Consider the following 124,975-nt stretch of genomic DNA (forward strand, 5'->3'; position numbering starts at 1 on the left):
TCATCGCACCATCATTCCTCCTTATGCCTGAACATTCATAGGTGTTGTATTGCTCACAGCGTGTGGAAACGTGTTTGTGTGTCTGTCTGTAACAGACACCAGGCGTGTGTTTGTGTGCATGAGTAGTAAGTGCAAAGCCGCAGTGGCACCCAGCCCCTTCTTCCTTCCTGAGATGCCTTGTAGTGAGGAAAGGAGCTGCAGCCACTGGCCACTCCTTCTCCTTCTCCCATTGGAAGAGGAAAAACCACCTCCCTCCCCTGTCTCATTGGCATGCAGGAAGTGCAGTGTGTGTATGAGGAGAGAGAGGGGTAGCAGCCAGTGCAGTGAGCAAGAGGAGAGCGAGGAGGAGCAGAGTGAATGAGAGCTGCCTGCACGCCTGTAGTCTGCTGAAGCTGGGTCGACCGCCTCGCCACGCTGCATTGGTACCGAGCGGAGTCGTGGCCTGGTTGCTCATCAGCACTGATGCAGAGTCCAGAGCACCAGTTCTGAAATCAGGGACCCCAGGATCCAGGTTCATCAGGTTCTCTCCATCATCAAGGCTACAGTGGGCGCGACGGCTACAAAAGGGGCTTGACGCGACAGTTTCGACACCAGCTGCTACCTCAACTGAATCCCCTTCCACCCGATCCCATCCTTAGCAGCACCGCCGCTCCTCTCCCACTCCTCCCTATGCCCTTGTCCTCAGCGGCTCCTCTCAACTCCCTGGCCAGTATATGGATAGAAGCTCCCTGTTTCAGCTCATACAAGAGCAGGTAAGCGAGCGGCCAGGCAGCGGCAGATGTTTCTATGGTTACTGGCTCATGGCCACAGCAGCATCTATCCAGGGATTGAGAGGCTCAGGGTTTGGGGGGGGGGGGGGGGGTGATGTTCAGATGGCTCATGGTTGGCTGTTTACAAGGGCAAAACAAGAGCGTGAGACAACAGAGCACCTGCAAGCAAGAACGTGAGGTCAGATCCTGAGCCATAGAAGCAGAGGATGGGGGGGTCAGGTTGGGGGGGGCGTCAGGTCACAGTCAGTGGATGGATGCGAGGAGGTGTGGGGATGGATTTGATATTTGCAGAGTAAAGTCAACATCATGGCGGGGCACTGTAGTGCAGTGGTTAGCGCTGCCTTCTCTTAATAAGACCATCACAGGTGGGGAACCCAACCTGGCCACATGGCATGGGGGGGGGGGGGGTGTTCTGTTTGTTTGTTTTGCAGGTCATGTGCATGTCTGCCAGATCCTTACCGGTGTATTTTAGCGGTGCGGCTCTCCCTGTGTAGGAGAGTAGGCGTTTGTTTTTCTTTTTGGGTTTGACCTGTTACTGACTGGGCAACCTGCCCGGGTTCTCCCGACGCTCTCGCCCAGTCAGTGCTGGGACAGGCTCTAGCCCTCTGCAACCCTGAACAGGAAAAGCACTTAGAGGATGGATGGACGTAAACACAACGAGACAATGGTTAGTTAAGAGTTGTACAGTAATAAAATACAGCAGATGCCATGTTTTCACATTTTAGAACAAATCGAAACGATGGTGAGATTATACCAATGTGGGTTTTTTTTCCCCGTTTGTGGGGATCAGTCAGTAAAATCCACATCACAGCTTTTCTCCACAATTAGTTGTTTTTGCATTTAAGCCTTTCCCCTCCTTTTGTTCCAGGCCTGCCGGCAGCCACGACTGCAAACACTGTTGTGGTGGTTTTTGGTTGCTGAGACCTCTTCAGACAAAACATGTTGGATCCATGTTTGTATTTCGCTTTGGTTTGTCATTAGGTTGAAATGATACACCAGCTCCACAACTCGATACATGTTCCAATACCTAATTAGATCACTACACAAATTATGTAGAAAGCACTACTTATAGGTCGAGTTGGGTCATGACCAAAAGAGCCAGATCGCGAGTACAAGTGGCCAAAATGGGTTTCTTCAGGAGGGTGGCTGGTGTCGCAGTCATCTGTGGGGAGCTCGGAGTAGAGCCACTGTTCCTTCACGTTGAAAGGAGTCAGCTGACACTTAACAAGTAACTGAAGAAGTAAATCCTATACATGCCCTGAGGTTTGTTGGTGCTGGTACTTATTCCAGGACTCTGTAGCGTGAACTTGATGAGAGTCTACAATTCCCCCAACCCCCTCGTCTCCGACACAGAGGGGACACCAATCCAATGCAGGATACTTCCCCAGCCAAGGCTTGGTATCCACTTACAACTGGGTGGACTGGGACAATGCAGATGAAAAGACAGGTAGATAGATTATATCAAGTCAGGGGATGGATACATGAACATTCTCAAGTCACTGAATACGTCTTGGATTTAATTTACATGAACCATTACTAAATACAAACAGTCAGGTACTGTGTAGTAAATCTGTGTGGAATAGGCAGTTCTCAAAACCAAAGTGACATTGCCAGGAGACCAGTGAGGGAAGCCACCAAAACACTTGTCTCAACCCTTAAGAACTGATAGCAGGGATGGGTGTAAAGGGCTAGGATGATGCAGGGTTTCCTGGCTACTGGTGACCTCAGCATGTGACTTCATAGACAGTTGGAAGTTAAATGGACTGCATTTATATAGCGCTTTTCCATCTGCATCAGATGCTCAAAGTGCTTTACGATTATGCCTCACATTCACCCCGATGTCAAGGTGCTGCCATACAAGGCGCTCACTGCACAATGGGAGCAATAGGGGATTAAAGACCTTGCCCAAGGGCCCTTAGTGATTTTCCAGTCAGGCTGGGATTTGAACCGAGGATCTTCTGGTCTCAAGCCCAACACCTTAACCACTAGACCATCTGATATTAAATTCCATCCCCAGTTTTTCTAGTCACAGTCACAGAGCTTATAACTCCTCCAGAGTTGTCACAGGTGTCTTGGTGGTTACCCTCACTCACCATATGTTTGCATTTCTTAATGATTGACATTTACCAAGTTTAAGACATATTCAGTGAGCTGACCTCAGGCTTTTCTAAAGAAAACTAGCTGTAAAAGTGAAGACTTGCATTAACAGAGACAAAAATCTCAAAAATTTTAACTTTTTAATGATAAAATCACCTTTGCAGAATGCGGCATGATTGGCCGATTGATCGGGCAGTCATTCTGTCCACGTGGAATGAATTGATTATATCTGTTGCTGCAGGATTCAGAGGTCACATGTTGCCAGTCAGCAAATTCACTGATCAGCAGGTTTCCAAGTCAAAAGGAAGACATGTGTCTGTTTGCACAGTTCCATTTTTGTGAATGTGTGTTTTTCTAACAAGTGGAGCCCTTGTGGGCTGAGTGAAATCCGCTGCGGTGAGAAGATGCACTGTGGTCACACTGCTGACTCACTTACTGTGGAAGCATTACAGTCATAACAACTACTTTGTGGCGTTGCAACAAAACATATTCTTTCAGTATGATTTAGAATGGGCTGACTCATCGGTGTCGATCTTCATTTTTGATGTCACAAATATTTGGGCTGGAGTGTTTCCACACTATGTATCCGGTTGTCTTACGGAAGTAACATTTTCAGTGCTTTTTGCCTGTTAGTGGGATTATTCAAATCTATTGAACTGATTTCTACCCGAGGCCATCAAATATGGTTATCGGGTATTGCGAAGGCTTTTCGTCCATCCGTCTCGTACTGTTACTGCCAGAGTGTTGAAATTCACAGGGAACATTCTTGGGACACAGATCTTGGACAGGTTCAAAGATGGCTAACCTTGATGTATTTTAAAAGGTTAAAAAGTCACATTCTGTTTTAATCTGATCTGTTTTGTTTTTGAGTGGCGGGCGTGACAGCCAATTCGTGACATCAGCCGTCTGTCTCTTAAAAACCGCTTTGTTTTGTGTGTTTATATACATGTTTCTCATTATGTAAAAGCTAGTGAGAAATAAACATTTCTAAAACTGACAACTCTCTGATAACACCTCTGAATTTATTTACAAGGCATTTCACCAAGGTTAGCATGGTGTCTTCACTTCCTGGTGTGGCTACTTGCTAACAGCTTCATTTCAATATTTTGTAAAAGCTAGCAAGAAATCAACACTTCTAAAACTGAAAACACTTTTTTTGTAACCTGGTAACACCTCTGGAGTCATATATAAGACATTTTGCGGACGTTAACTTGCACGCTAACCTTCGCTGACTCAAAGCTAGCTTCCTGTGGAGTTAAATTTGTCTCATTAATAATTGCAAATGCACAGAGGGTGATCTACAAATATTCCTTGATTTGCACAATATGAACAAATTATTTGATTTGAACATGTACAATTTGAAAGACAATAGGATCTTAATTAAGTAAAGAGCTGCAAATTAGAAAGAACACAATGCTTATACCCAAGGGTATTTTAGAATTGTTATATTTTAAATATATATATGTATATATTAGTGTGTGAGAGATATTAAAAGCCAAGTGGCCTCTGTGTATGTGTGCGTGTGTATGATTTCGATCACGGACAAACTAGGGAGAGCTGACATTTGCCATTTGGTATGCTTTTGTGTTTTGGGTCAAGGATGAACGCTGTGAAAATGGAATGTTGATAGACCAGTATTTTTGGAGAACTACAGATATTAGCCAACAACAGTGAACAATGGACATTGATAATTACATTCTGGACTCAACACCATTCCAAATCATGATAGAAACTTTGCATTGTTACCACCCTTGAAAAAATGTCAGCTGTCTATTTTACAAACACTACCCAATCTAGAGCCTGTGGATCTCCATGAGCAGTTTGTGTGTATATGTGTGTATATATATGTGGCCGGGACAGGGGTGGGATCGAACTCAGACAGCTCGCACTAAAGACCATTCCTCTATCAGGTCAGCCAAAGGGGAATTCCTCCATTAACCAAGCTAGTGGGAACGTCTTTTCAATCAGGACCCGGAACCTTCATCAGGGTATGAAACTAATACTCAAGAGTCAAAGATTCAAAGAACTTTATTGATCCCTAAAGGGCATTTCATATCACACCCAATTACCTCAGACATAAAATACAGCAATTAATCCACAATTATTACGAGTTAAATGTAATAATGGCACACATCAGAATTAAAACACCGCACATATATACATTTGACTTTTTATGTATGCCAAACTTTGAGACCATTATGGAGAAGAAAAAAATCAGGTATTCACATTATGAAACATTCCAATATAATATATTTAATTTGGTGTAGAGCTCTGTAAAGATCCAGATGTTATGGATCAAAACATGAATTGTAAGGGGGTGCATTTATATTGCATGAATGTAAGATAAAATGGGCTTGAAACCAGCAACTGTTTTTTTTTTTTTTCATATATTCTATTAGCTCACAAGCAAAACATTTATTAGCCTGCAAATTGTGGCAGATGCAGTGTAATCTTTTCACTGGTATGTGAATGTGTGTGTGTCTGGACAAGATCATTCAAAAACAGCTGGCTGGATTTCCTTCAAACTTTGTGGGAATATTACTTGGGTAGATATCTAGAGAAACTTTTATGGCATGAAATATGTTTTGTATACTCAAGGAATAGAGTTGCAGGTTTCCAGCCGCACTCACCCAATATGAGTGAGGAAGCCAGTTTTCGGATCAATATTATGCTCAAGCCAAGGGGACGTCCCCTTGGGTAGATTCCAGTATTTTTCTTCTCCCTCAGATTTGTCTTTACGGACCCTGTGGTTAAAATATGTACTTAAGTCTTGGTAGAGGTACTTCTGGTTAATTGTTGCGTTTACTACACGCTGCATGTGTTCAAATTGGCAGTTTGAAAATGCTGCAGATAAGCATCCTGCTGTCAAAGCATCCAGATCACGCACACTGACTGATGATTTTTCCACCTTTGGGACTCCGTGCGGTGGGCTTTAATTTGGGAACGGATTCTATAATTGAACCATGTGATGTTAAAGCTGCTGACAACTAGAGCCCGACCGATATGGATTTTTTGAGGCCGATGTCGATAATGATATTTGGATGAAAACAATGCTGATAATCGATAAATCGGCTGATTTGCCGATAGCCGATAAATCAGCCGATTTCTTTTTTTTATGAATTAAATTGGACCCTTAACAAAAAAAAGTATGAGCTAAAAGCTGAAGCTTTGTCCTCATGTTGATTAACTTTATAACAGAAGAATTTTCAAGTTCAAAAAATGCAATCAAGAATTAAAACTTTGTGAAATTAGCAAATACATATTCTTAAAAAGAGTTGTGAAATACATCTGATCTTGTACCTCTTGTTGCTGCAACTTAGATATAGATTATATTACAGGTAGAAAAACGTTTTCAGTTTCAGACAAGTAATTGTGAGAGGAAAGAAACACTAAGGAAACACTATTTTCACAACACTCCTTTATTTTTCTATTCAGCAACTTTCAAGAACAAAAAACTTTCAAACAACCTTAGTGCAAGCAGACAAAAACATTATTTCAGTAACTGTTGTGTTTATGAGAAATTATCGGCGTTCTATTGGCAAAATTTTGGCCGATAGTGAGTACTTAGTAAAGGGCTTATATCGGCCGATAATATCGGCCGGGCTCTACTGACAACTGTTGGATGGTGGTTTTAGTTGTTTTTTGTTCAGGCCCGCACTGTCATCTTTATCCAACAGTATCTTTTCTAGATCATTCATTTTTCTTCCGCATTGCCCTGCTTTGGATTTAGACCATCAGGTTTCCTACAACACCCGCAGCATCCTTTTGGCTGCTAAGCGAGTCTGCACTAAGGGCTCAGCTTCAAGTACTTTGCTTAAAGGTGTATTGTAGTAGTGTGTAAGATATGATTTGAGATCATCGATCATTCACCTTCACTGCTCATGTTTTCATAACAGACTCATGCTTTTGAACCGGGAACCTCACACCATTTTCATCCAACCATCTTGTGATTGCAAGTGCACAGTAAACATTTACTGGAATTTTCCAAAAAAAGTGTGGATGCTTCGCTTCAGGGAGCACTGCAGGTGGAACGGCAAGGGGATATTGCGGCCTCGCTACATTGCACAACATAAAAATGCTGCAGGGGATGTGTGAGAGTGAGAAAGACAAGACAACACGAATGAGTTTATTAGTCTTCGTCTGCAGGAGGTTGCAAAGCTGAGCTCAGGCTATTTCTGGACTGCATGTTCACGATCGGAAGCATGCATGCACACAGCACCAGCTGATTTAATAGTCACTTTGTTGTAGTACCACTGATAAGGCAACCTGATGGTCAGCAGCTCTCGGCCTGCTAAAGTGTGCTGGATATTTCCTTTGGTTTTTATTTATATCCCTCCCATCAGGACTTGGAGATATCTGCACATATTTATGTCAAGCGGGATTTTACAGTGTATATATGCTGTCGTGTTTTATTCTCCCTGAGAAGCATGCCTCTGGTTATTTGCACAGTTCCGACAGCAGAAAGTGCAGTTGGACAGTTGTTTGCATCAAGTCCTTTTGTGTCTTGCTTCAGTGGTTTCCACTTGGACTGAAGAGAGAGCGGTTTGGCTCTTAAGTTCATCACGCTGAAACACAGAACACGCGTTGCGGTAATTACAGAGTCAGCGGCTCAGTTGTTGGCGAGTCCTGAGGCCGGTGGAGATGATTCAATGTTTTTTTTTTTATCTGATGCCATGCAAATATGCCATGCCTTGTAAATGCCACTGCCCTCTGCAGCTACACAGCTCAGTTAAATCGCTACAGGCTTGCTCAAAATAGTCTGCATTATGCTACTTGCTACCGCACCCAAGGAGGTTATGTTTTCATTGCTGTTTTTTTGTCAGCAGGATTATGTAAAAATTATAATGTTGATAATAATGAAACCTGGTGGAGGGGTGGAGCATCAAGGTCAGATTCTAGAGTATTTTTTCTGTTTCTTTAGGATGGCAAAATACCCACCACTCCAGGATCCAGAAAAAAGTTAGTAAGCAATAGCCAGTGGCCCACAAATAGTGCAGCAGATAAGAGAATATTTAGAGCAGAATCCTGCAAATGGTGATAAAAGCATCAAATTTGGCAGAAATAGTCCTCAGACAATCCTCTTTTGAAAAAACCGATTGGCCACTTGACTTGTCAGTTGGCATTCAGGTGGAGGTCCATACATCCATTTTCTTCCGCTTTAAAATTAAAAGATGCTCCAATCATATTGAAACCTATGCCACATTATTTGCCTGATCATAAAGATTCCAAAAAGGTATAGTTTGGACGGTCTGTAACTGAATTCTATGGAGTTATGGGATTAAAAACAGCAAGAACGGTGACAAAGGTCAGCGTCGGTTTGTACAGGGGTCAAAGGTTAAAGTTGCTCCAATTTTGGTAAAACGTGATGCAAATTACTAGTTGAGTTAACGTGGTTTTAAAAAGGAATAGTTTGGACCATGTATCATCCTTACTTATCACGTTACGGGGTAACATATGTCACATGTCATAGAATCCAGACCTTGTTTGACCTTGACTTTGGAGACCAAGCATTCAGCACTGTCAAAACTATTCCATTTATTAATCCTATTAGCTCAACCAATAATTTGCATCACTTTTTACCAAAATTGGAACAATTTTATCTTTTGACCCCTGTACAAAATGAAACTGAGCTTTGTCACCATTCTTAAGGTTTTTACCCCATAACTCCAGAACATTCAGTCACAGATAGTTCAAACTATACCTTTTTGGAATCTTTATGATCAGGCAAATAATGTGGAATTTTTTTCAATATGATTGGAGCATCTTTTAATTTTGACCTCTGTGTAATTCTTCAACTGACCCCTACCTGACCACCGATTGAAAAGTCAAGTGGCCAATTGTTTTTTTCAAAGGAGTAATGTCTAAGGAGTATTTCTGCCAAATGTGATGCTTTATCACCATTTGCATGATTGTTTCAGTTATCTGCTGCACTAAAAGTGCTAGTCCCAACAAATTACATTGGCAACCAGTTGTTTATTTGTAAAAGCCATTATTTAAAAACAATTATTTATTTGTAAAAACCAACACACAAGTTATTGTAACTTGTGTGTTGGTTTTTACAAATAAACGTGTATTTGTAAATGACTTTTTTTTTTCATTTGTAAAAAAAAGGCATTTGCAAAACTGAAAATTCTGTTTGTGAAGTGTGATTCAGCATTTGTGGATCACCAATCACACGCATTCATCGCTTTGCTCATTTGCGCAGTATTGAGACAGTCTGAGAGTAAAACTGCATTTGAGATTCATAAATATGTTGGTCAGTATTCACATTCCCATCCAGTAGATGACAGTGTTCTATGCATTTTGACAGGGGTAGAAGTGATGAGAGGAGACTCATTTCCCATAATGCCTTTTGGCAAGTGTCTGCTAACGCTCAAACCTTCAGAATTAGTGAATTACTTTAAAAGATATGTGTGATATTTTCACTTTGTAAAAATGACACAGTAGCCATTAATGTTGATAAACTGTCTGGAATTAGTTTTGTTTATAAATGAAACCATGAGTGAAAAGTGCTTGCATTTGATCTCTTCCGCCACTGTCTGTTGTTGCATGTGGAAAGTAAATGACACTTTTTTGAAGCGGCAGCCGGCCCACCCCCTTCTGCTGGGGGAGGGCAGAGTGCCTCAAAGCACCCTGACTGTTGCAAAACACATAACAGACAGGAAGTAAGTATGATTTTAGGTTTTACAAATGTTTTTGATCATTAAGCTTTACTTACTATGCCAGCAAAAAAAATGTTATCGGACTGAAAGTTAGCGGGACTAAATTTAGTGGGAGATAGCTGATGGTTTAGCTGAAAAGTTAATCTACTAATGAAAAAATTAGCTTCGCTGATTAGCGGATTAGTGGAATTGTGCCCACCACTGTGAGTTGGATTGTATCAGGAAGGACTTTGAAAGTTGGCAGATATGATGGAGAGGAGAAAGGTAGATATACTGAGTACAGCCAAGAGCATCAGTGTTTGGTTCAAATTGTTGTATTATGGTGTGGATGAGAGGAAAAATGCTGTTGGTGTCATTTTAAAGGAAGAGTATATTAAGAGTGTGCTTGAGGTTAAGTGAGTGTCTCACAGGGTGATGATTGTAAACTTGGAAATTGAAGGGGTGATGAATGTCATCAGTGCATATGCCCCACAGGTCAGTTGTAAGATGGAGAAAGAAGAGTTCTGGGCTGCATTAGATGAGGTGGTAGAAAGTTTACCTAAGGATGAAAGAGTGGTGCTTGCACTCTTGCTGTATGTCTACATTATGTTGCTGAACTTTTACCACTAAGCTAAGATGATGACGTGATGGGTTCAGCAATGGATCAGACAATCCTTGTGTACTGTAGGAATCACTTTGTGTCTATTGAATTGTTATGTAGGGAGACACGGATGAGGCCAATTGCATGAGGTGACATGTATCATTTGATATACAACAGTGCATGATTCCTCATTGCTAAGGACATCATTGACTGGACCACACCAAGGGAACACCTGTCTGCAGGAGGTAGCTGGTATTTTATTGGAGATCATGTTGGCTCACAGACAGTCACTTGTCTGAATCCAAAACAGTTTCATCAGGTGGTTGATGTGGCAACACAAAGCACCACTTCATGCTCCCAACGCCCAAAGTTAAAATGACTTCAGGTCAAATATAACACCTCATTCAAATGAAGAACTAATATACACAGTGAATCAAACTGATATGCCTGCCTCTTTAAAGTGACAGTGTGTAGAATGTAGGGGTATTTGTGAGCAGACACGGAATGTAGAATCCATAACCTAATCTGCTCATTACCTCCGCCAAGGAGGTTATGTTTTCACCGGCGTTTGTCTGTTTGTCTGTTAACAGCATAACTCAAAAAGTTGTGAACGCATTTGAACCACATTTGGTGGAATGATGTGAAATATGTCCAGGATCAATCAGTTAAAATTTGGCAATGATGTGGATTAAACTCTGGAAAATATAGCATAATGTATTAGTTTGCCCTTTTGTGAATCCACATCCTTTGATATTGATATGTGGCGTGGGGGAGGTATGCGTTCTACCGAGTGCCCTTCTAGTTGGTGTATAATAATAATAATAACAATAACAGTGTGTTTTCTTAAGCTTAGCTGTTCATATCTACATGAGTGGGTGCCTTCATGGAGGCCGCCAAGTTGCACCGCTACTTTGACCTATCTACGGGTTGCTACTGCAGGCTAACAAGTTTGAGAACCATTATTTAGTTTTAAAATGGGGTTATGGCTATTGCTTATCACAACAGAAGACTTGGGAGCGTGAATCCCCGTCGCAAAAGAAGTTAAAAAAAAAACTTGAAAGGAAACAAAAATTGACAGCACAATGCAATCTGCAACCTCACCACTAGATGGCTCTAAATCTGACACATTGTAGTTTCAACTTCAAGACCATCGTACCACGTTTGCCAGGTGGACCACAAATACGACGGGTGATTTTCTACCATCTAAAGTTTTTTTTTTTTTTTTTTTTTTTTTTTTTTTTTTTTTTCGTAGCCACAGAGAGCTTTACCGCTGCCACTTTAGCCGCAGCTTGGTGCCGGTTGACAAAGGTCCCCCGCGCTGGTGGTACAGTCGAGGTTTGTACCCAAGGCTTTGCTCTTGACCCGCTGGGGAAGAGACATAATGAGTGATGTCTGCATCATTATGAGTCACAACGCTGGTAGGAAAGGTCCCGCGAAGATTGTTTCCCCTGCAGTCAGCATCGGTGTCACCGTTCTTATCCCCGTCTGCACATTTTTCCATGGGATTTCTTCTCCGTTTCCTCCCACTTGCTCCCAAGCCCGCCAAGACCGTTTGTTTCTTGCACCTTCACGCGTCCTCTTCCATCTATAATCGCCGACATCCCACCCCAGTCGTCTTCACGTCTAAACCCCGCTTTCATCTTCTTACCACCTCATTCTTACTGCTTCTGCCTCCTTACGCTCATATGTATCCTACTTTCTTTCTCTTCTCAGACATCTGCATCCTTTGCTCCTTTTTATCGCCTTGCTTGCTTTTCATCCCCTTTTGTGTTTTTTCCTTTGGCAACGGAGCACTAGTATATCAGAGGGGGACAGAAGTGGGGTGGGTGAGGGGGGGATGCAAGGAAAAGGATGACATGCAGGCGATTGGTAACCATAGCAACGTATGCAGCTTGTCAAAGTGTCGCCCTCTCCAGTGTTGGATCTCTTCAATAAACGCTTCCTTTTCTGTGTTTCCTTCCTTCCTTCAGCCTTTTCTTCTCTCTCTTTCTCTCTCTCTCTCTCTCTCTCTCCCTCTCCGTTTCTTGTCCCACTTTCTTAGTGCAGCAGATAACTGAAACAATCGTGCAAATGGTGATACAAACACCAAAGTTGGCACAAATACTCCTTCGACATTACTCTTTTGAAAAAAACCGACTGGCCACTTGAATTTTCAATAGGCGGCCAGGTAGGGGTCAATTGAAGAATTACACAGGGGTCAAAATTAAAAATGCTCAAATTGTTTTGAAAACTACACCACATTATTTGTCTGATCATAAAGATTCCAAAAAGGTATAGTTTGGACTATCTATGACTGAATGATCAGGAGTTATGGGGTAAAAACAGCAAAAATGGTGACAAAGGTCACTTTCAGTTTGTACAGGGGTCAAAAGTTAACGTTCCTTCAATTTTGGTAAAAAAGTGGTGCAGATTATTGGTTGAGCTAATAGGATTAATAAATGGAATAGTTTTGATTGTGTTGAATGTTTGGTCTCCAAAGTAAAGGTCAGACAAGGTCAGCCTCCATTGGATTCTATGACATGTGACATATGTTACCCTGTAACATAACTAAACATGATACATGGCTGCCAGTTGAAAATTCAAGTGCCCAGTCGTCTTTTTTTTAAAGAGTAATGTCTGAGTATTTCTGCCAACTTTGGTGCTTGTATCACCATTTGCATGATTTTGCTCTAAATATTCTCTTAGCTGATGCTTTCATGCACATTCCTGTCTTGTCCATGGGAAGAAAAAAGAAAGAAAGAAAGTAAAGCGACTCTTCTTGCCAACGCTTGCTCATCTCTGCACACCTCGTCTCGCTAATTGATACCTTAATTGGCTACAAGAACCAATCATTTGCTTCCTTGTGTTCTTGGCAGACACCCTCCCATACGCGAGGTTCTCCATGAATGAGGTCGGACTGCGAAGGAAATGTTTACTCCGCTGTACGACAGCTCGGTTATCGACACTTGCTTTGCGTAAATGCACGCGGCTTCCCGTGCACGCCGCTGTACGTGCAGGGATGTGCTGACATATGGGGGCTGACAGTAATCAGACGTCCCCAGCGCGGCTCTGTTCCCCCTGTCAGCCCAGGCAGAGCCAGGAGCACATTAGAATCTGATCTATCTCCCGTCTGTGGCAAGTAGATGCAGAGTAGTGGAGTGTGTCACAGCTCTCTACAGAACCGAGGAGACAACTCGCTGCCCGCCCACTGGGCCAGACACACAGCGGCGAGGTATTTTTGATTCTCCGCTCATCTTTGTTTCATATTTGCCTCTGCTCGGCTTTACGGGCTGTCGTCGTTCATCTCGCCTCTCCTCCCTAAGATTGTTCCGTGACTTGTTTCTTTCATTCCATCAAACCGACTTCCTGCCGGCGTCCCGCTCTGCTGTCTTTCCCCACACTGTAAAACTCAGTGAGTTAGTTGAACTCAAACCATTTGAGGAAACTGATTGCCTTAAACCATTTGAGTTTGCCAACTTAAATAAAATAATTTTCAAAAATGTAATTGTTAAAGTTTTAGTAACTTAACAATTTATAGTTAATTAAACTTATGTAAATCTAGTTTATGTTTTTCAATAAAAAAGTGACAAATACATTTCTGCCTAAAAAATTTGCATTACATTTTGGATTAGATTTTTTGATGCATTCTTTCGTTTACTTGTTGACTCTGCGTTGTGTTGTTATGACTCTGCCCATTCGCTTCCCTCGGGACGCAAACTCACGATCTCTGGCATGGAAGTCGGACTCTCTAACCAGAAGGCTAAAACCCGGAGCTCTGGCCTTTTGAGCTGTTGGGAGTGAGGTTTACTAACTACATCTGCACAGCGACACCTGCTGGCCTCCTTTACATAAACTCAATTAAAATGAGTGAATGGAATGCACTGGAAATACATCACCAACACTTAAATGCCCCAAAACCTTAAATGCACTTAAAGGAACTGAGTTGTTATGACAACAATTCATTTTTGAGTTAGTTTAATTAATGGAAATGAGTGAATGTAACTTTTTTCAAAGTTCGAGTTACATTAACTTAATTACTGTATTAAAATGGAGTGTTTGATTTAACAGTGCACCTCTTGCCTTCTTGCTGTCTGTTTTGAATCTTCTCTTCTGTCCTCGTCTTCACGTGCCAGATTCGCGCTCCACATGTCCTGAGCAAACGCAGCCGTACCGGCACTGTGTCGCTCAGCGGCCCTCGGGGGACAAACAAGGCAGTGTTTTAACAAAATTCCATGGGATAAACAATTAAAGAGATGATCTAAAAACAGACACGGGCGCGTTTCCATAGTGGATTGTGATTTTGTGTTTCAAGGGGAGTGCTGTGAGGTTGTTGGCTGCCAAGTTGAGCAGAGCTGACGGCGTTGTACATCATGCGCATTATAGGGGTGCAAGTATTGATGGTTTTCATAATGGATTAAATTTAAAAATGGGAAAAAAATAAAAAAAATTAAAATATCATTAATAAAATATAGAAGGTGATAAAAAAATGCCTGTCACAATTTCTCAGAACCAAAGGAATTAAATAAATGGGCTGAACTAAGCGTGTCTCAGACCCCCTCCATGGTTAAGGCTGGGTTTCAACTGTTTCACATAGAATGAAGAAATGGTTTGAGAGAGGGGTCAAGGAGGCATTCTATGTGAAACAGTTGAAACCCAGCCTTAACCGTGGAGGGGGTCTGAGACACGCTTTGTCCCCTGTTTACAATGGGGTACTCAGGTCAAAGCAGTTTCAGTCTTTTGTTCATGGTAATGAGTCATTCACGTCATCAGGAGAGTCGTCCGTCCCATCATTAGGAGGGACAGCTGCCCTGTCATTAGGAGGGTGCTAACTAGAGCATAATAGGTGCTAATTAGAGCTATTGTTTAGTCACTCGCCTATAGCAGTCTGCCTCTTGGTAGGAGGGGTCTGGTTAGGTTTAAAACTCCAGCTTTTGTGGCTTCTGTTTATTCTTCTCTACAAGAGTCAAGACAGAAGTCAGACTACCAGAGCAAGAATTTTAGCTGAGGAAGCTTCTGCGATTTGAAGCGAAACGTCATCGTGTCAAGCAACCCAGTCCAGTCGAAGATTCAAGCTTCTCTACTATACTACAATGTTAATTCACATAATAAATGTTTTTTTTAATTGTCACACATTTGTAACATTATTTAACCTACTTTAGTGCAACATATAGCCTACAATAAATGTAAAAAGAACTTTAACATGCTCTCCTTAACACTAGAACTAGGACTACTGGACCCTAGGACTAGTGGGCCCTATAGGACTAGCGGGAAGATCCCATCTCAGCTGACTTTGTTTTTAGGAGTGAATCTGGAGAGTGAGAGAAGTAGATTAAATGGAATTAAAGACAGCCTTGTTTTCAGTTAAGTAGCTGTAAAAACAAAGTGTGGCTCAGATGGACTCAGAGACACTGGTGGATTTCCTGATTGATCGTCGTTGCTCCTTGTTTAAGCTGATAGGGCTTTAAACACTGAGCCTCCTGCAGTGCAGAATGGACACACTGCTGCAGAGTTTAATGCCGCACTCCTCCTGCAGCCGAAGAAGACCAAATCAGATCAGTCTAAAGACACCTAAATGTGGGATTCCCCTTGTGGGCTCGTGACACTGACAGAGATGATCCAGGATGACTGACTTCACGCTGACGCAACCTCTGAAAGCTCGCTCCGCCCCCGGAGCAATGTGGGGTTGTTGGTTTACTATCCGAAACTTAATGAGACTGCGTTAGTATTCAGGAAATGATGGAATGAGAAGCTGCACGGATGCTTCCCATGTGGTCTTTTTTGCGTTGCTCGAGTTTGTCCTCCGGTGCTTTCCCTCCCCCAAAACAATCAGATGCGCTAAGGAGAGCTGGCATGAGAAACTAACGCTCCATTAGAGAGCAATCGAATTAGTTTTCAGGGAAAGAAGAAAATGAAAGAACTACACAAAGCTACCTCTCCCCCCCCCAAAAAAGCAAGAAAAAAAAATAGATACACACCCTATACTTTACAAGCCATATTTAACAGGGCCCCATTTTAGACAAGTGCACGCAGATGTTTTTTATGACACGCTCCCATGTAAATCAGTTACGAGGAGCGGCTTTGGCGTGCAGGCATCAACGGTAATCACCCGTGGGGCCGCGGGTCTCAGTGAGTGGTGATTATAAAAGCCACACAGACTGGGAGCTGTGAATTTAACCAAGGACGGACTCAGTCATATCAAACACGCACGCAGAAAACAAAGACTCGACAGTCAACCCGGTTTTGTCTCTGAAGGATTTTCCGCGCAGAAACTACAGGTCACAGCTTATTAGAATGACATCTTGTCTTCTCTCACGGCTTCCGACAATGATCCCGCTGTTTTCTTTCCTGTATTTGCTTCTTTAATGAGGTTGGATGGGCCTGCTTCTTACGGCACGTCATATTTTTTCTTCCCAAGGCGTCGTGATAAGTAATAAGTAATAAGTAATACTGCTTAATTAATACTTCAGTCTTTAGGGAAGCTCTGCCGGAGGGTTTAGTGCACAGTCTTCGAGACCTATCCACGAATTGCTGATGGTGGTGTTGGGCTGTTTACAGGGTCACACTGTGCAACATTGGTTTATTTTTTTTTAACCTTTTCCAGTTCAGTGTAGTTGCTGTTTCTCTTTAAACAGCCTCAAAGTCCCACAGTCCTGACGCTGCAAGCAGAATTTAGGCCTGAAACTGCTTGTTTGGGATTTTTGTGACATAAATAGCCCGAACCCTCTGAGAGACGTGACCGCACACTGTGTGGGACTCGGGCTGGTCCACCATAGGCTTCACTCCAGCTCCCGCTTGCTAAATGGAGGCAAGCAACAGATCCTTTCCTTTTGTTTTTTTGTTTTGTTTTTGCAAATTTTTGGACTTTAATTGATGGGACAGTAACCAGTGGCAGCTGTAGATGTTCTTTTGTTGGTAGATGCATGACAGGCAACAGATGCTGCTCCAGTGGACCTGGTATGGATCTGCATGGTGATTTGCCACACTTTTTTTTTTCGGTTGCTCTTCCTGATCCCACTCCAGGTCTACCAGGTGATTGATCCACAAGTGGGTTTTTACCTTAAGACCTTATTGTTAACCAAGCACATTATCACTGCCAGGTCAGCTCAGGTCTTATGCACCAATTCTATGTGTCACTGCATTTGCTACACCACTGAACTGTCCCAGATCCTGGGTAGCAACCACTTAGATAAACAGTACACCACACCAAGTAAAACATCCATACCCTCTTGGATTTTTACCCGAGGTCATCAATATGGCCATCGGGTATTGCGAAGGCTTTACATCTACAGTAGTGTTCAGAATAATAGTAGTGCTATGTGACTAAAAAGATTAATCCAGGGTATATTGAGTATATTTCTTATGTTACATGGGAAACAAGGTACCAGTAGATTCAGTAGATTCTCACAAGACCAAGCATTCATGATATGCACACTCTTAAGGCTATGAAATTGGGCTATTAGAAAAAAAAAAGTAGAAAAGGGGGTATTCACAATAATACAACCCCTGGCAAAAATTATGGAATCACCGGCCTCGGAGGATGTTCATTCTGTTGTTTAATTTTGTAGAAAAAAAGCAGATCACAGACATGACACAAAACTAAAGTCATTTCAAATGGCAACTTTCTGGCTTTAAGAAACACTATAAGAAATCAAGAAAAAAAGATTGTGGCAGTCAGTAACGGTTACTTTTTTAGACCAAGCAGAGGAAAAAAATATGGACTCACTCAATTCTGAGGAATAAATTATGGAATCACCCTGTAAATTTCCATCCCCAAAACTAACACCTGCATCAAATCACATCTGCTCGTTGACATTAACCCTGTGTCATGAAATTGACCCTATGTGTCTTTTTGCAAGGAATGTTTTCACAGTTTTTGCTCTATGGCAAGATGCATTATCTTCTTGAAAAATGATTTCATCATCCTTAAACATGAGAAAAGTGTCCAAAATATCAACGTAAACTTGTGCATTTATTGATGATGTAATGACAGCCATCTCCCCAGTGCCTTTACATGACATGCAGCCCCATATCATCAATGACTGTGGAAATTTACATGTTGTCTTCAGGCAGTCATCTTTATAAATCTCATTGGAACGGCACCAAACAAAAGTTCCAGCATCATCACCTTGCCCAATGCAGATTCGAGATTCATCACTGAATATGACTTTCATCCAGTCATCCACAGTCCACGATTGCTTTTCTTTAGCCCATTGTAACCTTGTTTTTTTCTGTTTAGGTGTTAATGATGGCTTTCGTTTAGCTTTTCTGTATGTAAATCCCATTTTCTTTAGGCGGTTTCTTACAGTTCGGTCACAGACGTTGACTCCAGTTTCCTCCCATTCGTTCCTCATTTGTTTTGTTGTGCATTTTCGATTTTTGAGACATATTGCTTTAAGTTTTCTGTCTTGACGCTTTGATGTCTTCCTTGGTCTACCAGTATGTTTGCCTTTAACAACCTTCCCATGTTGTTTGTATTTGGTCCAGAGTTTAGACACAGCTGACTGTGAACAACCAACATCTTTTGCAACATTGCGTGATTTACCCTCTTTTAAGAGTTTGATAATCCTCTCCTTTGTTTCAACTGACATCTCTCGTGTTGGAGCCATGATTCATGTCAGTCCACTTGGTGCAACAGCTCTCCAAGGTGTGATCACTCCTTTTTAGATGCAGACTAACAAGCAGATGTGATTTGATGCAGGTGTTAGTTTTGGGGATGAAAATTTACAGGGTGATTCCATAATTTATTCCTCAGAATTGAGTGAGTCCATATTTTTTCCTCTGCTTGGTCTAAAAAACTAACTGTTACTGACTGCCACAATCTTTTTTTCTTGATTTCTTATAGTGTTTCTTAAAGCCAGAAAGGTGCCATTTGAAATGACTTTAGTTTTGTGTCATGTCTGTGATTTGCTTTTTTTCTACAAAATTAAACAACTGAATGAACATCCTCCGAGGCCGGTGATTCCATAATTTTTTCCAAGGGTTGTAGTAGTGTGGCATTCAGTCAGTGAGTTCGTCAGTTTTGTGGAACAAACAGGTGTGAATCAGGTGTCCCCTATTTAAGGATGACGCCAGCACCTGTTGAACATGCTTTTCTCTTCGAAAGCCTGAGGAAAATGGGACGTTCAAGATATTGTTCAGAAGAACAATTTAGTTTGATTAAAAAGTTGATTGGAGAGGGGAAAACTTATACGCAGGTGCAAAAAATTATAGGCTGTTCATCTACAATGATCTCCAATGCTTTAAGATGGACAAAAAAACCATAGACGTGTGGAAGAAAACGGAAAACAACCATCAAAATGGATAGAAGAATAACCAGAAGGCTCACCCATTGATCAGCTCCAGGATGATCAAAGACAGTCTGGAGTTACCTGTAAGTGCTGTGACAGTTAGAAGACGCCTGTGTGAAGCTAATTTATTTGCAAGAATCCCCCGCAAAGTCCCTCTGTTAAATAAAAGACGTGCAGAAGAGGTTACAGTTTGCCAAAGATCACATCAACTGGCCTAAAGAGAAATGGAAGAATATTTTGTGGACTGATGAGAGTAAAACTGTTCTTTTTGGGTCCAAGGGCTACAGACAGTTTGTGAGACGACCCCCAAACTCTGAATTCAAGCCACAGTTCACAGTGAAGACAGTGAAGCATGGTGGTGCAAGCATCATGATATGGGCATGTTTCTCCTACTATGGTGTTGGGCCTATATATCGCATACCAGGTACCATGGATCAGTTTGGATATGTCAAAATACTTGAAGAGGTCATGTTGCCTTATGCTGAAGAGGACATGCCCTTGGAATGGGTGTTGCAACAAGACAACGACCCCAAGCACACTAGTAAACGAGCAAAATCTTGGTTCCAAACCAACAAAATGAATGCCGTGCAGATGTGAAGAAATCATGGAAAACTGTGGTTATACAACTAAATACTAAATTAGTGATTCACAGGATTGCTAAAAAAGCAGTTTGAACATAATAGTTTTGAGTTTGTAGCGTCAACAGCAGATGCTACTATTATCGTGAACACCCCCTTTTCTACTTTTTTTACTAATAGCCCAATTTCATAGCCTTAAGAGTGTGCATATCATGAATGCTTGGCCTTGTTGAATTTGTGAGAATCTACTGGTACCTTGTTTCCCATGTAACAATAAGAAATATACTCAAAACTTGGATTAATCTTTTTAGTCACATAGCACTACTATTATTATGAACACTGCTGTATCTGTCTGTCTGCATTCAGCATAAGTCCAGTCCTATTCACAGTTTTAGAGTATCCCAGAATCCTTTGCACGGTGGGGAGCGAGGCTTGATAATGGCTCAGCTTAATGCTAAATTTAACATTGAAAATGCCATAGACATGCTAACACGTTAGCATCAGTCCCGTTTTTAAGTTATAAGAAACGTCTATCAACTGTTTCCAAAGACCATAACAGGTCGGTTTAACATATAAAAAAGGTAATATTACTCACAGACATATGCTCTTTGGGGTTTTAGTGGGGAAAAATTAAGATAAAGAGAAGTTAAAGAACCAACGAAGCAGCGGATCAAAGATTGAAACACAATAATAAAAATTGGTTCAAGGTTCAAAGCAAAGCCGCGCTACAGAAATGGTTGATTATACAGATCCACTGTAGAGAAGCTTGAATCTTCGACTGGACTGGTTTGCTTGACGCGAGGATATTGAAAACTTGTAATCGCAGAAGCTTCCTCAGCTAAAATTCTTGCTCTGGTAGTCTGGTCTGGTCTAGTCTGGTAGACTCTTGTAGACTTGACTCTACAAGAGTCAAGATAGATGTCAGACTACCAGAGCAAGAATTTTAGCTGAGGAAGCTCCTGCGATTTGAAGCGAAACGTCCTTGCGTCAAGCAACCCAGTCCATTCGAACATTCAAGCTTCTCTACAATGGAAACCACCTGGACAACTGAGAGCCTTCACAGAAACATATACCGATCCACTGCAGGGTCTGTAATCAATGTAGAGAAAAGATCATTTTCCTGACAAACACTCCAAAAACAACAGCCACTCTTAACATTTTAAAACATTATAAAAAACATTAAACATTATAGTTAACCTTACCTTAGCCTAGCCCTCCTCCTTGCAGTTCCAGCTGTCTCACAAAGCACAAACAAGTTGAGTGCAGAGTAGTATAAAGGTTTTCCCCATCTTTATTCAAAAGCAGATGAAGGTTATTCCCTGTCTCTATTTCAAAGCATTCACGGTCTTTCAGTTTGAGAGCATGATTTATTTTGGTCCTTCTCTAAGACCCAGCGTGTCCTCCCCTTTCAGATCTTCTTGTTTTTGTTTTACAGCAGATGGCACCAGCTTAATGGTGCATTACTGCCACCCTCTGCTCCAGAATGTGGATAAAAAATGACCCCCTTTTAATGTGTATTGTTCCACAACAGACTTTACAACATTTTTTCCATTAGTGATTTATATTGTTTGTGTTTCTCCAGCTGGACCCAGAGAACACCGGTTTTATCCCAGTGGAGAACTTCACCAGCTTGGTGGAGCACCATGAGCTCCAGCTGGACCCGTCTAAATTGGACATGCTGTTAGCCCTGGTCCAGAGCAATGAAGAGGGTCAGGTGTGCTACCAGGAGCTCATCGAGCTGGTGAGTGGAAACTAAGATGTGTTCCCACAAAAGCACGTTCTTAGGATGCAGGGAGTCGCTCGTGGCATTTATTGTCCTAATGCACAAGCACAAACACAAAGGTTACGTGTGGCTTTCCGAAAAGGTTAAAGAATCGCCTCAAAGCTGACAAGTGTCTCTGTGGCAAAAAATTGACTTGAGCATTCAGCTCATTGTCCTGCAGAATGAAGATCAATTTTTATAGTGAATATAAATCCACACACATTTAACAAAGGAGACACAAAATGTACATGAAAATGAGTCACAGCAACAGGATACACTGTGGATTAAAGTGTATGAAGCCACATATTATACACAAACCAACATCATAACTACTTTGAATATATTTGCTTAATGACAGATTTGGGAATTTTCTGTAGTTTTTGTACTTTTCTTAAATTTGCTTATCAAGTGAATCTGATGCTTTGTCTTCCATTTCTGTCTACGTTTGTATTCTCATAAGAAATGTTTGCATGCACTCGTGTGTGAACAGAACGTTTGAGTTTTATTAATTCTCCTGCAGTGTAATTTCTGGCACATTCTCTCTCTCCTAAGCTCATTTATCCGCTTTCGTTTGCTTGTCTCGTGTTCTTTCTCCATCACTCTGCCTCTCCTCGTGCCGTGTGACCCGCAGGTTTTAATCAAGCCAACAAGAGGCCACTCGTCTCGCAGCAGTTCTCATTCTTTTTTAGTGAAACACTACAGAGGATGCGTTGTTGGCGTCCTGACAGCGCAGCCGCGGCTTTACGTTGGAGGTTTTTGTTTTCTCCACGTTGTTTTTTTTTTAAATGCATCACAGTCCTGTAATATCACACAACTTATTGCAAACCTTGCTTCTGGAACCCTCAGATCTAATTTTCTTCTTTTTCCAATTTACACTTCTTCACTGTGTATGTCGGGCAAAAAAAACAAAAAAAAAACAAAAGCACCATCTCAGCTTCGATGACATCATGGAGACACTTTTAAAATTGCCTATCAACCAAATGCAAATTGTGTTCGATTAGCTGAGCCACTAATAGAAGCAGGCAGTAATCTGAAGCAATTTGAAAATGCACCCCCCACCACCCCCTGCCCCCCCGAGCCATCCCCAGGTCTTTGTCTGAAGTGCATGTATGATGCACACTCACGTGCATGTGAATCACACTTCTGCATTTTTTTACATACACTAAAAAATGACTCGTTGGATGAACTCAATTCATTTATGAGTAGGATTTCCATCTAATAAATATATGTAGCCTCAACTCAAATAAAGCACATCCATGCAAGATAACTTAATTTAATATAGTTGGGGCTACATATATTTATTAGATGGTAATCCTGCACATAATTGAATTGAGTTCATCCACTGAGTCATTTGTTTGAGCGATACACTCAAAAAGTGACTCACTGGATTGGATTCCACCTAATAAATATATGTAGTCCCAACTAAATTATAATTAAATTATCTTGCATGGATGTGTTTTATTTAAGTTGGGGCTACATATATTTATTAGATGGAAATCCTGCTTATATTTGAATTGAGTTTATTCAAAGAGCCATTTTTTGAGTGATACACTCACAAAACTAACTCATTTGGATTGGATTCCACCTAATAAATATATGTAGTCTGAACTAAATTAAATTATCTTGCATGGATATGTTTTATTTGAGTTGGGGCTACATATACGAGGGCTATCCATAAAGTATAGGTCCTTTTTATTTTTTTTCAAAAACTATATGGATTTCATTCATATGTTTTTACGTCAGACATGCTTGAACCCTCGTGCGCATGCGTGAGTTTTTCCACGCCTGTCGGTGACGTCATTCGCCTGTGAGCACTCCTTGTGGGAGGAGTCGTCCAGCCCCTCGCCGGAATTCCTTTGTCTGAGAAGTTGCTGAGAGACTGGCGCTTTGTTTGATCAAAATCAATCAATCAATCAACTTTTTTCTTGTATAGCGCCAAATCACAACAAACCTGTGAGACACATCGAAGTGGACACAGTTCGAAAAATTAAGCTGGTTTTCGGTGAAAATTTTAACGGCTGATGAGAGATTTTGAGGTGATACTGTCACTTTAAGGACTTCCCACGGAGCGAGACATCGCGCAGCGCTCCCAGGCGCCGTCGTCAGCCTGTTTCAAGCTGAAAACCTCCACATTTCAGGCTCTATTGATCCAGGACGTTGTGAGAGAACAGAGAAGTTTCGGAAGAAGTCGGTTTCAGCATTTTATCCGGATATTCCACTGTTAAAGGAGATCTTTTTAGGGACGCAGAAAAACACCTCCGTGTTGATAACATTTGTAAAATCCAGGCGGCTTTTGATGGCTTTCAGTGGAGTGAGTATATGAGAAATTGTTTAACAGCTGGACATATTCCAACTTGTCCTTAAGGCTTCCAACGGAGGTGTTTTTCCTGTGGCGGAGCGTCGCGGCGGCTGCGAGCCAACGCTGCAATCCGCCCGCACGTCTTTCATTAAAAAAATCTTTAACAGTGGAATATCCGGATAAAATGCTGAAACCGACTTCTTCTGAAACTTCTCTGTTCTCTCACGACATCCTGGATCAATAGAGCCTGAAATGTGGAGGTTTTCAGCTTGAAACAGGCTGACGACGGCGCCTGAGAGCGCTGTGCGACGTCTCGCTCCGTGGGAAGTCCTTAAAGCGACAGTATCACCTCAAAATCTCTCATCAGCCGTTAAAATTTTCACCGAAAACCAGCTTAATTTTTCGAACTGTGTCCACTTCGATGTGTCTCACAGGTTTAGAAAAAATTTTGATCAAACAAAGCGCCAGTCTCTCAGCAACTTCTCAGACAAAGGAATTCCGACGAGGGGCTGGACGACTCCTCCCACAAGGAGTGCTAACCGGCGAATGACGTCACCGACAGGCGTGGAAAAACTCACGCATGCGCACGAGGGTTCAAGCATGTCTGACGTAAAAACATATGAATGAAATCCATAGAGTTTTTGAAAAAAATAAAAAGGACCTATACTTTATGGACAGCCCTCGTATTTATTAGATGGAAATCCTGCTCATATTTGAATTGAGTTTATTCAAAGAGCCATTTTTTGAGTGATACACTCACAAAACTAACTCATTTGGATTGGATTCCACCTAATAAATATATGTAGTCCAAACTAAATTAAATGATCTTGCATGGATGTGTTTTATTTGAGTTGGGGCTACATATATTTATTAGATGGAAATCCTGCTCATATTTGAATTGAGTTCATTCAAAGAGCCATTTTATGAGTGATACACTCACAAAACTAACTCATTTGGATTGGATTCCACCTAATAAATATACGTAGTCCCAACTAAATTAAATTATCTTGCATGGATGTGTTTTGTTTGAGTTGGGGGTACATATAATTATTAAATGGAAATCCTGCTCATATTTGAATTGAGTTCATTCAAAGAGCCATTTTTGAGTGAACATAGCAGCATCTCAGTGAGTTTGTTGTCTTATTTGGAATCGAACTGTCAACCCTCTGGTTACAAGCTCACCTTTCCTCCAGTGGTGCACTGCAAAGCCAGAACTCACTGAAAAGATAAACACGTCAGTACACGGGGATGGCTAAAAACCACGGTTTTAAGTGACACTTCCTTCCTCCGTCTCTCAGACTCTGATTGATACAAATGAACACTGCTGGCGCGAATTCGCTGACTAATTTAGCTTGTGCGTGGATGCTGATGTGAATCCAGCCTCCCGTCGTGCAGGATGTAGTGCGTGATCTCTGCAGGTCCCCGTTATGAGCTCTAGGCTGCGGCAGGGAGAGTACCACGTGCACCATGATATTTTCTAGCAGGTCATCAGCAGCCCCACCGGTAGATCCGGATTTGCTCTCATTTCTTTCCCTTTGTCTCGTCCCTCTCTCAGCCGTCTGTGTAGTGCCTGTACCACAATTTTGCTCTAACACTTTCCTCTCTCTCTTTCCTTCACCGCACCGTCATTAACCTCCATCACTTCTTTTTGCATTCACGTCTGCGTCGCGGATAGATTTATAAGTGGCGCGCCACCGTCAGTGTGCGATGAATGACAGACCTGCTTTGATTTGAAAAGATCGTCTCTGCCAGTGTTGTATGAAGAGTACCCAAAGTCTGGCATCTGTATTGATTTGTGGTCTAGCGCTGCAAGAAGATTGAACGCCCGCGCACATGTAGGTGCAGGAGGTGTACGCGCTTACTGCTTGCCCACTGCTATGCTTCCAGTCCGCAGGCCGGTGCGGTATCAGCTTCATCATATCAGTGCTCAACGTCTTTCTGATTTGGCGTTCTCCATCCTCACTGCAGTGCTTCTCCTGACCTCAGTGCGCATAATTTTGCCTTTGAAGCACACCACCAGGCGCCACAGCCACAACGTTGGTCTGTGTGCTTGTGCGCAAGACTGTCCAACATTGTTTACGTTCAATCCATCTTGCACGCAGGGCAATTTTAGCCAGAGAACCCCATCCGTTCAAGCGGAGGGGTGAATAAGTAAGGCGCCGCTAAAGCCTCTCTTGAGGAATCGTGCACTTGCGCTGCTTTGCACACTCGCACACATTCTCAAAGATGTTGGGATCTGTGTCACGACGCATTCGTGTGTGCACCAGAATCTCACACAGGAGGAACGCCGGCTCATGGTTTGACACGTTTATGCACAATTAAACTTTTGCCAGCGCAGGAAGCTGATGAACACCTGAGGTGTCAGCGTTCAAGAGTGGTGTGTTTGGCGGTAAACTGGAAAGGTGCGCGGGTGAAAGCGGGCCATCCTGAATTCAGATGTGTGACTATAGATTTCTTTATAAAAAGTGCCATGATGCTATCACGTACCAGCTGTGTAATCGAAGAAGTGTGTTTCCCTCCGGGTGGTAATTTGCACAATGTTCGTCTCAGATCCAAAATTGCTGTCGTGATTAATTAGAGAGGAAGCAGATACATTTTTATCCTCTGCCAACGTGAATGTCGTGGTGGCATCATAGTTACATCTGTGTGCACGTGTGGACACGTTCTGAACACACTATCTCAAAAACAACACATGGCAGGGACTTCTTATTTACAATATAGATGCCTCCTGGGGAGCAGAGGAGCTGATTAGATTTTCGGAGCATAATTTTACATATGAATGAAGTTATTTGTCTTGTGAACATGATGGCTTATTAACTCTCTGAACTCCTAGCAGTTCCTGGGTGTGTCACATTTTAAATCACTGTCGGCTCATTGCGTCCACCAAGGACGTAATAAAATCATGTGCATTTGTTTATTTATTTATTTGTCTGTCTATTAGCAGGATTACGTCAAAAGCACTGCACCAATTTTGACGAAATATTCACCACAGATAGATTTTAGGACATGGAAGACTCCACTAAATTAAGGAGGTGATCTGGATTCTGGATCAAGACATCACTTTATATAGGCTGTATGTCCACTATGATATATTTACTTGTCAGTGAACATAGATTTGCCCATTTATCTATTTGACTCCTTTACTTCTTACAGAAGTATTTTTTCCTTTTCTTTTTATTGTTGTTTATGCACCGATGTCACCACATCAAATTCCTTGTATGTGAGAACTTATTTGGCAATAAATTCTATTTTGATTCTGATTCTTTGAAGTATTACATCAAAACTGCTTCATGGATGTTCACCACGTTTGCATCACAGATGGATATTGGGGCATAGAAGACTCCACTTAATTTTGGAGGTGATCCAGATCCGGATTGGCGAACGTCAGAAATCTTTGATCACTCTTGGTTTTCACTGCACCTGCAAGTCTTGCACTTTTATGAAAGCAGCACAGTTATAGTTACAAGTGGAGAGAACTTAAAAATGTATTTTGTGTATTATAAAAAGCTATGATACAAGCAGCAACTTCCGGTGCTGAAAAATTAAGCCACCGTAGAAGTGGCAAATCTTGCAGTTCCTTGAATGACCATTTGAGGCAGGCTTCAAAAGTGAGTTGGTCTCAAAAATGGTAAAATGATGTCCTTCCAGCAGCTGAAAGAGAAATATGGCCTAGAAAACAAGGATTTGTTTAGGTACTTCCAAGTAAGGGAGTACTGTAAAAAACAATGTAAATTTGACTTGATGATGAGTCACTAGGTATTATTGGGGTGGTGAAAGGCGCATACGAACAGAATCCAGCTAAAGTAATTTCAGCTTTTTACAATTCACAGGGAGAAGGTAGAGAAGAAAGCACTCTTTACATAAAAAGGAAATGGGAAACTGAATTGGCAATAGACATTACAGATAACGACTGGTTTAAGATGTGTGAAACACAACACAGTACAACAAACTCATTGCTGTGGAGAGAATACTGTTGGAAGAATTTGACCCATTTTTTTATTACACCTAAAATCAAGAGTGGACAAACCTCAAGCTTGCAAACATGCTGGAGGTTATGTGGGGAAACGGAGGCTAATCATACTCATATATTCTGGACATGCTTAAAAATAAGGGCTTATTGGGAACAATTCAAAACAGCTTTGACCAAAATCTTAGGATATGAAATTCCAGATACATGTCTGGTGTTGTATCTGGGAAACATAACCGAAGTGGTGAGGAATGAAGACATGTATCTCACAAAAATCATCTTAGCTGCTTCTAAAAAAGCAATCACAAAGAAATGGTTACAAACAGACCCACCCACACAACAGGACTGGATCAATATTGTGGAAAATATTTCAGGGATGGAGAAAATTACTTATAATCTTAAGCTGAAAGGGGACAAATATGACAAGCAATGGAAAAAGTGGAAAATCTTCTTAAATGGCACCAATGTAATGACATAAATGTTTTGATTTGATATTGTAATATTGTACTAAAATATCTGTCAATCTGTTATAGAAATCTGTAACTTCAGACTGTTATGTTACTGTGACTGATGTTATTGTTGATTTAATGTTGGTATGAATCTTTAAAAACAATAAAATAAAGTTAAAAAAAAAAGTGAGTTGGTCTCTATAAACAGCCATGTTAAAATCCACAGCTTTACAGCAAAAAGAAACATGGTTACAATCTGGTACAAAAATGGGACTATACTTATAGAGTACTGAACTGCACACCGGGAGCAACTTGGAGATTACGGGTCATGCACAAGGGCCCTTAATGATTTTCCTTGTCTGACAGAGATTTGAACTGAGAGGTTTCAGGCCCACCACTTACCACTAGATCGACGTGAGAATCGATAAGGAATTAGACCAGTAAGTTCTGTAGAATCGATATTAGCATCAGAACAGATAAACTCTTACACTGTAAAACTCAGTGAGTTAGTTGAATTCAAACCATTTGAGGAAACTGATTGCCTTAAACCATTTGAGTTTGCCAATTTAACTAAAATAATTTTCAAAAATTGTTAAAGTTTTAGTAACTTCATCCATCCATCCATCCATACATTTTCTTCCGCTTTATCTGGAGTCGGGTCGTGGGGGCAGCAGCTCAAGCAAAGCCGCCCAGACCTCCCGATCCACACACACCTCCTCCAGCTCCTCCGGGGGAACCCCAAGGCGTTCCCAAGCCAGCCGAGAGATGTAGTCCCTCCAGCGTGTCCTGGGTCTTCCCCGGGGCCTCCTCCCAGTGGGACGTGCCCGGAACACCTCTCCAGCGAGGCGTCCAGGGGGCATCCGGAAAAGATGCCCGAGCCACCTCAACTGACTCCTTTCGACGTGGAGGAGCAGCGGCTGGACTCCGAGCTCCTCCCGAGTGACCGAGCTCCTCACCCTATCTCTAAGGGATCGCCCAGCCACCCCTAGAGGAGGAAACTCATCTCGGCCACTTGTACTCGCGATCTCGTTCTTTCGGTCATGAGCCAAATCTCATGACCATAGGTGAGGATATAATAATGGATGCTTGCTCTATAAAAAAGCCCTCCGTAAAGCTAGGACATCTTACTACTCATCACTAATTGAAGAAAATAAGAACAACCCCAGGTTTCTTTTCAGCACTGTAGCCAGGCTGACAAAGAGTCAGAGCTCTATTGAGCCAAGTATTCCTTTAACTTTAACTAGTAATGACTTCATGACTTTCTTTGCTAATAAAATTTTAACTATTAGAGAAAAAATTACTCATAACCATCCCAAAGACATATCGTTCTCTTTGGCTGCTTTCAGTGATGCCGGTATTTGGTTAGACTCTTTCTCTCCGTTTGTTCTGTCTGAGTTATTTTCATTAGTTACTTCCTCCAAACCATCAACATGTCTATTAGACCCCATTCCTACCAGTCTGCTCAAGGAAGCCCTACCATTAATTAATGCTTCGATCTTAAATATGATCAATCTGTCTTTATTAGTTGGCTATGTACCACAGGCTTTTAAGGTGGCAGTAATTAAACCATTACTTAAAAAGCCATCAGTTGACCCAGCTATCTTAGCTAATTATAGGCCAATCTCCAACCTTCCTTTTCTCTCAAAAATTCTTTAAAGGGTAGTTGTAAAACAGCTAACTGATCATCTGCAGAGGAATGGTCTACTTGAAGAGTTTCACTCAGGGTTTAGAATTCATCATAGTACAGAAACAGCATTAGTGAAGGTTACAAATGATCTTCTTATGGCCTCAGACAGTGGACTCATCTCTGTGCTTGTTCTGTTAGACCTCAGTGCTGCTTTTGATACTGTTGACCATAAAATTTTATTACAGAGATTAGAGCATGCCATAGGTATTAAAGGCACTGCGTTGCGGTGGTTTGAATCATATTTATCTAATAGATTACAATTTGTTCATGTAAATGGGGAATCGTCTTCACAGACTAAGGTTAATTATGGAATTCCACAAGGTTCTGTGCTAGGACCAATTTTATTCACTTTATACATGCTTCCCTTAGGCAGTATTATTAGACAGCATTGCTTAAATTTTCATTGTTACGCAGATGATACTCAGCTTTATCTATCCATGAAGCCAGAGGACACACACCAATTAGCTAAAGTGCAGGATTGTCTTACAGACATAAAGACATGGATGACCTGTAATTTCCTGCTTTTAAACTCAGATAAAACTGAAGTTATTGTACTTGGCCCCACAAATCTTAGAAACATGGTGTCTAACCAGATCTTTACTCTGGATGGCATTACCCTGACCTCTAGTAATACTGTGAGAAATCTTGGAGTCATTTTTGCTCAGGATATGTCATTCAATGCGCATATTAAACAAATATGTAGGACTGCTTTTTTGCATTTGCGCAATATCTCTAAAATTAGAAAGGTCTTGTCTCAGAGTGATGCTGAAAAACTAATTCATGCATTTATTTCCTCTAGGCTGGACTATTGTAATTCATTATTATCACGTTGTCCTAAAAGTTCCCTGAAAAGCCTTCAGTTAATTCAAAATGCTGCAGCTAGAGTACTGACAGGGACTAGAAGGAGAGAGCATATCTCACCCATATTGGCCTCTCTTCATTGGCTTCCTGTTAATTCTAGAATAGAATTTAAAATTCTTCTTCTTACTTATAAGGTTTTGAATAATCAGGTCCCATCTTATCTTAGGGACCTCATCGTACCATATCACCCCAATAGAGCGCTTCGCTCTCAGACTGCAGGCTTACTTGTAGTTCCTAGGGTTTGTAAGAGTAGAATGGGAGGCAGAGCCTTCAGCTTTCAGGCTCCTCTCCTGTGGAACCAGCTCCCAATTCGGATCAGGGAGACAGACACCCTCTCTACTTTTAAGATTAGGCTTAAAACTTTCCTTTTTGTTAAAGCTTATAGTTAGGGCTTGATCAGGTGACCCTTAACCATCCCTTAGTTATGCTGCTATAGACTTAGACTGCTGGGGGTTTCCCATGATGCACTGTGTTTCTTTCTCTTTTTGCTCTGTATGCACCACTCTGCATTTAATCATTAGTGATTGATCTCTGCTCCCCTCCACAGCATGTCTTTTTCCTGGTTCTCTCCCTCAGCCCCAACCAGTCCCAGCAGAAGACTGCCCCTCCCTGAGCCTGGTTCTGCTGGAGGTTTCTTCCTGTTAAAAGGGAGTTTTTCCTTCCCACTGTCGCCAAGTGCTTGCTCACAGGGGGTCGTTTTGACAGTTGGGGTTTTTCTGTAATTATTGTATGGCTTTGCCTTGCAATATGAAGCGCCTTGGGGCAACTGTTTGTTGTGATTTGGCGCTATATAAATGAAATTGATTTGATTTGATTTACTCAGCTCTCTCTTCACCACGACAGTCCGATACAGTGACCGCATCACTGCAGATGCTGCACCGATCCGTCTATCGATCTCGCGCTCCATCCGTCCCTCACTCGTGAACAAGACCCCGAGTTACTTAAACTCTTCCACTTGAGGCAAGGACACTCCACCGTAACTTCTTAGTAACTTCATTTATAGTTAAGGTTTTTCAATAAAAAAGTGACGAATAAATTTCTGCCTAGAAAATTTGCATTATATTTTGGATTAAATTTTTTGATGCACTGTTTGGTTTACTTGTTGACAATAATATGCTTTCTAAAAAAAAAAAAATCTAAAAGGACTACAACAGAATGAAAAATGCTAAATGGTAGCCCATGAACAGAACTTGTAGTTTTTCACAATGGTATAAATGTAGCGGCTGCACTCTGCGTTGTGTTGTTACGACTCCGCCCATTCGCTCCCCTCAGAACTGCGAACTCACGATCTCCGGCATGGAAGTCGGACTCTCTAACCAGAAGGCTAAAACCCGGGGCTCTGGCCTTGTGACCAGAGAATTCTTTTGAGCTGTTGGGAGTGAGGTTTACTAACTACATCTGCACAGCGACACCTGCTGGTCTCCGTTACATAAACTGAATTAAAATGAGTGAATGGAATGCACTGGAAATAAATCACCAACACTTAAATTCCACAAACCTTTAAATGCATTTAAAGGAACTGAGTTGTTATGACAACAATTCATTTTTGAGTTAGTTTAATTTAATGGAAATGAATGACTACAAATTTTTTTCAAAGTTTGAGTTACATTAATTTAATTATTGTATTAAAATGGAGTGTTTGGTTTAACGGTGTATGAACTCCCATCCTGTTTTTTTTTTTCCTTTTTTTTTTTTTTACCTTTTTGCCCACATATTGGATCTATCCAGGCAAAAATGGGTCTTCATTAATTTGAAATTTAAGTGTTCATCTGTGTGAACATTCAGCTATATTAAATCTCTCCCATGGAACAAATTTGCTCCCTCATTAGAGGAATATAGTCACACATAGTTTCAGTGAGGGTCAGCGGTCAGAATGGAAGTTTCTTGTTATTTTCAGGATAAATGTTCAATTGAATGAAATAGAACTTGGGATCGTTGAGCAGCGGAAGGTCAAAGTATGCTCTGTTGCCACAGTAGTGCAGCAAATGGCAATTTCATTGGGGTAAAAGGTCAAACCAGGCATTTCTTAACATTTTCAGGTAAAAATGTCCAATTGTAGAAAATACAAAGTTGGAATTTCTGCGTCACCAAACCTGGCATTTGTCTCAGAGTTACTTGAGTCATACGTAAATGATGTTGCTTTTAGTCATTACCATGGCAACATTTCTGTCCTAAAAGATCCTATAGAAACTCATAAATAACACCCAGTCAGTGATTCCCAACATATTGTGTAACATCCACAGAAGCGTGGACAGATGGAGTATCGTGCACTACACTTGATTTGTGAGTCACTTTATTTATTTTGTTTGGTTTAGTCCTCAGAGACAGCTGGAAGAAAGAGACGGCTGAGTCCTCATGTGACTGTGAGCCATCAAGGCGCCAGCACCCCCTATCACTGAATGAGCGAACTACAGTAACTCACAATGAGCCAACATAACATTCTGCAAAGTAGAAACCAACTCGGCCGGTTTGTTTACCTGTTTACCGTAGTACTATTTTATTTATCTGGTTCTCGGGTGTGTGTGCGTGAGCATCTGCGGGGGACATGCCTTATATCTGTGTGTTACAGATGTTTTATCCTTAGATAAATTGGTGAAAAAAAATATCTTTACACAAGTGAGTGAACTTTTTTTTTTTCAAAAATTAGCAACAGCGTGATGAGAAGAACGGGCAATGGCGATGATAGACTACGGCTTGTAATGCTTGAATTTAGACACAGCAGCTCGCTGCAGAAATACTGAGGTTGTACTATTTTGAATCTTCATTTTTAAGATGACATATGCAAGATTTGAGGCATGGATTTACAAAGTTTTGCATGCATGTATGGACATCTAAGTGTTACATTGTTGATAACTCAGTGAATGCTGTTAAACTCATACTGCACATAGCTCCAGTTCAATTAGTGACTCTAGATTAGATTAGCTAGAACTTTATTGGTCCCTTGGGAAGACTCCCTCAGGGAAACTGAGGTTCCAGCAGTATTGTATAGCAGCACACAGGGTAAGAAGCACACAGAGTATCAAAAGTGAAAGTTAAAAAAAAAGTTTGCAAATATAAATACATAAATATAAATGCCAGACATACTGATCAATACTGGTTTATGGGCTACTGCTGTTCAGGGAAATTGAGGTTCCAGCAGCATTGTATAGCAGCACACAGAGTATCAAAAGTGAAAGTAAAAAAAAAAAACATTTGCAAATATAAATACATAAATATAAACACCAGACATACTGATCAATACTGGTTTACTGGCTCCTGCTGTTCAGGGAAATTGAGGTTTCAGCAGCATTGTATAGCAGCACACAGGGTAAGAAGCACACAGAGTATCAAAAGTTGTTTTCCATTCGGCTGCTCCTGGTTCTGTTCGGGGTCGCCACAGCGGATACAACCAGATCCGCATTGGTAACTGGCACAAGTTTTACACCGGATGCCCTTCCTGACGCAACTCCAGTTTTACCTGGAGAAACACACACAGCCGCTGGTGGTCCAAACAGGTCCCCCATCCAAGTACTAACCAGATCCTGCTCTGCTTAGCTTCTGAGATCTGACGGGATCAGGCTCACACAGAGCAGACAAGCTGTGGCACAGAGTATCAAAAGTGAAAGTTAAAAAAAAAAAAAAACAGTTTGCAAATATAAATATAAATACATAAACACCAGACATGGGTGATTCTTTAACTACGGGCACTATTGGCCTTGTAAATGTAATTTCCACCACACCATTGCCTTACAATATAAAGCGCCTTGGGGCAACTGTTTGTTGTGATTTGGCGCTATATACACTCAACAAAAATATAAACGCAACACTTTTGGTTTTGCTCCCATTTTGTATGAGATGAACTCAAAGATCTAAAACTTTTTGCACATACACAATATCACCATTTCCCTCAAATATTGTTCACAAACCAGTCTAAATCTGTGATAGTGAGCACTTCTCCTTTGCTGAGATAATCCATCCCACCTCACAGGTGTGCCATATCAAGATGCTGATTAGACACCATGATTAGTGCACAGGTGTGCCTTAGACTGCCCACAATAAAAGGCCACTCTGAAAGGTGCAGTTTTGTTTTATTGGGGGGGGGGATACCAGTCAGTATCTGGTGTGGCCACCATTTGCCTCATGCAGTGCAACACATCTCCTTCGCATAGAGTTGATCAGGTTGTCAATTGTGGCCTGTGGAATGTTGGTCCACTCCTCTTCAGTGGCTGTGCGAAGTTGCTGGATATTGGCAGGAACTGGTACACGCTGTCGTATACGCCGGTCCAGAGCATCCCAAACATGCTCAATGGGTGACATGTCCGGTGAGTATGCCGGCCATGCAAGAACTGGGACATTTTCAGCTTCCAAGAATTGTGTACAGATCCTTGCAACATGGGGCCGTGCATTATCCTGCTGCAACATGAGGTGATGTTCTTGGATGTATGGCACAACAATGGGCCTCAGGATCTCGTCACGGTATCTCTGTGCATTCAAAATGCCATTAATAAAATGCACCTGTGTTCTTCGTCCATAACAGACGCCTGCCCATACCATAACCCCACCGCCACCATTGGCCATTCGATCCACAAAATTGACATCAGAAAACCGCTCACCCACACGACACACACACGCTGTCTGCCATCTGCCCTGGACAGTGTGAACCGGGATTCATCCGTGAAGAGAACACCTCTCCAACGTGCCAAACGCCAGCGAATGTGAGCATTTGCCCACTCAAGTCGGTTACAACGACGAACTGGAGTCAGGTCGAGACCCCGATGAGGACGACGAGCATGCAGATGAGCTTCCCTGAGACGGTTTCTGACAGTTTGTGCAGAAATTCTTTGGTTATGCAAACCGATTGTTCCAGCAGCTGTCCGAGTGGCTGGTCTCAGACGATCTTGGAGGTGAACATGCTGGATGTGGAGGTCCTGGGCTGGTGTGGTTACACGTGGTCTGCGGTTGTGAGGCTGGTTGGATGTACTGCCAAATTCTCTGAAACGCCTTTGGAGACGGCTTATGGTAGAGAAATGAACATTCAATACACGAGCAACAGCTCTGGTTGACATTCCTGCTGTCAGCATGCCAATTGCATGCTCCCTCAAATCTTGCGACATCTGTGGCATTGTGCTGTGTGATAAAACTGCACCTTTCAGAGTGGCCTTTTATTGTGGGCAGTCTAAGGCACACCTGTGCACTAATCATGGTGTCTAATCAGCATCTTGATATGGCACACCTGTGAGGTGGGATGGATTATCTCAGCAAAGGAGAAGTGCTCACTATCACAGATTTAGACTGGTTTGTGAACAATATTTGAAGGAAATGGTGATATTGTGTATGTGGAAAAAGTTTTAGATCTTTGAGTTCATCTCATACAAAATGGGAGCAAAACCAAAAGTGTTGCGTTTATATTTTTGTTGAGTGTACATGTGCTCTGATGTCACTGTTTATCTCCATAGGAACTACCCAAACAATCTTTCATACAAACTGTTTAAAGGGACATTACAGTGTTGTGGTGGAAATTACGGCAATAGTGTGGGACAACTACATTTTGTTTAAAAAATCACAACAGTTGTATGACATTGAATACCCCAATTATGTTTTGATTATTTTACTGATATTTTATTCAGAGATATTTTAAAACATTAGAAAAAACTTTTTTTTACCATTCATTTTTATCATTGAAGATCAAAAGTCTGGGTGTGGGACAAGCACAAAATGGCAATATTTGCATATAATGATGCTGAAAAAAGGTGGAAAAAGTCATCATACACTACTAGAACAAATTTCTTAAAACACTTTCATTGTAAAGATAACTATAAAAGTGTGAAATTTCCCCTTTTTTCTGTTTTTCGTACAATATGATCAAAGGACATAATAAGTGCCTGTAGTCTAAGAATCACCTACATACTGATCAATACTGGTTTACTGGCTAATACTGTTCCTCTCATTCCTGTCCTCTGTCTTCCTGTTACTCCTCCCCCTGAGTGAGGAGTTGTACAGTCTGATGGCCTGAGGGACAAATTTTTAGCTCTAGCTCAAAGCTGTTCAAGTATATTTTGTCCTGAAATTGCAGGGACTGATCGAGCTTCAGTTGAGGCCAGTGAATTATCAATTCAAAATAAGACTGTATACTTTTTTATCAAATGCATTTGTAGTAAGCACTATTAATTCATTTATTTTTCACAATTTTACCAAGATAAATTCATGCACTTCTTTGTGACCACTTCTTGTCCCATTTACTGATGGCAAACTGCTCTTGATGGGGGCACATGTGAAATACATACACGGTATAGAGATTCCGCCATCCATGTATGTATTAAAATGTGTATTAATGAATGGTTTCATCAGTTTATAATTGGGTTTGTCTGTTCCTTTAGGTACGAGGGTGTATACGTCTGTATAATAAGAGACAGATTGAATCCATATTCAAGAAAGAGATCAGAAATGGTTTCAGCTCTTCAGTACAGCCCAACCTTTGACCATTTCTGCACCAAATGCAGCATGTGTGTGTGTGTGTGTGTGTGTGTGTGTGTGTGTGTGTGTGTGTGTGTGTGTGTGTGTGTGTGTGTGTGTGTGTGTGTGTGTGGCGCAGTGTTTACTTGTGTTTACTGGTATCGTCATCTTAAGTGCACGCAGTACTTTCGTCTCCAAGGAAACAGACACTTCTATCAACATCTCACCGTACCACAATGTCCAGTCAGGGTTTTCCGTTAGAGACGTGCCGCCTGCTAAAAGTGGTGCACTTTGCTTAAGTGTCCGACAGCAAAGGTTTATTTCTGGCCAAGTTTTAGGCCTGCACTTTTAAAACCGTGGCTCTGGCCACAAACTGCTGAGGGTAAAAAGGTGGAGTCTCATTTTAAAAGGATTTGCGTAGAAGAGAACCCGAGTATTTGGGTCAGGGCAGAATCAGCAAACACAAGGCTAAGATCCGCAGTGATTTGGATTCTGCTGTGAGCGTGCACGAGAAAGAGAGAAAGTGCAAGACAGCGGGCTTGTGTTGGTCTGTATGACTCACAAATGAAATGGCAAATGGGTGTCAAGACGCTGTGGAACACGTTGTTTAAATCACTCTCCATACATGCGTCGTTGACGGGTGCAGTCTACGCCACAAAGTTTTTACTGGGTTATTTTGGAGAGGAGTTGCTCTGGAATTTTTACTAGGTAGTTAGCAGTTCTATAAAACGGCCTTGCTGAAGTGTTCATAAACAGTTGTAATGTCAGTAAAATCACAAAAAAAGCATTAGGTTTTTCAGTCTGCACCTTAATCACAGAGATCCATTTTGAAGTCGCACAGAAGAGTTCAGATTCTTTCTGCTGGATTCCACCTGCATAAGATACATAAAGTGGGTAAAAATGGGTTTGACACCAAAACTGTTTGAGAATGTTTCTCAACAGGATGATGGAGCAATTGAATGGAACCAATGGGGGGGGGGGGGGTGTCAGGTTCCTGCATCCACAAGAACAATTTAAAATTGATAAACGTAGTTAAAATTAGAGAAAATCATAAACTAACTGCAGACAACAGAAAATAAATGTGTTTTAAAATGAGATTAGCTGTAAAAGATTCAGTGGAAGTGGACTTTCTGTGATTGACAGATAAACATCCAGAACCGCTGACATCTTCTTAATCCTAAAGACACACAGTAAACCGGCATCGTGAGACCACATGGCCTGAGAAAGCACATGAGGCTCAGCGATTTCTGTAAGATTCTGGAGTTGCAACTAAGTATAGGTCGCACCAGAATATAAGTTGCACAGGCGTATAAGTCGCGCTGCTGTGTAAGTCACACTGGAGTATAAATCGCACAGGAATGTAAGTTGTACTTTTTTCTGTATTTTCAGCTCTTTAATTTGGGATTTTTGTGCATTGTTGTGGTGTACTTTATATTATTGCCATTTATTTATTTATTATAGGTCTTTTTTTATTCCTGGGAAAGCCCTGTATAAATAGCTGTTGGTATTATTATTATTATTATTATTATTATTATTATGGCCCTGTGACAGATTAACATCCTGTCCAGGGTGTACCCTGCCTCATGCCCTGTGACTGCTGGGTAGGCTTCAGCCCCCGTGACCCTTAACTGGAGTAATTGGGTATAGAAGATGGATGATGATGATGATTATTATTGATAATAATGAAGTTATGATTTTTCAGTATAGACTTCAGACAGAATTCAGACCACTTTATTGATCCCAAAAAGGGCAGTTATGTTTACACTCCAATTACCTCAGAATACAGCAATTAGTCCCCAATTATTACTTGTTTACCGTAATAATGGCACACATGAAAATTAAAGACAGCACATATACATTACATAAACGTGAGGCAGTCTGTCATCTGAATTGAGGCAAAGTGGGTGAAGGCCGCTGCAACCTGGAGTCGCGCCGCCGCTAGCTTGGGGGAACGGGATCCTGCCGCAGCTAAAAACCACGCAGCCCCCAGAGGGGAAAGGGGTGGCGTGAGCGGTGGCCGGGATGGGGTGAGTGGTGGGGGGCAGGAAGGGCAGTGTAGGGAAAAAAAAATGGAGCATGCTTCATCTCTGTCCATGTGTAAGTCTGTCAGTTTATTGTCTTTGTGGGTTGAGATAAGAAAGGAGCCAAATAATCTCACCAAGGCCAAGGACATTCTTCTGGAGGAGAAAACAGTCTGGCAATTTGTCCTTCGGCTTGATAAGCCTGGAGTGTTGTGGTTCAGCAGTGAAAAACACTTTTAACAGTTCCACTTGCACAACCAAATCCCAATTATGAATTAAGAATATTCCCAATTATGAATTAAGAATATTCACCAGCCTCTGAAATCTTCAACTTCAACTGCAAGGCACGCATCTGCTCCAACATGTCATCCAATTTGCGTCTGAGTTCAAGAGTCATCACAGTCTGAGAATGCACTGCCTTGCCAACCTTGTTAATCATGACGGACAAGCAAGGGGCCGGGGTTCTTGATGCCGCTGTCTTGCCAATTTTCCGGTAGATCAGGGCAGCATATTAGCCAGAAAGTACCAGCCCTGCTGCCATGAGACCAAAAATGAATAAATGCTCGAGGTCCTCAATGGAGAAAGGCACCAAGCATACAACACTCCAGGAACTCCAGGAGTCGAGAACATAGCCCGCAGGATACGTTCCATCTGGGCAGGTAGGATCCCCCGCTCCTGACCTTCTTGTAGAAAAAATAGTCTCAATAGCATTCAGAGACCAGCTGATCAATTCCATGGTTAATCCAGTAGTAGTCCAATAGATCCAGAATCCAATATAATTTGAGGAATACACAGTCTGGTGACTTGAAGGTTAAAGCAGTCAGTAGGGACTTGAAGGTTAAAGCAGAGAGCAGAGATAAGGGAGTGGAGGAGATGCGACCGCCCTCGTCGGTGTCCCAAGCAGGTTTGGAGGACAGTATATAAGGTGCACCTGAGTAAAAGTCGAAGTCCAATTGGTTCAAAATGCTGCAGCCAGACTTTTGACACAAAACAGAAAGTTCAACCACATTACACCCATTTTGGCATCCCTTCACTGGCTTCCTGTCCCAGTGAGATCAGATTTTAAGGTTCTGCTACTAACCTATAAAATTATTCATGGACTGGCACCTCCCTACCTAGCCGACCTAATTAAACCTTACGTACCAGCCCGGGCTTTGCGTTCTCAGGGTGCAGGACTACTTTGTGTCCCTAGGGTGAATATAAACTCTGCAGGTCATAGAGCTTTCTCTTATCGTGCCCCTGTTCTGTGGAATGATCTCTCTGCATCAATAAAACAGTCAGATTCTGTGGAGGCTTTCAAGTCCAGACTTAAGACACACTTATTTTCCCTTTCATATGGCTAGCATACTGGCATAGTATAGTTCTACGCTTTATACTCTTTTAATTAATTTTATTAGTAAACGGAGCGTGCTGCGGCCTCAACTTTATCTAAATTCTGGATCTTTTAGTGAAGCTTAGGGCTAGTGGCCGGCGATCACCTTAGAATTTCCTGTTTTTCTTGTTGTTTAATTCTGGCAAATTATGCTGTATTTCTTGTCTTTCTGATGCCTGATTCTGTTTGTTCTCTCTGTTTAAGGTGCAGCTCCATCCAGAGATGGGTGTGGTATTTGTGCTGGAGACCCTCCTGTGCACCAACAGTATTTCCTTTGTATTCGTTTTGTAAATTGTTTTGTAATTTATGTCTGTATCATGGCCCAAGCAGAGCATCACCCCTTTGAGTCTGGTCTGCTTGAGGTTTCTTCCTCAGAGGGAGTTTTTCCTTACCACTGTTGCTCTGGGGGTTACTAAGGTTAGACATTACTTGTGTGAAGTGCCTTGAGGCAACTCTGTTGTGATTTGGCGCTATATAAATGAAAATAAATTGAAACTGAATTGAAAGGACTAGTTAAATAAATAAAAATGCAACTTATACTTTGGAAAATTATGGACAGCCAAGAACAAAACCTTACAATCTGATTTTACTTTTGCAATATGCCAGTGAAGAGAAACTAAAACAGGTTTGAAGTCCTTTCTACAGTACGCTCTGAGGCCAATCGGTGCTGATGATTATCCCTGCATACCGTAGTATCATACAACCCCTGGCAAAAATTATGGAATCCCCGGCATCGGAGGATGTTCATTCAGTTGTTTAATTTTGTAGAAAAAAAGCAGATCACAGACATGACACAAAACTAAAGTCATTTCAAATGGCAACTTTCTGGCTTTAAGAAACACTATAAGAAATCAGGAAAAATAATTGTGGCAGTCAGTTACGGTTACTTTTTAGACCAAGCAGAGGAAAAAAATATGGAATCATTCAATTCTGAGGAAAAAATTATGGAATCATGAAAAACAAAAGAACGCTCCAACACATCACTAGTATTTTGTTGCACCACCTCTGGCTTTTATAACAGCTTGCAGTCTCTGAGGCATGGACTTAATGAGTGACAAACAGTACTCTTCATCAATCTGGCTCCAACTTTCTCTGATTGCTGTTGCCAGATCAGCTTTGCAGGTTGGAGCCTTGTCATGGACCATTTTCTTCAATTTCTACCAAAGATTTTCAATTGGATTAAGATCCGGATTATTTGCAGGCCATGACATTGACCTTATGTGTCTTTTTGCAAGGAATGTTTTCACAGTTTTTGCTCTATGGCAAGATGCATTATCATCTTGAAAAATGATTTCATCATCCCCAAACATCCTTTCAATTGATGGGATAAGAAAAGTGTCCAAAATATCAACGTAAACTTGAGCATTTATTGATGATGTAATGACAGCCATCTCCCCAGTGCCTTTACCTGACATGCAGCCCCATATCATCAATGACTGTGGAAATTTACATGTTCTCTTCAGGCAGTCATCTTTATAAATCTCATTGGAACGGCACCAAACAAAAGTTCCAGCATCATCACCTTGCACAATGCAGATTCGAGATTCATCACTGAATATGACTTTCATCCAGTCATCCACAGTCCACAATTGCTTTCCTTAGCCCATTGTAACCTTGTTTTTTTCTGTTTAGGTGTTAATGATGGCTTTCGTTTAGCTTTTTTGTATGTAAATCTCATTTCCTTTAGGCAGTTTCTTACAGTTCGGTCACAGACGTTGACTCCAGTTTCCTCCCATTCGTTCCTCATTTGTTGTGCATTTGCGATTTTTGAGACATATTGCTTTAAGTTTTCTGTCTTGATGCTTTGATGTCTTCCTTGGTCTACCAGTATGTTTGCTTTTAACAACCTTCCCATGTTGTTTGTATTTGGTCCAGAGTTTAGACACAGCTGACTGTGAACAAACAACATCTTTTGCAACATTGCGTGATGATTTACCGTCTTCCAAGAGTTTGATAATCCTCTCCTTTGTTTCAATTGACATCTCTCGTGTTGGAGCCATGATTCATGTCAGTCCACTTGGTGCAACAGCTCTCCAAGCTGTGATCACTCCTTTTTAGATGCAGACTAACGAGCAGATCTGATTTGATGCAGGTGTTAGTTCTGGGGATGAAAATTTACAGGGTGATTCCATAATTTATTCCTCAGAATTGAGTGAGTCCATATTTTTTTCCCTCTGCTTGGTCTAAAAAAAGTAACCGTTACTGACTGCCACAGTTATTTTTCCTGATTTCTTATAGTGTTTCTTAAAGCCAGAAAGTTGCCATTTGAAATGACTTTAGTTTTGTGTCATGTCTGGGATCTGCTTTTTTTTTCCTACAAAATTAAACAACTGAATGAACATCCTCCAAGGCCGGTGATTCCATAATTATTGCCAGGGGTTGTAGTATGAATCAGACTACAGTGAGACTCCCCCTCGATGGGTTACATCCCCAGTCAAAGCTGGTACCCATGTACAGCTGGGTGTACTGAGACAATACCGATGAAGCACCTTGTCCAAAAACAGACAGGTAGCCAGAGACTGGGAATCAAACTAAATATCTAAATACTGGCAGTCCAGCTTCTGTCCCACTGAGTTACCTGCTCCGAGCAGGTGTGATGTGATGAAATCTCCTGGTTTTAGTCAAAAGTCAAGTGGCTGCATTGTGAATCATCTCAAGATATCTCACACTGTTGTGAGGTAAATTAGTAAACAGAGTCTTACAGTGGTCATCTTAGGAGAACAGAAAAGCATGAATCAGTGTTTTGGCACATGACATAATTCAGGTTTAAACGTTGCAGTATTACACAAATGAAAATGGGCCGTCTGAACCACTTCTGTAATGTAGATGTTCAAAGACAATGTTGAATCAAATCGCGCCAACATATTAAACTTTTTCACTGTGATGAACCACTCAGTGACCATATGACTTAAAGTTTTAAACGTCTGTCTAGTAGAGCCAACAACAATCATCCTGGTCTTCTCTGAGTTCAAGAGTCAAAAAAATTAAGAGGATCCAGTTTTTCCATTGCAACCAGACACACCTCAAGCTTTGCTATATGGGAGATATTACCTAAAAACACACATGTACAACTGCAGATCGTCAGCATAACAGCATAAGTCAGTCGCATAACTATATAATCTGACCAAATGTTGCTGTATAAGGAGAGAATAACAGTGGACATTGAGGTATCTGATACTTCATAGTTAATCTTTCCAGTGCACTATTTTAATTGATGGGAAATCATGAATTCAGCCAACATGTATGATGGTGGTCAATCTGTATGTGGACGTCTGTGTGTGTGAACAGAGCAGTGAAAGCCTCAGTGTCATCACTGTAATAAGATGATGTTTGAAAACAGTGGAAGTGAAAGATAGTGAACCCATGAAATGATTAAATAGTGACACCAGATCATAAGCGTTTATATTTACCGAATGGCCTTTCAAACGTGTTTTAATGGTTATTGGTAATTAACATTGAGCCATGCGGTATTGACCATGTGGTGTGGCTAATTAATCCATCAAGGACGACTGAGTAGAGCTGAGCGCAGCGTGTGCAGCGAGCTACTAACGCTGCTTCCAAGAGGCAGAGGACGATGTGCCTGTGCCTTTTGGCTCATTCTGCTGACCCCTAAAAAGGGAAATACGTTCTCTTTCTGCTCTTCGTCTCAGCATCAGTTACTCCCAGGCAGTTGTTGCCACTTTGGAAAGCTTCCGCGGTTACACAAGACAAACTCTGAGGTTCTCCTCGCTGATGCGTTTTGTGATTGATTTATTTATTTTTGGTGCTTCTTTATTGTTTGCCCTCGGGTCATTCGCCTGTCGTTGCATCCAAAGGCTGCTAACGCTCCCTTTGGAGGTGGCGGTTATGCCTGTCACTAGCTGCATGCCCGGGGTTTGGGGGGGGTAACGTTCACAAGCTTTCAACAAGACCATTGAGATGTACAAAGTGCAAGCGTGCAAAGGTGTTGTCAATGAGCGAAATGCAGATAAACCACGCCTGCCACACCTCTTTTCCTGTATTGTGCATTTAGCACCGTAGTGGTGACAATATCGAAAGCCTTCTTTGTCCATTTGCAGCTTTCCGATTCTTTAATTTTGCATTCTTAATTTCTTCTCTCTCTCTCTCTGCGTGCTGATGTCCCTCTCCTCCTGCGCCCCCTCCGCGCCTCAAGTGCAGTATAATTACATTCTCCAGGCCTGATTTTCATACTAAATATGCTTCCCTGCATCTGCAGACGAGTCAGCAGCCCAGCTCCACGTCCTTCTGGTTATCACGTGTGCAACAGGCCCGCGCACCCTTGCTGTACACCCAGCAGCGGCAAAAATTACCCACAGTTCTGGCAGTTAACTGCATCCCGCTGCGCTAACGCTGGCTGCACCAAAACAGATTAGCTGTTTCTTTTGTTGCTTTTCCTTAACGATTTCTCTAAATGTAAAAGGCCGCCCGACTATGTTCATTACTTCTTCATTAATGGCTCATTTGAGACCCCCCCCCCCCCCCCCCCCGTGGCATTTAAAGTTGGCTTTTTATTTATTTATTTCCGAAATCCTAGTTATTTTAAAACCTTGTTCGCAATCATGCCTCTGAGTGCAATACTTTACTTACAATACTTTTTTGATAGAAAACAAAAAAGTTGAAGTTATCACTGATGGTTAACGACATACTCGTCATACAAAACCCCTAAAGAAATATGGCCAGTTAGTCTCTGTGTCCTCAGTAGCAGTGCGCCAATTCAATATTTCAGATCGGTAACACTCCAGTAGTTCGATAACAAACCAAAATGACTGGATCTTCTATTCCACATTCAAGTTATGTTGTCAGTTGTATGTTTTCCTTTGTGTGAGCTCCCAGACCTGACCTCAATTTCAATTTATTTTCATTTATATAGCACTAAATCACAACAAGGTTGACTCAAGGCGCTTCACACAAGTAAGGGTTAACCTTACCAACCCTCAGAGCAACAGTGGTAAGGAAAAACTCCCTCTGAGGAAGAAAACCTCAAGCAGACCAGACTCAAAGGGGTGACCCTCTGATTGGGCCATGCTACAGACACAAATTACAAAACAACTCACAAAACGAACATAAAGGAAATGTTGCCGGTGCACAGGACAGTTTCCAGAACAGATACTACACCCATCTCTGGATGGAGCCGCACCTCATACAGAAAGAAAAGGAAAAAAAAAAGCAGAATCAAGCATCAGAAAGACAACAAATACAGTGTAATTTGTCAGCATTAAGCAACAAGAAAAACAGAAGAAATACTAAAGTGATCGCCGGCCACTAGCCCTGAGCTTCACTAAAAGACCCAGAATTTAGATAAAGTTGAGGCTGCGGCACGCTCCGTTTCCTGATAAAATGAATGAAAAGAGTAAAAAGCATAGTAACATACTATGCCAGTATGCTAGCCATACGAAAGGGAAAATAAGTTCTTCTTACATCTGGACTTGAAAGTCTCTACAGAATCTGACTGTTTTATTGATGCAGGGAGATCATTCCACAGAACAGAGGCATGATAAGAGAAAGCTCTGTGACCCACAGACTTTTTATTCACCCTAGGGGCACTAAGTAGTCCTGCACCCTGAGAACGCAAAGCCCAGGCCGGTACGTAGGGTTTAATTAGGTCAGCTAGGTAGGAAGGTGCCAGTCTGTTTATATTAAGCCTCTGCCAATCATATATTAGTTTTATTTGTTTAGCGTGGAGTTCCCACACAATAAGTAGTCTTTATATTAGTTTAATAATATTACCAAAAATATATGTTGTAAGTAATCGTAAAACACAAGACTGCTTTAATGACTACACAATTTTAATGTTTGGAAAAATTGGATTTTCATTTTATTTAGAGATGATCCACTGTCGTTATCCCCCTGTGGAGCAGGTACTTGAGTGGATAAGAAGCTGGCCAGCCAATATCTAGATGTGGGTTTGAATCCTGCTCATGCTACCTGTCTGTGTCCTGGACACGACAGTTAGTCTGCATAGTCTCAGTCCACTCAGCTGTAACTGGGTATATTGGCCACAGCTGGGGAAGTAACCTGAATCAGACTAGCGACCCGTCCAGGAGGAGTTGTCGACTCTCATCTGCTTGATACCCCAGAATCCGAAGATAAGCACCGGCACCAACAGGTCTCACGCCCTGTATTGGACTTTCTTGTTCTTGTAGTTACCCTATTGAAACCAATGTATTTTTATCTCCTGCTATTTGGCAAAAAAAAGGCAATGCACAGTTGATGAAGATGAGTGGAGCTTGATCACCAACAATGATGAAATATGACAAAGATTACAAAAGGAGAATTTATCCCTTGAAGCTGTGTTTTGTCTTTGAATATTCCATCCTGGTATAATGTGTGAACAGAAGACAGGATCTCTGATACAGAACAAGCCCCTGTGTTTCTTCTTGTACCAGTGGCGGCTGGTGAAAAACAGTCTTGGTGGGGCTGCTATGCCAATAGATTCCCTTGCCTTGTCCAGTACAGGCATTCAAGAGAACAGTCGGAAAATTACTACAATTCCACAATAGTCATTACATGTCCTTCTCAAAATCAGCAGTTTTACAGATAAAGTTAACCATTTACAGCTATATCAGGCCCCATTTCTACTTTGGAAAGGAACAGTATCAAATGCAATACAACACTCAAGTTCTTGAGCAAAGAACATTTCACTATTTGACAGCAATTACACACATAGTACACCAAACTGTACTGCACTGCCATTATCTTCAGACAAACAGATCCTGGGGTCCACAATGACACCCCCTTAACAAAATAGAAAACATCACAATGTTCACACGACCTTCCAAGAGAGAGAGAGACAGAAAATGTTTGTGTGTGTGTGTGTGTGTGTGTGTGTGTGTGTGTGTGTGTGTGTGTGTGTGTGTGTGTGTGTGTGTGTGTGTGTGTGTGTGTGTGTGTGTGTGTGTGTGTGTGTGTGTGAGAGAGAGCGAGAGAAAATTAAGGTAATATTTTGCATGAACATTACTGAGTGGAATGGAGGCAAACTAAAGAAGCTTGAAAAACTTAAATAACTTGACTAACTAATAACACCAAATCCTTTAAATCAAATTGGTTAAAATTAATTAAGAGTGTAGAGGACAAAGCAAATTAAGTATACAAAACCACTTAATTAAATACTTTGCTAAACTTGGGTTTGTCTGACTATAAATGCCTTGTGTGTACTCAGTGGCTGAGTTAGAATTTCTTTAAAAAACATGCAAATTGCTATTTTAGGGTTTTGTTTTGTTTTTAAACTGAGCAAATAATTTGTTTTAGACTGTGGAATACTCCAAAGAATATTTCACTTCTTTGAACTGATCCTCATAACGTGTAAAGTGAAATCAAAATACCAGCATGGCTGCAGCTTTGAACACTGTTACAAACAGCCCCGGCATCCCCTATTACCATTATAACTGGTCTGCTGTCCCAAAAAGGTTAACAGCTTTGACCCCCTAAAACAAACAAACACAAAAAAAACATCACTCATTCGTTTTATCTTAAGTTTTCATCCTCGTTTCCACACCAGGAGCAACATTCGGGAATAAATCCGAGCAGCTCGTCAGCTCACCTGAGCTGGAGGTGGATGCGCTCCTTTCTATCCGCGCAGATCGTTAGCCTCCGTGACGTGTGCGCGCTGACAGTGTGACTGAAGCCTGACACGGTTTATAACGAGTCAGACAAACGTCTCTCCTCCAACCGGGATGTGCAATTGTCATTAAACCACGAGAAAGATCTGATGTGCGCACCTCCATGCGCCTCCAAAAGGATCCCCGCCAAACTTTGGTGTCATTGATTTAATTCGTTTTTGTCCCGTTTTAAACCTCGGAAGACATAACGAGCAGGAGTCCCAGAGTTCTTCAACTTACTCCAGCAAAACACACGGAGACAAAATAAAAATAAATAAATATAACCCAAACGTCGTCGTCACCATCATCTCTTCCTGACTGACTGACTGACAGCAGCAGCTGCAGCGTCACGTGTATCACTGACTGTAATCTAATGTTCCCGCATTTTTGTAGCAGGGGCTAAAATTACGGCGCCCCAAAGCCATTAATTTTGGCAATGTTGATTTGCCAAATATTTATTAATTTTCCCTAGCAACTACATACAATTGGTTATTTCGCTGCACTTCAAGGGCGCTTTGAATGATCGCCCAAGACGAGGAATGATACGTTCTCTGCTTCTGTCGGTGGAAATGCACTGTTGAATGAGTCAGTTGGAGGAAGTGTTGTTTTAATCGTTCATATTACATGTAGGCACATACTATTAAGTAAAACTGACACTGATAATACTTTATAAATATATATATATTATGACTTTCCCCCTCCACATCTAGGAGGGCAGCGCCCGAGCGCCCTCTATGGCCCAGCCGCCACTGTCTTGTACTCTGACTGTCACATATTGTTGTCATCTTCCGCATATTATGTCGGGATGAAAAAAATGGCCCATTTCCATTGTGTTCCAATTTTGAAGGGGATGGTAAACAATGAGTAGCTTTCACACTGGTGTTGTCCTATTTACTGACCAAAACACATCTTTCTGTCCCTCTGGTTTCTTAATTACTCTGTGGACTTCTCTATGAGTCAGCTTTGTTTTTTGGAACAGAAATACATGGTGTAGAAGAGAGCCGAGTGTCCAACGTGACATCCAACTCAAATTCCTTTGAGCCAGATTTGACTGGCTTGGTGACAGGCCATCTGCATGTTTGGGACTCCAGCGTTCATATGTTGTCCCGTGACAAGCACGCACGTCAACATCAGAACTGTCGGTGGAATTGGAGTTCAAAGCCATTTAAAAACAATCCAGAAACAGAAGAAGAAACTCACATATTTAATCAACTCCTTTGCCGGTCACTCAAAAACACTTTATGTCCTTATGTATCTAACTCGAATCAAACCCTCACAAGCAAATATTTTTGACTGAAGGCTTACTGAAGGTTCTCCGTGCTTCCTTCATCTAAATTCCAAAATTTCCAGGTATATGCCAAGTGACTGTCTACAAATCTTGCAGTGTTGCCTGTTTCCATTGGGTGTGATTGTCCCCACATTCACATGTTGTTATCAGTGAGAAATAAAAACCAGCCTTAAGGTGCATTTACACATAACCAAGACGCGTTACGAATGTTTCTGTCATTCGTGACACATTCCTGACATTGTTAATGTGACTTAACGCATCTGAATAGGTTTCTTAATAGTGCGTGTTGGTGCGTGATATTCTTGATATTTGTGGAGCATGTTTTTGCCTGTCAAAAAATCTTCCACGAATGTCACACACCACCCTCATTTCGTCTCACTTCGTGGAGGTCACAACTGAGCGTATTGATCCGTCTTGATGAATAGTGATCTTTAATAGAACGTGACAACGTTCGTAGTGGTTCCTGTGATGGTTCTTGGAGCCCAAACTGTCACGCGTTATTACAAAGTGACATGGAACCTGTCAAGTTTTGACACGACGTGTAACGCGGCGTCACATTTCACTGCGCGCCACGACGAATCAGTTTTCTGTCACGTGCGCACAATTAAACTCGGCTCCAAATGTTGTTCCACAGTTCCTGCTGAAGCTCCTCAGGACGCTCCTGCAGGTGTTCCACCTGCTGTTGTAACCGATGAGCGGGAGAACGAGTCTGAGCAACCAGAGGAGCGAGAGGAGACTCACGTGCAGCCAGACATCTCTGCACCTCCTCCAGTCCGGCGGAGGAAGAAGCGTGCGCACAATTAAACCCTGCTGCACAATATTCAGTTTGATTGCTGACACCAAGTCGGCTAAAAGTCGAATTTCAGTGCTCTTCAGCGCGCTCCTACAGGTGTTCCACCTGCTGCATGTGCCTGATGTTTGGGAAAATGCGCCAGACGAGAGCCGCATGAAGCCACATATCTGGCTCTGTCCTCCTCCTCCTCTCTGCGCCACTCCATGGCACAGAGCCCAACTACGCATGTAGTCACCAAGTTCTTCTGAAAAACTGGAGCGATCTGAATTCGGTTGGATGAATATGGGTGTGTGTGTGTGAAGACAGTTCACTTCTTTCACAACGTGACAGAACTTAACGATGCGCTGTTACTCGCAATAGCGCGCAACAACGCGGAACACTATTCTTCACCGTGCGTAATGGTTCCTGATTATTCTCCAGCAACACGTGCCATTAATCGTAACGTGTGGTAACATGTTGCAGCAGTTCCTGAGGACACCTGACGCCTCTGCCCCGAATAATCACATTCGTGATCAGCGGCCAAGAATGTGTACTTCGTGGCATTCGTGACTTGTCGTTATGTGTAAACGCAGCACTGGTCCCATTTGGCTCCATCCCATTCTGGATCAGATCTAATGACAAGCCAGTTCATAAAGTTATCATTCAGAAAAGATTTGTACTGGTTCTTTTAGATCTCTCTCATAACAAACCATATCCAATACAGAAATCTTGTGAGAAGAAAATGCACCTCAAATCTGTTCAATTGCCAGGTAGATTATTATAAATATAACCACTTCCATGGAGGAAAACAGCTTTATTTGTAGTCCGTCTTACTGTAGGTTACCCTCATTTATAGATATTGACCCACACTTTGTGTCCCGGTGCCCCTCGGTCTGTTCACATATAATGAGTGTATACCCAGCAGCACACTAACTGGTACTCATGGTGCTTGTACATGCTAAAAATAAAAGATGCGCAGCAGAAAACACAAGGGAAGCACGTCATAAGAGGAAAGCAATGACAGATTGTAGGAAAAGTGTTTCCCTCTGTGTGCTGTGCATCAATGATTTTTTTAGCACACATGATCATGATAAGTACCAGTTATGTGCACCCCTGTATATATATCACTGGACTAACTGCTGGCATGCTGTGCAGTGATATGATTAAGCAGGTGCACATCAGGTCCCGGGTCTGAGCACGGTTTGAAAAAAAAAAACAAAAACAAATGGCTGGGCTTTTAATCCTGGAACTACGGTACCCACTTCCCTCAAAACGGCGAGTATTAGTGCTGAACTTAATTTTGTACCTCTGTTACTGGGCATGTCAATCCAGAAGGCTCCATCGGGTACATGTGAGGGGTTTTTAAAGAAAATGCATTGCAGTCGGACAGGATGTTTTGTCCGATGTGAGTGAAACAAAATCCGCTATAAACAGTGCTTATTACATGGAAAACCAAACAAAAACATTGGGACTTTTGTTTTTGTCCGATGAAGGTTTAGGCAAGTTTTACTATATATATGTGTGTAAATGTGTAACGTGCACACAGCTGATGCACACCTGACCCCTTTCTCTTCTCTGCAAACTAACTCATTTCTGAAAGCATCATTCTCATCGTAACTCATAAGATGATTGACTATAATTACCGCCCAGTTGTTCTCTCAGGAGCTATACTGTTGTTTTTTTTTTTTGTTTTTTTTTTTGGTCTGCTGGTATCGCAGTCCTCTGAGTCATGCGTGCTTGTTATCTGTAAGGTTATACACATATTAACTTCGAAGGATTCCTGCTGCAGACAGCTGGCAAAACGGCAGAATTTGCAGCAGCAGCCCTGATACAAAATAAGTCTGTGCAGTGATCCTGTTGGTGCTGTGCCGCAGCTGTCAGAACGGTGGCATTAGGGTAGTTTTCATCCTAAGCCTCTATTAAAGGAACTTATTGAGAGTTGGTGCTGCGGGCTGCTGCAGAGCTCTGGCTCACTTGGCAAACGTGGTGTCTCTGATAACGTAAATGCACATCAGCTCGACTCGCACAGTTTCTCCATTTCCGCTCACCAATTGATTACTTTATAAGGGCAAAATCACTCCAACGGCCTATTTGTTACGGGGTCCAAGGTTCGGTTGACCCTGCGGGTGGATGTACAAAACATTTCTTTGCCTCGCTTAAACTGAGAGCAGCGTTTTCATTATATCAGTCATGAATATTCATCTGTAGTTCTCTCATCTCTTTCATTCTAAAAAGAATATGAGTGTACTATTTCTGCACCTGGCGTAGCTTTGTTTTGACTTGTATTTGCAGAGATATATGTAGAAAAGAGATTTCTTTACTTTAATAATAGTAGTTAAAGAAAAACAGCATTCGTACAAGCACAGTACTCTTTTTCTGCTCATTTAGGCACTAATCAGAACACAATCTTCAGCTGCCACTCATCTCAACAGAGTTTTACCAAACATCTTTATCTTTGTGTCAGACTGGCTGGTGGGACTGTTACAGCACACAGAGGAAATCTGAGCCGCTGTAAAATGCTTATTAATCATCCTATTCAAAAAACATTTGTTCAGTTACTTCATAGTCGATATGTATAAAAAAAAATCTAATTGTTCAAAAATGTAAAAGTTCAGAGATGGCTGAACTTGACCTATTTAAAGAGGTTAAAAAGTCACATTCTGTTTCATTCTGTTCTGTTTTTTGAGGAGCAAGGGTGACAGCCATAGTCAGTGGCTGGTCTAGCTAGCTGCAAACTCCATTTCGTTTGTGTGTAAATGTAACCTCTTTGTCATATATTATGTAAAAGCTAGCAAGAAACAAACACTTATAAGACTAAAAATGCTGTTTTTGTAACCTGATAACACCTCTGGAGTGATTTATAAGGCATTTTGCGGATGTTAGCGTGATCACATCACAGGCTGGTCTAGCTAGCTACAAACTCTGTTTGTGTGTAAATATAACCTCTTTGTCATTTATTATGTAAAAGCTAGAGAGAAATAAACACTTATAAAACTAAAAATGCTGCTTTTGTAACCTGATAACACCTCTGGAGTGATTTACAAGGCATTTTGTGGATGTTAGCATGATGAGATCACAGGCTGGTCAGGCTAGCTACAAACTACGTTTGTTTGTGTGTAAATATAACCTCTTTGTCATTTATTATGTAAAAACTAGTGAGACGTAAACACTTATAAAACTAAAAAACACTGCTTTTGTAACCTGATAACACCTCTGGAGTGATTTACAAGGCATTTTGCGGATGTTAGCGTGATCACATCACAGGCTGGTCTAGCTAGCTACAAACTCTGTTTGTGTGTAAATATAACCTCTTTGTCATTTATTATGTAAAAGCTAGAGAGACATAAACCCTTATAAAACTGAAAACGCTGTTTTTGTAACCTGATAACACCTCTGAAATGATTTACAAAGCATTTTGCAGATGTCAGCATGCATGCTAACTTCTGCTAACTCAAAGCTAACTTCCATTCTTGTCAAAAGCTTATGTATATGCACACGCACACCCTCCTGAAGACACCATTAAAATGTTACTATTGTTTATGATTGATAGATTGATTGATAGAGTGGCTTTATTGAACAAATTGTACGTAAGACAATAGGATTGTAATAATTTATATATTTGAATATATACTTTGCACTGGGATACTAATTAAGCAACTGCCAATCATAAAGAAGACAATGCTCATATGGCCGTGGGTATTTTAGCACTGCATTATTTTTTAATTAGTCTACATGTGGGTCATTCACTGAAAGATATCGTTTTTGGTGACCTCACACATCGTGCAACAACTTCTACAACTTAAAACAGGGTCTTTAAGCTCCACAATGGTCAGTTGCTTCAAAGAAAAATCATGCATTTCATTTGGGATTCTGCACAATTCATGTAGTATAGTTTGAAGATGCTGTTTAGGACTTCAAAAGAATATACCTGCCTTTTTTGTTTGTTTGTTTGTTTGCTTGTTTGTTTCCCACAGATGAACAGCAAGCGCTCCAGCAGTTTCCGGCGAGCCATCGCCAATGGCCGCCGCACTCTGCAGAGGGAGATCCTGCTGGACGAAACGGGACTGGGCTTGTACAAGCGTTTTGTGCGATATGTGGCCTATGAGATCCTGCCGTGCGAGACGGACCGACGGTGGTACTTCCACCAGAACCGCCTGTGTCCTCCACCCGTCTTCATCGCCGTTGTCACCATTGTCCAGGTGAGACAGGACGCAACGTCAGCCACTTGAACCAAGGTAGTTGTGCTACGACAGCCCCTCATACTCAGGTGTTCCTCAAACATTTATGGCCTGCAGTGTTCTGCTGCAGCTCACAATGCTGACTTCAGACTTGCTCGGATCAGATCCGATGAAAAGACTTTGGGCATTTTAATGCCCACCTGATATGAGCTGGTATCCCGTTTGGGGAGTTGGCTGTTTAGTGGGAACATTTAATACCATTCCTCCAAGCTGAAAGCCTCAGTCAGCCTGGATGCAGGTTTTAATTTAGTTATTTATTTTGCAGCTGCTGATTTGAAACAGGGAATGGGGTCATTAATCCCTCTGCCCACCACCGTGGCATTAATTGTCCTGTTATTGTTAGCAAGTGTTATGCATGATGAATGTAAAAAGAAAACCACTAATACAGAACGCTTTGAGCAGCAGAAGATAACCTGCAGCTGCTTCCCAGAACTTCATCAGTTACACTGAAACCAGCATAACCATGAGGGGGGGCAAGCAGTGTTCTTATAAAGGCAATGAATGTCTGTAATGACAATGAGGATATTATAATAATAATAATAATAACGGTTCACATTCATTTAATTCACAGAGACAACGAGTCATTAGTCTATGAAAGGAAATTAATGGAATGGAACCAGATTTGTGCTGCTTTTTTTTAATACTGTGTGCAGTAATTGTCTCCAAGCATCAGATTATTCCAGCTCAGACAGCCTCAGAAAACAAAATGTTCTGCAGGCCACGTCCATGTGCAAGAATTCACGTGGTGACAGTTTTGTGTCATTCCTCTGTCTGTGTGTTGCAGATTATTGTGTTCATGAGCTACGGCATCATGCTAAACAAGTGGGTTCTGCAGACCTACCAGCCAGACTTCATGAAGAGTCCCCTAGTCTATCATCCCGGCCACCGCGCCCAAGTGTGGCGCTTCTTCAGCTACATGTTCATGCACGTCGGGTGTGTTCACAAACCCCCGTGTTGATTCCTGCATGAAAACACCCAAAGGACCGTAAACTCCAACCCAAGGCAACTGCAGTCATCATGGCTCCTGTCTGCCCAACATCCAGCGTGCACGTTCTTTAAATACCAGATGTACCTGCGCGCATCTTGTCAGCATCTAGTGCATTGCTGCGGTGAAGCAGCAGAACGTGATTACACCATGGACCACCAAAACCCTGATCTAAAGTCAGCTATAGAGTTTGTATGCCGCCATATTCAGATATACCGTACACTAGTAGGTTCACGATGCGTAACGCTCTGCTTGCACACACTTAGGGATGCGCATATAGCGCATCAAAGTCCAACAACATTGGTTGGTGCACATTGTTTTCAAGTTAATGACAGATGACACTTTGATTGGTTTATTTCATGTTAAAACATGCCCGTGACTAATTAATTCATTATGTTGCATATACAGATCTATGAACCAACACAGAGGACGCGCTATTATTGTTGCTTGATTTTGCCGAGATTTGTAGTCAGCCGTTAAGACATATACACAGGCAGTGTTCATTCTTTTTTTACTTTTTTTAGTTGTGGCACTGTCATATTCCAGAAAGCATTCACTTTATGAAGACACACCCAAAATGCACTGGTGCTGTGCGCCATGGATCATCAAGATAATGGCCATCAGTGATTATAGTGTTTGAACCTCTTTCTCTTCTTTCTCCTCAGACTGGAGCAGCTGGGGTTCAACGCTTTACTCCAGCTGATGATTGGCGTTCCACTGGAGATGGTCCACGGCATCTTACGAATAAGTCTGCTGTACATGGCAGGAGTACTTGCCGGTGAGTGTCACTGAGATGGTGCTATAAAATATATCTCGGTATGTAAACATAAGCAGCAGACTTAAGAGAATGTTTGGATATATTTACCTCTGCCAACAGTTGGAGGTGGTTATGTTTTCACGCCCTGTCTGTTTGTCTTTCTGTTTGCTTGATTGTGAACAGCCTGGAGCCCACAATGTTCCATATATCATTATGAAATTTTTACTGAAGATTCATATCCTGATAGACAAGAACTGATTCAATTTTAAAGGCTATAGGTCAAAGGGAAAAGTCAGGAAAAACTTAGAAAATTGGAAAAATCCCAATCCTTTAACATTGAACAAATATTAAAAAAAAATCATAACTGTCAAAAAAGATCCAATTTCTTTCAGAGTTGACAGCATTATGTAGGATGGTATCCTTTATCGACAGACGAAGTTTGATCCGGATCTGATCCAGATTACAGATTTTGTGGCCATTTAAATTTAACATTGAAAACCCCATTTAATATATATTTTACATTATATCTTAACTAACATGCCCCAATCACTGTCATATTTGAAAGTGCGGTGCAGACTGGCACTCACTATCACCTGACAAAGTTTGATCCGGATTTGATCCAGATTACAGATTTTGTGGCCATTTAAATTTAACATTGAAAACCCCATTTAATGTATATTTTATTTACATTATATCTTAATCAAACATGCTCCAATCACTGTCATATTTGAAAGTGAGGTACAAACTGGCACTCACTATCACCTGACAAAGTTTGATCCGGATCTGATGTGGATTGTGGCTTTTTTGGACATTTGAATTTAATATAGAAAACCCCATTTAATATATATTTTACATTATATCTTATTCAAACATGCTCCAATCCCTATCATATTTGAAAGTGAGGTGCATACTGGCACTCACTATCACCTGACAAAGTTTGATCTGGATCTGATCTGGATTGTGGATTTTGTGGACATCTGAATTTAATATAGAAAACCCCATTTAATGTATATTTTACATTATATCTTATTCAAACGTGCTCCAATCCCTCTCATATTTGAAAGTGTGGCGCAGACTGGCACTCACTATCACCTGACAAAGTTTGATCCGGCTCTGATCTGGATTGTGGATTTTGTGGACATTTTGCATTATATCTCAATAAAAAGTGCCTCAATCACTCTCATTTGTGACAATGAGGTGCAAACTGGCACTCTCAATGAATAGACTAAGTTTGATCCACATCTGATCCGTGATGCAGATTTAGCGGATATTTGATTTTAAGTTAACGTTGAAAAGCCCTTTTGATCTATATTTTGTATTATATTTTAGTTTATGAAAAGCCACTTCTAACAGGACTTTGACCTTTAAAAAAGAAAGAATTTTTTCTTTTTCCAAAGAAAAAATTTGCGGAATTGGAAACTATTGTTGGCGGAGATTTGCGCTCTACTTCATTGACAGTATAATATGAGCTGTTCCTTTCCTATAAGAGTTATATCACCACACTGCTTCGTTGTCTATCAGTTGGCAGCACACATATGCTGACTTAGCGTGTTTTATTTTAATTACTGTTTGCATACTCTGCTACTCAGATTCTTTGTTTGATTTGCATTTTGTGAGGGCGTCATCATTTTTCAATGACATGCATTGTGTTTGTTTTGTTCTTACACTCAGCAGCAGTTTTATTTGCGCATCACAATGAAAAAAGTAACACTGAGAATGTGTACATCTGCCAGTCCTTCAGTTTTGTGTTGGGATTAACAGCATTATTGTGTGTTACAATACAGCAGCTTAATTAAGTCCATCTGCCTGAATGTGTATTTCATGAGCATATCTGGATCTGCAGACTCTGCAGACATGCATGACATCATCACTGTATCTGGTTTAATTAAATGAAATATGTACCAAACTATTTAAAAAATATCCAAATAAGTTATCATGATGTTGCCAATTTTTATATAAAATATAGAATAAATAACTTTCTCTTAAGGTGGCATGTATAACTCAAAAATTTTAAATACCAGTTGAGCCATAAGAAGGAATTATCAGAATTAATTCAAATACAAGATTAAAATATAATGAAGGTGTGTCAGCTCAGCTTTAAATGAGACATAATTATGTGGGCAAATATGTAAAGTTTGACAACTTTCTTTTCATTCTTTCAAATCAATAATTTGTTAAATTTAATTACATTAAATTCTACCTGGCTTCAGGTAGAATTTGTTGAAGAATTTTTCTCAAGTATTTTTAAAGAAGGGACATTGAAATTCATCACCGTATCATCTTTATCACAGCATGTACAATTTTTGTTTATATTATTAACATTAAAGTGACAGGTAAATTATGTTCACCACATCAGTATTACATACGTATATGATCTCAAAGGAAAGTCGAGCAAGATGAGATATAGTTCAGTTTTGAGTTTGGATTTGATTAAACTGTTATTATGAATTCCAGAAGCCTAAGTTTGCTGATTTATGACACCAAAATTACATAAGGACTGTTTCACTGCCGCACTGTTGGGGTTTGGGTCTGTCATAGCCTGCAATAATGGGGTGGACAATCAAGTGGAACCTCTACCTCGAACCTCCGATGTTCTGATCTACGACGGCGTTTTAGGGCCACATTGAACTTCTTTTTTTTAGACTTCAAGAATAAAGTCATAATCTTACGAGAATAAAGTCATAATTTTAAGACTTTGAGAATGAAGTCGTAATATTACAGGAATAAAGTCGTAATTTTACGAGAAAAAAAAGTCGTAATTTTACGAGAATAAAGTTGTAATATTATGAGAATAAATTTGTATTTTTACGAGATTAAAGTCATAATATTACGAGAATAAAGTCATAATATATTATTTAGACTTTTTTCTTGTAATATTATGACTTTTTTCTCGTAAAATTACGACTTTATTCTCGTAATATTATGACTTTTTTTCTAGTAATATTACGACTTTATTCTCGTAATATTACGACTTTATTCTTGAAGTCCCCCCCCCCAAAAAAAAAAAAAAATTCAATGTGGCCCTAAAACTCTGTCGTACTGATCAACATCCAAACTTAATAAATTCATAACTGGACTATTTCCCAGTGAGTACTACACAGACTGTCCACAGGATGTGTGCTCTCAAAAATCAGTATATAAACCCTTCTGAGCAAAAGCATCCTTGATTGGAAGGTTTATAATCGATAGTTTTTGTGCAGGGGTGGTGGCCAGGGGTGGTTAGTGCGCTTGGTTTCGGTGCAGAAGGTTCCTGGTTCAAATCCCACCCCTGCTACATTTTGCAAGAGTTGCGTCAGGAAGGGCATCCGGCGTAAAACTTGTGCGAATTAAACATGCAGATCCACATTTGGATTTGTATTTGCTGTGGCGACCCCGAGTGCAAAACAAGGGAGCAGCCGAAAGAACTTACTATAATTGATACATTTTGTCAGGTGTCAGGGGCGCTACCAGGAATTGTGGGCCCCATGTAAAGAAATCTTACTGGGCCACCCCATATTATTTTGTCAGTATTATAATTGTATTAGGGTTTCTCTCTGGCCCCCTGTCAATCATGGGCCCCAAGAATCCTTCTCCGTATTCTCCCCTTTTCGGCACCCCTAGTTTTCGTAACATATGGATATATGGAGGTCATATTTTTCCTCACTTGAGCAGAATCTGGAAATCAAGGTTGCTGACGTGATTTGGGCACTTCAGGTCAGTTTGCATGCTTTAAGGGTACACATGTTAAGAATTTGGGGAAATAAATCCAGTGTGGTTTTTTTGGCTTGTCATCCAACCTTTTGAAATCTGTACGATTCCATCTCTATTGACAAGGAACCTCTATTAACGTCTGTGTGCAGACTGCAGATGTGTAATCTACACTGATTGCGTAATCTCACAGCAGTTTTTCAGTTTGTGCACATTTGTCGAGGTCGTATCGTTGTCACTCGGGACTATCTGTTGTGTGGGCCGCTGAAGAGGAGGTACTGCTGGCCCACCACCACCAGAGGGCGCCCTGCCTGGAGTGCGGGCTCCAGGCACCAGAGGGCGCTGCCACCTTATGGGAGCAGCCTGGGTGACAGCTGTCACCCATCACTGGACACAGCTGTTCCACTCAGCACAGAGGTATATCAGTAGGACGGCGTCTCCACCTCAGTGCCCAGATATCGCCTTAAGATAAAGGTAACGTTCTCTGCTGTACTTCGTACATTATTATATTGTCTTTCTTGTTGAGCATTGCAGGACAGCTGTTTACAAGAAGCCATAGCTTCAGATAAGTACTCACCTTCCTGCAGCATTGTGACGTGAGGTGGAGGCGACTTCTCCCCTCCTCTGTGTTACTGGGTGCAGCCGCACCCACACCTGTGTGTCTACTGTTTTCTTGCCAGCAGTACCGGATCCGACGAGCGGAGGCAGTGGCCACCTGGGAATTCGGGACTTGGCGGTTCCAGTACTTCCAGGGTTCGGTGGCAGAGGAAACCCGGGTGGTTCCGGTTCGACTTGGACGGACGTCTCCTACCTTCGGGCCTGCCCACACGACACCAGTGGAATTCGGCTTACCTCCACATTGTCAATTGTTGTATTAGTTGTGCACGTTTCACAACAGTAAAACCTTGTTAGTCACCTTCTCCATTGTCCGTTCATTTGCGCCCCCTGTTGTGGGTCCGTGTTCCTACACTTTCACAACAGGATATCTCGGCCAGCGTCATGGATCCCGAAGGGCGTCAACCGGCTGTTGAACGGCCAATGGAAGAACAGGGCGCGTCGGCGTCTTCGGGAGGGGTAATCGGTGAGTTGCAGCGGATCCTCACCGCTTTCACCACTCGGATCGATTTAATGACCGAGCAGCACGTTCTCCTAAACCGCAGGGTGGAGGCTCTCGCCGCACAAGTGGAAGCGCGCCCTCCGGGCGCCGCTGCGGCTCTCCCTCCCGAGGACCCTGCGCGTGATAGTGACGTTCCATTGGTCGTTCAACGGTCCCTTCCTCCGTCCCCAGAAGCTTACATAAGCCCTCCAGAACCGTACGGAGGCTGTGTGGAGATGTGCGCGGATTTTCTGATGCAGTGTTCGCTCGTCTTCGCACAGCATCCCGTGATGTACGCGACTGACGCTAGCAAAGTAGCTTATGTAATAAACCTGCTTCGTGGGGAGGCACGCGCTTGGGCTACAGCGCTCTGGGAGCAGAACTCACGGCTCCTTCATACATACGATGGGTTTGTGCGGGAGCTCAGAACAGTGTTCGACCACCCCAATAGAGGAGAGACCGCTTCAACCGCGCTACTGTCAATGAGACAGGGGCGTCGGAGTGCAGCTGCCTATGCAGTCGCCTTCCGCATTGCGGCGGCGAGATCCGGCTGGAATAGCACTGCCCTCCGCGCCGCCTTTGTAAACGGACTGTCACTGGTCCTAAAAGAGCATCTGGTGGCGAAGGACGAACCGCGGGACTTAGATGGGCTCATCGATCTGGTCATACGACTCAACAACCGGTTAGAAGAACGGCGTCGGGAACGAGGCGAAGGGCGTGGCCAGGCACGCGTCGTCCCTCTCCCTTCCGGTTCCGACCGAGCTCCGCCCTCCCCACGCTCCTCTGTTCCTGCGCTCCGTGCGCCTACGGCTCCCCCTGCTGACGAAGCTATGGACACGAGCAGGGCAACATTTAGGGCACCTGGAGCACAAAGGAGGCGGGCCTATGGAGCTTGTTTTGTTTGTGGCTTGAGTGAGCATCTTGCAAACGACTGCCCCGAGCGGTTAAACGCCAACGCCCGCCCCTAGAGACTGGGCCAGGGGTGGGCCAAAACATTCACGTGGGACACACCCACATTGCCACACGACTCCCAGTCACAATCCTGTATGAGGATTCAACCCTGAAGGCCCCAGCACTGGTGGACACGGGCTCTGAAGGGAATCTGCTAGACAGCAGATGGGCCAGGGAGATAGGGCTCCCTCTGGTGGCTCTTACCTCGCCTGTACAGGTTCGGGCACTAGATGGCTCCCTACTCCCACCGATCACACATAAGACACCTCCAGTAACTCTGGTGGTGTCAGGTAACCACCGGGAGGTGATCGAGTTCTTTGTGACTCAGGCCACCTCCCGTGTGGTTCTGTGTTTTCCCTGGATGCTAAAGCACAATCCCCGGATCGATTGGCCGTCCGGGGTAGTGGTACAGTGGAGCGAGACCTGCCATCGGGAGTGTCTAGGTTCCTCGGTTCCTCCCGGCTCCCACGCTAAGGAGGAGGTCCGAGTCCCGCCCAATCTGAAGGCGGTGCCGGCGGAGTACCATGACCTCGCTGACGTGTTCAGCAAGGATCTGGCTCTCACGCTTCCTCCCCACCGCCCGTATGATTGTGCCATTGATTTGGTTCCAGGCAGTGAGTTCCCATCCAGTAGACTGTACAACCTCTCATGGCCGGAACGCGAATCAATGGAGACCTACATCCGGGACTCATTAGCTGCCGGGTTGATCCGGAATTCCACCTCCCCGATGGGTGCTGGTTTCTTTTTTGTGGGTAAAAAAGATGGCGGGCTTCGTCCATGCATTGATTACAGAGGGTTGAACGAAATCACGGTTCGCAACCGATACCCATTGCCCTTGTTGGATTCAGTGTTCACCCCCTTGCATGGAGCCAAAATCTTCACCAAGCTTGATCTTAGGAATGCGTATCATTTGGTTCGGATCCGGAAGGGAGACGAATGGAAGACGGCATTTAACACCCCGTTAGGTCATTTCGAGTACCTGGTCATGCCGTTCGGTCTCACTAATGCTCCCGCGACTTTCCAAGCATTGGTAAACGATGTCTTGCGGGACTTCCTGCACCGGTTCGTCTTCGTGTATCTAGACGATATACTCATCTTTTCCCCGGATCCTGAGACTCATGTCCGGCATGTCCGTCAGGTCCTACAGCGGTTGTTGGAGAACCGCCTGTTTGTGAAGGGCGAGAAGTGTGAGTTCCACCGCACTTCTTTGTCCTTCTTGGGGTTTATCATCTCCTCTAACTCCGTCGCCCCTGATCCGGCCAAGGTTGCGGCGGTGAGAGATTGGCCCCAACCCACAAGCCGTAGGAAGCTGCAACAGTTCCTCGGCTTTGCTAATTTCTACAGGAGGTTCATTAAGGGCTACAGTCAGGTAGTTAGCCCCCTGACAGCCCTGACCTCACCAAAAATCCCCTTCACCTGGTCGGATCGGTGCGAAGCCGCGTTCAAGGAGTTGAAACGGCGCTTTTCATCTGCACCAGTTCTGGTGCAGCCCGATCCTAGCCGCCAGTTAGTGGTTGAAGTGGATGCCTCGGACTCAGGGATAGGAGCGGTGCTCTCCCAGAGCGGGAAGACCGATAAGGTCCTTCACCCGTGTGCCTATTTTTCCCGCAGGTTGACCCCCGCTGAACGGAACTATGACGTCAGCAATCGGGAACTCCTTGCTGTGAAAGAGGCCCTCGAAGAGTGGAGACATCTGTTGGAGGGAACAGCCGTGCCATTCACGGTTTTCACTGACCATCAGAACCTGGAGTACATCAGGACCGCCAAGCGGCTGAACCCCAGGCAAGCCCGCTGGTCACTGTTCTTTGGCCGTTTTGACTTCCGGATTACCTACCGTCCCGGGACCAAGAATCAAAGATCGGATGCATTGTCCCGGGTACACGAAGACGAAGTCAAAACGGAACCGTCGGATCCCCCGGATCCCATCATCCCGGAGTCCGCTATCGTGGCCGCCCTCACCTGGGACGTGGAGAAGACCGTCCGGGAGGCCCTGACCCGTGACCCGGACCCCGGAACCGGACCAAAGAACAGACTCTACGTCCCACCGGAAGCCAGAGCTGCAGTACTGGACTTCTGTCACGGTTCTAAGCTCTCCTGTCACCCTGGGGTGCAAAGGACCGTGGCAGTCGTCCGGCAGCGCTTCTGGTGGGCGTCCTTGGAGGCCGACGTCCGGGACTACGTCCAGGCCTGTACCACCTGCGCCAGGGGCAAGGCCAACCACCAAAAGACCTCAGGGTTGCTACAGCCGCTGCCCGTCCCACATCGCCCCTGGTCCCACATCAGCCTGGACTTTGTCACGGGCCTCCCGCCGTCCCAGGGAAACACCGTCGTCTTCACGGTAGTGGACCGTTTCTCCAAGGCGGCCCACTTCGTGGCCCTCCCGAAGCTACCAACGGCCCAGGAGACCGCGGACCTCTTGGTCCACCACGTCGTCCGTCTGCATGGGATACCATCAGACATCGTCTCCGGTCGCGGTCCCCAGTTCACCTTGCACGTCTGGAGGAGCTTCTGCCGGGAACTGGGGGCCACGGTCAGCCTCTCGTCCGGGTACCACCCCCAGACCAACGGGCAGGCAGAGCGGGCAAATCAGGAACTGGAGCAGACACTACGCTGTGTGACAGCCGCGCACCCGACGGCCTGGAGTACCCACCTGGCCTGGATCGAGTACGCCCACAACAGTCAAGTGTCGTCAGCCACCGGCCTCTCCCCTTTTGAGGTGTGCTTGGGGTATCAGCCCCCCCTGTTTCCGGTGGTTGAGGGAGAGGTCAGTGTGCCCTCGGTCCAGGCCACCTACGGAAGTGCCGTCGGGTGTGGCGTGCCGCCCGCTCTGCTTTGTTGAAGGCCCGGACGAGGGCGAAGAAACATGCAGACCGGCGGCGGGCCCCGGCCCCCAAGTATCGTCCTGGCCAGGAGGTATGGTTGTCCACCAAGGACATTCCTCTGCAGGTGGACTCCCCAAAACTCCAGGAACGATACATCGGACCTTTCAAAATCCTCAAAGTCATCAACCCCGCCGCAGTGAGGCTCCAGCTTCCGGCCTCGCTGCGGATCCATCCAGTATTTCATGTTTCCCGGATAAAACCCCATCACACCTCACCCCTCTGCACCCCGGGTCCGGCACCACCTCCTGCCCGGATCATCGACGGGGAACCGGCTTGGACTGTGCGCCGACTCCTCGACGTCCGTCGGATGGGCCGGGGTTTTCAGTACCTGGTGGACTGGGAGGGGTACGGTCCCGAGGAGCGCTCCTGGGTGAAGAAGGGCTTCATCCTGGACCCGGCCCTCCTGGCCGACTTCTATCGTCGCCATCCGGACAAGCCCGGTCGTGCGCCAGGAGGCACCCGTTGAGGGGGGGGTCCTGTTGTGTGGGCCGCTGAAGAGGAGGTACTGCTGGCCCACCACCACCAGAGGGCGCCCTGCCTGGAGTGCGGGCTCCAGGCACCAGAGGGCGCTGCCACCTTATGGGAGCAGCCTGGGTGACAGCTGTCACCCATCACTGGACACAGCTGTTCCACTCAGCACGGAGGTATATCAGTAGGACGGCGTCTCCACCTCAGTGCCGAGATATCGCCTTAAGATAAAGGTAACGTTCTCTGCTGTACTTCGTACATTATTATATTGTCTTTCTTGTTGAGCATTGCAGGACAGCTGTTTACAAGAAGCCGTAGCTTCAGATAAGTACTCACCTTCCTGCAGCATTGTGACGTGAGGTGGAGGCGACTTCTCCCCTCCTCTGTGTTACTGGGTGCAGCCGCACCCACACCTGTGTGTCTACTGTTTTCTTGCCAGCAGTACCGGATCCGACGAGCGGAGGCAGTGGCCACCTGGGAATTCGGGACTTGGCGGTTCCAGTACTTCCAGGGTTCGGTGGCAGAGGAAACCCGGGTGGTTCCGGTTCGACTTGGACGGACGTCTCCTACCTTCGAGCCTGCCCACACGACACCAGTGGAATTCGGCTTACCTCCACATTGTCAATTGTTGTATTAGTTGTGCACGTTTCACAACAGTAAAACCTTGTTAGTCACCTTCTCCATTGTCCGTTCATTTGCGCCCCCTGTTGTGGGTCCGTGTTCCTACACTTTCACAACACTATCTCTGCGTGGGATCTCATAAATCTCTCGCTGAAGGTTATTTGATTACTGTCATGAATAAGAGCCTAATCCACAGTGAGGTACAGGCGTTTATTTTAGTCACTTGGTTGTGTGGTTTTCTTATAAACGTGATTCAAAATTCTAGATTTCTCATTTCCCTATCTTCTTTCTTTACATAGTAAAATGGAATTAATGCTCCTTCAAACTCTGCATGCTCAGACCTTTGCTCCCCAACATGCACACACACATACACACACACACTTTTAGCACTCATGAATCATTGGAGCTTTGATTTATTTTAGCAGCTATGAGAGAGCGAGAGAAACAGAGAAAGCAAGTGAAACAAAGCTGAGAGGAGGAAAAGTGGAAGAGTAATGCAGGAGGTTTTTTTTTCCTCTTGAGAATCAGCCGAAGTGCAGTTTGTGATTCTGGTTGGAGATTTAAGCTACAGACCGACTCAAACGGGAGGAAAAAGCAGGGAGCCGACCGTGTATTGGAGACACTGATACCTACACTCCCTGAAATTAATCTGCATTTCCTTAAAATGAATCATTGGAATGAAAAGTTGAAGTTGCACCACACAGATTGAATCTCAAATTGAGCATAACTGAGGAATTCAGATCTAAAATAATGACTCAATTACAGTATTTTGTGGAGCATAAATTTTGGGGTGGTGGTGGGGGCGTTAGGTAGTGTAGAAGGTCCTGTGACTTATACTCCAACCTGACTTATCCACCCATCTATTTTCTATACCTGCTTACTCCAGTTAAGGGTCACGGGGGGATCTGGAGCGTATCCCAGCAGTCATAGGGTGTAAGGTAGGGTACACCTTGGAGACGTCAGTCTGTCACAGGGCCACATATAGACAAACAAACACATTCACACCCGCACACACACCTACGGACAATTTAATGTTTCCAATCCACCTGGGAGGAAGCCGGTGCCGCAGACCAAACGGTCTGCCCCTAAAAATCGGTCTGCCCCTAAAAATCAGTCTGCCTTTTGCATCTATGCATGCGTCATTTTGGACAACAGCAGCGCGTCTGAGACAGAGTCTCTTCACCCAAAGCAATCAAATGGATCAATGAGATTATTAATCATCAGATGAACCTCTGAAATCATTCTAAAGTCAGTTTTAAACAGAAACAAGGCCGTTCTAAGCAGAAATTCATCAGCTATCAGCTCGTTTAGCCGTGGCGCTCTGATTGCTTCTGCTGCCTTTTATGAGGAAATAATGCTGAATTTATGTGGAAATGATTGTTGTACATAAGCTTCAGATGTTTGTCTCTGAGACAGATGATGACTGGAGTGCAGTTTGAAGCAGAAACAAGGTGATAATCCGTGAACTGCGTCATCGGGGGAACGATTTTTAGGGGGACCGTTCAGTCGGTGACACCAGAACACCCGGAGGGAACCCACGCAAACACGGGGAGAACATGCGAATCCACACAGAAAGGCTGCAGGTGGGAATCGATCCCATGACCTTCTTGCTGTGATGCAGCAGTGCTAACCACTAATCCACTGTGCTGCCCAGCCTGATTTACATACCAAAAAAATCATGCGTTCGTTATTATTGTTGATAACAACTATTTATATAGAACTTTCCCAGGAATCAAAGCACTAAGCAAAATAAACTCCAGTAATGAAAGTATGAATGCCAGAAATTAAAGTACACTACAACAGTACACAAAAAATCTCAAATTAAAGAGTTGGTTTAAGAAAACAAAACAAAACAAAAATCGAATAGACGTAAGTGTTCCCAGCACTGTGGGCCAGCAGTCTGATGATTTATTTTGTCTAAACTGCATCAAATAATATCCGATATGTTTTCCAACCCATGTTTATCTATCTATTTTGCTTATTTTTGCTCTTTAAAAGTCCTTATGTTAAGTAACACCACATGCTATGGTGTGCACATGTGCTACACAGATTCCTGTCTATTGTTGAACTCGCCCCCTGGAAAACACTGTGTTAAACAGTGAGTCCACATACTTACAAAAGTGTGACTTATACTCCAGTGAGACTTATATACGTTTTTGTCATCATCATAATCCGTTTTTTGACAGATGTGACATACTCAAGGAAAATACTGCACTTAAAATAATTGTCATCCATTATGGTTTCTCCTTCCTCTCCTTCTTCCTCCTCCTCTACACCAACCACCTGCATGTCCATCCTCAGCACGTCCATAAAACTCCTCTTTACCCTTAATTTTCACCTTTTGTCTGGTGGCTCCATCCTCAGCATCCTTCTCCCTGTATACCCCATATCCCACCTCTGCACATGCCCAAACCACCTCAAGCTCACCTCTGAGTTTGTCTCCAGCCGTCCTACCTGCACTGTCCCTCTGATATGTTCATTCCTGTCCATCCTCATTACTCCCAAGACTTTGTGTATCAAGGTGAAATCTGGTACACAAAGTCACATCACTAAAACCTCAGAAATGCTCAACACTGGGAGAATTTCAGTTCTAATGTTTGTGAGAACTGCACAAGGTCTTTATTGATTGTGATCAGGCTCAAAGTTTGACGCGGTGAGGCAGGTTAGGGTAAGTATGCAGGAAATCAATGCAAACAATGTAAATGTCCCATGTTCCACATGTTCTCTGCCTCGCTCATTTTTCCTCTCAGTAAACTTATGATTCCGTGCAGTTGTTAGAAAATTCTTGCACTTTAAATAACTCATTGAAATTCTTGATTTTTACTCTGTTCCTGTTTTCTTGCCCGTGGCTGTCTCATGTTTATATTCATGCCGTATTATTCCCGCTCATGTTGGCTGTTGCCATCAGCGCTTGCTTGCATGTTGCTTATTATTTTTTGTAGGGCAGCTTTCAGGTTGGAGGTGCCTACAGTGGGTGTTTTTAGAGCGGCACGCTGTAGGTGTCGTGCCTTCATGTGTGCACATTAACACTCTTGCAAGAGTTTTTGCACTGCAGGGCTTCCTACTAAATCTAAAGGACAGAATTTATTTTAAGACGTCTCAAATGCAGAGCTTGTATTTAACTGCTCTCACGCTTGTATAGTTCTCACATGACCAAGCTACTGAAGACTCCTAATTGTGGGTTCATTGTCCTGATCCAGTACGAATGTACACTGTTTGAAATGAAGTCCATTTTGTCCTTTAGTGTGTACAACCCCTGGCAAAAATTATGGAATCACCGCCTCGGAGGATGTTCATTCAGTTGTTTAATTTTGTAGCAAAAAAGCAGATCACAGACATGACACAAAACTAAAGTCATTTCAAATGGCAACTATCTGGCTTTAAGAAACAGTATAAGAAATCAGGGAAAAAAATTGTGGCAGTCAGTAACGGTTACTTTTTTAGACCAAGCAGAAGGAAAAAAATATGGACTCACTCAATTCTGAGGAATAAAATATGGAATCACCCTGTACATTTTCATCCCCAAAACTAACACCTGCATCAAATCAGATCTGCTCATTAGTCTGCATCTAAAAAGGAGTGAACACACCTTGGAGAGCTGTTGCACCAAGTGGACCGACATGAATCATGGCTCCAACACGAGAGATGTCAATTGAAACAAAAGAGAGGATTATCAAACTCTTAAAAGAGGGTAAATCATCACGCAATGTTGCAAAAGATGTTGGTTGTTCACAGTCAGTTGTGTCTAAACTCTGGACCAAATACAAACAACATGGGAAGGTTGTTAAAGGCAAACATACTGGTAGACCAAGGAAGACATCAATGTGTCAAGACAGAAAACTTAAAGCAATATGTCTCAAAAATCAAAAAATGCACAACAAAACAAATGAGGAACGAATGGGAGGAAACTGGAGTCAACGTCTGTGACCGAACTGTAAGAGACCGCCTAAAGGAAATGGGATTTACATACAGAAAAGCTAAACGAAAGCCATCATTAACACCTAAACAGAAAAAAACAAGGTTACAATGGGCTAAGGAAAAGCAATCGTGGACTGTGGATGACTGGATGAAAGTCATATTCAGTGATGAATCTCGAATCTGCACTGGGCAAGGTGATGATGCTGGAACTTTTGTTTGGTGCCGTTCCAATGAGATTTATAAAGATGACTGCCTGAAGAGAACATGTAAATTTCCACAGTCATTGATGATATGGGGCTGCATGTCAGGTAAAGGCACTGGGGAGATGGCTGTCATTACATCATCAATAAATGCACAAGTTTACGTTGATATTTTGGACACTTTTCTTATCCCATCAATTGAAAGGATGTTTGGGGATGATGAAATCATTTTTCAAGGTGAATGCATCTTGCCATAGAGCAAAAACTGTGAAAACATTCTTTGCAAAAAGCCACATTGGGTCAATGTCATGGCCTGCAAATAGTCCAGATCTTAATCCAATTGAAAATCTTTGGTGGAAGTTGAAGAAAATGGTCCATGACAAGGCTCCAACCTGCAGAGCTGATCTGGCAACAGCAAGCAGAGAAAGTTGGAGCCAGATTAATGAAGAGTACTGTTTGTCACTCATTAAGTCCATGCCTCAGAGACTGCAAGCTGTTATAAAAGCCAGAGGTGGTGCAACAAAATACTAGTGATGTGTTGGAGCGTTCTTTGTTTTTCATGATTCCATAATTTTTTCCTCAGAATTGAGTGATTCCATATTTTTTTCCCTCTGCTTGGTCTAAAAAGTAACCGTTACTGACTGCCACAATTTTTTTTTCCTGATTTCTTATAGTGTTTCTTAAAGCCAGAAAGTTGCCATTTGAAATGACTTTAGTTTTGTGTCATGTCTGTGATCTGCTTTTTTCTACAAAATTAAACAACTGAATGAACATCCTCCGAGGCCGGTGATTCCATAATTTTTGCCAGGGGTTGTACTCAGAACAGTCCTATAATAAATTTCCTGTCATTGCTTCTTTGTGCGTCCTTTCAGTGGTTTTGCTTCATCATCAATCAGCATCTCCATTTGACTTTCATATTTGCAGTCAGATTTTCCAGGCCAACCGATGAATCGGACTGTCTGGGTTTGCGTTTGTCCTGGATCAAGTCTGAGATACAGGCATTCAGTGACTTCCTGGACTCAACCATCAGACGTGTATCTGTGTGCAGTGAAAGATTTGAACTTGTAGAGACATTCACTTATCCCGGTAGTGATATTCATGCCTCTGGGTCCTCAGCCTTTGGGATTGGGAGACACCTGGGAAGAGCTTACAGAGTCTGGAGGTCTCTGGACAGTGGTGTTTGGCAATACAGAAATCTTTGCAGAAGACCATACGTCCACGTCTTCAGAGTCCTGGTGCTTCCCGTCTTACTGTATGGTTATGAAACGTGGACGCTAATCAGGGACATAAGGTGACTGTAGATGTCTTTGGTACTAGGTCTCTTCAGAGGATACTTGAGTACCACTGGAATTACTGTGTGTCAAACATCAGCTGACATTGTGTCACCTGCATAGTTACCTCCGCCAAGGAGGTTATGTTTTTGGTCGCGTTTGTTTGTTTGTCTGTCTGTTTGTCAGCAGTATAACTCAAAAAACTTTGAACGGATTTTGATGAAATTTTGTGGAGCTGTTGGAAATGACATGAGGAACAAGTGATTAAATTTTAGTGGTGATCCGGATCACGATCCGGATCCAGAAATTTTTTAAAAGATTCTTCACCATTGCGGGATAGGGGGAATTTTGACATTCTAGTTTCTAACTCCACAAAAACAAGGCAGAAAGGCTTGAAAAAAAATAGGGTGAAACATAGTCAAATGTTCTGTCCACCAACAAAGTTTGGTGATGATTGGATCCGGATTCCGGATCTGGTGATCCAGAATATGCAAAAATATAGGGAAAATAGAAAATGTGTCAGTGTGAGGTGACAAATGAAGCTAGAGATGCACAACTAACACCAAATTGTAGCTGAATCTGTACTGATTCAGTAAGGTGTCATCAGATTTGATGTAGCTTCAAATGTTATGGAGCTAGATCCAGAGGAAAACCGCCATTACCGAAAAATCGTTTTTATACAATAACGTTTGAACTAATAAAGACATAAAAGTGATTCCAAGTTCTAGTGGTATGTTTTCATTGTCAAGGATGTCAAATATACAGGAAAGAAAAGTGTATGTATCATAGTTTTGGTTGTAACACTGAATTGTTGAATAGATCACTCTGCCAAGGAGGGAATCTCTTTAGGGTCAGTGACCCTATGGCCTTGGCGGAGGTTTGCACTCTCTGAGTGCTTAAAGTCTTGGTCATGTGGCGCATTTCTCTGGGCATGATCTAGGTGTTTCTTTGTTGAGGACTCCAGCAGCTGGAGAAAGCTACGGGGACACCCACATGTCACCTGGGGCAGCAGATCATTTATTATTTTCAAGAGGTGTGAATGGACCAATGGTAGCTATCCAGGACACTGGGAGGTTCTGTGGTATGGTGGATGCGCGATACGTGGCGACTGCACCTGTTCCCAAAATTGATTCAATTTGACTTTGAAAAGATGTAAAACACTGAGTCATGTTCAATATTTCAGCAGCTGGAATTCCTTTTTCTACAAATATATATCTTCTGGTTCTTTTTGCTTCAGGCTCACAAATCATTCACCTTCCTCTTATGCTTCAAGACATCAACAGCTGCTCAAAAACATGTTTTTTTAAACTCTGGATGTGCCTGAGGGTGTCTACTGCCTTCTAACACTCGAGACAACCCAAAACCCCCAGCAGCCTCAGCAGAAGTGAGCTGAAGGCTGCTGTCTTACGATGTCCCACTCAGCGCTATTAATATGTGGAACTGGCTCCAGCGCCAGCTCCTTCAATCCCGCCAGACTCACGACAAAAACTGTCAAACTGACTCGAGACTTTTGGATGGAAGTTGCCCTTTGAAGCATTTGGATTTTTGATGCAATTTCAACAACTTCCAGTGAAAAACTAAGGTGCTTCCCAGTTTCTGTAGTGCGGCAGTGACTTTATTTGGACAGTAACACCCTTGTTTCAAGAGCTCAGCGCTGCTAGCACAGTTCACAGAATTCTTTCTTATTTTATTTTTAACTAAACTAGCAAACAAACCAACAAAAAGATGCAGAATGTCTTATAACAAGTTAAAGGAGCAGCATTCACGTTGTGTACTCGTGCTGTTTCTTGGCGCGTTTGCCGGAGAGAGGATGCTCGAGGCCAGGTGTCCTTTGGGACCGGTTGAGAAATTGCAGTGCAAATGACTACATGTCAGTTTAGAGCTAGTTAAATTTGTCACCACTTAACGACTGTCGTGCCACGTTACATGTAAAATTTAATCCTGCATCCTTTGATTAATGTTGCGCGGATACAAAGGGAGCGTAGCCGTGTCCGCCGCGAGAGCCGCCGCGTTGTCAGTCCTCATTTAGCTGGATGATTGTTCCTGCATTCTCTCACACTGAGTCTATTCAGTTTGTAAATGACTGGAGGTTTTCGGGCTTCCGCTTGCCTGGGACACACAAATATTTCCACATTCTTATTATGTAACAGATTGATGCTTTAAAATGTGCGACACGCATTTTGGCAGGCGGAATATGATTGTAGTTGAAGGCAGGGAATTTATTGGTGCACAGCAAAGAGTAACTTTGTCCATCACGCATTTTACTGATGCTTGGAGAGACACAAACTGCCAGTTGTGTTCTTCAAAAATATGCTTAAAAAAGCAGCAACAACAGAGCCTTAATTAAGACTGCAACTTTAAAATTAATGCATTCACTCGATTAATTCCAAAATATTGTTTTGCTATTTTCAACTAATTTAATTATAAATTATTTATTTAAGAAATACAATCAGTTAGCAGCACATCCTGTATATTTTGTGATTGTGTAGGTTGTATTTAGCCTGCCTGTCTATGGCACTGTTTAAATTATGCAACGTTTTGAATAATTGTATTTATTATTTGCCACATTTAGTTGATGTCATGTTTTACAACTGGCAAGGTTGAGATGTTTCCTTTGTTCAGAGCTGGTCTGGTTACCAGGGACTAATTAGTGGTGGTATCAACATCCATTGTTCACTGTTGTTACGTAAAATCCATAATTTCTCCAAAAAATATTAGTCCTATCAACTTTCTGTTTTTGCGGTGTTCATCCTTGACCCAAAATACATAAGCATACCAAACGTTAGCTCTCTCCAGTTTCTCCGGGATTGAAGTTACACACATGCATGCACACATTGGCCACTTCGCTATTATATAATAAGATAAAGCTACATGTAATGAGGTAACAAAAACACCATTGGTATAACTATAAACTTGTATATTTTGGATGATTAGGGAATAACCCTGTTGTGTCTTATGATTTGTGGACATTCATGCTAGATTTTACAGTCGCAAATTGAGTTTTAAAACGGATATTTGCGACCGTAATCCAGCATAAATGTCCAGAAAACATCAGACACAACAGGATTATTCCCATTCTAATCCAATTCCATCGTTTGCACAGTTTATTTTTCTGTAAGTAATTCGGTCGGGGAATCATTGTGAAAGGGTGTGGTCGGCTCGTCAAAGCTTACCGTCTTCTGTGAGCAGACCCACAGATTTCTCCATTTCGTCTGCTGCATTGGGTTAAATCCACAGTAAATCCATCCTTCGGGATCGTCGTTGCTGCACTAGTTTCTGTCGCTCTCAGGTGACAGCGTCATTGTTGACACCTGCGCAGCAACGTGGTCACGGGGTGGAGTAACACATCAAATGTGAAATGGTTTTAATATTTTGCCACCGTCCACGCGATATTTCATGGTCTGAAATCTGACACGATTACCAATCAGATTCATGGAAAAAATGTAATTGGATTAGAATACTGTTTATTCAGTATGGCCAGTAATCGCTAGATGCTAGACAAGCATTCGAATGGCCTTATCTGTTTAATTTGTTACCAAGATATGGATTTGGGGAAAAGTTTTTGAAATGAATAGAATTACTGTATACTAACCCTATAGCTTGAGTAATGACAAATAACTTATCAAGCCCGTTAATGTTGGAGAGGTCAACCCGTCAGGGTTGCCTTCTTTCTCCGTTATTATTCGTTTTGGCCATTGAGCCTTTAGCTATGACCATTTGAGCTGAGGCTAATTTGTCAGGTATAACTATCAGACTATGAACACAAGATATCATTGTACGCAGATGATGTCATCCTCTTTTTGTCAAACTTATCAAACAGTATCCATACAGTATTACATTTAATTAATAAATTTGGTCAGTTTTCTACATACTGGATTAATAATACAAAATCTTCTATACTTTTTTTGAACAAAGACGAAAGAATTAATCCAGTTATAAATATACTTGTCTTTAATGTGCGGGAGGGCCTTACCTATCTTGGAATTAAGATTACTCCCCAAATTAACACAATTGTTGAAGCAGTGTGACCTGTAATCAAACAACTTATCTAAACTACTAGGATGCACATTAGAGTGTAGACTTCTGCCAAAGTCCCCCTCAAAAAAACTACCTTATTCAATTGTGCTTGCTCGTGGGGCGGGAGTCATGCCGAGGCCGTACTCATGTGTGGCACCATGAGGTGACTTAACGTCTGATTTGATGCTGTATGAATGAGTTAAACTGCATTGAAGTATTGTTCGCATAGTGGTGGTGCTGATATAGCCTTAAAGCTAACCCTGTGGCCACATTAGCTACAAGCGACAGCAAGAGACCGTGGCAATCACTTTCAATCAGTTAGTGATCGATCTCTGCTCCCCTCCACAGCATGTCTTTTTCCTGGTTCTCTCCCTCAGCCCCAACCAGTCCCAGCAGAAGACTGCCCCTCCCTGAGCCTGGTTCTGCTGGAGGTTTCTTCCTGTTAAAAGGGAGTTTTTCCTTCCCACTGTAGCCAAGTGCTTGCTCACAGGGGGTCGTTTTGACCGTTGGGGTTTTACATAATTATTGTATGGCCTTGCCTTACAATATAAAGCGCCTTGGGGCAACTGTTTGTTGTGATTTGGCGCTATATAAAAAAATTGATTGATTGATTTAGTGTTTTACAGCGGCAAGAGACAATGGCTACTCTCCCGCCAGCTCGGCAGGGCCAAAATAGACCAAAAGCCTATGTTATGCAAATGCTAAGCAACACGACACGGCGAATGCCAATCAGAATAAAGAGTAAAACTGCATCATGACATCAGATAGCTGCTCGCTTGAACAAAATAAACCAGGATGGTGGAATACGCTTTGAAACAGCTTATTTCGGTATAAATCTGTTTCTCATATAGTTTGTAAAACTGTGAAATAAACACTTCTAAATAAAAAAAAAACCTATTTTTGTAACCAGATAACACCTCTGAAGTGATTTACAAGGCATCATATAGAAATGTTAGCGTGGATGCCCTGGGAATGCCCATCAGGCGACAAGACCAACCATTTGTGGCTGTCATTTGTTGACCGTACATTAAGGCGCATTCAACTTTCTCTAAGAAAAGCTTCTTGTGTCTTATTCTCTGCCAAATCACCTCAACATTGAGGCTACATCAGCATCAGCACCCAAACAAAGGCTATTTCACAAAAAATAAAATAATAATAATAATCCAACACAGTTTTCTGCCTTTAAACACCTTTACAATTATCCTTGTCACCAGAAGATCCTCAGTTTGATTCTCCGCTTGGGCACAGACCTTCAGACCAAAGTCGTGGTTGACCTCCTGTAACTGCATGCTGAACAGCGTGCATGAATGGGTGAATGTGGGGCATCGTTGTAAAGCACTCGGAGCACCTCAGTCAAATGGATGGAAAAGGATTGTGGAAATGCAGTTCATTTACCACTTTACAAACGGTGCTCATGGAAAAAGACATTTTTGGTCTTAACCTTCTCTCCTGTGGAACAGTTTGTGGAGCAATTGAGTTCTGGAACACCACCAAATAGTAATTATAGCAGACTTCAGTCAGGTGTTATGGGATCACTTAACAGTAAAACAGATCCCACTGGCATTTTTTTTTTGTCATATAGTTAATATTTAAGTGCGTTTAATGTTCGCCATGTGACTTTTACTCACGACCTCCCAGTGGGAAATGCCTCTTCAAATAAGGAAGGAAAAACAAAAATCAAGTTATCTGAAGGACAAGGATGTTTTGAGTCTGTGATAAGACCCGTGTGAGTTGAACCCGTTCAGGTGAAACTCGATATGGATCACACGGGTTGAGAGGAGGGTTGATTACCTGGTTAGGTGATCCTTTCCGATCAGCCACGACACAAGTTTGGCCTATTTCACCATGTTATGATGAACAGACTACGGTATGAACCGCCCTGAATCACTCTTATTTCAGATTTTTGTCTGTTTTTTTAAAGTCTGTATCCTGTCACATGTAAAAGCCCCACCCTGCACCCAAAGTTTGTTAATGAGGAAGAGATGAAAAGACAAGACTGGACAGAAGTGGGATGATCAGAGAATACAGCGCTGGATAAATCGCTCGCAGCGCCACAGGGGTGTGATTCGGTCTCTTTGACTCTTTGGCTTTGTTGCTGGTTCGCTTCATTTAGTGGTGTATTGATATTTAACAACACACTAATTTGACTGGTTCGAGGTTGGAAGTAGGACTCTGCAGGTTTGTTCTGCCACCTGAATACCAATTATTTGGTATTCAGGTGGCAGCCACCCTGGGTGGTGTGTGCAGTTGTCATTGTGCAGTCCTCTTCAAATCCAAGGGCCGATTTTTGTCTGTTTAGGCGGCCACAGCTGCAGAAAGCGGCGTGCGCACAGCGGGGAAGCGTCGCATTATGTTTCCGATGTATTCCTATTGTGTATGAGCTGGAGTGACTGAGTGCTGAGAAGGCGGGGGCGACCTTGGTGCAGCGCAGTGGCCACTGTGTGATTATGCTAAATCCCACCCCGTCACCTCCCACCGTCAACTCTTCCTGGGTGACATCAAGCTCACGTCCTCCACAGCCTGTCCTGCAGCCTCCCTGATAACGCTGATGATGATGATTTCTGATGTAATTGGAAGTATTCCGTTTGCGTAGCGCTGCTGTGTTTCTAGGCCTCCATTTGCACGTATTGTTTGAAGCCGATTAAGAACAGCAATATCTGTAAGGCAGTTGGAGAGGAGACGGTTTACAGGCTTGGTTTATGTTTCTCCTGTTGGGGAGTTAGCGTCGATGCTTTCCTCTGAAAAATCCTATCACGCTTCCTTTGGTCATCGCCAGTGCTGACTATGGCTGTATAACCTTGAGCACAGGACTTGATTTTGTGCACTTTTTACAGAGGATGCTGGAAGAATTTGAGTAATTGTCATCCAAGGTCACACATAGTGCTTGTTCGCTGAAAGGCGGACAGAAGTGATTACTAGTTTAGTCTTGATACTGGGGGAGCTACGACCACTATCTTTGTACCCCCCCCCCCCCCCCCCAAAGGAGTAAACCAAACCAACTTTTTAGGTTCCTTAGATGACCCCAAAACACAATCAGCATGTTCCCAAAAATAAAAACTGGCCTCAAGCCAGTTATCCAAGATGGCCACCAAAATAGTTTTTTCACTAAAACACCTTTAAACAACATATAAGCAACTTCCTACTATATATTTTAATTATAAGGGTCTATTGGTGGCCAATTTGGATGCCATTTTGAATCTTAAACCCATGAATGAGTTTAGTTTAGGCACAAATGAGTTTGCTCTGACCAGCAATGGTCTTCCCATTGAATCTCTGTGATATTTAAGTTGTTTTACAGGTGTTTTAGTGAAAAACCCCATTTTGGCGGCCATCTTGGATAACTGGCTTGAGTCCAGTTTTTATTTTTGGGAACATCCTGATGCTTTGGGGTCAACTAAGGAAACTAAAAAAGTTAGTTTGGTTTAGTCCTGGGGAGAGGGGGTGCAAAGGTAGTGGTTGTAGCTCCTCTAGTATGACAGGACTTTTTAAGAAAGACAGTAGAAGTACATTGTGATAGACTGGTGTCCTGTCCAGGGTGTACCCCGCCTCACACCCTGTGACTGCTGAGATAGGCTCCAGCCCCCGTGACCCTTGATTTGGAGTAAGTGCGTATAGAGAATGGATGGATGGATGGGTGTTTTCTCCCTATTTTTATTTTTAAAGCTGCAGTTTGTATGTAGAAATGGAATATAACATTCATAACCACCTGTTCAATGCATTTTCATATGCTTAGGGATGAGTCTTTCATATCTACATAGGAGCAGGCAACCTCCTGGAGGCTGCGATGTTGCACCGCCATGATACAGTAGCCCAAAAGGGACATACTTACTCCACCTTTCCCTGTTTTACAGTTTGGCCTGAAGACTGAAAAAAAAAAAGTGGTTGCTCCCCTGTGTACTGTGTCTGGGTTGTTAGTGCAGCCTAACACGTTTGAGAACCCTCATTTTTGTGAAATATAGGTTCATGCATATTCAGGTATGCACATAACTGGTGCTCACAGTGCTTCTGCATGCTAAAAATAAACAGAGGAAAGTGCTTTTATACTCAATCTTTTGTCATCATGTTCCTCCCGAGATGCGCCTCATTTATTCTAAGCACGTGAGCACCTTGAGCGCCAGTTATGTGCACGCCTGAGCATATAGCTTATTGCAAAAAAAGGCAAGGTAGCATGAATCCCCATCGCCAGATATGAACGGAAACAAAATCATGATTGGCGATGGCATAATGCAGTCTGCAGCCTTACCACTAGATGACACTAAATTCTCTACACTGTAGCTTTACCTCTTAGCTCTTCCATCACAGCCGTGTGACAGCCCACAGATCACACGATTATAGTTTTGCAATCACACTTGTTGTCGCTGTGCCGAGACGTTTTTCTCAGCAGCTGTCAGGATCTGGCTCAGGGAGATGATTGATTTTCTCAGGTGGTTTTCAGGTGGTATTAAACATTATCATATTTTTACCCCTCGTGGCAGTTTTTGGCCAGAAATCCGCCTTATAATAAACAAAATCAGTCTCAGGGCACAGTTTCTTTGGAGAGGCTGTGTTGGCACGCTGTGATGAATTGTAGCCATTCTTGCAGGCCTGAGCTTGGCATGAACAGTGCTGGCAACATGTTGTGTTTGTGTTTTTGTTCATTTGTGTTTGTAGAAAAGAACGTTCTTAATGTTGTGGTGTGTTGGCTTTAAGTCTGTGTCTCCTAGCTGTGTGTCTGGTATCTGGCTGATCTTGTACATTTAGTTTGCCCACCAAATACTGTATGTCTTCTTAAAAAAATTTCAAGGAGATTTTACTGAACAAAGACAAACATAAGAATTTGCTGTTTGAACTGGAATCAGTTCCCAGTCTCTTGGGTGAAATTGCTTCTTCTTCTTCTTCTTCACCACCACCACCGAGCTACCTGGTCTCCATTTGTTCAAGGGGAACTTCCCACTAGTTCTAGGGTCCACTAGTCCTTGTATTAAGGAGAGCATGATGAAGCTGTTTTTACATTTATGGTAGGCTATATCTTGCACTAAAGTAGGTTAAGTAAAGTTACAAAAGTGTGCCAGTTAAAAAAACAAAACAAAACAAAAATTGAATTATGGTGAATTAACATTATTTGTTAATTTTCAGTTCTACAGATTTATAGATAACAGTACAATTAAAGGTGATTAATGGTGTATGTCAACAGAATATTTAATTAAAATTTAATTAAACATGATCATAATTTACAGTTATGGTGAGCGGTTACGGAATCATGTGTTTTATTTTTGTAAATTTGAACAAAACTATATCTGGTTTGTTAGATATTTGAAAGTATTACATGTATTTGTATCTTGCACTAAACTAGGTTAAGTAAAGTTACAAAGTGTGCCAATTAAAAACAACAACAGCAACAAACTTAATTATGGTGAATTAACATTATTTGTTGATTTTAAATTCTGCAGATTAAAAGACAAGAGTACAATTAAAGGTGATTAATGGTGTATGTCAACAGAATATTTAATTAAAATTTAATTCAATATGATCATAATTTATAGTTATGGTGAACGGTTATGGAATCGTGTGTTTCATTATTGTAAATCTGAACAAAACTGGATCTGGTTTGTTAGATATTTGAAAGTATTACATGTATTTGTATTTTGCGCTAAAGTAGGTTAAGTAAAGTTACAAAAGTGTGCCAATTTTAAAAAAAAAACAACCCCAAAACAAAAATTGTATTATGGTGAATTAACATTATTTGTTGATTTTCAATTCTGCAGATTTATAGACAACAGTACAAGTAAAGGTGATTAATGGTGTATATCAACAGAATATTTAATTAAAATTTAATTAAACATTATTATAATTTACAGTTATGGTGAACGGTTACAGAATCGTGTGTTTTATTATTGTAAATTTAAACAAAACTGGATCTGTTTTGTTAGATATTTGAAAGTATTACATGTATTTGTATCTTGCACTAAAGTAGATTAAGTAAAGTTACAAAAGTGTGCCAATTAAAAAAAAAAACAAACAAAACAAAAATTTAATTATGGCGAATTAACATTATTTGTTGATTTTCAATTCTGCAGATTTATAGACAACAGTACAATTAAAGGTGATTAATGGTGTATGTCAACAGAATATTAATTAAAATTTAATTAAATATGATCATAATTTACAGCTATGGTGAGCGGTTACGGAATCGTGTGTTTTATTATTGTAAATTTGAACAAAACTGGATCTGGCTTGTTAGATATTTGAAAGTATTACATGTATTTGTATCTTGCACTAAAGTAGGTTAAGTAAAGTTACAAAAGTGTGCCAATTAAAAAACAAAAAAAAAAAATTAATTATGGGGAATTAACATTATTTGTTGATTTTAAATTCTGCAGATTTATAGACAACAGTACAATTAAAGGTGATTAATGGTGTATGTCAACAGAATATTTAATTAAAATTTAATTAAATATGATCATAATTTACAGCTATGGTGAGCGGTTACGGAATCGTGTGTTTTATTATTGTAAATTTGAACAAAACTGGATCTGGCTTGTTAGATATTTGAAAGTATTACATGTATTTGTATCTTGCACTAAAGTAGGTTAAGTAAAGTTACAAAAGTGTGCCAATTAAAAAACAAAAAAAAAAAATTAATTATGGGGAATTAACATTATTTGTTGATTTTAAATTCTGCAGATTTATAGACAACAGTACAATTAAAGGTGATTAATGGTGTATGTTAACAGAATATTTAATTAAAATGTAATTAAACATGATCATAATTTACAGTTATGGTGAGCGGTTACGGAATCATGTGTTTTATTTTTGTAAATATGAACAAAACTACATCTGGTTTGTTAGATATTTGAAAGTATTACATGTATTTGTGAACTTTAAAATCAATTTGAGGTTGGAATATACACAATAATACAATGAGGTTAGGACCAGTGGCCCCTCCCCTGTTCAAGGACTGTTGGAAATTGTAAAGTTCAGTAATTTCTATTTTTGTAATTTCTGAGTATGATAAATGATGTCATTTCAGTTTGTTTGTTTTTAAGAAAACACAACCTTCAAACTTTTGTTGTCCCCCTTTTTCATCTCTAATTCGATGGTGCTGATTGACTTCTTTTGTGTCGCTACACGCGCACAGAAGTTCGCATTTAGCGAGATATGTTTTATCTTGGGGGGGGGGGTGCGCTATGTGCTGCTGCCGGCGGCATTTTGTCAGGATTCATTTCTGCAACTTTTCCTTCACATCATCTTAAGGTTTTCCATCTTCTCTCACCCCCACTCCACCAGGGCTGCAGTAATGTGGATGAAGATCTTAAATTGGCCGATGATTGATTGCAAATCATACGGCTTCACTTGAAGAAAGGCTTTGGGGGGGAAGATTATATTTCCCTTATCTCTTTCAGTCTGAATGGCACAATGCTGTCGTTCTCTTTCCCAGGTGGAAAATATCTTTAATAGTGCTCCTTCAAACTGATAGCGCCATTATATTTGAAATGAGGCTGTGATGTGGACGCCACTTAAATGGCATTTGTTGCTATGAGTTTTTGGAAAAGTAGAGAAAAACTTGTGTGACAAATGGTCTGTTTCCAGCTGAGTCACACTGATGTTTAACATTTCAAAAATAAAGGAAATTCTGATTAAATGACGAGAGAAACATATAAAAATTCAGGTGCTTACATGCTCAAGTCAAGTCAAGTCTGGAACCATGCACATCATCACCACGGAACCCCTCCAGGACCTGGATGGCAAACACCCAGATGGAGAATCAGCCCATCCCCATCCTCTCAAAAGTAACCAGTTAGTTGCTGCAGCCAGAAGAAACCTGGGCGTCCGCTTGGACTTCTCCAGCCACAGGGGTCCTCACCACTCGGCCACTCAGTCATGCACACAGAACCTTTTTTTTTGGTGAGGGGGTTACTGTTTTGCACTATGTTTAGTGTGTGTGCATCCTGGGCATTGCGTTACCCTGCAGGTGGTCCTCCAGCCAACAGATAATCCTTCTTGGTGGCGGACTTAGCACTAGTGATGAGAACAATGTCACCTTAAAGAGTCAAAAACAAGTCAAGACGAAGAATTAGTGATTTGCAGTGATCGAAACCGAGTCAAGACTGAGTCTTTGGAGGAGACGAAGTCGAGTCAAGATCAAGATAAAAAAAAATGCAAGTCTGTTTTCAAGACCTTGGATTTAATCGGATTTAACATCAGCTTTGTTAATATTCAAAACTGAAATTTCTGTAGGAATGATGGGCTCAGCAGCTCAGCGCCCCCTCCCCCCCCTCCAAAAATACAATATATATGAAACTGAATAGACTGTAAAAGTCTCTGAGACTTATTTGATGGCTCACATTTGAATGCGCTAATATTTCTGAATATAATAGTTATTATAATTTTTAATTAATACGTACACATATTCTAGTCCAAGATTAAGTCAAGAAGGAGTACAATTGCTTTCAATTCAGAGACTAGACCGAATAAGTGAAAAGGGGGGGTCTCGAGTCCGGTCTCAAGACTCAGACCGGCACTTCAGCCAACGTAAAATTATCTCCCAAAGCTTGACACCAAAAAAGTTAAATTGCTGTTTCTGCACTCCATGAGAGTAATTGTGCAGCTGCCTTCCATCAGAGGGTTACACTCAATGAAGAGGATGGGGATGGGGGGGAAGCTAGTTCGACCCTTATCTCCCAAAAGGAAGAAATCAAAGGAGAGCACCAGGGTCTTGTCTTTGGAGGGTGGCAGCTTGTGTGGTGCTGAGGGATCTCCACTGTACTGCGACACCCAGGTCCAAAACCTGAGGCTGCTCATGCAGTTGGACATCTGGATCATCTTGTCCCTAAGTAAGGAAGACCAACTACCGCTGCTGACCAGAGAGCTTCCTTGCTGCTTGATTAAAAATAAAGCAAATGCTGCATTTTTGAATAGTGACCAGATCTCAACCAAACCCAACAAGTTATTGGAGATTTTCCACACGTCATCAAAACGTCAAGCAGCATCACAATCAGTGTCACTCTGTCAAGATGCTCAATATTAACGTTGCATATATAATTGTGTCCATCAGATATCTGAGGCAGCATGGACGAGCAAAACCACAAGTGCACATGTGCACACCTGCCCCCCCCACCCCCCCACCTTACATCCACGCTCACACTCACACGTGACTATTATTTAACGTTCTCCATTTATGTCTGTTTTACTATGTCTCCTAAACTAAATCTCATTCTGTTTCCATCACACGCCCTCCTGACATATTTGTGCTTACCGAATAAATTTGATCAGGCATTTCGCCCGTTTATTAGCCAACAGATGCAGCCCAGTGACTGCAGGATCGCTGACGACAGCACAAACCCCGTGCAGGGTCAGAAGATTTAATGCACACAGGACAAATCTGTCTGGGGAGAGACTGCACAGATATAGAAAGCTCGATCTTAAAGGCAACAATCCAACAGTGAAGGTTTCCTGCTTTTATTCGTAAAACCTTCCTGCTTTCAAAAGGGTCATTTTGTATGACTGAAGTGGACTGGACCACACCAAATGTGGTGCAGCGGATCGCTCGTCTCAATATGAAATGTGATAAAATACATTTGGTTTGTCCAAATATATTGGATCTGCTTGGGTTTGGTTATATTTGTATCCGATAATTAATAATAATCCTTCATAGAACCCATCGTCTTAGGTCATACTTAACCACCCTTACTGCTATATACAGTCTGGTACATAAGTATTTAGACAGAAATACTATTTTGGAGGGAACCTACACCAACATCTATAGAATATGCAAACTCCACACAGAAAAAGCCAGTTGGGAAGTGACCCCAGCACCATCTTGCTGTGAGGCGGCAGTGCTGACCTCTAAGCCACCGTGCTACCCTCATGTACATGAGTCATTAAGGAATACAAACAGTACTGTATGGTAACTCTGTCTGGAGTAGGTTGTCCTCAAAAAAATGACTAATTATGCAAGAAGAAAACTAGTGAGGGAAGCCACCAAGGCTCACGGACTCCTGTCACGCTCCACCACTAAGCTGTTTCACATTAGATTAGCGTAGATTAGATTAGATAGAACTTTATAAGTCCCTTAGGTAGACTCCCTCAGGGAAGTTGAGGTTTCAGCAGCATTGTAGAGCAGTACACAGGGTAAGAAGCACACAGAGTATCAAAAGTAGAAGTAAAAAACAATTTGCAAAATGTAAATACAAATATAAAAATACCAGAAATACTGTCTTACTGGCTACAAATGCTACTCTCCTTCCCGTCCCCTGTCTTCCTGTTACTCCTCCTCCCCCCTGAGTGAGGAGTCGTACAGTCTGATGGCCTGAGGGACAAAGGAGTTTTTCAGTCTGTTGGTCCTGCACTCAGTCTGTGGCTGAAGAGGCTCCTCTGGTTGCAGGTGATGGTGTGCAGAGGGTGACTGGCATCCAGGAACAATTCGTCCATGAAGCAACAGTCAAAGGTTGCACAGTGTGGAGTTTCTCTAATCAGTTCCGTAGAAACCTATAATTTTCTCCAGAGTTGTCTTCGATTTCAATTTCAATTTATTTTCATTTATATAGCGCCAAATCACAACAGAGTTGCCTCAAGGCGCTTCACACTCGTAAGGTCTAACCTTACTAACCCCCAGAGTAACAGTGGTAAGGAAAACTCCCTCTGAGGAAGAAACCTCAAGCAGACCAGACTCAAAGGGGTGACCCTCTGCTTGGACCATGCTACAGATATAAATTACAGAACAATTCACAAAACGAACATAAAGGAAAAGCTGTTGGTGCACAGGACAGGAGGGTCTCCAGCACAAATACCACACCCATCTCTGGATGGAGCTGCACCTTAAACAGAGAGAAAAAAAAACAGAATCAGGCATCAGAAAGACCAGAAATACAATATATTTTGTCAGCATTAAACAACAAGAAAAACAGGAAATACTAAGGTGATCGCCGGCCACTAGCCCTAAACTTCACTAAAAGACCCAGAATTTAGGTAAAGTTGAGGCCGCGCCACGCTCCATTCCCTAATAAAATAGATTAAAAGAGTAAAAAGCGTAGAACTATACTATGCCAGTATGCTAGCCATACGAAAGGGAAAATAAGTGCATCTTAAGTCTGGACTTGAAAGTCTCCACAGAATCTGACTGTTTAATTGAAGCAGGGAGACCATTCCACAGAACAGGGGCACGATAAGAGAAAGCGCTGTGACCTGCAGACTTTTTATTCATCCTAAGGACACAAAGTAATCCTGCACCCTGAGAACGCAAAGCCCGTGCCGATACGTAAGGTTTAATTAGGTCAGCTAGGTAGGGAGGTGCCAGTCCATGAACAGTTTTATAGACTAGTAGCAGAACCTTAAAATCTGATGTCTTGATGGCTTCCTTCACTAGTGCCCTTCTTGTTTGATCCTGACCTTGGTCAATTGCAAAAACACTCAAACTTTTTCTTCCTTTTTTAAAACTCCTTTAGAACCTACATTGGATTTCCTGCGAAGCATCATATTTGTGTTTGCACAGAGGCATGGTTGGAGTATCTTCAAAGGAGTTGGGGGGGGTTTGCTTAATGGTAGCATTTAATAACTTCTCCTACAGTTTACACTGGAGTGGTTACAGAGGCTGTGCCCCAGGCACCCTCAAGCTCTGGCCCTGGATCAGCTCCCCATCTCATGCCTGCACCTTATTCTAGAGAGAGTGAAATGCAAAGCTGACCCATAGCTTAAGGGCAGCCTGGAGGAAGAATAACGTTTGACAAAGAGGCTTCGTTCTGTTGGCTGCTTTGGGGTTTTTTACTGTAGTAGATACAGTATAGCCCTGGGTGTGTATTTGACCTGTACTCCAACTCCACACAAAGTACCTCAGTTATACCATCTCCGCTGCAGTGCATTTGTAAATGACGCAAGCTCAGAAATAGATTTCAGGATATTGATGATGACTTTTGGAATCACAACAATAAATAATCAGTGCGCGCCGTGGAATGTGTCACCTCTGCACAGAAATAATCGCACACCTCAAGTCTCAGCTCCTGCTGAGTCTGAGAATCCTAAATCTTAAATCCCCTTAAGCAGAAGAGCCCACATGACAGGCCTGCTTAATATTCATACTGTATTTGGGAGCCTCTCGCTGGAGGCAGAGCAACGGGAGATCGCTTTGTATCGTCGGCGCAGGGTGTTTTCCTTCCTCTGTGCCGGAGGGTTTGTTGTGGTTTGCACATCCCGCACAAGAGTCTAGAAGTGGTCTGGACTTCTTTTTGTTCACCTACCATGTTGGGAATCATATACCAGGTCATATCAGTATATCATGCCATTCTGAAGGGCAAAGTTTTATTTTGTTTTTTTTTTCCTTTCAATTTATTTCATTTATATAGCACCAAATCACAGCAAAGCTGCCTCAAGGCGCTTCACACAAGTAAGGTCTAATCTTACCAACCCCTACAACAAGCACACAGGCAACAGTGGTAAGGAAAAACTCCCTCTGATGATTTGAGGAAGAAACCTCAAGCAGACCAGACTCAAAGGGGTGACCCTCTGCTTGGGACATGCTACTGACACAATTAACAATACGAATATACAGGAAACTTTGGGAAATTTTGGGAGTCCATGCTGGTGCACAGGACGGGAGGCTTGCAGGAGAAGACACTGTGGATTGGACTACACTAAATCTGATCTCTGTGGGCTTATCCATCACGGTGGAGGGCTTGCTTTAACTGTGCTTTATGTAGAACCTCCACCTCTTACTTATCCAATCAAGAGTGGTAATCCATATAGTCACTCTTTGTCTGAATGGGACTCCTGAAGCTCAACAGGAGAAGGGGATTAAGAAAATTTTGATTATCACAAATCTGTGTATTATAGAAATCCATTGTTCGAACAAATATGATAAACTCGAGAAATGTGGACGGAATACAGCCCTTAATGTCTTTGTTCCATCTAACAAATCAAGCAAATTACTTGTTTATTTATTTGTTTTGTTGTCGTCTTGATTCACACTCTTGCTTTGACTTCTATAGTCATTGTTACTTTTATCTTCAGTTTGGGCCTTCAGCCATTCTCAACAGTACTTAGAATTATAGTCCAACTAAACAGTTACCATTCACTATCTGCATCATTTTACTTCATTTCTGAATAGGCTGTGGAGAATTTCTACCTTGGAGCTGAAGCGGACGTAATCATAGTGCTTAGGTTTGAAATTGTCTTAAATGAAGTTTAAGATCCAAACTTCCATTGGCTTCCTGGAGTCGGCTTCAGAAGTATCTGTATCTGTATGTGGCAAAGTGTTGAATTTTTAGAGACATTTGCTTACCTCACAGTGATGTTCATATCTTTGGATTCTCAGCCTTTGAAATTAGAGCCTGACCAATATGGATTTTTTGAGGCCGATGCCGATAACGATATTTGGATGAAAAAAATGCAGATAATCGATAAATCAGCTGATTTGCTGATAGCCGATAAATCAGCCGAAATTATTATTATTATTTTTTAAATGAATAAACTGTTCTTTTTTGGACCCTTAACAAAAAAGATATGAGTTAAAAGCTGAAGCTTTGTCCTCATATTGATTAACTTTATAACAGAGAAGAATTTTCAAGTTCAAAAAATGCAATCAAGAATTAAACCTTTGTGAAATTAGCGAATACATATCCTTAAAAAGAGTTGTGAAATACATCTGATCTTGTACCTCTTGTTGCTGCAACTTAGATATAGGTTCAGGATAAGGATATAGATCCCTATAAACTTACTTGTATGCTTTTGTCAGCCGATCAGTGCAGTGTGACGGAGAACTATGGGGGCCGGTGATGAAGACATTTAAGCAGGGGTGTAAGCAGCTCTCAGTTGAATGGAGTTAGAGCTCCATCTACTGGACAAATGGTGCAAGGACATTTTACATTGCCGACACAAACATTATTTCAGTAACTGTTCTGTTTATGAGAAATTATCTGCGTTCTATTGGCAAAATTTCGGCCGATAGTGAGTACTTTGAAAAGGGGTAATATAGGCCGATAATATTGGCTGGCCGATATATCGGTCGAGCTCTATTTGAAATCAAGAGATGCCTGGGAAGAATGTATGGAGTCATGAGGTCAATGAACAGAGGTGTTTGGTGATACCGATACCTTTGTATGAGAATGAAGGTTCAAGTCTTGAGGGTGGTAGTGCTTTCTGTCTTTTATAGTAAGGTTACCAGACTTGGCCACTAACGAGTAAATTTTGGCTTTGACTAATTGTCTGTAGTACAAGGTCTCTTTAGAGGATCGTTGGATTTGTTTGACACAGTCATTCCTGTGGTGCCTAAGGATCCTCTGAAGAGACCTAGTACAAAAGACATCATGTCACCACCTTTGGTCACCGGTTACCGTGTAAGTCTCACAACCATATAGTCAAACAGAAAGCACCAGGACCCCAGATACTTGGGCATTCATTATCCTGCATAGGTATTGTTGGAGTGGACCTTTTTCTACAGTATCACACAACTATAAACCCAAAACATCAACATGAAATTGTTTAACAATTTACCACGGTCACACACCCCACGGGTCCGTTGATGAGAGAGGGAAAGATGACCAGGACTCAGTCCAGTTCTCAGATTGACCTCGTCTTTAATACAGAGAATGAGCCAAAGTAACAATAACAGAGAGTCTCTGGGTTCACATTTAGTTTGCCCCAGCAACCAGGCTCTGAGCAGGAACCCCATCTACCTCTCCCTGAACCCATATATACTATCTGAGTTTCTGTCTAAACATTGCATCACTACGCTAAGATGTTGTATTCGTTCTTGATTGGTTCACTTCTCATCCTGTGTGCAATGCAGTCTTTTTTCTACTAGTATCCCAGTGCTGATCATGACCTAAAAAGGAAGTATTATCCAACCCCCACCCACCCACCCCCACCCCAATCCTGATTGAGCTGCACGTGTCACCCCTGCCTCAGTGAGAAAAACAACTTGACCTCGTCTCCTGATTGCCCAATAAGACAAAGAAACTTGGCCTTGTCTTAGTTACATGAATCATCAGAAAAATAGAAAAACATGTTTTCACATCCTGTCTCAATACTGGTTTATCAGCACTTTTTAGCACGCAAAGGCACAGTGGTTTTATTCCGGTCACAATAGAAAGACAAGCTAGCATAAGAAAAAGAAAATGTAACTAATAAAGAATAAAATCACCATAATATTTTTACTGTATTACAACTCTAAAACACCTTTGACCTCAAAGTTACCTCAAACCACTGCAAACGACAAGTGCCACACCTTATCAAACCCTTGAGCAAGCACATTGGAATGATCAGGAAAAGTCACACACTTTTTTTTCCCCTCTTATTGCACATTTCATTTGCACTTTTTTTTTTTACCGTGAATTATTCAGTGTTTAGTGTATATTTATACATGCCAAAGCAGAGAGAGTGCAGCTCAGAGCAAAGACAAATTCCTTGTATTCTGTGGAAACTTGGCGAATAAAAGCTATTATTATATGGCTGAGGTGATACGCGTGCTCGGATTGGCTGATTACCGGTCAGATATTTTCCCATATCTGGACTGGTTTCCATGACAATCAGTCCACAATGCGTATTTTCTTTACAAACCAGGAAGCTAAAAATGCAATTAGAAAAAAACAAGTCGGACAGGAACATACTCCATAAATCTTTCAACCGCATCGGAAAAAACACACAGATTGAAAGCTTACCAGCTAACGACAGGACCACCTGTTAGCAAGTTCTTCACGGAGGTGAAGAAAGTGAACAAGGCCAATGCCGTCAGCAGCATATTCAGGAGAAACTGTAAGTTTGCGTGTTTATATGTATATAACAGCCGTATAAACGAATTGTTAACCTCGCTAACTTGGTCTGTACGGAGATATCAGACCTCCATGTTTTTCGTACTATCAACACCTCAGTCTGATATTTCCCCGTACAGATCTCTCACTCGGTTAATAATCCTTTATTCTGATTCTGAAAAATTCCCTCAGGCATTTTTTGATAATAGGAAGAAACCTCAAGCAGACCTGACTCAGTGGGGTATCCATCTGCTTTGATCACACTAACAAATAAAATAAAAGCACAACAAAGAATTGTCAAAAAATACAATGACAGAAATGGTGCAGCGTGTAATGAAGCTTTAAGACCAGTAGTGGGGGGGATGCAAAAAAATATTTTACAATAATTAAAATCGTAGCTGATCTAGTAATATAACTTCAATATAGGCTACAGCTCTACTGCATCAAAGTGACAAATAAATTGAAAAAAAAAAAATGTTTTGCAGAACGCTGAAAGAGAAACTCAGAAATGCTGCTGCCAAAGTTGCTTCAGCTCAGTTTTTTTTTCTTTTACTTTGAAGAGATCAGAGACCACATGCTGTACGCTGCTGCACTGTGTAATTGCAATTTTTTGGAACTACTAAAAATGGGGCACTGTGAATCTTCCCCAATGTTCTGGCATGCCAACCTTCATATGCCCCATAAATCCATGTGAAATCGCTCATAGGTGTCTGGGCGAGTGGAGATGAATGACTCAGGAACGCGCTCCGATTACCATCTGTCTTTCTGCGATCATCACAGTCACCACAGGCTGACGAGGCTTTTTTTAAGACGGTGTTTACGCCGCACGGTTCCCAAGACACATGCCAAATGTGAATGTTACTACATGCATTATAGATCTGAGATCACAAATGTGTGATTAAAAACATGCAGTTTTGTTTTATCAGCCCTCTTCGCTTTTCTTATCAGCTCATTTGCATAATTAACAGCGGCTGACTGTGTCCTCGCCAGCAGCCACCGCCGCGATTCCTCCTGCTTGGGATCCTGTCCTACTTCACAGCATCACGTTTACACGTTTCACGCCGGCTTTAGGATTAAAACCATCACAGTGAAAGTGGCATCAGCAGTGTTAAAAAGCAAAGTGTGCCGTCTCGTGCACTCCCCTGTATGTATTTTTTCCAACAGTCTCATCAATAAGTTATCGAATGTCACACAAGATGATTCTCTGTTGCAGTGGAAGCAAAAGACTTGTGAACACACTTGTAAACATCAGTTTTTGGAGTCAATCTGCCAAAACTGCACACTGCAAATTCTTACCAAAGAATATTTCTCTAATTTCTAGTCAAATCATTTAATCTACACTTAATATAAAACACAACTCAACTAAAATTTCAGGGAGCTGTAAGGACTTAAAAGCTTACGTGAACGAATCTTTGAAACGTCTTTGGATCAAGCCCCAATATCCGGTTCTGCAAAATTAAGCCAACGCGGAAGTGCCAAATGTTGCATTTCCTTGAATGGCCACTTGAAGCTGGCTCCAGAAGTGGATCAGTCCTTTATGATGAAATCCCAAACTTTCTTAAACAAGATGTTTGCAGCGTGGTACAGAAAGGGTTTGGGTCTCTTAAGCTATTAGTGGCGATTGTGAAGTTTTTGAGCCTGAAACAGAAACAGTAGGGCATGGTTCTCCACCTTTTGCATTCTGAGAAACTAACATTTCTTGAGAATGTGTGATGTTTTGATTCAATGGGATGCAATGTTGAGAAATGTTTTATCCTGGCAGTGATCATTTTGAGTGACAGATCATTGGTGCCAGCACGATGATTCAGGATCCTCTAGCAATGGCCACTAGCTGCTGTCAGCTTGACAGTGTTTGTCCTTTCTGAGTATTTTATCACAAATATCTGAGACCGTATGGCTGAATGTGCATTTCATTTTGCTAACAGACCATCTAAGAAGTCTGTGCTCCAGTTTTTCAGTTGAATGAAGTTTTAGTGTTATTTAATTCATATGTTAGCACAGTGAGCATCAGCTTAGCACTAATTAGCAGGTAGCTTGGTGACATTAGCTCCATTAATGATGCAATGGTTCCTAACGTAATATGCTAGTCATAAGCTTTAATACCCACACCCAAGCCAAGTGTAAAAAATAAATTAAATAAACAAAAAAAACCCCATCAAATTATCTTGGTATGAGTTTGCCTATTTTTCCGGTGTTCTGACGTCATCAATGGCGAAATTTTCCATTGATGAAGAAAACATAAGACAATCTGCTGTGAATCAAATAACTTGTTTATTTGAAATGTTTTGTGACAGATAAACACTTTACAAAATAAAAACAGCTGTCACATTTAATAGCTGCTGCTGTTTGACATAAGTAACAGCGTGCGCATGCAGTAGAAGATTATTAGACGTTTTTGGCTATGCCTCTAAAGCTCATAGACCATAATGCATTTCAGCCGCAGCTTCAGCTTCAAACTTATTCGGCTGGTTTCTGCTCAACATGTGAGTCACAGCTCTGCACTGGGTTTAAATTAATTCTCTTTTGCACAGGGAAGTTTTGATTTTCTTTTACAGTTCTCTTACTGTTCGCGCACTCAATGCTGCTCATTTACTGGAGCAGTGCCTTGCCCAAGGGCACTGCACTGTTTGTGAGAACAGTGGTGCAGTCACAGGTCTTTCTGGGACTAAACCTTTAGTCCACCGCTGCCTGAATGACTAGCAAAAAACCATTCTGAGAAACACTAATTTCTGTTTTTATTTGAATGATATGATTTAAAACTACAGTGTGTAGGATTTGGTGCCATCTAGTGGTGATGTTCCACATTGATTCATTGTTGCAGGTAAAATATACATGCATGAAAAAATGCTTGTGAATGCTATATTCCATTCATCACTAAATTCTGCACGCTTAAGAGACAATTAAAAGTTAACTTTAAATACCTAGAATTAATACAAAAACAGACAAAAAAAAATAAGGTTAAAAGGTACAACCCCAATTCCAATGAAGTTGGGGTGTTGTGTAAAATGTAAATAAAAACAGAATGCAATGATTTGCAAATCTTCAACCTATATTCAATTGAATATGCCACAAAGACAAGATATTGAATGTTCAAACTGATAAACTTTGTTTTTGTGCAAATATTTGCTCATTTTGAAATGGATGCCTGCAACACGTTTCAAAAAAAGCTGGGACAGTGGTACCACTGTTACATCACCTTTCCTTCTAACAACACTCAGTAAGCGTTTGGGAACTGAGGACACCAATTGTTGATGCTTTGTAGGTGGAATTCTTTCCCATTCTTGCTTGATGTACGACTTCAGTTCAACAGTTCGGGGTCTCTGTTGTCATATTTTGTGCTTCATAATGCACCACATTTTCAGTGGGTGACAGGTCTGGACTGCAGGCAGGCCAGTCTAGTACCTGCACTCTTACTATGAAGCCACGCTGTTGTAACACATTCAGAATGTGGCTTGGCATTGTCTTGCTGAAATAAGCAGGGACGTCCCTGAAAAAGACGTTGCTTGGATGGCAGCATGTGTTCCTCCAAAACCTGGATGTACCTTTCAGCATTGATGGTGTCACAGATGTGTAAGTTGCTCATGCCATGGACACTAACACATCCCCATACCATCACAGATGCTGGCTTTTGAACTTTGCTCTGGTAACAATCTGGATGGTCTTTTTCCTCTTTTGTCTGTAGGACAACGTCCATGATTTCCAAAAACAATTTGAAATGTGGACTGGAACAAGCCTGGCTCGACGGCAAGTCACAACGAAACAAACTAGCTGGGAGGGGGAAATAACTCAAAAGGTTCAGGCCAATTAAAATAGTTTATTTAACAAACAATAATAAAATGCAACATAAATACAAGGCATGCAAATGTAAGTAAGAATCAGTGGGGTATGCAGTGCATGAAGGCGCATGAATATGTAGGTGCAAATGTGTTGGCGTGTGAAAACCAAAAGTAACTAAAACAAAAAATGAACTGAAGACAAACCAAATGGGTTACCTGGTGGGGAGAGAGCAGAGAGCGTGAATGAGCACAACACAAACAATTTAACAGCACAGGTGCCACCACTCAAGCAGCCCCACCCCTGCCTGCCATGGGGAGCCTCCCACTACAGGCAGAGGAGGGCCGTGTCACCCCCCTCCTTAAAATGAGGGTACTACTCTCATCCAAACAGGCCTACATACATAAGACCCAACCAAAATAATACCCTCGCATACAGTACTTTCTGCACCCTTCCACCAGCTGTCCGTACCTCCACCCAGCAGCCCTGGTACCTGGGGAGCAGTTTAAGAGCAGGAGGACAAATAGTGAGGCAAAAAGGAGTAGAGAAACATTAGGTTAAAGGAGCAGGAGAAAGAGCATCAGCAATAATGTTATCTTTACCACTGATGTCTTATGTCAAAAGTGTACGGTTGTAAAAACAAAGCCCAACGCATAAGGCGCTGGCTGGGATTCTGCAGAGACTTCAAAAAGGTCAGTGGTTTATGATCAGTGAATACAGTCAACGGAGTCGACCTGGAACCTACATAGACCTCGAAGTGCTGTAAAGCCCACATGAGGCCCAAAGCCTCTTTTTCAATTACAGAATAATTAAACTGATACTTATTAAATTTCCGGTAGAAGAAACTTATAGGGCACTCAACATCATCATCATTGTCTTGTAGAAGTACAGCACCTGCCCCAATCTGACTGGCATCCACCTGTAATTTAAAAGGTTTACTAAAATTTGGTGCTGCCAACACCGGAGCGGAACACAGCAATGCCTTAACTAAATCAAAGGTCTCCTGACATTGCGGGGACCAGAAAAACTCAACCTTGGCTTTCAACAGGTTGGTCAGAGGGGCAACTACCATAGAAAAGTTTTTACAGAAGGAGCGGTAGTACCCGGCTATCCCAAGGAAGGGCATAAGCTCCTTTTTAGTAGTCGGAGGAGGAAACTGCTTTACGGCCTGTATTTTAGCCTCCACAGGATGGACAAAACCTTGACCCACCACTCTACCAAGGTAGGTGACTGTGGCAAACTCACACTTTGCCAAGTTTACAGTCAACCTGGCCCACACCAGCCGATCAAACAAGGCTTGCACTCTCCGGACATGCTCCTCCCAGGAATCCAAGTAGATGACCACATCGTCAAGATACACTGCACACTCTTCTAGACCAGAGACTACACGGTTCGTCAGCCTCTGAAAGGTGGCAGGAGCATTCCGGAGTCCAAAAGGCATCACTGTGTATGAAAACAAACCAGATGGTGTTATAAAAGCAGCAATCTCACGTGCCCGTTAAGTGGAACCTGCCAATATCCTTTCAAAAGATTAAACTTACTTACATACTTGGCAGACCCAACCTGATCAATACAGTCCTCCATCCTAAGCAAGGGATAGAGATCTGCTTTTGTAATGCCATTTACTTTTCGGTAATCTGTACATGGACCTCAACTGGTCCAAACCAAATTTCCCCATACAAAACTGGCTATCAAAGTAACCTACTGAAACTACAGCAAACAAAGTTAATTACAAAGTAGGTCAAACAAGGCCAAACTACAAATGCAAAACCACAAAATAAACAAACTAACCAAAATTTAACCCAAATATTAAGTTAAATTAACTTTAAATTAGACGAGCCCCCACGTGTAACAAGCCTGGCTCGACGGCAAGTCACAACCCAAACAAACTGGCTGGGAGGGGGAAATAACTCAAAAGGTTCAGGCCAATTAAAATAGTTATTTAACAAACAATAATAATAAAATGCAACATAAATATAAGGCATGCAAATGTACGTAAGAATCAGTGGTGTATGCAGTGCATGAAGGCGCATGAATATGTAGGTGCAAATGTGTTGGCGTGTGAAAACCAAAAGTAACTAAAACAAAAAAATGAACTGAAGACAAACCAAATGGGTTACCTGGTGGGGAGAGAGCAGAGAGCGTGAATGAGCACAACACAAACAATTTAACAGCACAGGTGCCACCACTCAAGCAGCCCCACCCCTGCCTGCCGTGGGGAGCCTCCCACAACAGGCAGGGGAGGGCCATGACATGGACTCATCAGACCACAGCACACTTTTCCATTTTGCGTCTGTGACATTTCAAATGAGCTTGGGCCCAGAGAAGGCAACGGCGTTTCTGGATGTTGTTGATGTATGGCTTTCGCTTTGCATGGTAAAGTTTTAACTTGCACTTGTAGATGTAGCGATGAACTGTGTTAACTGCAAATGGTTTTCTGAAGTGTTCCTGAGCCCACATGGTAAGATCCTTTACACAATGATGTTGGTTTTTAATGCAGTGCCGCCTGAGGGATCGAAGGTCACGGGCATTCAGTGCTGGTTTTTGGCCTTGCCGCTTACGTGTACAAAGTTCTCCAGATTCTCTGAATCTTCTGATTATATTATGGACTGTAGATGATGGAATCCCTAAATTCCTTGCAACTGAACATTGAGAAACATTATTCTTAAACTGTTGGACTATTTTTTCACGCAGTTGTTCACAAAGTGGTGATCCTCACCCCATCTTTGCTTGTAAATGGCTGAGCCTTTTTGGGATGCTCCTTTTATACCCAATCATGAGTGTCCTCAGTTCCAAGGAAAGGTGATGTAACACAGTGGCAAACATACCACTGTCCCACCTTTTTTGAAACGTGTTACAGGCATCCATTTCAAAATGAGCAAATATTTGCACAAAAACAATAACGTTTATCAGTTTGAACATTAAATATCTTGTCTTTGTGGTGTATTCAATTGAATATAGGTTGAAGAGGATTTGCAAATCATTGTATTATGTTTTTTACATTTCACACAACATCCCAACTTGGAATTGGGGTTGTACAGTAGATTAAAAGACTTGTGCACAAAGTCACTCCTTTTAAAGAGTGTGTTGTGTAGTTATGAAGAATTTTATGTGTAATTGGTTTTAACTTGTGGGCGTGCTGCACTGTAGAGACTTGTGTAACTTTATAGGACAGTGTGACATCATGCTTGTCCCTTTGTCACAGTGACACATTCAGTTCTGTATCATTCAATTAATTAGCAGCTTTTTATACACTTTGGCTTTGGTCCACATCTACATGTCAGAGATTAAGTTTTGTTCGTTATACAGCAGAAGTGTTTCTCCACAGTGAAGATTTTTTTTTCAGTGTCCTTTCTTTCAAAAGGAATCATTTTAAAATGTACTTGCACAAAGAAATATGAACTGTTTGAACAAATACTTATTTTTGCTGTTTTATCTGGATCAGTAGAAACTATAGAGGTTTGGGGTTAGATGATCAGGTTTTTGGGGGGGGGTTTCTTATATTGTAAGACATTTGTGTCTATCTGTGTTAAGTGTGATGAGATGCAGTACTTCCGTGTTTAATAAAGATTTACCATATTTACTCCATTATAGGCCCCCACCCTATTAAACATCGACACATTGCATATAGTGAAAATTGTGAATTCCTGAGAGAACAGAGGAAAATGAAAATGAAATAGTCCTACCTCATTGCCACAGCAAAACATAAACGATCCATGACGGTCACCATTTGTGATGAAACTGGTGTTTCATCCATATTCCCAGTCATATCTGCATATCATATGCATTCTCAAGACATACTGCAGGAATTTCTTTCGGGTGCTGAGCAACATGAGTACATAGATGGCTTGATATGTTATGTCGTCCCAAAAACTTCCATTTGAGCCTCTGTAGTTCTGGTTTCCATGTTACTTATGCAGCTGCAGTGTGTATTTCAGACTCTTCACTATTACGTGGCTGCGTGCCATTCTTTTTTCCTGAAGCCATTTTATCAGCTCCTCTTCATTGTCCTCATAATGCACTTTCCTCCCCCCCACCAGGCAACCGTTTTGCTCTTTTGACTAGGGTTGCAAGCTTATCCTTGTTCCTACACCACTCCCGAATGCATTTCCTATCAACGAGGAAAATCCAAGCAGCATGGTGCTTCCCCTTCTCTTCCGATTCTTTACATTAAGCCAGTAAATTAACATTAAAAAATTCTGTAATTAACAAGAAATAAAAGGGAAACAGAGTAATGGAATTTCAATTCTCAATATTTCTGTGTATGCATTGCAGAATTGACAAATAAAGTTGACTTCATCTAAAAACTGTTCAGGTCTAAGGTTCTAAAAACATTCTGGACTCACACATCATTCCAACTCATTATAGAAACTTTGCATAATTTATTACCACCGTTGAAAAATGCCAGCTACCTATTTTATAAACACTACTCAATCTAGAGCCTATGGATCCCCACGGGCAGCTCGATAGTTAGTGTTTAATAGTCCAACCTTGCCCCTTGAGTTTTTTTCGTGACCCAAACCCACAGGTTGGGCACCGCTATGCACAACACTGCCTGTGTGTGCAGTCTCTTGTCATATATTGAAATGGGTTTTATAATTTTTTTCATTTCTCAGGGATTTGTAGGAAATGCTAAGCAGCAGCTCGTGACTCGACATCTCCTCTCTTCCTCTGTCTCTCCACAGGTTCGCTGACCGTGTCCATCACCGACATGCGCGCTCCAGTGGTGGGGGGCTCTGGAGGAGTCTACGCTCTGTGCTCAGCTCACCTGGCTAACGTCGTCATGGTAACTGCCATCATCATCATCATCATAGCTACTATTGTTACGTCTGGAAACCTTTTTTCTTTTTCTTCTTCTTCTTCATCTCCAGTGGAGATGAAATGCTGCATGTTGTTTCTGAGCTGGATGTTTTCTACGCTGAATCTCACATATCTGAGTGGTTTTACTGTATAGCTGTTTTGTTTTTTTTAAAGAATGATCTGATGCACTCTGGAGGCCATGTGAGCTTTTATCCAGTCATCAGTCAAGGGTAGACGCTCTTGTTGAAGGATGCTGATGAATGCAGCACAGCAAAGATCATTCAGGTGGCCGGTTTGTTGATGTGTAAGGGGCGGAGTTTTGTGCTCTTTGGAGAGACGACAGGTGATGTACAGCTGCGACGGCGTGCCAGCTGCTGGTGCGCCTTTCACACTTATTCAGTTAACCAGGTTCCCTTCTCTCTTATGGACGGATGAGGCATGGACGACAAACAATTAGTTTGCCACTGTTTTAGTGTAGACTCAGATGCCAGGGAATATTTGTTTTTTCAGATTTGTCAACATTATGAAACATGACATTTTCATCAACGACTTGTTGCACATAGGGGTGTTGTTACACCCCTATGTGTATATAGACATAATCTAAAAAAAAAAAAAAAAAGAAATCCGGAAATCACAATGTATGATTTTTTAATAATTTATTTGTATGTTACTGCTGCAAATAAGTATTTGAACACCTGTGAAAATCAGTGTTAATATTTGATACAGTAGCCTTTGTTTGCAATTACAGAGGTCAAACCTTTCCTGTAGTTTTTCAGCAGGTTGTCACACACTGCAGCAGGGATTTTGGTCCACTCCTCCATACAGATCTTCTCTAGATCTTTCAGGTTTGGAGTTTCAGCTCCCTCCAAAGATTTTCTATTGAGTTCAGGTCTGAAGACTGGCCAGGCCACTCCTGGACCTTGAAATGCTTCTTACGGAGCCACTCCTTAGTTGCCCTGGCTGTGTGTTTGGGGTCATTGTCATGCTGGAAGACCCAGCCATGACCCTTCTTCAATGCTCTTACTGAGGGAAGGAGGTTGTTTGCCAAAATCTCGCAATACATGACCCCATCCATCGTCCCTTCAATACGGTGCAGTCGTCCTGTCCCGTTTGCAGAAGAGCACCCCAGAGTATGATGTTTCCACCCCCATGCTTCACGGTTGGGATGGTTTTCTTGGGGTTGTTCTCATCCTCTAAACATGGTAAGTGGAGTTGATTCCAAAAAGCTCTATTCTGGTCTCATCTGACCACATGATCTTCTCCCATGCCTCCTCTGGATCATCCAGATGGTCACTGGTGAACTTCAAACGGGCCTGGACATGTGCTGGCTTGAGTAGGGGAACCTTGCTGCCCTGAAGGATTTTAAAGCATGACAGCATCATGTGTTACTAATGTAATCTTTGTGACTGTGGTCCCAGCTCTCTTCAGGTCATTGACCAGGTCCTCCTGTGTAGTTCTGGGCTTTCTCAGAATCATCCTTACCCCACAAAGTGAGATCTTGTATGGAATCCCAGACCAAGGGAGATTGACAGTCATCTTGTGTTTCTTCCAATTTCTAATAAATAATCATAACAGTTGTTGTCTTCTACCAAGCTGCTTGCCTGTTGTCCTGTAGTCCATCCCAGCCTTGTTCAGGTCTACAGTTTTGTCCCTGGTGTCCTTAGACAGCTCTTTGGTCTTGGCTATGGTGGACAGGTTGGAGTGTGATTGATTGAGTGTGAACAGGTGTCTTTTATACAGGTAACAAGTTCAAACAGGTGCAGTTAATACAGGTAAAGAGTGCAGAATAAGAGGGCTTCTTAAAGAAAAATTAACAGGTCTGTGTGAGCCAGAATTCTTGCTGGTTGGCAGGTGTTCAAATACTTATTTGCAGCAGTAGCATACAAATAAATGATTAAAAAAAAATCATATATTGTGATTTCTGGATTTTTTTTTTTTTTTTGATTATGTCTCTCACAGTGGACATGCACCTAAGATGAAAATTTCAGACCCCTCCATGATTTCTAAGTGGGAGAACTTGCAAAACCGCAGGGTGTTCAAATACTTATTTTCCTCACTGTATATATATATATATATATATATATATATATATATATATATATATATATATATACATACACACACATATCAAATGTGTTCCATCTTATACTGCAGATAAGAAGCAAATTTGGGAGGTTGAAATTGTTGCAGAAATTCTTGTAATAATCTTCCATCTCATCTCTTTCCACCACTAACACAAATGTAATCATTTTTACAGGAATCAATTTTGAAATCCTGAAGCAGAACATTTTTGAAGAGTATTTTATAAACTTATGGACTATCAAAAAGCTTTTTTTTTTTTTTTTTTTTTGCTTTTGTCTTTTTTATTGGGGGGATCTAAAAAAAAGGGGAAAAAACTATAGTAAAGGATTCAAGGATTCAAGAATTCAAAAGAATGTTCCCTGCACAATGAAATGTGTTTACTGCATTTAACCCATCCTAATTGCCAGTTAGGAGCAGAAGTCGCCTTTAGGCGCCCGGGGACCAGCTCCAGATGTATGTCCTGCCTTAGGTCAACAGCAGGGCTGAGCAAACCATGACCGGCCTCATGACGACAGACGACACACACAAACAACACACATAAGCCGGCCCGGTACATCAACACATATAAAAAGCACACACAAGGTAAAACTTGGGAAAGAAAAACCTTCATTGCTGCTGCATTGAATCATGCAGCAGCAATGCAGGAAAAAACCCATCAGCACAATGAACAATGATCACACACAACAACAGGACGAGAGACGACGACCAAGAGTCCAGTTATCAGACAGAACACCCGGAGGCCGGCTTTAGGCACCATCAACGGCCTTGTTCATCCGTTCTGGAGGGAGGAAGGGCCCAGCCCTGAACAGTCCACTGGCCACAGTCAACGTCAGAGCTGGAGAAGCTGAGGGCGGGGGAAGACCAGGGGGAGTGAGGCATGAGCGTTGTTCTTCTCCAGGAGGTTTTTATCACAGTGGCCTTGAAGTGCAGCTGTGTTTTGGGAAGCCGAATGAAAATCCAGATTAGCAGACGCCTGAAAGATTCCACAGTCTGAGACAGAGTGGCTTCCAATACATCTGAATTAGGAGAGGAGATGTGGTCATTACTGACAATCAATGCGGTTTTCCAGTGCAGCCATCCTACCAGAGATGGTTTCCAACGCGCGGTTAACACCCGCCGACTGAGCTGACACTGCCCTTCCAATCGAATCAATCATGTGGGGCAGCCTGGACGGGCCAATTATTGCCGCTTCCACTTTCTTAATTTTCCGGTAAACCAGTGCTATGCCCGCTCCACACAGCAGAAACCCGGTCACCACCATGCCAAATATATACACATCTTCGACGTCCTCCACAGACAGCGTGTAAAGGCACATGACTTGCCATTTCCTCCAACTGTCCATCACGTAACCCATCACCCGGCAGGACAGGTCGGGTCCTCCGCTCCCAAGTGTCTTGTAGAAAAAATAGTGTCAATTGCATTCAGAGACCACTTTAACAGATCCATTTTTGCTGTTTCCAGAAGAGCAAAGCTGGCAGCCTCACAGACAACACACCACAGAAGCAGGAAAGATAAGGAGGGAGGGAGAAGAGAAAAATGCGACCGTCTCGGCCGAGAGCAAGGAGGCAAAAAAAGTTGAAAGCTTGAAAATTAAATGTGTTAAAACTATTTGCAAAATAAATACATAAGTAAATAATTTTGCAGATCACTTTATTCTATTCATGTGTGCATGAAGGCTCTTGTGGAGTGGTGGGGGGGGGGCATGGGGGTCATTCTGCCTGACTTGGGGGGCACTCTAAAGAAAAAGGTTGTGAATTACTGGGTTCAAGGTTAAAAACCTTGATGACGCTTGTTTCCATTCGTGCACTGTCCTCCATATACATCTGGAGATGTTTTTAGGAAAGGAACCCAGCGTAAAACTTCTGCCACATTAAGGTGCCGATCCATATCTGATCCAATGTGGTGCCACCGAGCCAAAAAAGGGAAAAGCCAAAAGAAAATTCCACTACAAGGATGAATGCTGTTAAATTGCATTTTAATAGCAATCGTTGCAATTTAGATTTTTTTTTTTGTAAAATTTTAAGCCCTTAGAGGTAAGTGAATTTCAAAAATGGAATTTCAAAAATGCTGTCATGTCTCTGTGTTATATTCAATTTCCCAATCTGCTGATGCTTGCATATTTTTGAGTGTTTGTTTGTTTGCTTTTACAGAACGAGTGGATCGTTCCCTTGATAATCCCCCCCAATATTTATTGTACGAGAGTCGGGAGCTTTTGTTTGCAAAACGTCTTCCACTTTCACTACACAACTCGAGGGAATGCGAGCAAGTGCGCCGCTGATGAATGGCTTTAACTAATCTAGGTCTTCACTGCGGGCAGACGAGACACCACCAAAATAGAAATCAAAGTGCAGAGATACACCCAAAGCAAGACGCTGCGGTTTGTGCTCCAAGCAGATAACAGACAGTTTATTTGGTCTATTACACTTGATGCCAGTTTGTTGTTGGGAAATCCTTTAAGGTATGTCTGAGCTGCGCTCTGGAGACTTTTGTGTTGTTTTTTTGTTGTCCATCTCCATTCAGTAAATCCTGAATCATCTGCCATCATTTCACTTTTACAACTGTTTCAAGTTCAGCAACGCTTCAAGCTGCTTTTATGGCTCTTTTGAAGTCATGCAGCTCCAGTTAAAAAGTCAGTATTTGTCCTAATTTCAGCTTTTGACAGTGCTTTTGATATTTTTGAAGGAAAACCGTTGTGATAATCCACATTCATCTTCTACCACGGCGAGGAGGAGACATGCTTTGTAGAGGAACTGCAGATCAAATAGGGATTTACAACGAGGACAGATTGCACAAACTGCGCAAGCAACGTAGGTGCACGTACAGCTCCTACGCTGAGGGTAGGCCTTTGAATACAAAAGTCATAATTTGATATAGATGCTTATTCGTGAAACGTCCACCAGGTGGCAGTGTTCAGAATGTCTTCCTTTGATGCAAACTCGACCAATGTTTTGAAACACGGGAGATGCAAAGATGTGTTTTGAGTTTGCCGTCAAGTTTGATCATCACCATCCAGAACAAAGGACACATCAGTTTGTCACTCAGCTTCTGAAGTGCTGCAATCAGGGTAACCACTGATTCACACAAAGATCAAAGGCAAAGTCCAGTAACGTTTCATCACCAGCAAACAACATGTTTCCAGTGCAAGCAATGAAGAGCGCAAGTACCAGAAACACATCCCTGATGAACACCGGTGTCGCTGACCAAACGGCCCCCCCTAAAAATTGGTCCGCCGTGCCTTCACTGAGCATGCGTCATTAGCTGCGGTTCACCGATTATCACCTCATTTCTGCTTCAAACTGCACTCCAGTCGTCATCTGTCTCAGCGACAGATATCTGAAGCTTTTGTACAACAATCATTTCCACAGAAATTCTGCATTATTTCATCATAAACGACGGAGGAAGCGATCAGAGTGCAGCAGCTACACGAGCTGCTAGCTGATGCATTAACTGCGCGTTGGTCATTTCAAAATGTCACCAAGTTATCACCTCGTTTCTGCTTAAAACGGCCTATTTTCTGCTTAAAACTGACTTTAGAATGATTTAAGAGGTTTTACCTTTATCATCTCATGGTTAATAATCCCATTAATCCATTTGATTGCTTTGGGTGAGGAGAGTCTGTCTCAGAGCTCTGAAATGACGCATGCGCAGTGGAGGCAGGGTGGACCAATTTTTAGGAGGGACTGTTCGGTCTGTGACACCGGTTTTCACTGGGAAAAATTAAGCATTATAGCGTTATATAGCACTCATAGTGTTTGTTGGCTATGATTGTTTTTGGACGTTCTTCAAAGCAGAGACTTGATTGGTACACCACAAGTTTGACATCTCCGCTCTTGTTATACCCCGAGGTAGAGTTTTACCATTACTTTTGTTTTGTTTCTGTTGTGTGGGCCGCTGAAGAGGAGGTACTGCTGGCCCACCACCACAAGATGGCGCCCTGCTTGAAGTGCGGGCTTCAAGCACGAGAGGGCGTCGGAGCGACCAGGAGTGACAGCTGTCACTCATCATCCGTACCAGTTGTCACTCATCCACTACTCATCACCACCACCATAAAGGCCGGACTGCAACTCCACCTCCCCGCCGAGAAATCAGCTACCATTCAGGTAACTTCTCTGCTGACTTACATTGAGTAATAATCTGAACTTCTTTGCAGCCATTTTCCTGTGGTGTTGCCTTATCTGTGGGATTGGCGTTTGGTGTGATCAGCGACGGCTTCGCTTCACACCCCAACCAGATAAGTGGTTAGACAGGAGCTGCACGAGTGTGTGAGTGGAGGTGGAGGTGCTCCCTCCTTATTGTATACAGACTGTGGGATTACTGAGTGTGCGAACTCACACTCATCAGGACTGTCTCTGTTCTCTGCCAGCAGTACCGGGTCTGACTGCTGAAGACAGCGGCCACCTGGGGCGCAGGGCTTGGCGGCTCCGGTGTTCTTCAGCTCCGTTGGTGGTGGAAGCTGTGTGGGATCCGGCTCTTCTCTCGCCAGGCGTCTTCTATCGTCGAGCCTGCCCACACGTCACCTGGTGTATGATTGACAGTCACCATATTGTTATTGTCTGTACGTCGTTGTGCGATTCGCAACATTAAATTGTTACTTTTGGCTTATCCATTGTCCATTCATTAACGCCCCCTGTTGTGGGTCCGTGTCACGACACTTTCACAACAGTTTCTGCACTTCATATGCACGTCATATTTCTTATGCGGTTCTATATTTCAGTGTCAGCAGTTTAGACAAAGTGGATTTTGGCTTTTCCTCTGTTAAGTCAACAAAAAGTGCTGCCCAATACAGAGCAACGGAAACCAGATCACCTCCATTCTGTTGCTGTCCCCACCTCCATCGCGTGAATCATTTATTTGAAGTAATGTTGTCGCTACTCCCGTCTCCTTCCTTTTAGACACATGAGCAGGGTCACTTTATTTATAGTTTAGTCCCAGGTCTTTAATTTTGCATGGTGTTAAACTTTACCTTCTTCTTCGGCAAGAGGAGAAACTCTGTCTGTGGATCGCACAGTGAGATCAGAGAGATATGATCTGTGCAGCAATTAATTCTCAGCCTGAAAGCTCTTTGTCTCCGGAGAATCACACGGGTCTATTCTCCCCATGTGGTGGATTATTTTAGCCCTAATTAATACAGTGGCGCTGGGTTGGAACCAGTAAGTGGTCAGGTGGATAATCGAGCCTCTTTCCTGATGTAAGCGCTGCCGCCGCTCTCGTTTGGATTGTCTCCTCTCTGATTTTTCGTATCCAGAGGAGAGAAACCGAAGCGTTGTTCCTCAGCACATTTTTGACACGTAATCAAATGTTGTTTGCGCTGATGAGACAGCTTCGCTCTCTGTTTCAGAACTGGGCCGGGATGCGCTGTCCGTACAAGCTGCTCCGCATGATCCTGGCGCTGGTTTGCAGTAAGTTCTCCAGCACCCCCCTCTCCCCCTTTACATTTTATTCTTCCCTGCTGTTCCTGTTTATTTTTTATCCTCAGCTGAATATTTAATATATGGCGTCTGCATTATCTTCACCCTTTAGCACTTTTAATGTCACACTTCTACATAATTGCAGAGTATTTATTACGGTTTAAAAAGCCGCTTACAGCTGTGTAACAGACACGACACTTAAGTTATTGTTAACGGCTGTGACTGAGTAGATTGATAATTGGACACATTGCGTTGTTTTTTCAAAGCCGATGAGTCATATTTGTCTTTTTTGTTTCCCTTCACACAAAGGCCCAAACACTAAGACTTTCATTTGTGAGCAATATGCTCCCTCCATCTGTCCCGTGCCTCACACCCACACACTGACACTACAGCTTGTCGTGGCTGAAATGTTGTACTTTTCTTCAGTCGATGCAGGATCTTAAAGTAAAATGTGACATTAACTCTGAGGTATCGTGAAGGATTCAGTGGCGGTTTTAGACAATTTCAACTGTAGGGGCAAAGGGGGGTTGGGCCAGGCGTTCTCTTAGTTTGACTATTTATCTTCAAGATGGTCAATACTCATCATAGAGGAGTGCTTCCGGGTCACAACAAAGATGGCAGCTTGAGATCGGTGCTCTCCGACGGTTTCACAAATTAACCCTGATAACCCCTGAGATAAGTCAAAAGTAAGTGTTTTGTAAACGCGATGATGAACAGGGTTAGCACAAGAAGGGGTAAAAATTTGGTCGTGACAGTAAATACTGATGAAGGCATGCTACAAAGCGAGGCTAGCCGAAGTAGCTTCCCAACTAGCGGGACGAATGAGGACGAAGACGTCACCCTGCACTGCATACTGAACGAACTGCGGGACTTCAGGCGAGATAATAAACACCAACTCACAGAGATTAAACAAGAACTACACAAGATGAACGACAGGCTGGTGGAAGCTGAGACACGAATTGACGAAGCAGAAACAGCATTACAAGCGGTGTCAACGCTACTGAAACGGCTCTCACAGCACCAGGCTGACATGGAGGCTAAACTGATCGATCAAGAAGGACGGGCTCACAGAGACACATTCGAATATACGGCATACCAGAAGGAGCAGAGGGGAATAAATATCCCCTCTTTCCTGGAAAACCTATTGAAAGAGTCACTGGGATTTCAACCAGACACAGAGCACAAAATTGAGAGAGCACACAGGGCTCCGGTGCCCAAACCCACCGACCCACAGGTAAAGCCCCGGTCTGTCATTGTAAAGCTCACGAGTTACAGAGTGAAAGAAGAGGTGATCCGGAGAGCCTGGCAAAAAAGAGAGGTTTTCTACAACAACACCCGCTTCTACATAGACCATGACTATCCATCTGTAGTCCTCAAGAGATGTCTGGAGTATGCAAAAGCAAAGAAAGTACTCAAGGAAAGGAAAATTAAATTCCAGACCCCCTACCCAGCACGACTGAGAGTTTTTTATAATGATGGCACCCGCCTGTATCAGAACGCAGCAGAGGCGACAGAGGACATGGCTTCACGCGGTTTTACGGTGACCATCATACCAGCTCCAACCAATACGGATCAACAACTCAACTCTTATCTACATGGCAAGTGGCAGTGCGCCGTCGGGTCGGAGCCAGGAATACCACCGCTACCACACCGCAAAAGAAAAAAGCCCCTCACACGCAGTACAAAACTAACACGTGATCCTCCTCCAGAGTGAGGGACATCAAACATCTTATTAAGTAAAAGATACAGATAAGTCTGCTCCAGTTTCACATCTTATTCATTAGATTTATGAACCAGATGGTCTAATTTTATTTTGGACTTAAAGACTTATAGACTAGGCTGATTTTAATTGCCTGAATGCCTGAAGCCTCATATGGTTCATTCTGATTTCATTTAAAAACCTTCATTATTTACCTTAAAACTGTGTAAAATGGTCGGGACACAGAAAAGCTTAAGTCATGACTGTAGGAGTTATGCAGTCATCTCAAAGGGCCCTACTCTTAACAAAGAGCTGGACATCCATTTATGGGGGCTCTAACATCTCGACCCCCTCAGAGGCTAATACAGAAAGAGCCTCAACATTGGAAGAAAGAAACTCTAAAGAATGTAAAGACATTTTGCTAAGTTTTGTGTTACTGTTCCTACTGAACTATGTTCATCTCTCGCTGTTCACGAGAGTTTCTGGGATGTATGAGGTTATAGAATCTATTCATGATGTAGGGGAAACCCAACCACACGCAATACAAATAGAACATTATGGCTAATCAAAATATTAAAATTGTTTCATTCAATATAAATGGGGTACTGAACCCAATTAAGAGAAGCAAGATATTGAGTAAAATGAAAAAGGAGAATGCGCATATTGTGTTTTTGCAGGAAACTCACCTCAATTCTGTAGAACATGAAAAGCTGAAAAGAATGGGGTTTTCTCAAGTGTACTATTCATCCTATAGAGCAGGTCGTAAGAGAGGGGTAGCCATTTTATTATCTCATAGAGTTAAACTTGAAAAAATCTCACAAGTAAATGACAAAGAGGTAAGATATTTATTAATCTCTGGCAAAATAGAAGGAGCTCAAATAACTCTTCTTAATGTTTATGCACCTCCTGGCAGTGACATAAGTTTCTATAGAAAAGTCTTTGACCTAATGATGGAGGCAACGGGCATACTTATATGTGGGGAGACTGGAATATACGCCTCAATCCCAAACTGGATGGTTCCAAAGACTCTACCCAACCCCCATACACAAGAAGATCAAGATCCTTATGGCAGAGCTGGGAGTAATCGATCTCTGGAGAGACTTCTACCCAACAACCCGAGACTACACACATTACTCCCATTCACATGCTGTCTACTCCAGAATAGATTACTTTTTTATTTTCAAAAAAGATCGCCATAGAATACATGACTGTGAGATAGGTAATATCGACTTGTCAGACCATGCATCCCTCTCCATGTCACTGCAAATAAATAACAACCCTGGAATCTTATTATGGAGGTTAAATACAAGTATTCTTAATAGTGAACAATTTAAAACAAAAATCAAAGAAGAAATCAAACATTATATGGAGGAAAACAATAATGGAGAAGTTGGCCCAGAAATAATATGGGATGCACTAAAAGCGGTTCTCAGGGGGAAAATTATATCCTTTTGCGCATACCAAAGAAACAAAGAGGCAGTTAAGATTATCAGAATTGAATAAAGAACTAAAAGAACTCGAAATAAAACACAAGAAGGGATCTAACCAAAACCTCACTTCAAAACTGAAAGAAGTTAGGAATGAAATTAACACCCAATATACACAAGAAATACAAAAAAACATGATTTATACAAAACAAAAATATTATGAATCTGCCTCCAAATTTTCTAAGCTACTGGCAAGGAAATTGAAAAAACAACAGATAATACAATCTACAAAATTAGGGACCCACACTCTGAATTATTACTATATAAGCAAAACAAAATACAAATGGCATTTCAAAACTACTATAAACAATTATATACCCAACCAAAATTAGAAGAGGAACAGCGAATAGAGCAGTTTTTAACATCCCTTAACTTACCCACTCTATCAGAAGATCAAAACGAAAATTATAGCTAAAATAACAAAAGAAGAGCTGAACAGTGCGATTTCAAGGTTAAAATCAAACAAATCACCAGGGCCAGATGGGTACTCTGCTGAATGGTATAAGATCTTTAGAACCGAGTTAACACCAAACCTCCTTAGTATATTTAACATAGCTTTAAAAGAGGGGAAAATCCCGCCAACCTGGAGAGAAGCTACAATCTCGGTCATTCCGAAGGAGGAAAAAGACAGATTAGATTGTGGATCATTTAGACCAATCTCTGTCCTGAATGCTGACTACAAATTGTATACATCAATACTTGCCAAGAGGGTTGAGGAGGTTCTTCCTTACTTGATACAGACAGACCAAACAGGCTTTATTCCCCAGAGACAAACTTATGATAATATTAGATGCTCATTACATATTATAAACTATATACAAGAACATAAGACTCAGGCCTTATTGGTAAGCCTTGATGCAGAGAAGGCCTTTGACTCTGTGGATGGAAATTTTTATATAAGACTCTCGAGAGATTCGGCTTTTATAAAGAATTTATTCAGGGAATCAGCAGTCTATACAGTAATCCATCTGCCCGCATCAAAATAAATGGTCATCTCTCAGACACAATTAAACTAGAGCGAGGCACTAGACAAGGTTGCGGACTGTCACCACTCTTATTCGCACTATATATCGAACCGCTCGCTCAATGGATTAGGCAAATTGATGATATTAAAGGTATTACCATAAAATGGAGATGAACACAAAATTGCACTGTACGCGGATGACATCTTAATATAACCTAAAAGACCCCGCTCACCATCATTTTCTGAACTATTCAAACTTCTAGATAGCTTTGGTAAATACGCGGGATATAAACTGAATGTTCAGAAAACCCAAATCCTAACACATAATTATATTTCATCCAAACAAATTAAGGACAAATTTAATCTGAATTGGGACAAAGACTCAATTAAATATCTAGGCGTACTGTTTCCAAAGGACATTACCACATTAGCAAAGACTAACTATGACCCACTCCTTACTAGAATAAAACTAGATATACAAAGATGGAACGCCAACCCCTTTATGAGCCTTACTCAAAGGGTGGAGACCATAAAAATGAATATACTCCCGAGATTTCTTTTTCTATTCCAGGCTCTTCCAGTTGAAATAACCACAAAACAATTCAACAATTAATCAAGACTACCAGGCCAGGTGGAAAGACATTGAAATGTCACTCATTAAGGACCCCCAATCCAGGGCAGTATTGGGTAATAAGTAAATAATATAAACTGGGGAATTGCTTAAACAAACTGCAAAATCCATGGACAAAATTTCAAATTAAAAATCTGGACACTCTGTTAAAGATATATATAAACTACACGACAAGTTAGGAATAATTAGATGGTGCGCCTTCGACCCTGACTTCAAACCAAATCAACTAGACTCTAGATTTAAATGCTGGATAATCAAGGGAATAACAACATTTCACTCGATAACAAATAAAGGACAATTTAAAAGTTTTGAGACTCTGAGAAGGGAACACTTTCTGGAAAAGCAAGACTTTTACAGATATTTACAATTACGTAATTATTTTAACCAGGTGATTAGAAATTTTACAGTGGACCCTGATGATCCAATAGTAAAAGAGGTATTACGTGCTTATTCATCGGAATGAGGCAAGGGTATGATATCTAGACTATATAAGAGCTTTATGAATAAAAAAATCTTATTCTACAGATTATATTAAAGATAAATGGGAGAAGGAATGTAATTTTGAAATTTCGAGAGAGAAATGGGACAGTTACTGTGAGTTTCAATGGAAATGCACCAACTCACATACATGGAGAGAATTTGCATGGAAATGTCTAATCAGATTCTTTGTGACCCCCAACCAGAAAGTTCACTTTGCAGGAGGAGACCCATTGTGTTGGAGGTTGTGTGGGAGCCAGGATGCTAATCACTGGCATATATTTTGGGAATGTCCAGCAATTTTAAGTTTTTGGTTTGAGATACACAAAATATTAGAAAACATGTTCCATATAAAAATACCATTTCATTTCAAAACATTTATTATGGGAGAAGTTAACTTTCTCACAGGCCAATTCAACAAATACTTATTTGGTGTTTTGATTTCTGCCGGCAAGAAAACTATCACCCGACACTGGCTACATCCCGACCCCCCACAATAGAGGAATGGACGGATATTGTTAATGAAATTTATATAATGGAAAAGATTACTTTCTCACTCCGTCTACAAATGAATAAATTTACAAGGTCATGGTCAAAATGGGTCTCCTATGTACGAAAGGTATAGGCACATCCTACAGACTTGATGAATTAAATCATCTCTTCCTTCTGTGCCCTTTAACATCATTGGCTAATTTCCGTTGGTTTAAAAAGGACTGTTTGGTCTTGTATGTACTATATACATATCTCAAAATGAAACAATATAACTGTATACGTCCCTACAAAAGAATCCACTTCCTGTTGTTAGCCCATACATCCCCTTTTAATTTATTGTTCATTAGGTAGTACTTATTATTATTATTGCCCCCTTTTTTTCCCCCTCTCTCTCTCTCTTTCTTGGTCTTGTCCTTTTACAAACATATAAAATACATGTTGCAGTTTTGTTCTCAGCACTTTATTAAACATTACACAGTAATAGTATTGTTACTAACAGCAAGGTTTTTTTATGCTGTTTTTTTTCTTTACCTTTTATTCCTTTCTCTGGATGACCAATATTGGCTGTGTAATGTGATCTGTGAATAATAATAAAGAATAAATGTTAAAAAAAAATACTCATCATAGAACAAGTAGCTCATTGGGGTGAGGAGTTGGACTGCCAGAATTTAATGTAATCTAATCAGCTTATAATGCACCAAATCACAACAAAAGCCGTCTCAAGGCACCTCACACAGAACAATTCAACATAAAAAATTAAATAAATAAAAAAAAATTAATAAAAAAAAATTCAAATACATAATTAAAAACAGAAGTAAAGGAATAAAACAGATAAAAAATAAAAAACTATTCATAAGAAAGCAAATAAAAATGGGTTTTAATGTTGGCTGTGAGTTCATGCTACCTGAAATTTGCAGTGTCACAGACGGAATTGGGCAACAAACAGTAAGGCGCAGTCAAATGTGCAAATAGAAGGCAAACACAAATACATAGGTATGGGAAATCAAGAGAATCAAAAATAAAAAAAATACTATGTTCATTTTAAGCGGGACACAAACACAGTATATGCAGTGAGTAGTGTAAGTCCACTGTGTAAGTAAAACAGATTTAACAAAAATATTGCAGTTTGTTGACCTGAGATATACATAAGTAAATACATACACTTACTGGGAGCAGTGCATTGTTGGGTAGCGTCCTTATCTTGGGAGTAACCTGAATTGGACTGGCAACCCAACCAGGGGGTAGTGGTAGACTGTCATACACTTCAGGGGAAAGCACCGTTATCAGGGTCTATATGGGACTTTAACCAAAGTAAGATGAGGGGGCGTAAGAGAACAACTGGACAATGGACAGGAAGGAAAGATACATTAGATCGTACCAGTATTTTCTGTTGCTTAAATAATAAAGTGCTTTCAAATGCACCCCAAATGGGTTTGCACCCTCTGCACATGCCCCTTTTGTATTCACCATCAAAATAGAGCCTTCAGAGTGAGTACAGTGGTGAGGGAACCACCTGGTGGTACTCTGGCATGACCTAAAGAGCTGTGCTGCTTAAAAAGAAGACTGTCAGTGACCCTTTAAAGGGCTCATATTGTGCAGAATTGGTTTTACTTACCCTTTTCTTCAAAACAGGGCTACGGCTTCACATTAAACACCCTCAAAGTTACATAACTCTCCGTCTTTTGCTGTAGAAAATCTCCTGCTCTCAGCAAAATTTAGGCAAAAAAAATGGCTCATTCCAGATTTTTGGAACATGTGAGACAGAATATTGGCCCTGTGAGAGAGGAGCATCCTGTCCAGGGTGTACCCTGCCTCACGTCCCATGACTGCTGGGATAGGCTCCAACCCCCCTCCCCTCCGTGACCCCTAATTGGAGTAAGCGGGTGTAGAAAATGGATGGATGAGACAGAATATATATACAGGCACTGCCCCCCCCCCCCCCCAAATTAATTGTAAGAACCGCCAATGGAAATGATGTTTCTCTGCTGTCTATATTCAGATTTTTGTTTGTTTCCAGCATCGTGTCTTGAACGACTGGAACAGGTCATAATTTTTGATAGAAATTTTTACAGACCTCATAAATCGTGTGACATCATCACCAGCACGCAGCATACCTCATCTAAAAGACGTTATTTCCCAACAACACAGTGTTTCCTGCACAGTGACTCCTGTCTGTCTTTCATCATCCACAGTGAGCTCAGAGGTCGGCCGAGCTGTCTGGCTGCGTTTCTCACCCCCACTGCCCTCCTCGGGGCCCCAGCCCAGCTTCATGGCACACCTTTCGGGGGCCGTGGTCGGCATCAGCATGGGCCTGCTGATCCTGCGCAGCTACGAGGAGAGTCTGCAGAAGCAGTGCTCCTGGTGGGTCATCGTCTTCTCTTTTATCACCTTCCTCCTCTTTGCCATCTTCTGGAACATCTTTGCATATGAGCTGCTGGGCGTTCAGATCCCGCCTCCTCCCTGATGAAGGCCCCGCCTCTTGACTTTGACCATGCCCTGACATGAGTTCCTGTTCATTAACTGTCCCATTTCTCCTCTAGTCAGCCCAAACGACATCACGTCTTTCGAAGCTAAAGTTGACCAAGAAACCTTTTTTTGTACGGACACTTTGCAAATCAACGAAATATGTCTCTTTTATTAAAGAGGGTAAACAGTAGCAACAAGTACACACATCATTTTCTCACCTCCATTTGAGGGATATTATAACCTTTTATAATCTCAGACTCTCACTGAGCCTCAATCCTCTCCAAGTACAACATCGTCCATTTAAAGGCCTCAAGCAAGTAAATGTGACTGTAGAACACAAAAGAAAGCATGGGGAAAAACAAAAAGCGTGCAGCAGCGTTGGGATTTTAGGTGATTCTCAGCTGACCTGTAAATTTTTTCTACTCATTGGACCTGGTGTCGCAGACTGAATGGTCCCCCCCTAAAAATTAGTCCGCCCTGCCTCCACTGCGCATGCTTCATTTTGGAGCTCAGCACCTCGTCTGAGACAGATTCTCTTCACCCAAAGCGATCAAATGGATTCATGGGATTATTAACCATCAGATGATAAAGATAAAACCTCTGAAATCATTCTAAAGTCAGTTTTAAGCAGAAACGAGGCAAAACTTGGTGACGCTTTGAAATGACCGACGCGCGGTGAACGCAACAGCTAGCAGCTCATGTAGCCGTGGCGCTCTGCTCGCTTCCCCTCCGTCTTTTATGATGAAATAATGCTGAATATATGTGGAAATGATTGTTGTACAAAAGCTTCAGAAATCTGTCACTGAGATAGATGAAGCAGAAACGAGGTGATAATCAGTGAACCACGGCTAATGGCGCTTGCGCAGTGAAGGCAGGGTGGACCATTCGGTCGGCGACAGCAGTGTCCTTCAGCTGCAGCTGGTTATACTGACATTTCATGTCACATGTATCCAATTTTTAAAATCTGATTGGCTCAGAAAGTATTGTCTAGATGCTCGCAAGCTGTGAATGAATCACATCGATATCAGATCAGAAACGACACATTCAATATGAAAAAGTCAGCAAGTTGCAAGCAAGATTTTTTTTTTTAGCTTAAAGGGTTCATGATGTGTAAAATTTGTTTATCTGCCTTTTAGGGTTCAAGGCACTCAGTTGCTTAAATCTACCATTATAAGCAAAATGTAGACCTGAAACTGATCATTTTAGGTCCACATTAGCCAGCAAGTAAACTCCTGCTTACTCTAAGACACGCCCACTGACCTTGTCTCTGCTTTTTTTTATGTGATCCCTTTTAGTTTTTTCTTTTTCTTTTTTTTTTTTACCGTGATTCTCTTTAATTTAATTTAATTTAATTAGCTTATAATGCGCCAAATCACAGCAAAAGCCGTCTCAAGGCACCTTACACGAAACAATACAACATTAATTTAAATAATTAAAAATGAATAAAAAATTTCAAATACATAATTAAAAGCAGAAGTAAAAGAATAAAACAGATAAAAAATAAAACTATTCATAAGAAAGAGGATAAAAATGGGTTTTCTTTTTTCGTATTTACTGTCACTCTGTTTTTTTTGGTTAATGTGAACCCTTTTTGTTTTGTTTTGTTTGTTGTTTTTTTTTTTTACCATAATCTTTTTTTTTGTTACTGTCACTCTCTTTTTTGATTAACATTATCCCTTTTGTTTTCGTTTTTTATCGTGATCCTCTTTTTCTATTTTATTTAGTCACTCTGTTTTTGTTTAACATGATCCCTTTTTGTTTAGTTTTTACTGTAATTCCGTTCTTTTGTTTATTTACCTTCACTCTCTTTTTTTTTTCTTTTTTTTGGTTAATGTGATCCGTTAACCTGATCTTCTTTTTTTTTTAACTGTGACTCTTTTTGTTTGTGATCTCATTTTTTTTGTTTTGTTTTTAACCATCACTCTTTTTTGCTTAATGTGATCCTTTTTTGTTTTGCTTTGCCTTCACTCTCTTTTTTGGTTGACATGATCCCTTTTTGTGTTTTGTTTTGCTTTTTTACTGTGATCCTCTTTACTCTTTTTTTGTTTTGTTTTGTTTAATGTGATCCCTTTTTGTTTTTTACTGTGATCCTCTTTTTGTTCTTTCCTTTATTCATTAACTGTGACTCTTTTGTCTAATTGGCTGAGTGTAGGCGGGTCTATTCTCTCTAACATTAACTGCAGTGTTGTGCAAATTAAATCAAAAGATTGGTGGTGCATATGTTGGTCTTCCACACACAGACACACTTTTTTAGGCCGTTGCAGTTGACACTGTACACATACCATGAATTGCTCTTAGTGTGACACCTGTTGATATTTAAACTACTCAGTGTCATGATTCATGCACAACCCTAAACTTAACTCTCACTCTAAACTTTGAGCTTGAAATGAATGAATTGTCTCCTGTACGGCTTCGACACCATGACGCCCTTTTTGTTTTGCGATAATCACGTTGCTTTCTTATTGGATGCTGTTCGAAGTGGTGGAATAGGGCAATCAATAGCCTTTTTTGTTTTTGTTTTTTAAGTTTTTAAGTGACCCACACTGATGTATGGCTGTGGCCAGCGTCTCTCACACCGTGCTCTTTTCTCCTTGGATGCTCTAACATGCAGGTTGTGCTCCTGGTTAAATGCGTTGCATTTGACAGCGTTTTTATTTGGTAGCTCTGTAAAATGATCCCACACTTTGCTGTACCTGCTTCACAGTTTTGTTATATTATTTGCCTTTGTGTTGCATTAGTAGGGTGCCGCACTCCTCAGGTTTAAATGTGACATTTTCTGACTTCAACATAAGTCCGGGTAGTTCAAAAGGTGATTTGATTGCGCTCTTATTCTTCAGTTATACTTTCAGTCCGAGTGAAAAGTCTTGTGTAACCGCTCAGTCACCTCGCTGTAAATCACAGGGTGGATTCTTGCCTTTTTTGTTTTCTCTGCCACACAACTGGAGACAAATCAACAATGTACACAGTTTCTTGAAGTTGGGGTATCCTGCAGGACCTACATCCCACAAAAATCCTTCCAGGCGGATTAACTAAGTTTTCCAGAGCAGTGATGGGAATAACAAAGGGAAAAATGAATTCACAGAAAGTTCAAAACTTCATGGGGTCTTCAAACATCAGCCGACATACTTCCAGGACTTTATACCGACACTGTGGACATGGATGATCACACACAAATCACACACATGGAAACTGAAAGCGACTGTGGAGGTGGGCTGTGCGTACGAGACGGCTGTGACCGTTTCCTGGTTGGTCTTCACCTCAGTAAACGAGCTCCTCCTGTTACACCCACATGCTAGGCGCGCCGTGTAAAATATGTCATGTCATGCTTAGTGAGACGAGGCCGCACAATCCCGTCCCGAGAGAACACTGCCTGATCACGTAGGCCGGCGAGGACAAATCGACAAGGCGACAAACACACACAAATGGAGACGTACTTGCCTCTGCCTGGTCTCACACTAACAGACTGAACTGGGGAGGACGCAGATGTGCCATCACCTGACCTCTGACCTTTGTGTCCCAGAGGGCATTGGGGTCTGTCAGGCCCAGTCTATACCTCAGTTTCTCATTCTTACGGACTGTATACTTTTGTAAAGGAATGTACTTATAAAAACAAAAAAGATGAGTGTAATTAAGTTGTCCCAGTTTTTCATTTGATAGTAGATGTGCATATTATATGTTCACGACAAAGAATATATTTATTTGTATTATTTTTCCTCTTTATGGGGAAACAAGAAAAGTTTCAAATGGTGCAAAATTAATGCTAAGATTGTTGTTTTTCTGTTAACTTGTGTACGGCTTTGATCCTCAAAAAAAAAAGTGAGGCAAAAATCCCCTTGTTTCTTAGGTGAAAACCAATGACACAAGCTCATGTGACTTTAAACTAAAATATAGATGCAACACTTGATTTCAGTCCCACTTTTCATGCATTGTTGCAAAATTTCTTATGTGCACACAAAAGGCTTACTTCTCTCGGGTTTTGTTGAAAAATTTGTTAAAAACCATGTTAGTGAACCCTAGACCTTTGGTAGAATAATCCATCCACCTGGCCAGTGTAGCATATCAACATGCTGATTAAACAGCATGATTACTGCACATGTGCCTTGGGCTGGTTACAGTAAAAGGCCACTTTAAAATGTAAAGATTTATCACACGGCACAATGTCGTAGATGTCACACGTTTTGACAGCATTTGCTATTCACAAGCAAGAATGTCCACCAGAGCTAATGGCTATAAACTCAGTGTTTGGTTTAACTACCATAATGCCTGCTTTCCACATATTGTTTATATAATGTCCGTAATATCAGTGATGTGCACTCTCATGTTTAACGAAAAGAAATGTATTTCATAGCAGCTATCAATGAAATGCTAATTTTGTCTGTTTTTCACCATCCAGTTGATTAGTTAATTAGTTAAAGCACTCCCACTTGTATTTAGCTTTGATCTACTGTAGGTGGTGTAGCTACAAAACAACATATTCACAATATGTTAAACAAGCTAAACTACTTTATTTTCCACTTATGCAACTACACAATTTGATTATCAATAGCCAAGTAAATGAATGGAAGGAGCTAGCCTGTTAGCGTTACAAAGCTTACTAGCTTACCAAAGCTAGTTTCTAGCTTACCAAAGCTAGCTACCTAGCACACAACACACACAGTCTCTGCGAAATCCACTGCAAAAGTAAAATTTCTTTCAGCGTAATAGAGGCAAATTCTAGACCGAAATAAAAAGAACCTTTGCACATACATCGGATACCATAGAGGATTCAGTAGAAGTTAATGGATAAATGGATGTTAAGGATACTTACACAGAGGTATGTGTAAACTAGAAGGGCACTCGGTAGAGTGCATTCCTCTGCCACATCACATATCAGTACCGAAGGATGTGGATTCACAAAAGGGCAAACTAATACATTATGCTATATTCCAGAGTTTAATCCGAATCATCACCAAATTTTAATTGGTTGATTCTGGACATATTTCCCATCATTCCACCAAATTTCGTTCAAATGCATTCAAAACTTTTTGAGTTATCCTGTTAACAGACAAACAGACAAACAAACGCGGGTGAAAACATAAACTCCTTGGCGGAGGTAACAAGGTGCAAGCCGCCTCAAAGATTGTTTCAAATGAGTCTTACAATCACAGTTCATATGTAACATCTGGCTTCCTTGTGGAATAAAGAGCTTTTATTTCCGAGATTGACAACACATTTTAGAGTGGTCTTTTGTGCAATAATCGTGCTGTTTAATCAGCTTCTTAATATTCCAAACCAGGTGGATGGACTATGTTAGCAAAGGCGAGGCGCTCACTAACAGACATTTTAACAAATCTATGAGCAAAATTCAATAAAAACTAAGCCTTTTGTAAATGCAGAAGAAATCTTGGCACTTCAGTTTATTTGGTGTTTTTCCGTCAGCCATAATGTAATGCGGCAGGACACCGGGGAGCATGCATGCAAAATTGTCGGAAGAGTTCCAGTTTGTGGTTCTTTGTACGTGAATTCACATCGTCAATGCTAATATTTCCGATCTTTCAGGATTGTGGCTATTCTTTCATCACCGAAGCTTAGGGGGCTCCTAGCAAAGCGATTGGTAACTGTCACAAACTTTTGTTCAGTGCATCTGTGCTTGAATACACAAGGAAAGAACACGCAACGCCAAACTGCAACGCTTCCAGTGACTTCACACGCATGCACTGGTGCATAGTGGTACATTGCATTATGGGTAATGACAAAATGCTGAATGAAAAATGGGAGCAAAAAACAAAAGTGTTGCATTTCTATCTTTTCTGAACTTTAGTGCTTTACAAAATAAGCCATAGAAAGAACTAATTGCAGAGGGTAAATGCAGAGGAAACGGTTGAACATTTTTCAATTTTTGGTGTAACAAAACTGAAAGTTGTTGCTTCATTTTGCAAATACAAAAGCTGAAAGAAACCCTGCACTAAAAACGACAGATATTTTGTGTAGGTAGATTCAATTCGCCAAGTTGTTTGTGTACGCCAGATATGTTAGAAAATACTAAATAGTCTTCGGGGTGTGGATGCCTCACTGCAGTCTTTCTTAGCAATTACAGACAAACACTCTGTATCATGTATCAGCCGTAAAATGATTCTGAGGCAGTAAAGATAGCAATTACACTTACTTGTGCAATCTTATCTTTTTTTTATTTTTTTGTCTCTGAATCAATAATTCATTTGACTGTCCAACGGCTGCCTGGGGAAAAATTTATGCTTTTGCCAATCTTGATAGTTGGCCATAAATACAGTCTTCGGCATTGTCTTCGACGTGAAAGTGTCAGTACAAACAGAAGGCTCAGTGCACTAAAAAAAAAAAAAAAAGTGTTATTTACTTGACTGAAGCTTAAGAACACAAAAATTCTAAGTATGTTTGTATATCCTCTTGTTTTTGTTAGTTTTAATCACTCTTTCTGAGTAAACAAGCAGCAGTTGCCTTGGTGGCGACCAGACCTAGAATTCTGAAATGATAGACACTGACATACAAGCTCATTTCGAAATACGTAGAACTTCAAATCCACACACATGTTGAACGAGAGAGAGAGAGACAGAGAGAGAATGAAGAAGTGTCTGCTTCGGTTACATTCATACAGAACCCTTCCTGTAGAGCTGTGTGCACGTGACTATATTAATTGTTTCTTTACTGTTGGTGGCTTTAAAAGGAGGGGCTGGAACAAGGTTACTTTTGATGTGTGTTTCGATTCCTAGCTAATCGCGTCAGTGATCAATGTTTTCTAGAAGTTACCGGATTGGAGTGCACTACTGTTTATGCTGAACATCGTTTGTCTAATGACCGGCTGATGCGAAAATTTAGCATCATGCACAGTTAGCATTTTATTTAAAGCTACAGTGTGTAGGACTTAGTGTCATCTAGTGGTGAGGTTACAGATTGCATTATGCAGTTGCCGGTCATGAGCTTATTTCCCTTTGCATTTTCGCTTCTTTAGCGACAGGGATTCATACTCCCTTGTCTTCTTTTCTGACAGCTCTAAAGCTTGTTAACCTACACAACTTTAGCAACCAGTAGATAGTGTTTAGGGATCAGCCACTTTAATGTTCCAGCAGTGCTGCAAAAGGGGAACGGCAGAATAACTATGTCCCTTTTGGGCTACTGTATCAACATAGTGGTTGCAACATTGTGGTTTCCATGAGGGGGTTCGCTCCCATGTGGATATGAAAGGTTCATTCTAAGGTTGTGAAAACTCATCAGTTCATTGTTGCAGGTTATTTATACACTAATGAATACATTATACACGCAATAGCAACATAAAATGAGGAGTGAATTAAATTTACTGACAAAAACAAGAGGATATAGCAATTAAATTTTTCATATGGAAGTTGGTATAAAGTACTTTCTCAAGTAAATTTTATACATTATATATATAAAGAAAGAAAGAAAGCTTAGCCAATATGTGGTAGTAATAGATCTGCGTAGGAAGCTCCTGTGGAATATTATTGTTGGCGATACCTGAGATACGCTACTAAATAATGCATACGCACCCTGTTAGCCTATAATCAAACTAAAGAGGAGGCCTGAAAGGAGGTTTGTGTGCCTCTTTAACTTCAGATTCATATGAACCCTGAAGGGTTGTAAAAAGGGCTAGTAAATGGCTGTTTTTTGTCGAACACAGTAAATGTGAACACTCCCCCATCCTGCAGGACAAAAGCTTGTGAATTCTCATTATCCTATTAAAAAAAATATGTTTTATCCTCATGATGCTAAATGTACACACACTCTTACTTGTTCTCAAGCCATCTGAATTTAATTTTAAAATAAATCTCCTCAGCAGAACAGAGCAGACGATAGCTCTGTCGATAGATGAGCAAATATGAAGTGTGTGTGTGTGTACTGGATAAACAAGTGAGGGGAATATTTCAGGAGTACTTTATTAGTTCTCTGTGAGCCAAATCACCTGAGCCAGCCGAAACACCAACACACCTCCACCCCCCCATCCTAAAAAACAAAAAACCCAAACACACAAAAATGCATGCTGTCTGAAAAATCCTCTTCTGCAGGTGGTGAAGGAGCAAATGAGACCCGATGCCAGTTTCAGTTTTTGCCAAAAATAAGAACTGACAGGTGGTATGATCTTAATTATTGACGGCATCAATATGAGGAGCAGCGTCAGATAATTAGGATCTGTCGCTTGGAGCCGTAGTGGCTTTAATGAAGAGGTCAAAAGGTCGCTGTGACGCAGCCATCGTCACATCTGATTCGACTGAATCCTCGACGTCTTTGTTATGAACGTAGTTGATGTGACTGTCGCTGAAATACTGTTTAATTCTGTGCTCATCTGATAGAAAACGCATCATAACTCAGTGCGAGACTTGACATTTATTTCCTGTGTTGTGTTGAAAATGGATTTTGTTTTTTACTGTTGTAAACATGTCACGTGCCAAATTTTGCCAACTTTTATTTTTTCTTTTCCAAGGTCTTGCCTCCGTATTCTGATCCATTGTGCTGTTATACCCAATGCCTTGTTACACAAGTCCAAGAAGGAGGCTGCTTAGCTGTAGCTTGGAGGAATATTCAACATGATAATGCACAGAATCCTTATGAGAAAAAAGCCGCTTCGCTCATGCAGCGTACGTAGCCGCTCATCGCCTGTAGCTGCTCTGAACTGCTGCTTTCCAACAAGACGGCCAGGTCGCCTTCTCTTAGCGTGGATTGCTACTTACCACAATTCGCTGCACATGAACTACAGACCGATAATTTAGAAATAAGTTTGACTTTCATTCAACTTTTTAAAAAAAATGTTAGACAAAGACATTAAAATTCTTAATTTAGGGGTCCAGAAACGTGTTTATCGCTGACCTACAACATGGACCTTTAGCTTATTTTAAGTTAAATTCACCCAAATCTTCAACTATTGAAGACAGATTTAACCATTTTTATTAGTTCTTTAGCAAAATAAGCCATGAAAGTGCATCTGAAATATTCATTGATGAATTCCAACTGTCGATGATCATCAAAGCCTCCATAAGCTAGCAAATCTAGCTTAAAAAAAGTCTAGAAGACCGCTTTCCAACCTTGGGGACGCGACCCCATGTGGTGTTACCTGATATGCAAATATAATAATTTGAAACCTGTTTTAAAATGTCGAGCAGGTAGCTCAGTGGGACAGGGAGATGGGCTAACAATATTGTATGTGGACCTGGGTTTGATTCTTGACCGCGCTATATGTCTGTGTCTTTGGACAAGATGCTTCTTTAACATTGTCCCAGTCCTAAATGGGTACAAGCTTTGGCTGGCGTCCCATCCAGGGGAAGACGTAGACTCTCATCTGCTTCACTCTTCAAAATCCCGAGATGAGCACCAACACCAACAGCTCTCAGGGGCAATGTTGGACTGGGAGGGTCCACTACTCTTAGGGTCCATTGGTCCTAGAACCTCTATATATTATTTG

The 124,975-nt window shown here is 41.8% G+C and overlaps 1 protein-coding gene across 1 annotated transcript; it reads left to right on the forward strand.

Moving 5' to 3' along the window:
• The first annotated feature begins 320 nt into the window (after positions 1–320).
• rhbdl1 (rhomboid, veinlet-like 1 (Drosophila)) lies at positions 321–115,610 on the forward strand. The gene is made up of 8 exons (XM_034194428.1): positions 321–752; positions 21,536–21,694; positions 54,436–54,660; positions 55,484–55,632; positions 56,350–56,462; positions 99,731–99,831; positions 107,266–107,326; positions 115,278–115,610. Exons 1-8 carry the CDS (start codon positions 714–716, stop codon positions 115,547–115,549), a joined length of 1,119 nt encoding a protein of 372 aa, XP_034050319.1. The 5' UTR covers positions 321–713; the 3' UTR covers positions 115,550–115,610.
• Positions 115,611–124,975: the final 9,365 nt, after the last annotated feature.

The sequence above is a fragment of the Thalassophryne amazonica genome, chromosome 18 (genome assembly GCF_902500255.1).
Source record: "Thalassophryne amazonica chromosome 18, fThaAma1.1, whole genome shotgun sequence".
In the NCBI taxonomy this organism is placed as follows: domain Eukaryota; kingdom Metazoa; phylum Chordata; class Actinopteri; order Batrachoidiformes; family Batrachoididae; genus Thalassophryne; species Thalassophryne amazonica.

Excerpts from the sequence above, each read along its gene's own strand:
- rhbdl1 (XM_034194428.1), top strand. The coding sequence starts at position 714 with ATGGATAGAAGCTCCCTGTTTCAGCTCATACAAGAGCAG. Across the intron at positions 21,695-54,435 it reads ACCAGGAGCTCATCGAGCTG|ATGAACAGCAAGCGCTCCAG; the intron begins GTGAGTGGAAAC and ends TGTTTCCCACAG. Across the intron at positions 56,463-99,730 it reads CATGGCAGGAGTACTTGCCG|GTTCGCTGACCGTGTCCATC; the intron begins GTGAGTGTCACT and ends GTCTCTCCACAG.